The sequence below is a fragment of the Eucalyptus grandis genome, chromosome 3 (genome assembly GCF_016545825.1).
Source record: "Eucalyptus grandis isolate ANBG69807.140 chromosome 3, ASM1654582v1, whole genome shotgun sequence".
In the NCBI taxonomy this organism is placed as follows: Eukaryota; Viridiplantae; Streptophyta; class Magnoliopsida; order Myrtales; family Myrtaceae; genus Eucalyptus; species Eucalyptus grandis.
In genome coordinates, this window is record NC_052614.1 from 16524522 (window position 1) to 16647030 (window position 122509).

The following is a 122509-nucleotide window of genomic DNA, read 5'->3' on the forward strand; positions in this document are numbered from 1 at the left end:
AGCTACTCTTTCTCTCAGGCTGCGTTGCCTCTATTCTCTCTTGAAGCTTGCCCTTCTTTTATCTGGTGACTTGTCTTTAGATGCTTCTCCTCTAAGCCTTATATATAGGCTGAAGCTTCACCGTCACATGTCCAGTGGCCAACTTCATACATAATGGACTTCCGTTTACTTCTTGGGCAAGTTGGCAAGATGCAGGTGCCAAATAATCGCTAGCTAGTCTTCCTTTGCCGACTTCATGCAGTGAAGAAACCTTATCTAATCAATCTCCTTAGCAAGTTAAACTTTACTTGCTTCTTTTGACATTTTAACCAAAACTCGTCTCTCGTTTTCTTTTGCAAGCAACTGAAACAAAAAAAGGCTCTCAAGAGTTCTTCTCTCGAGGTTTTAATCACCGCCTTTAAATATCCAACATTCTCACTGGAATAAGTAGGCACATCAGAGGCAAAGTCCACCTAGAACTTAACTCATTTTCATATTAGGTGTTGACTCCAAATGTTGAACTCAGAGAGACATGCTTGATTATGAAAATTAAGATTTACTACAGGATCACCAATGTTGCTAGGAGAAAAGGCATTTTGAATTTGATTTGCATTTTTTGAATAATCCGAAAAATGAGTTTCAACATGTGTTGCTTGAACAACTAGCTCTACATTACAAAATAAGAAATATATTAATTGGTATCATGTAGCATAAGAATAAACTAAACATATTAACTAGAATTCTATGTCAATTAAAATCAGCTCACCTTGACTTTCTACTAGCATCGAGGGTATTATTTTCTTAGTTTTTTTTTCTCACTTGAGGCTTCAAGCCTTCCATAACTTGTTCCCTTTCCTTTCTTTTGAAGGGGATCCAATACCGACATCTCATACAAAGAAGCCTCATTATCATTATCGTCACTAGTACCATCTGTCATAACCACGCTTTAGTTGTATGATGAAATTTTAGTTACTGTTACATCTAAGTTCTTCTTTGCTATTCTCATAATATTTCCATCTTGGGCTCCTAAACTCATCACTTCAAAAGTATTTTGCATTTGTAAGTGCTAGTACAAACATCTAGAGGGAGGGTGAATAGGTTTTTAAAATAAACCTTGGCAAATAAATGCGGAATAAAATAAATTTTGAGTAAAGTGTGAATAAGGATCATACTTTGAAATTGAGTCTAAAGAATAATAGATTTTGAGCAAGTTCACACTTTAACAGTTAAATAGAACTACAAAATAAAGAGTTTAGGAAAGAGAATAAGAACACATAATTTATAGTGGTTCGGCTTAGATCAAGCCTACGTCCACTCTCCCATGCTAACGGCCTTTTGGTTGGATTTAACTATGCAATCAACAAGAGATTACAACTTTAAGTGTAAACACTTAGTAGTAGATCACACTATCTCACTAAGTCACTATTTTGGTATTTCTCTCACGACTACAAACGTTTAAGCTCACAAGAGATCAATGTACGATCGAAGGTCACTCGACTTTGGAATTATAAATTCTACGCCCCGTCTCTTATTTGTTCGTTGGTCCTTGGTCTCCTTAAATACTCCTCTACTTCCAAACTAGCCATTGGACAATATCTAGAGCATCGTCTTCCAATCTACCCATTAGACAAATTTGTATCTAAAAGATTTAATAGCAGTTGAGTGATAAAAGTAGAATCCCAAATTAATTATGATCGCCCATACAAACAGAATCTTGGTTTCCATAAGTAGAGCTTTTCCATATAGAAAGCTCTTGTCTTCAAGATCCAGTTGTCAATCAATTCTATCTTGATGTGAAATCCAAACCAGATCACTAGTTGTTATATGTTTGGGGTTTGTGTTACGTTCTTTCAAGTTGTTTTGTTCTAAACATGCTTCGTTCTAAATCTGCTACATTTTGAACTTGTGTTTCATTCTGGACGTAAAGTCTGCGAGTGCTCAGACTAAAGTCGAGTTTGAGTGCAATAGATTTTACAATATGGACGTAAGTCTGAACATAATCTGCTTTTGAACAGATTTACCCTTAAGGTCTGGACACAATTTGAATAAGTTCAACTTCAACGTAGAGTCTGTCTTTTGGTTCTTCATTCATGTTCAGTCTGGAATTTGTTAGAGTGGGCAGACTTCTGATGTAGAATAGACTTTGACACTAAAGTTTGGCAGTCTTTAGACTTTGACACAAAAATCTGAAAATCTTCATAATAGACTTTGGACATGTGTTACGTTCAATCTTATGGCAGTCTTCAAACTTTGACAATATCATTTACATGTTCTATCATTTGCATAATCTATTATTTAACCATTAAACATGTGAGTAGCCTTTGATTTATTTTGTCATCTTCAAAACATTATAAGGGATTTCCCTAACAGCATTAATGTGGAAAATCTATTAAAGGTAGATGGACCTGCAGACATTTCATGAGATTCATCATTTATATATCCTTGTTTTATACCTTTAGTCCATCTTTTCAAAATATAAGCAGATGGAATGACTGAAACTGATGGGTTCGCATTCAACACGTACAAAGCATGGCAACACAACCACCATTTTGATTCAAATAACTTGCATTCACAAGAAATGGAAAAATCAACAAGATTGAATCTGACAATGTGTTCACCTTGAATCCCTTTATACTTGAGAGTGTATTCATAAACCAACCCATTGAGAGCAGTACTTGAAATATGTTGGGAGACAGTTTGCAAAAATTCATCATAAAACCTCTTTAAAATGGGACGAGTGTACACCGAAGTGGCATGCGTCAATATCCCGTTATGCAAAATATTTAATTTGGGCTGCTCACGAGAACTATAATCATCTTAACCTTTAGTCTTTCTCATATGTTTCAATTGTTCTTTATAGTGGTGGACAAATAGTACAAGACTCAATGTCTTAGTCGACATTTGTTGGAAGACATTGTCAATACTCCCGCTCCTTTAACTTGATATTATAATATCACGACCAAAAGCTGAACTCCATTTATGTCTCAAGTAGTACAACCTTTGAAGTCAATTATTATTCTTAGTGCCCTACTTCTCATCCATTTTTCTCCAAATAGATTCAAATTCATCTTCTAATTTGCATTTATACATAAGTTTTGAAAAATATTTATCCTTAAACTTCAGCCTGTGATAAAATGTGGAATGTTTTGATTGGTATTTTTCCCAATGTGGCATCCTAAAATTTCATAACGATCTCTAGATGCATTGCGACCCATGAATAGGTAAAGGAAGCGCCATCGAACTATATTATAACCATTAGACCAATAGATTACAATTAATCAAGGCCGAGCATTTAATGGACAATTGTTTTGTTGGAAATGTATCCTATGTCCATGAATGATCAAGGATTGTACTAAGGATAAATTGATAGGGAAATTTCTTGGCCATGTACTCTATAAGTCGGATTACTATCGATTAATATTGCAAAATTTTATGGCCATGTGAATATTTGAAATTATGTATATATAAGTGGGGTTAAGGTGGATTATTAGGAGAAGGTGTGCCGAACCAGCCCAAAGCAGCAGCCCACCATTTCCCCCATTCGGTCGACCAAGGCCTAGCCCAAGCTTGGCCCATTAAGGCCACCTCTTTGCATGAAAATCAACAAGTGGCAAGAGAGATCAACCAAGTGTCTCTTGCATGCAAAGCAAATGATTACTAGCTAATCATGAGGGTGAAATAAAAGAGAAGGGGCGGAGCGAGCGAGGGGGGTGTTCGCGCGGAAGAGAGAGAGAAAGCCGAGAGAAAGAGAGAGAGAGAGAGAGAGTGAGGTTGAGAGAGAGAGAGAAACCGAGAGAGAGTTGTGAGGGTGCTTCGGCGAGGGAAGAAGAAGACCAGCCCGCTGTGCGTGTGCCAGCTGCCACCGTCGACACCGCCTAGCTTCGCCGTCGGTTGAGCCACGCCCGAAGCCCTCAAGTCGTTTTTGCTTGCTGTGATTTCGTGAACTTAAGGCAAGTGAAGTCCATTGATCTACTTGATGCTATGTTGTGGTAGTCTAGTGAAATGTGGTAGATCTTGGAGATGCTTGTATCTTAATGCTGGATGTTGAAATTCGAATGAATGGTAGTAGTTTTCCTAGAACAAGCAAGCTGTTTCATGTAAGAACAGCCTGACCCCTTGCGACTCCGTGAATTTTATACAATTATCCAGTTGAAATTTGATTCGTGTTCTTAATGAAAGTTGTAGATGACATCTTAAGGAGTAACATACTAAAATTTGAGAAGAAACGGACAAGTATTGGTCGATGAAACGATTTTTCTCTGAAATGGTTAAATCTGGAAATCGTTACCGAGGGTTAGGAAGAGTTATGGTGATTATAACTTTTGATCTATCATGAATCTGACTTCGAGTTCTTCACAAAACTTTTACCTCTAGGTTTTTTCTATAATATATCAAAATTTCAGAATTTTCTGAGTTGATTTAAGGTTTATACCGAATTTGTGAATAAAACTGTGCAATGGTGATGTTTTAAAATTTTAAGGCTGTGATGCATGGACCATAGCGACTCGTACAAAGTTCTTTTGACATGGTGCTCTGCATGAAACCTTTTTCTCTAGATCTCATTTATAACATGTTAAATTTTCAGAATTTATTAAGATCGTTTACTAAATTTTCCAGAATTTTAATTAAAGGAGTGCATTTTGTTTTATCCGAAAATTGTTTTATTTTCAAGAACAAATGAATTGCTCTATGAGATGTGATATCTTGGGTTGTTAATTACACAGCATATGTGGTGACATTCAGCATATCATATGACATCAAAAGTTGATTGAAACCTTTGACATTGTTGCATCAAATGATATTTGAAAGTGAGACATATATGTACACATTGTGATGTTGATGATACTATCGGACCCTTGAGTCGATGATGCCCCGGGAGTGTCGGGATGCCCGGAGTTGTGTGCCGGATGTCCTTGGGAGTTTCGAGATTCCCAGAGGTGTGTGCCAGATGCCCGGAGGTGTGTGCCGAATGCCTGGAGGTGTGTGTCGGAAGCCTTGTGACTCCAGTTGGGGTGCGGGATGCTTGGAGGTGTGTGTCGGAGGTCTCACGATGCCAGGTTGGGTGCGAGAGTCACGAAAGATGCAAAGATTGGTCTTTGGGAAAAATGAGATCCTTTTGAATATTAAAATGGGAAATGAATCATGCACATGTGTGTGCATATGGCATGGTGCGTGAATTGCCTATGAAATTGAGTTGGTACTATTTGGCATTGAGAATGCGATCATGAAGGCATTGAATGGATCTCATGGGGATATATATATGATTGTATGGATGATATAAATCATGCGCATGTGTGTGCATATGGCATGGAACATAAATTGTCTTAATGAATGGATCTCATGGAAATATGAGCATGATTGCATGGATGATATGTGCATTCCACATGAAAGTTTGGTTATCTTGCTTGTTGCATTGTGTAGTTTGATGGATCTTTTACTGCTGAATGGTTGTACTCACTTTTTTTGGGGACTAACATTTCAGATTAAAAGATGTCTCTGTCACCTGTCATACATGGTACTTTTTATGGCTTACCGTCCGATATTGAGGTCGAGTGCTCGAAGCACCCCTGTGTTGGTGTTCGTGGACTGGTGTTTATCCGTGTTCGAGTTTTAGTTATGTATGACGTGGGTCTACCTAATGGCCCTGTAGTCTAGGAGTTCTTGTCCATGCATGTTCGTCGCGATGGGATCATGATGGGATGTTGCTGCCACCACCAGCCAATGCACTGGACTGGGTGTGATTGCACGTGTGACTGGTAGAGGATGACACTTTTTGGATGGTCGACACTAGATGATGGATTGATGTACATGTCTGACGTGGGGTCAGGTACTTTTGGGTTATAGCCGAGCTTAGTTAAAACCTTGGCCTTTTGTTGTACCGACTCGTGATGTTCATCATAGTTATGTAAATAAAAGTGGTTCGGCTCTAACTTATATAAGATGTGTAGTTGATGTGTATTGCATTATCCTGTTGAGCATGCATGGGGTAGGGAGATGTCAAATATGCTTCCGTTATATGAATTACACTGGGACCGATTGAGATAATATAAACCCCCAGGATATATGAATCAACTATTATTTAATGGTATCAGAGTGACATGTTATTAGGACAAGTGAAAGGTAAACGAACTGTTGGTGACCCTAACGGATCGGGGGTCGTGTCGAGGGGCGCCACACCTAATATGCCAAGTACATAAACGATGTTGAGTATTCGGGAACACCATTCAAATGGCTTTTGTCATTGCTTGGTCTTGATTAGTGAAAATGGTTTTGGAGCCCTATTTCCCCTAGACTTCAAAAACACCTCAGATAACCACATAAATGAATTTGTGGTTTCATCCGATAAAAATGCACAACCAAACAAAGTATTCTTCCAATGATGATTAACTCCAACAAAAGGTTCACAAATCGAGTTATACTTGTTAGTACGATAGGTGGTATCAAAAACCATAACATCACCGAAATAGTCATAATCAAATTTGGACAAACTATCTCTCCAAAATAGATTTGTCAATCTACTATTTTGATCTACCTGTTATGCATAGAAAAACATTGGATTTTGTATTTGCATGCAATGAAAATGATTCAAAAGATTTTGACAATCACCCTCATTAATAAGATTTGATCTTTCACTTTATAGAAAATTTTAACAATCACGTAGAATGAAACCTAAGTTTTGGCTTCCTCCTACTTCATTGGCCAAGAATTTATACGCCATTGTCCCCCCCAATGCCAACTTTAGCCATGTCAACTAAAACCCCTTTGCAAGTATTAGAATCATTCTTCCACATCTTATTAAGTGATTTTGTTTGGGGGGTCTAGTTCAGGATACGTTTCATTATATGTACTTTAGGGGGATATTATAGTGCTTGTGTTGTTTACAAGTTTTCAACTGGGTGGGATTCTCTGCATGGAGATGCCTATATTTGTATTGCATCTTGCTATTGTCCCTTTTGGTTCCTTTTATGACAATATATCATTCTAGAGTGATGAATTTTTCATGATGTTACAAATAGTTCAAATCAAAGGTTTCAATTGTGATCTAGATGTACTAGATTGGACAGTGACATACATGTAGCTGTTTTCTAATCAACAGGCTATGACAGCAATTGTGCAACAAGCTGTACAATACATTGATTAGACAACGGATCTTGAGACCAAGATAGAGGTTAATTAAGATACTTAACTTTGCTTCTAATAGGAAGGTGCATATTTGAAATCAAATTCCATCGCAGCTTATATTCATTCATAATTGTTTTTGTTCCGTGGTTTCTATAGCTAGTTTTGTCATGCAAATATATGTCAAAATTAAAAGAGCACAATTGATCAAGAAACTTGCAAAAATGCAAATCATGTTGTATACAAATTTCTCAAAATAGAAGTCACTTCATTTTTCTAGGAGTAAAACGACAAGTCAATCTTTCAAAAATCAATGACACTTTTGCATACGAAATTTTTGGAATAAAAGTAGACATTCGATTGATGGCCATGGATTGATTATTTTAATGATATCTTCTCTTATGATAAAATCATGGCGAAATACTAAAACCTCGTAATAAGGATTGTGGGGCATGTATCGTCACCTCGATTTTATTGTAAGAAACGACCTCATTGAGATATCATTTTCTCATTCACGTACTGACATTGTCGTCTTTTTGCAGGTTATTCATGATACTCCTTGACATTCTCGTGGTAACCACATCAAGAAGTGAATTCTAGAGCTAGGATAAGAGTTGATTTTTACTTTCATCTATACAAGAGTTTCTTGTATTTTATCATTGTTTTTATTCTCGTTAAGAATCTTGTTTTCCATTTTAGGTTTTAATGCGAATCCAATCGATACTTTTGTAAATCATGTGACTCACATTTTTTTTTTTTAATGATGGAATTCAATTTCGTGAATATCATCCTAAAAATAAAATAAAAAAAATTCGTAAGTGTTTTAAATGAATCTTTACATCTACCTTCAAAATGTTTTGAAAATGAATTTCAAGAAAGCTTTGTTAAGGGCCCTCCTTCGCATGGTCGCTTTTGCGAGTAGAATGAAAAGTTTATTTGAGGCCGGCATCTGCCCATTCTAAAAGACAAAAGTGTAGGCTCGTGGAACTTGAGGAGTAAGCATGCATGGAGGCATCGCTGACGCCAATCTTCCAATAGAGGCGAAATGAAGCTGAATTCCATTCTAGGAAGTTTCTTTATTTGGAGATTGGGCATCGCCATCACTGGATTGTTTTTTTATGAGTTTTATCAAGAGCCGCATCATAAGTTAATAAAAGGCTAGCATTAGGGCTTCTGCATATTTTGGCAATTAAAGCATTTGAACATTTGGTTGCAAGAGCTTTCTACAATCAACATTAGAGATTCGTATCGCAAAATGCTACTTTGTTATATGCTTTATCGCAAGAGAATGAAGCAAATGCCTTAGGTGCCAAAATAGCCCATCGACCCCGTTCACTTTGCATAATGAGACAAATGAAAGGAGTTGCCAAGTATCCAAAAGGACGAATTCGAAGAAAGAGTAAATTGTATCGATTCCAGTTACTCATTTCTGATACCGTTTTTGACATGACTTTCTTTTCATTGTTGAGGAGACATCAAGAGTGTCAAGTTTTGTAACGTTCCCAACAAACGCGGTGGAGCATTTTTAAGTCTTGTTCATCTTAAACAAAGAAAGATTCAAATGAAACAGAGGGGCAATATTATCCAATCTTCTATGAGAGATACCTTGGGATACTCGAACAGAACAAAGGGTGATAAATGGAAAGGTTGCACCTTGACCATAGAAGCGGCGCCTTCTACCAAGGAGTCATAAACATCAAACACTTAAAGGCGACTACAAGGGAAGGGTATTGTCGAGTTACCAAATATCCACGAAGGTGAATCCAAGAGATGTTAGCGCTCGAAGGATGAAAGTGAATGAAGGGTAATAGTGTATCGTTTCCAACATTTCAATTCCTAAAGATTTTTGCACTAACATGTTCTTTTACATTCTTTACAGGGTTATCAAGTCACCATGGTGCAGGTAAGTACTCTTCTTCTCAAAAAAGAAGAAGGAGAATTTCCATTACAAAAAAGAACCTTTTGCGCTTTCCTAGAGACAAGCACAAAAATGAATAATTAAAAAAAAAAACTTTTTACAAACTGTTTAAGCATCATTTTTATCTTAAAATTGTTTTCTCGTCTTGTGGGTTATTCATTTTGAATCAAATTTCCCTATGGAGATTGATCTACTCGAATGATCTTGGCAGAGTGAAATGGAGACGTTAACCATGCCAAACAAGAAGTGCTTATGATGAAGAAAAGTAAACCATTTCCAAACACATTCTTCAAATACTTTTGAGAGTTGAGTGAAAAATAACATTCTCTTAGGACGAATGATTTATTCGCATTGAGCGCAAAGACCGAAATGATAAATGTGTTTTCTTCATCAATCCCAAGTATTGCACTAATCTCTTGCTACTCCTTTGGGCAAAAAAAGAAGATGATTCTTCAAAGTGCCCTTGTTGAGGACGACCCTACATTGAGGGTAACACAAGGGGTTATGATCATGTTGTAGAGCGAAAGATTGAGAAAGATTCTATTACTTTCACTTGCATCAATCTTCTGGTGATAGCTTCAAAGAAATTCTCATTAGAGCTTAACTTATCCCAAGGTGAAGAAGAGCATTTCTTTCTCTATCCAAACACTGATACCAATTGCTTTAACCAATCTGGGCATGATTATTCATTTCTGACCCCCGAGCGGTGATTATCTCCCTTTATTGGGGCAATGTGTAAGAATTGACCAAATACAATTGATAGCCATGAGAAAATGTGAAAAACATTTTGAAAGTCATAAGAGCTACAAAAGTTCGACAAACTAGGGGGCATAAAAAAGTAGTGTGCATGGTAAAAGTAAGGCCAATGCTTATCAAGAAAAAGAGCCAAAATGCTGCATCTTATGTGAAAAAATTATCAAAGTCCAAGTGCCCGCGTAAAACAATTATTGCAAGTGCAGAGGAAATTAGAAATAAGACCAAAGCTCTCATGCAGAAATGATTAGTCAATGGACTTTCGAGATGTGCTGTATTTCAAAAGCCAAATGTTTTCAAAAGATTGAATGACCTGGCCACGATGCTATGATGATCACCGACTCTTAAAAACCCTCTTGAAAATTTTAAGCCTTTCAAGCCTCTCCCGAGCCAACATTATAATCCTCTTCCGAAGTCTCTTCTAATTAGGATGGTCTGAATGAAAATGAGAATGCCACAAAGAAGCTACTGCTTGAAGGAGTGGAGGTAATTATATCTTGTCTTATCTTCCAAGTTTTCGACTTGTAAACCCGATGAAAATAGTGACAAATGTTCTCTTATTGGCCTTAAAGCAATAATTCTTTTGTGTAAGCCTTAATCGAGCCTATATTGCGGTACTTTCAAAAGACCTTTTTGATCAATTAGATTGTGCTTATCGCGAATGTTTCTGAAAGCCTTTGACATGGGTTATGTGAGATACCCTCGGCAACCATTACCTCATATATGAATGGATGTGATCAAGCAGCCATTTTATTGAGAGTGTGTGAGAAATTATTTCTAACTAAGAAGCTTTAGTTTGGCATGCTTAATGAGCCTTTTTCATGAGTCGTAATCGTTTTGATAAGAACTTTTTTTTTTTTTACAAGCGTTTTGATAAGAACTTGACTCCTAGAAAATTTGATGATTAATGATACATCCCTAAACAAGATGACAGTTTTGCGCCACATGATACTGATTGACATTGAATGTTTTTTTTTAAGCAGTTGGACTTAGCTTTATTAGCTTGTTAAATTAAAGTTACAATATTGTTAATACGTCTTTTGATGACGTCTCTAATGACATTTACTCAAGTTGAGTTTGACAGGATTCCTCAATGAAACCATGCAATTTTCAAGGGATTAGTGGATATTTCCCTAAAGACCACAAAGGTTCATGGTTAACCTTAAACCATGTCATCTACAAAGGTTCATGGGTTTTCTTCAAAACATGTATTTTCAGCTCAATTGAAACCCGTAGTTACACGGTGAGATTTCATTTCTCTTTCTTCTTATGACACGGTGTGCTTTTGTAGCCCGGTATCTTTCTTTCTTCTTATGACACAGAGAGTTTTGTAGCCTAAAGTCCTTTTTCCTATGACATGGAGAGCTTTGTAGCTCGGAGAGCTTTTGTAGCCCAGAGTGCTTTGTAGCCCGGAGTTCTTCTTATGACACGGAGAGCTTTATAGCCCAGAGAGCTTTTGTAGCCTGGAGTGCTTTGTAACCCGGAGTCCTTCTTCTTCTTATGACATAGAGAGCTTTGTAGCCCGGAGTTCTTCTTCCTATGACAGGGCGTGCTTCTATAGACCAGAGTCTTTCTTCCTCTTATTGACAAGATGCACTTCCATAATTATGAGTTATTTCCATCGACCTAAAACGTGCCTATGCACCTGGGCCTTTCTATCGACAAAATAATTTAGGTGTCTTTTGTATTTGAATGGAACCTCTTCAAGCTCCCATTCAAAGAGGGGCGGCTGTTGACACCTAAATTTTACAATTTTATTTAGGACTTAATCATGTACAAAATTAGGAATTAGTCACTAAAAAAACAACCAAAACAAAATAAAAAGAAAAAGAATACAAAAACAAATACAACAAAAAAGAAGAAGAAAGAAAACGTGGAAGGAGCCAGGCTGGATCTCGCCTTGGCCCGGCCCATGCTGCCTTCTCTCTCCTCCATCTTCATGCGTGAAACCCTAAAGGAAGGGGCGGAAAAAGAAGAAGAAAAAGAGCAGGAACTAGCGGAGAGAAGGGGAAATAGAGAGAGAGACGAAGAGAGGAAAAAAGGGAGCTCAAGAAGGAACAAAGGGGGGAGAAAAAAAAAGCGAGAGAGCTTTAGAGGGAGAGAGGACAAAACTCGAGGAATCAAGATAGAAATAGAGGATTCGAGGAGGAGGGCAGTGATCGGAGGAGAGAGGAGGCATTGCCAACGCTACCTAATGCCGTCCGAGCCCGCCACCGCCCTCCGTCCCGACGCGCGCCGCCGATCCTCACCGAGCCGTGTAGAGCAACCCTCTCCATGAGCTCCGATGTCCCGAGCTTGCCACTTGCAACCGTGAGCATCGCCTCGCCAACAGCTGAAGCTCTGCCCATCCTCTTTGACGCTGTGTCGAGTTACTCGCCGCAGTGTTCGTCATCATCGCTGGGCCCAATGGTTTCGCTCGCCTCCGCCGTCGTTGCTCCCAGCCCCACTTGAAACCTTAGCCACCATCGTCTATCAAGTCGTTGCCGACGCCGCCCAACACCCGCCCCCGCCTCCTAGCACCACCGCCAATGATGCCCCCGTTGCCCACGCCACGTCGCTTGTTTCACCAGCCACCGTCGTGCTCCGCCTCACCCGCAACCTCGTAAGATCCGGTGAAGCCGCCGCTTGTTGCTTTGCCCGTAATTTGTACGCCCAACGCCGCTCCTCAGCCGCAACCCGACGCAACCCCTGCAACGCTTTTGCCCGCGACACCGTGTTGTCCCTGTTGCTGCCGCCGTCATCCACCGCCCATCTCGCCGCAGTCACCGAGTCGCCGGTGTCGCCGTTGACACCCAATTTTTTGTCGACATTTTAAACATTCATTTTGCAAGAAAAATATAAAAAATAAAGAGCCAAAAAAATGAATGAAAACAAATGAAAACATTAAAAAAATTGTAAAGAAAACAAGAAAACAAAAGAAAAAAAAAAGAAAACAAAAAGAAAAAGGGGAAAAACGTTGAAAAAAATATATAAAGGCTCGCTCATTTTTTGGCGCAGGGGATTCTCTCTCCCGCTCTTTCTCCATCACGATCTCTCGGGGGCTCTCTCATGACTCTCTCTCTAGGCTCTTTCCTCCATTCGACTCCTCCGATCTCTCTCTCCCTTCCCCTCCTCCGCACTTTCGAAACCCTAGATCAATCATCTTCCATCATCAAGCTTTCTCTCTTTCTCGACGCTCGACTCGATCCCCATCTTCAAGCTCCTCCCATCGCGGCGGAGATTCGATTCACGCGCCGCTGCTGCCGTAATCCGGTCGCCGACTGTCGTGGCCTCCCACGCGGCTCCCTCCCCAAGGCCAGCTCAGATTCTTCGAAGCCTCTGTCGTGTCCTCCGTCTCCACCATTGCTTCGGCCTGTCGTCTCCGGCGCTGAGATCCGGAGCTGATCTCTGCTCGCTATCGGTTTTCGTTTCTTCCGTTGGGAGTTCCGCCGCTGGAGGTTTGTGCTTCTGGATAGATAAAGTCGAAGGAGATGGAGAATGAGAAGAAATCGTCGGCGGTGTTTCTGGCCTCGAAGATGAAGAGCTCGAAGCAGTTGTTAGCCTCGCTATGCTGATCCTCTTCGCACACGGCGTATTCCCATCCCCGATCGGTGACAGCCGCAGCAAAATCTCCTTCCCTGGCGCTCGATTGGAAGTTCTCATTCTCTCTGCAAAACGACCGAATGATCTTGGGGTTTTACACAATCTTCCTCGATCCCCTGGTTGGTTGATCTATCAATCATCATCACCTCATCACCGCCAAGTTGTTTCTTTTCCAGTTAAGTGGTAAGAATTGCTTGTACGAATAGATTTTCTACTATGATGTCTCTGTTCTATATTACTCTATGCCATTCTGGTGTTAATAGTACTTCATACCACATGCTTACAACCTTTTCGATAGAATGCCTGACTCCATTGCTGATAGTTCCTATTGCATTCTGTTTACCAATGTCTTGATGTTCAATTGAAGTTGCGTTGGTTGTGTCTTTGTTGGATTTCCTGCATATAGTTGATTGAAATGTGAACTAATTAGATGTATGTCAAATGATGTTCATGATTGTTTGCATGGATCGAATCTTGTTCATATGTGATTTTATATATCAAATGGTGCTCCTGCATGTTACTTTGAGATGTTGAGTCCGTCGAGGAGGAGGAGGAGACTGTTTTGTACGTTCTTAATATTTTTCATGCAATACTTGTTCACAACTATGATGATCAAATTAGTGAATTCGCAGAGAACCTGATATGTAATTCTTGGTTCACCTTCTCATTTAGCTGTTTGGCTTTATATCCCACAGAGAGAGTGAAACGTCGAATTTATTTGATGATGAGTTCACTAATTGAAGTTCTACTTGAAAATGATTGTGGGCGACACATTAGGGATGCTGGGTCTTACCTTCCCTCTGATCCAAATGATTTGCTGTTTTTGCTAGGGCAACAGAACTCCCATGATCTGCAATTATCCTTCTGTCAATCTGCAGCTTTACAAATTCTGTATTGCAGTTCTTTGTTTGATGAAAATGGCTTAACCGATTGGGCTTAGGATTCGACTTTAGATTTACATAATATGCTTAGATCTGGTGATGGATGATGTTATTGGATGATTTTCTGTGGATTGACGATCAATGATCATGAACTTGAGGTTGATTGAGCTTAATTTGTATTAATCTGCAATTTCATATCTTTGTGATTGACTTACCGTTTTGGCTGAAACGAGGTGCTAGATGAGGTTTTTTGACCTCAAGCCCTTCTAGACATAAAAACTTCACTTCTAGAGCTTCGATTTGATATGTCGCACGCCTATAATGGATGTTGTTTGGTTGCTGAAAAACACCTACAAACTCTGTTGATTCTGCAGTAGTTTTTTAGGTTGATTTGCTGTTCTGACCTACTGCGATTTTCTGTTTTAACTGGAATGAGCTGGTAGATGATGTTATTATGACTTAATTTCTTCTGGAGATTTGTAATAGAATTCTTAAGCTTTCCATAGACATATTATATGTGCGATTTGGCTATCGTTTGCCTTGCCTAATGCTTCTTGCAAAGATCGAGCACTAATATGGTGTTGCAGTTGTTCTGCTTTGATGTTCTATTTTAATTGATCTCTGTTCAGATTTTCTAAGTCAGCATCTCATCAAAGTTGATCAGGACATGTAGATCTACAACATATAAAATTTTCATAAAAATATAAGTTCATTTGGCTAGGGTGATCATCCATAAATCGTCATTGTTCTGCACTGAGAATCTGCTTTTGATGACTGACATACATGAAGTCCCTGATCTTTATCAAATCATACATTGGTCAACCTTGTTTACTTTTTTTCTGATTTCCTGTTGGAGGTTATGTTTAGATTTATGGGTTGGTGCTTCATCATAGTGGAATATTGTGGGATTGAATGGTTGTTCTGGAAAACCCCTTTGATGTGTTTTGGATTCCCAAAGATATTATAGTCATTTTTAGGCTCCTAGGATCAATAGATATATCAAATTGTTACGGATTGTGTCTATTCTTTGTGTGCTTGCTGTTCATATGTCCTAGTGCGTGGAATTGTTCAGTTGTCATCGATGTGCTGTTCCCTGTTCATGCGTGCATTTGCTGTGTTGACTGATGTTGAAGATGTACATAATATTAGTCCTCTAAACTGCTAGACATGAGAAGTTCTTATATGAATGACTTGAGACTGATGTTATGTAGTTCTTGAGGTGCATAAATATGTATGGTGAGATGGGCATGTATGGATATGGATTGCTCATCAAATTGTCATCGTTTCCAGCTTTGAATATAATAAGAGTGTTTGCTGGCCACTTTGTTCTCATGGGGAATGCGAGGATTTCAATGTCATTTTGGTAGTGTTCTAGTTGTGTGAATATATAGAGAGATGCCGCATTGATATTACATTTGTTTTCCATTAAATTGGGGCAATTCAAGGCTTGAAACATATAAGAAATGATAATATTCCATGTTGCTATGTTCTATGGTAGACTGACTAGTTCATAGTCTAGTATTTTTGGAAATTCGTGTGTTGATATGATGATAGTGTCTCTATGAGATTTCTCTAGGATATCACCTAGAATTTGATCTAGAGACTTTGTGACTTTAGTCACTCTTTTTTAGTACAAAAGATGTCTTACTTTTGATTGTTTTGATATGTGATAATTGTTTCTTTCATTTGTATGCATCTAGTCATCCATATTTCTTAGATTAGGTTTAGATTAGGGCCTTGAAGATGGAGAAGGCGTGAAGATGGTGGTGGTCGATGTCCACTCTGACCGTTATTATGTAATTATTCATTTTTTCTCGACATATGTCTTGGGTTCCTTGTGTTGTATAAAACCCGACGAGTTGCGGGTTTTCTCTTTTTCTCTTATTTTTCTTAATTGTGCTATCTTTCATATTTTTAGGATTGCATGATTAGGTTTATTGTTTTTCTTGATTATTTACTTCATGTCTTGCAATTTCAATTTCATTAATTGTTTTTCCTTTTTTTTTTAGGAATAGAATAGAATGAAAGTAATCCACCACGCCTAATCACTTAGTCTAGAATTGATGATCCCGAAAATGTAAAAAAAAACACATGGACATGTTAGGAAAAACATAATATATTGTTTAGGTACCAAAAGGGCGCTAATATAAGTATTAGCGTAACCCAAGTCCCCGAACTTAGATATCTGGTTGCGTAGGAATTGAGGGAACTCTCCCGACCCTCGATTGGGTTTTCTAGTCGAACCAAAAAAAAAAAGGCTAGTAGCGACTCCTGTATATTCTTAGGTTGTTAAACAATTAGATCGCATAAATAAACCTGCTATCGCGCGGGGTACGAGCTTAGGAGAGCTTTCGATCTCATGAGGGAACTCTCGTGATCGAGTACCCTTAAACCCGACTTTTCCCACCTTTAACTTCAAGGGCGATGAGCTCGGGTCGTGACAGTCACGAGCGTCCTCCTTTAGCGCCGCAGAAGCCCTGGAGAGAATGGCCACTCCAAAACCGAGTCTTGGTCGGGTCGGGCGAAAGTCACGAACCGGGTAGGGTTTTCTCACATCCGAGCCGGGTATACTTAAGTTGGGTTTGGGCTGGTTTAGGATGTGGGCTTGTGAGCTTCGTCTTTTTGAAATATAAAATAGTAGACTAGATTGGGCCCTCTGGTTGGGCCCAATTTGAGCCAAGGAAATGCCCGATCAAGGTGGTCGGGACTTGCCTTCAAGCGAGGCTGAGTTTGGCTCAGCCCCATCCGGGTCGAGCCCGGGGCGGGTTTGACCGACCCACCCCGATCGAGTCGGACTCGGGTTCAGTCAAAGACCCGACCCGACCCGGTCTGGCCCAAAAAAGTATTATTATTTTTTTATTATTTTAAAAAAAAAATTTAAAAATTTAAAAATTTCGAAAATCCAAAAATGATGGGATTTGGTTAGGAATTGCTATGTTTTTCCTTTTAATGTAATTAGACCTTCATTTGCTCGTAAATTAATTATGTCACATGTTTAATTTGCATATCTAATTATGTTTAATTGCACGTATTTAATTTTACTGCAATTAAGATCTTGATAGCTATGATTGTTATTTTAATGATTGTGCACATGATCATCTCACATGTTAGTGAATATGAATGAAATCAATCCAAACTACCTGACAAAAATCTTTTATTTTAAAATGGACAAGATTAGGTACCGAAAAGGCACTCATTGGACAATCAGTGTAATCAAGTTCCCGACCCTAGATTTTCTGGTTGTGTAGAAAGTAAGGCATACTCTCATATCTCACTTGGTTTCTAGTCGACCCCAATAGGTTGGTAGCGACTCTTTTTTGCAGAATTCCTAAAAATACTCCAATGTCACATGGGGTATGAGCTTGTGAGAGCCTGTGTCTAATCATGGGTCTTAGATCCGTCTTTTAGGTAATATCCCCAAACCTGTTCCCTCCCCCCTAAGGATAGGTCGTGACACTTTCCATAGTAAAGGCTAATGAATGCTTTTTTTTTTTTACTTCATTTCACATTTGAATATCGTCTTCAATGGAGAGAGCCTATTTCTTTTAGACCCAATATTAGCTGTTGGAAATTGTTGAAGCCTATTTCTAGGGAGTTTTGTTTCAATACGATAATTTGCACGTTTTATCTCGTCGAGAGACATATTTTTCCTATAAGTTGATACTTTGATAGGGACAATTTGTTGTGATATCATTTCTCTACAAACTTTCAGTCGTTGGAATGGGTTTCAATGTCCATTGTCTAGTACTTTTGACATTTCTCATGTATATGTGGGTAATACATTGAGAAGCTTGAAATATTGGTGAAAAGCTCCAATGACTCTCTCTCTCTCTCTCTCTCTCTCTCTCTCTCTCTCTCTCTCTCTCTCTCTCTCTCTCTCTCTCTCTCTCTCTCTCTCTCTCTCTCTCGAGAGGTTACTTGACTTGATAAATGTGGAAAGGTAGGACCCGACAAATTATTCATTTTCTTTTTTTGGTAAATAATGATTCCTATTTCCTTCCAAGGGATTTACCTTCCAAGGGATTTAATTCATCAGTGTATGAACTTAAAACACTCATTCACATTACCTACCATTGTCCTTGTGAGTTTCACCTACTCTAGAGTAGCATCTTTTGATATCTCACCCAATGAATAGAAGATGCCAAATGAAGTTATCATTAAATAATCCATTTTCAATCTACTATCTGTGTTTTCCAGTGGCAACTTAGGATTACCACGTTTTCCCCATTAATCTCGACATTTGATTGATTACATCAATTAGTTGTTGTCTTAAATACCATTTCTTTACCAGAAAAGATGTTAAGCATTTGAAAAGAAGCGGGAAAAAGGGTGACTTCTATGGGAACCATTGAGAAGTTTTTGAACTATGTTTTATCCTTTTGTAGATATCTTAAATCTAGTAAGTATTAGATGAATGGCAACCCCTATGGAAGATTGAGAACCAACTCAAGTGAAAAGTTCTTAATTCTTCACTCTGAAAGCTGATTACTTAATTAATGATGGGGTGTAGAGCTTTAGATAATTCATTTGTTTTCATGTTTTTCAAGTCAAGTGGACAAAGGGGCTCATGTTGAATACGACAATCCAAAATTTGCATCAACGCAGAGTTGATTATGAATGTCATGTTTAATGCATTTTTCAATTTTACACTTGAGTGGATAGAAGAGTCATCTCAAGTAAGAAATTTCTAAACAAGTCAAATTCGAGAGGGCCATTCATAATCCTGTTTATTAGCAATAAGTAACTTTGTTTTGCTATTAGGATGTATCCATCTTTGCCACACCTGGGAACATTTAGGTTCAACGACGATGTAGATCGATTTATAAGTCTCAAAGTTATTATTAGTTTGAGTTTAAGTGGATTGTAAAATGTATGCGAAGAAATCCAAAAAGTACACTTGGTAAGGATGACCAAGGCGAGAGTATAACAAGGGCAAAATAGATAAATAAAAATGGGTCGAACAAACCAAAATGTTTTAGACATTTGGGCAATAAGCTTCAATGACGTCTTTCCTTAATAATTTAATGGGAAAATCTCAAATAATGATCCAAAATGCCATCATTTTCTTAAAAGAGGACCCTGCGGTGGAGTTTGTCTCAAAGAATGACTTAGAGTGGTCATTTAGTCTCAAAGAAAGACCTCACTCGCCGGCTGGTGAATAGATACATATTCAATGCATATTCCAGTGGCCTGATTAAGGTATTTTCGTCAATTTTTTTTTCCCATTTTTGGCTACCATGTTCGTCGTCTTCTTCGTCCCTTCACTTCTTCTTGCCCAAGAACATTGGACTTGGGGAAAGGCTGGTGAGCACCGACTATTGGTAAGGGTCGACAAGGGCTCGACGCCCATTGCTGATAGCAGACGAGGACCATTGAGCCCTAGCTGGCCAAGGGGGGCCATCCAAATCGAGGCCCTACAAGGAGGTCCTCAAGGGCAAAAGGGTCATCCAAATCGTGCAATTTGTTGCAGTTTTGAGGCTACGGGGGTTGGGGAACAAGCTTCGCCAATTTGGCAAATTGCGATTTTCGGGCAATGTGAATTGGAGCCCTTGCCTTTTTTGCAAAATACCGTGGGAGGAATTGCTGGATTTGGTGCGAGGGTTAAGGCTTCCTTGTTTTTGGTAATCTGTTTGTTTTCTTTTTTTGGTACAATCGGAGTGGATTTTGTTTTTGGAAGTTCATTATGTTAGAAGTTTTGGATCTTGGAGGATCGTGAGGAGATCGAGTGGCGAGTTTCCCAAATCGAGCAAGTCATTTAGTGTGATGCATTTTCGCGCTAGCGGATCGCGATTGGGCGAGGCTCATGGCGTTCTCGGATCCTGCATTGAGGTATATTGAGCAGTGCCAAGGCAGAGGGCATTCCTCGTCAGCTAATGACTGCTCAGAGATCGGCGATTTCCACGCGCAAGACGAGGGGAGGTTGGATGGTGATCCCGATATGTGCAGAGTGGATGGGAGTGACGTCAAGAGCAATTTGTGGGAGTGGAAGAGGAGAGGGAGTTGGGAGATGGGGTTGAAGGTGTTTGGGGAGGGCCGGGTGGAGAAGCTGCAAAACACCATGTTGTTGCACTCCTTGCGATCGCGGAGAAGTGGTCGATCTAAGAGTGGTGGTGGGAGGAAGGGATGAAGAAGGCGACGTGAGCATCCCAATCGTAGTCCTGGCAGAAGACGAGGTTGTCGGTGGAGTGGCGGGCGGAGGTGGGGGAGGTCACCCCTCATGGTCATTAGTGAAGTCACCCCCTCGCCGGCCTTGGGCGAGGGCTCGCCCACCTCACCAACCACCGATAAGGGCCGACGAGGGCCTGCAAGCTCTTGCCTGCAGCCAGCGAGGGCTCGACAGCCCTCATCATCTGCGACCGAGGCCACCCTCGCTAGATCTGGCGAGGGTCAGCCTGCAAGCCCTCGACCATGGCCAGTGAGAGCTTGGTGGCCCTCGCCTATTGCCGTCTATGGGCATCCAACCCTTGCCTGCCCTCACCAAGTTAGATGTTCTTGATAAGAAGACGAACATGGGACGAAGAAGATTATGAACAAAGCAGTGCCACCATTGACCCAAAAAAAATTGACAAAAATACCCTTGATTATGCCACCGGAATATGCACCGGAGATGCATCTATTCACCGACCGGTGAATGAGGTCATTCTTTGAGACTAAATGATCACTTTGGATCCTTATTTTACATAGACTCCACTCTAGGTCATGTTTTGAGAAAAGTAAGACACTTTGGATTCTTATTTGGGATTTTCCTAATTTAATTAGAAGCTTCATTTGCATTCATCTACGCTTACACTTATCAATGGACGTTAAGGGTGCGCATGGATTTGTTTCTGTTCTTTTTTTGTTCCCGGGAACGAAAACAAAAAAAGTGTTTACGTTCCGGGAGCAGTTTTTGAACAAAAGAACACGTTTGGTAACGTTTGGTCCTGGAATAAAAATGAACGAAACACGTTTGGTAAATTTTATTATTTTTTTGTTTCTTTTAATTTTTTAAACATTTTTTTATTTTTTATTTTTCCTTTCTTTTTATTTTTCTTTTCTTCGGCCGGTCACCGGCCTCCCGGCGATCCGGCCGACGGGGCGCGGCCTCGCCCCCACGGCGAGGCTCGCCGGCCCACGGCGAGGCCGAGCCTGCCGTGGTTGGGCGAGGCTCGGCCTCGCCTTGGCTGGGCGAGCTCGGGCTCGCCGGATCTGGCGAGCTCGAGCTCGCCCGGCCATGGCGAGGCTCGGCGTCGCCGGGACTGGGCGAGCCCGAGCTCGCCCAGCCAAGGCGAGGCTCGGCGTCGCCGGCGCGGGCGAGGCCGAGCCTCGCCTTGGCTGGGCGAGCTCGGGCTCGCCCGATCCTCGAGGCCGAGCCTCGCCATGGCAGCGAGCTCGAGCTCGCCTGCATCCGGCGAGCCCGAGCTCGCCCAGCCCAAGGCGAGGCTCGGCCTCCGGGATCTGGGCGAGGCCGAGCCTCGACGGCGGCCGCCGCTTTGCCGGTCGCCGGCCATGGCCGAGGCCGGCGACCGCCAAAATGAAAAGAAGAAAAAAAGAAGAAAAGAAGAAGAGAAGAAGAAGAGAGAGAAGAGTGATTTTTGTTCTTTTGTTCCTTCCGAGAAGTGTTTCTTTCAGGAGAAACAACTTTTTTTGTTTCTTTTTTCTGTTTCTATTTCGTTCCAAACAAAAAAACAAAAAAGAACAAAACGCAACCAAACGCGTTTACTGTTCCTTTTTGTTCCCGAACACTTTCCGTACAGAGTGTGCCGGAAACACTTTTTGGAGTGTTTCCATGCACACCCTAAGTGATCGCGGACTCATTTTTTGTGGTTGCTTTTTCCACGTATTTTCAAATTCCGTGCTTCTCAAGACTACCTCGGAAAAAAGAATAAAAAGTATAGGAAAATTAGTAACTCAAAATGAACGTCGGTATTAGGTGTCAAATATTTATTTGACATGACACTGCGTATGTTTGGAGATTATTACACTGGTAGATAAGTATTACACAAACTCAGATCGGTATGAACCGCTACCAATAGTGACAATAAAAGCTCAGTTGAAGTGGCCTAATACAGTAATATTAGGACTGGAATAGGATGCTGGGCGTCTGATTATTATTCGTAGGCTGGGCTGTTTCTCAACACCAATTGATACCAATTGAAACGAGATCTTCAACTAATGAAATCAAATATCTCCTCTTGATCCACGTTTCTTGATATGATCTCGCCTAACAATCAGAGATAATACCTCCTTGGGTGTGAAAAGGACAACGCTGTTTGATGCGGTCAGTCAAACTGCTCGATGATGCCCCTCATCATCTCTTTTTCGATTGCTCCTTTACAAAAGTCAAATTTTGGCCACAATGCTGAGTTTGACCTTGAGATCAGCAGGCGAAGCACTGCAAGTAACGAGATTCAACTGGAAGGTAGGATGGGTTATTAGGACAATTTCATAACCTTGGCAAAAGGAAAAAAAAAATTCTCGTAGGCAAGGAGACATGGAGATACTTGATTCGATTGCGGACAGATCCGGAATGGATTTTGGATCTCGAGCCGGGGTGATTTCTTGGCTCGGATTTGACCATAGAATGAAAATGTAGTTTTTGGATTGGATGAGCTTGATTTGTGTTCAATTGAGTTAGATATGACTTTATGTTTGAATATCTTGTTCGGATCTACGCAGAGTTAACGTGATTTTTCAAGCAAGAATGGGCGGGTTTATGTAATGATCGGGTTTGGAAAATATATTTTTGATGTCTATTTAGCATCTATTGATTTCGTATACCAGAATATGTGAATAGAACTATTGAAATAAAATAGGAAGAATATATTATGATGTATTCTAGTCTCCACTTACTAAGGCTATAGAAGGTTTATGGAAAAGGAAGCAAAATTACCGGTATGTTCGGCTACTAATTTCTTCTTATACTTTATAAAATAGGATACTCTAATTTTTTTGACTCCACTAAACCTTGTGAATACATCATAAATTGCCACCCAACCCGTACATCATATGGGGTTCCACCTATAGAGTGGCAAGCATGCCCTACAAATTGATACGTGTGAGAGGTTATGTGATATGGACATATAACATATTCAAATGAAATGATTGATCACTCAACCAATCTAAAATCTAGTATTATTATAGTGTTGCCTAATCGTCTAGCTCAATAATTTTCTACAGTCGGTAATGATTTCAGGTAGACGGGTTAGGTGAAAAGAAATATTCTTTATGCTCGTTACCCAATGTGACAATTTTCAATATGTCTTAGAAATAAATAAGGGTCTCTTTGTTGCAACTTAGATGAAAAGCAAAAAATCCCACCAAAATTTAAAATATCGCTCTAGTTTCAAAAAAATACAAAAAAAAAGTATATTTAAATCTACATGTGAAACTTAAGATTTGATTAGATAAAAATAAAAAATGAAAGTCAATCCATATAAACCTTCAAATCAATTCGAAAGACCATCAATTAACAATCAGAGGGGTGGAAAAAGTAATTAGACCCACCAATTGTGGTTACGTTGGTCCTCCATTGTACCCTTATGCCTTTTCTACCCACAGAATTTCTGAGTATCCTTAAGGTGTCTTGGAGGACTAGCAATTCGTATTCTCATGTCATAATGGATTGCAATTCATATAAGCTCGAAAGATCTTAATTTTGACTTCATGTGTCAAGTGATTGAATTACATTGAAAACATGTTAATTTGTATTTATATGTGTGAATCAATAAAGTCGGGCATGTTAGGACACATTCAAAATCTCTCTCTGTTGATTCATGTTTTATCTCGTGTCTGCTATTGCTAGCACCCTTGGATTGGCCATGAGATTGGATGGCCTCTTATTATAGGATTCTTGGTATAAGATTTTTGGTCTTTCCCAGGTTTTGGAAGTATTGACAGGCTCACTAGTGGCTTTGTGGGCCTGAGAATCTCTTTTGATTTATATTTCTTGGGCTTTACTAGCATCCATATTATCTGTAGTAATCAAAAGAGAAATTCTCGAATAAATGAAAATTTTGGAAAGTAGACCTTGTCTTGTAAATGAAACAAATTAAGCCTTTCTGCATTATTGTTGACCGTAGGAAAAAAGCGGAGAGCAAATGTTGATTTCCATCTTATAAGAGTTAGATAATCAAAGAATTTAACAAAGCTTCTCCTAGGCCAGAACACTTTGGTATTATGTTTCTCTCAATACCTATTTAGGTGACCCAACCCTACTTTTCAGATTCAATGGATAAGTGCTCCCCACATATCGTGCACATGACATTTTCTTTATCATTGGGGAGGACCTTTAATTTCAAATGTCTTCTACACAATAAATGTTCATCCTCGTGAAATTTTATGTGGTGTTGTTTGGGGTTTGCGCGACTGTCGGGGGTAGCGCTTTTGCTAAGGGGCAGGGGTATTGGAGTTGTCGTGGGAATGGGTAGCCCCCTCTACCAGCCTTGCATTTCTAAATCATCCTCCGGTTGTTGTCTTCATCGTCGTCGGGCAATTCTCGTTGTTATTTGGGTGGAGTAAGCATGTAAGGTGGTTAATGTGTCCTTGAGATAATGAGGGAGTCGAAGTGCCACTGCTCGCCTGGAGGTACAAAATTGCCATTCGAGAAGCAAGTTAAATAGTGGTTTGGATCCATTTGTTTCGTAAGATCAAAATATTGACGAAATCAAGCATAAAGGTGGTAATTCTTTAAAAAATTGAAGCTTCTGAGAATTTGTAGGAGAAGGATGAAGGTCAAAATGAGAGAAATCTCTGTAATTTGTGAATTTAGCCGACCATCCAAAGCTCACCGTTGGACCCAATGTTAGATTTTTGTGGGCTCATTAAAATGCCACATGAGCCCAATCAGTGGATCGTGGTAGCCTAGTTAAAATCAACGGTTGGTGGTGCTTTGAGCCCGAAAGAACTTAATGTGCGCTATAAACTCTTTTTCCCTCTTTCTTATTTATACTAGAATCATATCTCACATTGGTGGTGGTGATTTTTCGCATGGCAAAATTTTCTGCCAAAAACACATTTTATATTATAGAGTTGTGTGAAATGCCTTGCTCAATAGAATTGTGGGATGTTCTCGTGACTTCTAACTTTGATTAATCAAATTGAGAGTCGATTTTAAATCCTTGAGACGCAATACAAAACACAATTTTTACCAAATTATATTATTAAGAAATTGGATAAACAAAAGTTGCCAATTTGGGAAGGTAGACCACAAATTGTATGGACTCTAGGGAATGGCACTAATTCATTCATTTGCAAGATTCTTCGAGACTTTTGATTAGAACATGACACAGTTGTAACACTCAAGATTTAGACATGCGAGTGAAATGGAGATGATTGTTCTAAGTTGGAGGGTTTTACTAGGGGGTCAGTAGATTAATAAGCTAAATTTTTTGTAAAAACTATGAATTGGATAGTTAGCATAGAGTGAATTTAACACGACAGGTCAGCAAACTTTTAAAATTATAAGCTATGTACATGTAGACTAGAGGAACCCATCAAGTTTCAACCAAGAGTGATGCAAGGTATGTTTTATCCTTTGTTGATGATATATCAATGAAAGTAAGAGGGAGGTAATTGATTAGTTTAAGTCGTAGAAATACTAATTAAAAAGCAAATAGCAGTAAAATAATGTCTTACTTCTTGACAATTGTGATGGGGTTTTCTACTCTGACTTAAAAGTAGGTATGAATCACAATGGAGGCACCCCTTTTCATCGTAGAAGAATGCGTGATTTATTACTTAAACTTTCAACACTAACACGTTCGCATGCATTAATTGACCTTTTTCAATCCTGTGGAGTTGCATATAACTTTTGTAGTCTTCAAAATACAAATAATAGTCTCGATGCCGAGCGAGATTGGAAAATGGTGATGTACTTTGGCTTTGGAAATTCATTAAAAGAAGAAATGCTCTTTCCAGGATGGTGGCAAGTGGCTCGTTGGGGGTGCGCATGAATTCGAGTCCGATATGAACCCCAATATCAAAGATCAAATGCGTGATTTCTTTCCAAACTCAACGGAGAACAAATTCCATACCTTTCAAATGTGGCAACCAAAACATAAGAAAGCATCATCCTAAACACTTTTTCCATTCCCCTCTAATGCTAAACGGCACGGCCTTAAGAAACTAGGAGGGTATAGCGTGTGTGGCAAGATTCGTGCGGTCTTCTTAGTACCGCAACCTTCCTTGCATCCAAAGCTAGGCATCAAGCGGAGGAGGGAGGGTTAAAGAAAGGGGGAGGCATCTGAGACAGATGGATAGAGAGAGCTTCCACGAAACTTTTCTCTTTTGTGCCTTAACTTTTGTCTTTTAAAAAAAAAATGACATTAAAAAAAAAAGAAACTTTCGGAATTTCGTATGTCAGTATTATTCTTGTACGAGGATCTTGGTCGCTTTTTAGCAACTGGCAATGACGACGAATTAAGGGAGGACCGAGGAGGAGGACGAGCTAAAATGCAAGCGTGGAGGGCAGTTCGGTCAATTCGGTCAATTCGGCCCGGGGGATTGAGGGAAAGTTGTTGTGGCTCCTCCACGTCGCGCATTCCCCTGCATTAAATGAACAACAGAGTGAAAAGAGAGCATGTCTCTGTCACAGCCCCCCTCCCTCTCTCTCTCTCTTTCTCTCTCTATCACTACTGCGCGAATTCTGAGAAATTTTCTTCCTACAAGCTCGATCGCGCGCGACGTAGCTCGCCCGCTTCGTCCCTTCTCTCTCCGCAGCAAATCAAATCTCCTCTCTTTCTTTCTCTCTCTAGGAGATCCCGTACGCGAGAGCGAGGCCATGTAGCGCCAGACCCACCAATCATCTCCACGCATTGCGCTCTCTCTCTCTCTCTCTATCTCTACATTGCTGCAGTTGGCATCGCCACCTTCGCTGCCCCGTACGGCCCCCCCGCATCGTCAGAGGCGTGCCCTCGTTCTAGGGTTTCGTTTCCTTCTCGGCGGTCTGCCCGTTCCTCCGGGTGAAGCTTTACGCTGCAAGCGAAGGCTAAGAAAGATGGCGTGGAACGAGCCGTTCGGCGAGTCGGCTCACCGGCCCGGTCGCCCCCCCGGCCGGCCCTTCTACGCCCCTCCCCACGTCAGGCGGGACGACGACGGGTATTTCGGCCCCGGCGCCGGCGACCCGGCTTGGTCCCGCCCCCGATTCGGCGCCTTCGACGCCGGGCCCCCCCGCGGCCGCGGCCGGGGCCGGGGCCGCAGCCGGAGCCGCGGCCGCCGAGGCGGAGATCGCTTCCCGGCCGCCGAGCGGAGGTGCGGCGGGACGCGAGCCCCGAGCGGGATTTCGGCTCGCTCGACGTGGCTGCCGAGTTCGGCGACCTCGATGTCGTCGTCGAGGAGAGCGACGACGCCGGCGCCATCAACTTCGCCGCGTACGAGAACGTGCCGGTGGAGGCCAGCGGCTCCGACGTCCCGCCGCCGGCGGGCACGTTCGAGGAGATCAACTTGGGGGAGGCGCTGAGCCTGAACATCAGGCGTTGCAAGTACGCGAAGCCGACGCCGATACAGCGTCACGCGATCCCGATAGCCGTCGCCGGGCGCGACCTCATGGCGTGCGCACAGACCGGGTCCGGCAAGACGGCCGCCTTCTGCTTGCCGATCGTCTTCGGGGTCTTGCGCGAGGGCTCGAAGAGAGAAAGGCACCCGTCGTCGAGAAGAACCGCGTGTCCTTCGGGCCTCGTTCTGTCTCCGACGAGGGAGTTGGCTTGTCAGGTAAGCGCCATCTCTTTCTCTGGGTCGTGGGAGGAAAATAAAAAGAAGAGAGCTGTCACAGTTGCATGACGTAAGCATTGTGACCGGGTTTGAATTATTGTACGTTAGATATTTTTGAGAATGACCCACGATGAGAAGGGTTTGCTTTGCTTGACATTTTATCAGCCCATGATTATGGCCGTAACTTACGATGAGGTTGTGTTGTGGTTTGTGTGGTTTTTCACTGTGCAGATATATGAGGAGGCGAAAAAGTTTGCATATCAAACTGTTGTGAAAGTCGCTGTTGTATATGGTGGTGCGCCATTTGGTCAGCAGGTAGAGCTTCTCGTGTTTTGTTTCTGATGCTTTGTGCTTATACTTTTCTCAATGTTTACTTTGATTTGGATGTACATTTCGCTGAGGGAGAGTATCAATGATGGATTTGTGCTTATCAATTGTCGTGCTGATTAGTAGTTATTGCATTTGCGTTCCTTCATTCCTTTTGAGTTGTGTAGGTTGGAGGGGAGGGCGGTGAGGCTTGATCCTGTAGCAGGGAATGGTTTCCTCCATCGTTGTAACAGGGTCTTTAAATTGTTAAAAATTGAAAAGGGGTGTAGTCGGTAGTGGCAGTAGTGCTTTTGGATTTGCTTTGTACTTTGTGGGTCCTTTTGCTTACACTGCTCGTTATGATGTTTCTTGACCAATTAGGATATTCAAGTTCCAAGTCGAGGGTGGTCATGTGGTGACACTGTCTAATATGTGTAATTCTAGCATACACTCGCAGTATAATCTTCTTCTTCTTCTTCTTCTTCAAATAACAGTTGTAACCAAACCTTGATTTGAGGGTTTTAACCATCCACTTTCTTACCAACCCTTAAATTATGCGTGAATGAGGCTCCTAGTGTAAATTTTTCTTTACACTGATGGTGTATGGTCCGATTCCCTGTCTAAAATTCTGTTTATAGTATGTTTTCTTTGGACTTTCCTTGCCGAAACCTCCTCTTTTGCACTGTATATGGATTTCTCTTTTTGTTTGATGTCTTCTTTCTCCTTTTGAAGAGCAGGGTTCTTTTTTTTTCTTTTTTTTTCAGTCAGTCTTTCCTTCTGCAGTTATTAACAAGACTCCTCTAAACCAATTTGCTTGGAGATTTTGTTAATAGGTTGCCAAGTTGCCACTGTGGTGATTTTTGGCCATTGTATTAGAGTAGCCACTTGTAGGTGTTCTTTTCTGGAGATCACATATGAGGCTCTTCGTGGATGTGAAAAGTGACATTAATGGCACTTGGAATTCTGTATCATAATCTTGCTTTCTGCATGACGACCTGGATCCGTTCCATGGGAAGATTTGTACTGTTTGTACCACAGGTTTAGATTGCTTAATGTCTAAGGCTTTGTGCATTTTCTTTCACAATACTTGGATCTTGTTTCAATGACTAGCTTCTATACTGATTTTCTTTCAGGTTCGCACCCTGGAAAAAGGTGTCGATATTTTAGTTGCCACACCTGGTCGGTTGGTGGATATGATTGAAAGAGATAAAGTCTCTCTAAGGAAGATTAGATATTTTACTATGGATGAAGCTGATCGTATGCTAGATATGGGCTTTGAGCCCCAGATTCGCAAGATTGTCGAACGAATGGACATGCCACCATCTGGAGCAAGGCAGACAATGCTATTCAGTGCTACTTTTCCAGATGATATACAGGTTTATAAATGCTCTATAATAAGCTGCCAACATCTTTGGGGGGAATTTAGTGATTAATTAATCCAATAATATGTGAAAACTGGATTTTATGACTGATGTTTCTCTTTTCACATTACAGAGGCTGGCGTCCGATTTTCTCTCTGATTATATATTTCTTGCCGTTGGAAGGGTAGGCTCCAGCACGGATCTGATTGCTCAAAAGGTTGAATTTGTTGATGATAAGGATAAGAGAAGCTTTCTTGTGGATCTTCTTCATTCCCAAGGAAAAAATGGATGTGTTGGCAGCAAGGTACGAGGATTTGTTCATTTATCACAATGTTGCTGTTTACTAAATTCATAAGAAAAGTCATTCTGTTATTCTTCCTCCCCAATTATGTGACTGTTTCAATATGATATTCTAGTGGCTTACTGAACATAAATGGAATCATCTTTTGCTGCAGCAAGGTTTGACTTTAGTGTTTGTTGAGACAAAGAGGGGAGCAGATGCCCTTGAGAACTGGCTGTTGAGAAGTGGCTTTCATGCTATTGCTATACATGGAGATAAAGTTCAAATGGTTAGTTTCTAATCTGAATTGCATTTCTTCTCTTTATAGTACATTTTGGTTGATCAATCTTATGCCTTCTCTGTACCTGGTGGCATCAAGTTGCCTAACCCATGTTTGTCAAGAGTCCTACTTGAAAGATCTTATTGTCTTTCTTCATGTGTTGCCGGCTTTTCTTATGGGGTGTTTAATCCCTCATCTTCTTATCTGAAGGAAAGAGAGCGAGCTCTGAGATCATTCAGAAGCGGAACCATTCCAATTATGGTAGCGACAGATGTTGCCTCACGAGGTCTTGATATCCCACATGTTGCTCATGTTATAAACTATGACTTGCCCAAAAGTATAGATGACTATGTGCACAGGATTGGCCGGACAGGCCGAGCTGGTAAATCTGGGTTGGCTACTGCATTCTTCAATGGAAAGAATTTGTCACTGGCAACAGCTCTCGTGCAACTTATGCAAGAGGCCAATCAGCAAGTCCCTTCTTGGCTCGGTGAGTGTGCCGAACAGTCAGGTAGTCGTAGCCATGGCCTGGCTCGAAATCGTAGGGCAAGCAGGTTTGGCGGCAATGACTTCCGAAGAGGTCCAAAATCTAGCAATAGGAGTTACTCTTCTTCTAGCAGTTACAGAGATGCGCATACTTACGGTTCTGGTGAAAATTATTATGCCGACCCTCCCAGCACCGATGTTTACGGCTATGCTGCTGCTGACTCGTACCTTTCAGCAAGCCACGGTTATTATGATGCTGCTAATAACAATTCCCGCGCCAATGAGTCGGACGGGTATGGCACGAGCCATGGATCAGTCATGGCCAGCGGATGGGAGTAGCCTCGCCTCGCCTCGCCTTGGTCCCGCTTTTGCATCTTTTTTGTGTTGACACAGCACATTCACACATGAAGTATATAATTTTAGCTTCGGCACAATGATAGGAGAGCTATTCAAGAATTACATACGGGTCGGGAACTGGGAAATGCATTCGGTTGTTCCGACTTCGCAGCTTTTTCTTTTTGCCGTCTTGGGAGTTTGCCCGGGGCCAGGGGAAGTTGCTTCCAGCTTGTTTTAGATACACTTACCTGACCTTGTGCTGATGTATTATCTTGAGCATGACCTCATCTTTCGTCAAGCCCCACCTTCATGTCGGGGTTCCTGGTTCTTTTGTTCGATCCTTTGCGGGTCATTTAATCTTTCGACGTGGCTGTTTTTGCGGGCATTGCCTTTTGTGGTGCGCAAGTTCGATGATCGATGGTAAGTCTGCACCGACAGAGCGGTGGTTCCGCATCTGACGTTGACAAAGCATTCTTGCATTGGATGATAGAGACAAATTCCAGAGTAGGTCGACTCCTACTCTTCCATTTCTAAAAAGTGGGAGTTTTTCAACTGTAAATAAAAATTAATTTGCTGATTGGGGTTTGTTCTAGATAAAAATAAAAATAAAAATCTAATACATTTTGGCCGTTCTGTCGATTTGGTCTGTGCGGTTTAATCGGTTCAATTCGTTATGTGGAACTGGATATCGGATTAATTATTCTTGATTTCAAATTTTTAAAACTAGACCAGATGAGTCTTCCGTAAATCACTTGAAGCTTAAAAAATGCCATCATTCCAAGAATTTAATCTCAAATGAATTAAAAAAATATTTTTCTTAATATAGTTATTTATTTTCCTAGAGATAAACATAATTTAATACAATAGATATGTCGGTTCTTTATTTTTTGTCGTAATAACTGATTTCTTTTGTAGGATCAAACAGTATTTTCATGTGAAAAATTGCGATTTTACTTTAAAACAAAAATTTATATGAACGTAGCTCCGACATTTTGAGCAAATGATAAATGAGTTGGCTCGAAATGACCAAAAATGGTATTTCAGCCGCCCTCCTCCGTCCCGACTCCTCTTGCTCGAACCCGCGCGCGCCGTCCGATTAAACATCGAGATCGGCACGATCCAACGGGTGGTACCGCGGTAGCGGAAGAAGGAGGTGCGCCAACGGCCAGGATCGCCTCGACCACGTGTAGCCCATCGGGCAAGGCCGCGCGGTAACGTACGCTGGCCCGCACCCGAACACAACCCCGTTCTATAATGGCGACCTCGGGCTCTCGACGATTGCAGAGGACCATCGGCCCCTCTCTCTCTCTCTCTCAAAAATCGCCTGATCTATAAATCCAACCTCTAATCCGCTCCACCTCCGTCGGATTCAACGCCCCGCCGTCGCGAATTCCGCAATTTTCCGGTCCCGAATTCGGGGTTTGTCGCGGCCTCCGGCGATCGCCGGCGCTCCGTCTAGGGTTTCCTGCTCGATCGATCCGTCGATTCGCGGCGCTGCGGAGATGGACGGCAACAAGGACGACGCCCGGAAGTGCCTGAAGATCGGCAAGGAGGCGCTCGAGTCCGGCGATCGCGCCCGCGCCCTCAAGTTCGTCGCCAAGGCCCGCCGCCTCGATCCCGGCCTGCCGGTCGACGATCTGCTGTCGAAAATCGAGGGGCAGTCCAATTCGCAGTCGGAATCGGCCACCAACGGTGAGGGGCCGGCGCCGGACCGATCCGGCGCGGCGCAGTCGGATCAGCAGAGGCCGTCGGTTCGGCACCGGGGCCCGTCGGCGGGTGGTTCGTCCTCGGCGTCGAGCGGCGCGGCGTCGTACACCGAAGAGCAGATTGCGATGGTGAGGCAAATTAGGAAGAAGAAGGACTTCTATGAGATATTAGGGGTGGAGAGGAGCTGCACCGTGGAGGATGTGCGGAAGGCCTATAGGAAGCTTTCCCTGAAGGTTCATCCTGACAAGAATAAGGCTCCCGGGGCCGAGGAGGCGTTCAAGGCGGTTTCCAAGGCCTTCCAGTGCTTGAGCGACGAGGAGAACCGGAAGAAGTATGATGTCACCGGTTCTGATGAGCCTGTTCACATGGCTCGGGCGGCCAGGCGCGGCCCGGCGCAAGGATTCAACGGATTTTACGAGGCGGAGTTCGACGCCGATGAGATATTTAGGAACTTCTTCTTCGGTGGTATGCACCCAGCAACTACTACGCAGTATCGAGGGTTTAGCTTCGGGACTGGAATGGGGCAGAGACAGGCGGATAATGGGTCGAGTGGGTTCAATCTGAGGATATTGATTCAGCTGCTTCCCGTCATTTTGATCCTGCTATTGAACTTCTTACCATCTTCGGACCCGATTTACTCTTTATCCAGGACGTATCCCTATGAGTACAAGTACACGACACAGAGGGGTGTGAATTATTATGTTAAGTCCACCTCAAAGTTTGATCAGGATTATCCCCCGGACAGCTACGAAAGAGGGAGGCTTGAGGTGAAGATCGACAGGGATTACATCTCCATCCTGTCGCAGAATTGTAGGGTCGAGATGCAGAGGCGGCAATGGGGATTTATAAGGGAGATGCCGCATTGTGACATGTTGCAAAAGTTCGAGGGAGTGGCTTGATGAGCGTGGAGATGAGGTTGGTTCCCCACAAGTTTATGTTGCATTTGAATGAATTCTCGTGACGAGGAAAACCAACAAGTTTATGTTGCATTTGAATGAATTCTCGTGACGGGGAAAATCAGAAACTGGCCTGTGTTCTTGGCCTAATTAAGATGAGTCTTAACCTGGTCACTGCTGCCTATCTCGCCTAATATACGCAGGCTCGTGCGTTTTGTTATTTGGGAGCTTTCTTTGGAGCATATGTGAGGTTATCATATAGGTGTCTCTGAATAGGAATATTCTATGGATGCTTTCAATATTTTGATACTCCCCTGTTGAGAAGCTTAGAATTATTGGCTTCTATTTTTTTATTGCTTTGAATTTCTTGATGTTTCTGCTGCTTTAGCGTTCTATCTGGAAATGATGCAATTACTAGCTGGGCTATGATCGCTGCTAGCAAGAAGTAGCCCAGCTAGTAGTAGGAGTACTTAGGTTTTTTGAAGTTTCCATTTTTCTTCTAATTCGCAACAGCCCTCTTGTATGGGGAATTTCATGTATTTGATAAAAAAAATTTAACTTAATCTTTTTGAAGTTACTGTGGTCCCTAGTTGAACATGAGTTTTTCCTTGGAAATATGGCTTTGATGATTGAGTAGCGTCTATTTGGGATTGCCAAGACTTTTGAGCTGTCATGTCTGTTCTTTTGTATCGAACCAACTGCTTATTCTTCAAATTTTAGTTTATGTTCAATGGGATAATCTTCAATTCTTTCTTGCATATATCTACACCGTAAACCAGGTTATCTCATCTTTGTTCCTGCTGTCTCTTTTGCAGATTGTCCAATGGATACATTTCATCCATTGGCTCTTGCGAGGAGGTGTTGGCTTTCATGAGCAAGCTTAGGCAATGGACTCGAAAGTAATTTTTGTTATGAATGCGGAACTGAACTTCCCTCTTACACCTTTAGCTAGTAATGCCCTTCAGCCTGGGTTTGAGACATATCATATGAATTTCCACCATAGGTTATTCATGTTTGTTTAACTATAATAGTTTTGAACGGTCAATGTGACTCCACCATGCATCTGGAGTCATCATCATTTCCGAATTTAGATATGAAGCTACTGTAATGCTCTTAATATCATCGAGTTCCTTGCACATATGGTACTACCGGGCTCTATTCTCCAGCTAACTGTATGGCTGTTTATATGGAAGCGGTTGTTGCTCTGCTGTGGAGAAGACTTGGCTTCATACAATAAATTTCTGTGGTGGGATGCCATGGACTCTGCAGACGATACTTAAAAGCATTTGTTTTGCTGCAATGCAGCTTGTTTCCTGTTATAAACCTATGATTTAGTGGGAAAAGTCATTAATTTCATCACATGTGAGTTGTTTGGATCTGCCTGTTGTTTTTATGAGTCTTGCATTTGGGTACAGTCAGCCCTATGTGCGAGGCTAGAAGTCTCTCTCTCTCTCTCTCTCCCCGCATGTGCATGTTCATCTTTTAACATTCGAGATTATGGAGGAAAAAGCAGTCTTGATGTGTTTTGATTTCTCGGAGATCCCGCTCCAAACAGTTACTAGATTGGTAATGGTAGATCCATTGTCTTACTTCTAAAGTCCAGAAACAAGAGTGCATATAGGTCGATGGTCTTTGCTGTTTTCCCTTTTCTGGTGCTGGTTATGTGAAAAACTCATCCCGGAGTTTATAAGTTGGACGCTGCAATGAGTGTACACTCGACGATCTACCCTGACAAGATATGGCCGGGGATTCATGGTGGAAAATCTGATGGAAGTGCATGCAGTGTGATGCTGTTCCTCCTTAAAATCAGTCAGCGATCGGATTATGTTGGATGTGAGCTGAATATGAGAGAAGTTAGCGGGCAAGAGTTGAATTGCTGTCCACGGGAAAATAAATCATGCGGCTCCTTGGAGAGGTTCTTTTGCCGTTAACATGGCTGGAATGAAGAGCAGTGAGAGCCACGGGCTTCTCTTGGTCTGTCGTGGTTCCGACTAACACACTTGTAATGGAGTAAGCAATACGATTTGATGGACGAGTCAATAGTTTAACAATAGCGCAATGAGGTGCCCGAATTACCAGTATGCATAGGGGTTTCAGAAGTCTTAATTGTGGAGGATGGCAAATCCAGATTCTGAGAAGGGTAAACCAGACGCATGCACTGTGATGGCACATTTTTATACCATGATATTCGTTCAATAAAGATATGTCTCATCACAACGAAACAACATTCCATCTTGACAAAGCGAGACGGACCCTCGTATATTTTCGCATTGTGACTTGTTTTGTGACAATAATCAAGGCTAGTTGAGAGTTGAGACTCTTGTCCTTTGCCTGCAGCGCGAACCCTCCTTTTGGCTTTTAGGTAGAAGTGGTCCGTAGAACCAGAAGCTTGCGCATCCTACTCCGTTGAGGTTAGGACAAACAAGCCCAATGCACCTATCAATATGTACTGCAAGAGATTTCACAAGTCGAGAGAATGGCATCAGCAAGCATCTTCAGGTAATGTTTCAAAGGCATTTCGATGTGGTGGACATGCTGACTAACAATGGCGACGTCAAAGGGAAAAATTTGAAGACTTGAAGTTCCAAAGGTGAGGCAAACCTTGATAATAGGCTTCTCGGTCATGATAATTGTCAGATACCCAACGTATGGTAAGTGCCTGCGGGTTCAAGGAAATTGCCCTTTCATATTAGCATTGGCAGAAGAAGTGAAGTATCGATAGTTAGTTCAACTGTTTTGTGAACTCTCTTTCTCCTGACATGCTACATAATGCTTCTATGATCGGCAAAACTGTGGAATAATCGGTTCTCTCTGGTCATGTCATTTTCAAGAAGACAGCGTGTTCTTTTTTCCCTTTAAACAACAAGCCATGTTTGCTTAATCAACTAAGAAGTGAGACTTGGAGACTAAGGCAGAGGGAAAAGTAGTCTGGCATCAAAAGAGCGTATATAGCGTGGGTACTGAAAATGCTGGGTTCTCTGCAAATGACCCCTAATTCCAACTGCTAATTTGCCAACAGAATGTTAAAAGGAAAAAGGCTGAATTACCCAACGGCTCTCCCTATGATGTGCTGCTGCTGCAACCAATGTTGGCCCTGCGCATACATGATCCTATCATCTATATCGTTATTGTCACCTGATAATTTAGCCAAACAAAGAGATCATCAAACTGGGTAAGGTGGAAGGCAAATGAAAACAACAGAAGCATCGTGAATCAGAATCGCAGCAGGCTAGAATTCCTAAGAATTCTCATCTTTTGATTGACTTCAGGAAAGAAAGCATTTCAGTGCGATAGATATGAAACAATGAAATTGCAGCTCGGTGCTTCCCCTGTGAATGGTTAGCTTGTTTTTGCTAAGGTAAAATTGGATGATCTTTAGTGTCGTGCTCAACCTTTTGTTAGAATGTCAACTTCACCAGTGCCACCATGCTCATGAACCTAAATAAAATAAGCCGATGTTCAGTGTTCTATCAACCGGCTGTCAGGAGCAGTAACAGGACCAAGAGAATGTAATGTGCGAGTGCACATGAGAGAGAGAGAGAGAGAGAGAGAGAGAGAGAGAGAGCCTTACTTCAATAACTCGATGCACAATTGGAATATCACGTCCCTGGATGATGAAGCAATCATGTCCGCATTGCAGAAACAGAAAGGATGTTCAGTATCTATGGGCCATGAGTACATGACACACATAAGAAAATAAGAATTCGAATGCAAGCTCCAAATAAAGGATCCATTATATGCAGAAAAGAATTCATGAACTAATGTAGCTAGTGACCTATTGACACAATGTCTTTTTTCTTCTCATCGGAGATATTTCACGAAGATTTGTCATGGCAAGGAAGACGGGGAACAAGCACACTTGGAGAGCACAATATAATGGATAGTTGTATGCTGCGTTTGGAAAGGATGAACCGCTCTAAAAAGGAACCTATTGAGTTTCTCCCAATTGATTGGATTGTAGTCATGATGATTTACTTCATAGGCAGATAATAATTTCATGAGATGTTTGTACTAGCATACGACTATGGTCAACGGATGGCCAGATGAACACCGACTAATATTACACCCAAAGCAAGTTGGTCAAAACCAACTGGGATTTTATATGACCAATTCGGTTCAAACAATTTTCTGCAGAGAGAGAGAGAGAGAGAGGCCGATGCCTCTTTTCCAGCATTGTTTTCAACGGTTTCGATGCTGCTGCAGATTGAACCGATACTAATTTCAATTCTTGTGTGAAAGGGTTCCCTTAATTAAAGTGCATCAGATGTCAAAAGCATTCAAAAGCATATTCAAACTACATACGAAGCAAGTAAATTGGTTAAATGCCAATTAAATGAACGTACGTCTATATTGAAGACAACAATCTCTCCTGTCCGAATAGGATCCTTGTTCATATGCAAGAATAAAATGTCACCCTGCAAGAGAAAGTCATATATGCAGATTATATCACTAGGTAGACGAACAAGGTAAACTCTAATTGCTTTCTATGCAAATTTTCTAGGATCAGGTGCCACAAACAAAGCACTGTAAACCAGATCTATGCAATTTGTCCATAGAATGTCACGACATAAGAGAATTACTGGTTTTACAACTTTTATTTCTGTTCTTTTTGCAAAATTTTCATGATGCGTGAATGAAGGAATGGTGTGTGATGGTGAGAAATAATCATCCTTTTAAGTCCCAGTTTCTAGTTTCTTGGGTGAAGTCAATTCAAGCAATTTAGCCAGGCTATGGAAATCCAAATATTAGGTGAGCAAACAAGTTTAAACAAATAATGGTGCTTTGCTACAGGCATGAGCATCAGAATCTATGCCTTGAGAGATTAAAACATGAGTAATGTAGGAATTTTCTGAAGTCCGAATGGAAGTATTCATTCTTCATCATCAGAGAAATAAGAGCAGTTAGTGTTGATGTGCATTCCGAAACAAAAACAACCATCTTTGGCATTATAAATATCAGACATGATTTTATACAAATCTAAATCAATTACTCATAAATACTATCATTGGAACAGGAGAGAGACAGCAGAACCCTGCTCCATTCAGCTGGTTTAAGTCCACAGCATTTACTAGTGCCAGTAAAAATTATACTCACTCTTTTGAAGCCAGGTTCCATGCTTTCAGAGAGCACCACAACAACAGGCGATTCACTACCAGTAAAGTATATCAAGCCCTTCCATATCATCAAGGCTGATGTCACTATCATGCCTGAGAGAGTTGAGCATATCGGAGAAAATTAGAGTCACTGTTAACAGCATAAGTATCCTACAGCACACACTCAGAGTATTATTTCAGAATGATTGTGCCACCATATTGGAGAAGAACAACTAATGCATCCTCATCTCCCAAATAAAAGTAACACACTCTAAACTGTAGAATGAAGCTCGACTTTCATCATGTGTAACAAATGGCACTCAATAAAGATTCATCAATTTCCAAGCAAGCGAATTTCGGATAAACTGTAGAACTTCTAGTTGTTTATTTAACATGCGATGTCTATAACTTCCACTCTTTTCCTTAATGCAACGCTATTCAGCAAACAGTGGGAGCTAATACTTTTGAAAGAGATTATATCTCAAAAGTACTGAAACATAGGGACATGTTTAGCGTTTCACCCCTGCCTGATTAGGATCATTCTTAACAAGCAGCACATAAAGGTCCCAACTGGATGGATCACAAATTGGATCTCATGTTCTGAGGAACTAATCAGACATCCCATCTATAGAAAGAACAGTTAGGAACGAAGCGTAGAGATCCTGCCAGAAAGGCAGTCCATGGCGATGAACTTCTCCATCACCAAGTGCAATTTATGAAGAAAAGTTTGGCTAGCTGTAAGATAACTCTCCATGAAAGAAAAGAAGAAAAGAAAAGAAAAGAAAAAGAACTAGCCTTGAATGCAAGAACTGCGATTCATCAATTTTTGATAATTACAGTGAAAACGAACACCACCCAACCAACTTCTTGTCGTGCCTTCATAACTGACTCCCTTACGGTGGCCACACCCTATCACCAAGCACAATGGCTTTGCAACAGTGACTCAACTTTGGAGTCCCTGGGGAATCTACCGGCAGTTTGGCCATGAATTCCCAAGGTGGCCGCACTCTAATGACAGCGAATGCCACCCAACCAACGCGGTCTCAGCTCTTCAGTCTACCATCTAAATAAATAACATTCATTAGGATCATTCACCACAGGAAGCTAGTAATCCCAAGGGCGAGAGAGAGATCTAGGATCCATCAATGTGCAGGAAAACCTACAGGACCCGACTTAAGCCCGCCGCAGCAAAAGAGAGACAGACGGTAAAGCAGCAAGTAATGCATCACAACGATCTCATCACCCACACAACCATCAAGTGAAAAAACCAAGAACCACCCCTTCCCCTTCCACCACCAGAGAAAGAAAAGTGACTTCCTATCCCCTTCCGAACCATTCGCTCGCTCGCTCGCTCGCTCACAACAAACGAATGCCTAGAATCTCGATTGAACAGTGCAAATTACAACGAAAAGAACCAAAGGAAACGCATGCTTCTTGCCGAATGGACTCTTAGAAGCTAGAGGGAGGGTTGGACAGAGAGGCCACAAACCAAGACTGATGGCCTGAGACAGAGCATCTCTGAGCTGCGTGCGCTTGAGGGAGTCCAAGGTTTCTCCTACGAAACCCATCCTCCTCGTGTCGACCTCTGTTCTTGATCCCTTCTTTCTGAGAACGACCGAGGAAAGCTTCGGAATTTCTTCGGATGGGGCGTGGGGTTGTTGCCTTGTTGGTGCAAGAATGTGCAGAATATGTTAAGTTGACGGTTGAAAAGAACGGGAGCTTTCTTTGTCCTTCTATAGGCTGCGAGAGCTTGGAAAAAACTCATCTGGCCAATCACAATCCTTCATTGTATGGACGAGGTGCCCACGTGTCGTTGTTTGAGTCGCTGAGACACGTCCCCCCATAGAGGCGAGAAAACTCACGCCTAGCACGTAGAAAGAGGCCGCTAAAATTAATAAGTAATGATTTTTCAATAGGATTAATATCATCAATAATCCTAAACCGATACAATTATGAATATTTTACTTCAAGTTAATTTTCAGATCATTGAAATCTTAAAATGATATACCTTTTATGGCAAAAACTTGATATACCTTTAATAGGTTTACCATAAATTAATATGGATTTTTATGTGAATTTGTCATGTCAATTGAATCATTATCATGTTTTATCTGACTTAGCAATTTTATGTTAAAATTTGACTGAAGGTAATAAAGGATAAATATTTCATGAGTGTTTCAATTTGAGATTTTTAATAACTCAAAAAATAATTTGGGATAATTTGAATAAATATATCAATTTAGAATTTTTTGTACTATTAACCGTTTTAATTGATTAATTTTCTAGAATGCTCGTGGCGCGGCAATGACACAACATTGAAAAATTATAGCCATATGTCTCTCGCTAGCAATCAAAGAATGCAGACTGCATATACTAAAATCAGGTGCATTATGCGGTGGTAAATTAATATCATCGTCTTGACTATGAAATAAAATTTAAGATGCATTTACTTCATACAAAACATTTTCCAAAAAAATAATTTTTATTTTTCGTCATTTGGACACGAATGAAATTTACCTTAGAGATACTAACCGCCACAGGTCAAAAAATCATGGTATGAAGATCGAAAGTTATAAATGTTCTCCATTTCTGTTCTTTGAAGGGGCTTACAAGGCTGCCTTGAGCATTTATCTTTGCTCCCAAACTTGGAACCTTTACTTAAAACCCTTTTGGGTGTCTTCCCTCCCTGCTCTTCTCAAAACCCCTAGACCCTCTCTCTCTACGGTCTGCTCATCACACTGATCATGCCCATCTCCTCCTTTTGATTGGACCCTTCTCTTTTTTCTTTTTAGTAAAGGTAAGAAATATATTGACTTAAAATGAAAAGCTATATAGAGCTATACAACGAGAACTCGGACCCAAAAACTTAAGACAGAAGTCAAAGCAAGTGGAAGAAGGCCAAGGTAAAAGGAAACAAGCCAAGCGGTGAAATGAGAGGGCCAAACAGCAGCCAAAGAGAACCGGCTAGCCTATAAGAAAGCGACGATTGCCATAGTGAGGAGCGAAGACCTCCACTCCAAGCTTCCATAGCAACATCTAGGAATTTGAAAGAACCTTCAAACAATAAAGGTTGAAGGAGAAACCCTCTACTCAAAAGCCAGATGACCCTTCTCTCTTTTCTCTTTATTTTCTCTTTATTGTTTTCTTTGCTTCGTTCGCCATACATCGCTCCTCACGTGAGAGCTGGTTTTCACTTATTACAAACAGACAAAGCGGTGAACCCAAAGGTTTCACCCCTCATGGAGACCCGGCTCTCCATCACCATCCTCGTCTTCCTTGTATAGGGAATCTCTAGCCATAGGTGGACCATTGCAAGAAAAGCATTTATAGGTGTGTACCTTCTATTGTTGTACACCGCTCAACTCTGATTGATCTTTAGGGGCTTTGAACGAAAGTATGGGATTGAAAGTAACAATTTTGAGAACTACTTGACATGCTCATAATGAGATGTTATAAATGAGAGGCAGACCCCCTATATATCCAGGTACAAGGCTAATCGTAGCCGTAGGTCTCCTTTTGATGTAATGGTGTAGATTACATCTCTGAAACTACCAACTATTCACATTTATTATATAAATGTACAATTACCATATCACCCATCTTCATAAGTATTTTAGAACACTTGAGAAAATAGAACTTGGGTAGATGGGTTGAGGGTAGGGGTATGCAATCAAGCCTGTTTTACCTTAGAACCGAACTAAATCGCTTGAAAAATAGGACTAGGAGCTGGTTCTTGTTGGAATCAATCCAAGAACATGTTCCAAACTTTTGGAATTGGTTGTAACCAGTCCAGGAACAAGTTCCGAGTAAATCGGACTAGACTACCTTGTTTTGGAATTGGTTTTGGAATAAATTTTATAAGTTAAAAAGCTAAAACCCTATTTTCTTTTTTCCATAAATTCCAATTTCAGCGCTCTTTTGTCTTTTGTTCTTTCCTCTTTTTCTAATTTTTATGGATGAATGGAGAATGAAGTTTTATAATTTATATTTTATGTTACTTGTTTGAACCTTTAATTTTTTATAGTTGTACGTGATTACGTCTTGATCTTATGGATTATTATTATTATTATTATTATTATTATTATTATTATTATTATTATTATTATTATTATTATTTGTGAATTAGGCTTTTTGTTGTTCATTAGTTACTTTGAATCGTTTCATTACTCATAACTTCATAAAGGGAAAAAAAAAACAGGTTTTCAAGTAGACCTATAATCGAACTAGAAAAATAGGATAGGTACAAGATAGGTTTTACAATTCAAAATTTGAGAATCGGTTTGGAATTTATCCATCTTGAAACCGATCACCTCAGATCGCTCGTTCATGAATTGATCACGACCTCAGGGTCAAGTCAATTCATTGGGTCGTAACACACACATCACCCGTATCGGCTATAGGGTTATTGTCACCCGATAATTTAGCTAAACAAAGAGATCATGGAACTGGGTCTGAGCTCTCCTATGAAACCCATCGGATCATATCTCAAGTAAAAAGGATCTTGAGCTTTTTTCTTTTTCTTCTTTGTGAAGGGCAATCATCTTCATTTTCTAGAAGGGTTGTACAAGGCTCATACTGGCAATCCACATTTCAGTAACATTGTCCTGTAACTGGATATTTGTAGTAAATAGGATTACCACTTGTATCAAAGGAACAAACCGAAGAATTTGTCTTAGAAATTTTTGTGGTATTAACATTTTTCAATACTTGTGATTCTAATTACTCAATTTACTAGATGCATTTTGATCAATATCCTAGAATGCTCATGGTGTGGCTACACAGCATATATGTGACATCGAGAAAATTATTTATATCTCTCTCGTGCTAACAATTAAAGAATGTAGATTGCATATACTAAAATCAGCTGCATCATGTAATCGGAAATTAATATCATTGTCTTGATTGTGAAATCAACTTAACTTGAATGGACATAAATGAAATTTACGTTCGAGATGCTAACCATGACATGTCGAAAAATCATGATATAAAAATTGAAAGTTATTACACAAAATGCATCAAAATCAATCTACTTCAAGATCAAACGCAACAATATCGGCGTCCCTGAAAGATGTAAAAGCCTCAATAGTTTTTTCTCAAGTTATGATCACAATTAATGAACTCATATTATAAATTCGGATTAATATCACGAAAATTCTTAAACTAATACATTTTTGACAATTTTTCCTAAAACTAATTTTTCAACCACCGAAAACCCTAATTTGGTATACATATGGAAAATTTACTAAAGCAGCATTTCGTTTATTTTTATTAAATTAGATTAATACCGCGAAAATCACAAAACTAATATACTTGTAATGAATGAAGGATGAAAATATTAATTTATTATAAATTTATTACAGATGTTCCAGTTTGACATTTTTCGTGGTATTAACCCTATAAACTTTCATTTCTTGCATAGTGCTTAAAAAAAAGTTTTGGTTATGAAAATGTTTTCCAATTGATTTTTTTTTGGGCCTAAACGGCGTCGGTTTGGGCGTTTGGGTTTGTTCCAAAGCTCGAACCTTTACTTAAAACCCTTCTTCGCACATTTTCGTCCTTCCTCTCCTCTCTCTCCTCCCACGAAAAACCCTAGCCTCCCTCCCCATAGTTTGTTCATCGACAATGGTAATGCCCATCTCTTCCCTCTGATTGGACCCTTCTCTCTCTTGTTTTTTCAATTTCTCATTTACTGTAAGCGTTCATTCCTCATGCGCCCGAGTGATTTTCATGCTGGTGCAGACGGGCGAAGCGGTGAACCCGAAGGCTTATCCCCTCGCGGACGCTCAGCTCTCCATCACCATACTCGATCTCGTCCAGCAGGCTGCTAATTACAAGCAGCTCAAGAAGGGCGCCAACGAAGGTTGATCCCTTGTTTCTTTCTTTCCCGGGATTTAAAGGATTTCAGTATTGGGTTGTCTGGGTTTTTTTGTGTGGGGAATATGACTGGTTTTGTTTTTGTGTTTGTGTTTGTGTTTCGGGGGTTTCTTTCTTCAGCTACGAAGACGCTGAACAGGGGTATCTCTGAGTTCATAGTGATGGCTGCGGACACCGAGCCGCTCGAGATCCTCCTCCATCTTCCGTTGCTTGCTGAGGATAAGGTGCTTACTCACACAGCATTCGTCTTGCTTCTTTTTAATTGATGTTCTCCTCTAAAGAGAACTGCTAAGTAACGGTAGTTTTGATTCTGACTGGATTTTTTATTTTTTTTGATAAGATAAGCTCGATTAGATGCTTTGGATTGTGTTGTTTTGGCTTTTTTTATCCATCCGGGCATCAATCCCTTGTTAGAGGTCGATTTTTGGCAGCTGGGTTGGGGTCATTGATTGATATGAAGCTACCGCTTTTGGTTTATGCTCTTAGACTTTGTTCTACATATGTTGAGTCTCAGCTTTTATCTCCTAGACAATATTGGAATAATGATCTGAGGCGTTCTCATTGTTTGGAACAGGTTTTAGGGAGGTTCTTTTAGGCTATACATGGTTCTTGGAAACTAAATTTCACCCTTGTTGTATTGGATTAGATGATATGGGTTGAGCATTCTAGTTTTTTTATTGGTCTGATCCCTTTATAGGCTAATCACCCATATATTGCCAGTAATTGTTCAGTTCAAAATATTTTCAGCAGTTAATTGTGATGTTTTGCATAGTTGAATTAGTCAGTGGAATCATCGATAAATCCTGTACTTCTATTGCTGGAAGCAAATTGATTGATTATGTTGTGCTATATGGCCTTCTGCTCATTGGGTTAAGTAGTCATGTGGAAGAGGATGTTGCACTGTTTAGTTGGGGCCTAGAAGTTAATAATTAAGCAGCAGGCATTTGTAAGTGAGTATTGCTGATCGATGGATCAGGCATGTGAAGTGAATGTTGCTTATCAGTTGATCATGCATTGAAGGATGTTTTCTACTTCTTGTACGGTTAGGCCGAGGAGTACTTGTTTGGTTTTCTATCTGTGACGTGCTTTCAGAGACAATTAGTGTTTTCCGGTTGATACTGAATCTGCTCAGTGCTGGACTCTGTAATTAGCTTCAATTTGTATATGTGATCACTAAATCATTTTTACAAAGTTGTCAAAGAACCTGCTAATTGCATAGTTCTTTCATAGAAAGGATAACTTTTATCCGGAATAATTGTTCCTGTTACATAATTTCCTTTAAAACCTTGCCCAACTGCAGTTGTCAAGGCCAGTTGCTTGTTTAAAGAGTTGGTTTATTTCAGAGTTTTGTGATTGGCTAGCTTTTCTACGATGGAGAGTTTTATATAATGATTCCACCTTGGAAGGTTATAAAAGTGTGTATCTCGCAAATGAATTTGGAGGATCTAATTATTTCGATTGTTATAGCTAACAATCATGATCTAGCATGTGCCTAATATATTTTAAATGATGGATTGCTTTCCCTGATTTTCTTTTTGTTTGTGAGAAATAACTTATGTTTAGGAAATTCGCGGTCTAGATGCGATAGCTTCTGCTATGCTATATTTGCTGCCTCCTAACTTTTTCACAGTAAGTAGACCCTAATTCACACATTGAATGAAATGGCAGAATGTGCCCTATGTGTTTGTGCCCTCAAAGCAAGCACTTGGCCGAGCATGCGGGGTCACAAGACCTGTCATTGCCTGTTCCGTGACCACAAATGAAGGAAGCCAGTTAAAGTCTCAGATACAGCAACTCAAGGTATGCTACTGCCTTCCCATCGTGTTGCCTCATATAAAAAAGAAAAAGAAGAGACTTATAATCATAATGCTGGAGGTTGTTTACTAACCTGATTGTTTGTGTAATGCAGGATGCAATCGAGAAGCTCTTGATTTGAATCTTTGTGAAGTGCGAATCGGTGTGATGGGCCTCTTGACTCGGTTGCGCTTTGGGAGGCTTTGACTGAAATAGTTGCTATTAGAGAGAGATTGTGTGTTTCTTGGGGCTTTTCTTGTTTCTTCTCGTTCTACTTAAATATGACGATTATCCTTCTGTATCATTTGAGCATCAAATTCGTGAGCATGTGCTTTTTGGTTCTTACTTATTTCTCGTTGAAGTGAGTATTGAACTAGGCAGTAAGTCAATGGAATGATAGCATATGATCATTTGCCGACTCTTGGGCATTGTCTTCATGTTGAGAACTATCAAGGCCAGGATTGTCTCTGCTGGGTTGAGCTTGTACCTTCGGGGAGATATCAATTTAGCGTGATTGTCCCACTCCCACGTTTTTATAATCGAAATATGTCCAACATGATTTATATAAGTTGTTTATAAACTGAGATGGCAAATTCTCTATCAGCGAGTAGAAGCAGAGCGAACAGTAACTTCTTGTATCGGATTCATAACTCGAACAACTTATTGCCCCAACGTTGCCATAAGCAATTTGAGCTGGTCGTTCATGTTGCAATACAACGTGCCGCTTGGAGAGAGATGAAGGGGAAAGTGATCAAGTACCACCTCATAGGCCGGTAGATGCATATTTCTTTGTTGACCTCGCCAAATCCGTTCAGAATTCCAAGTCCGTGGAGAGTAATCTCCTCATGTATGTCGCTCGCAGCCAAGGGTTGCTGACGGATGGAAGGGTTTGGATGACGCCGACACGGTGCACTGGCCGCGAGTGCCCAGATTTTGGGATCTCGAACTGGAGCCTTGATGTGGTGTCGTGCTGGAATCCTTCTCACTGCCCGGCTACCTCCACCTCATTGCTGCAACAATCGACTTGAACAGTAGAGAGAAGATGAACCCAGATTTCCTCCATTTGCCTCCCAGACATCCTCGACTTTGTGGTTTTTTTTTTATGGCCTGCTCATGATGTTTGGTTGGAGAACAAAAAATGGGGGAGCTCTGGTTCCTTTTGCTCTGTCCAGTGAGAGTCCCCCTCCCACGAGAAGTATGGGCTCCATCCGAAGGGGGCATCTTCCAGTCCATGACTTGCCCATGCTGCTGCTCTTGCTTCATGTGCCTGCAGAAGTAGCAGCATGGCTCTAAGATCTAGCAACGGACGAGCCTGGCCGCGAGCAACGGTGCTCGTGGGTGGCTCGGCCACGGCCACCGGCGGACTGCCGGGAACCGAGTACAAGGATGGGAGAGGTAGATAGTGTGTTGATTGTTAGCAACGCATTAAAGAATAAATATCTTTTGGTAGCAGCTTGGCCACCGAAGTGGGCGTGCCGGAGTGGTTATCGGGCATGACTAGAAATCATGTGGGCTCTGCCCGCGCAGGTTCGAATCCTGCCGCTCACGCCTTCGATTTTGCGGTGGTATTAATTTTATTTTTTCAATTGAAACTCTTGAAACAAATATTGAGATATAAAATCACATCCTTATTGTGAATATTTAAAGTATTCTTTATCTTTTTCAAAATATCAAGAAAAATAACTTGAATTTGTAAGTAAACAATTGAAACTCTTGAAATAGACATTCACCTATAAAATCACATCCTTATTGTGAATATTTAAGGTATTCTTTATCTTTTTCAAAATATTCACAAGTAAAAAAAAAAGCCTCAAACGCTTTTACGAAGCTTTGAACTTGATATTATCCAATATATACATAAGACTTCATATACATGTGCTTTTCAAAACATTCCTAGGTCTAAATACTATGTGAACTATATATATGTATGAGATAGTAATAGATGGAGGGTAGGATCATCAAGCGCATCACAAAGCCAAATGTGCAATTGGACAGAGAGTTGTGGTCAAATCAAATATGGCTCATGGCCTTTACCGTCACATTCAACACGGCTATTGGTGGCATCTTCCTCATCGAATCCCACAATGAGCCAATTAAGGCCAAACCAACTAGTCATACTAATTTTTCCTTAAAAAAAAGTGAGGTGTAAATCCTCATTTATAAACCAATCTTCAGTGGAGTCACCAAAGAGTTACAACCCTCCTAGGTAGGGTTTAAGGGATTGCCATGCGACTTACCCTCAATGACTTTGCTTGGTCAACTTATATGTTTATATGCGTGTGTTAACAATTTGCATATATGAGGTAGCGAGAATCTTATAGTTTAGATTTTTTTTTTTTTTTTGTGGGTAATTGGAGCATAAATTAATGATGGAAAATGACTTAAAAAGACAAACCTTGTGATATAATTTTGTGATTCTTTAAAATTCTTTTGCATAGATTGGCTTGGATTGAAGATGATAAAAAGAAAATAGTATGTTTATGTGCCCTAAAAAATATGCCAAAGATTTGTTGGCAAAGTTAGGAATGGTTGATTGCATGCCAATAACTACATCAATGGAGGCTAAGGTGAAACTTCGAATGATAGAAAGAGAGAAGAGAGAGAATTGCAAAACTAAATTTATGTCGTTGAACTGGTAGCGGATCCAATGGCATGGATGGTTCTGTAAGAGGCACTGTCGGGAGAAGAGAGAATTGCAGGACAGAGAGTAAGGAAGGTATCGCCCATGTACATATAGTCTCCATGGATCTTGATCTAAAATTAACGTCCCCTTAACAATTATTAAAAATAAGCTCATTATCTTTCCCATCCTCGATTAGTTTCTTACCTACAACCGTTTCATTCTGTCCCATGTAATGATTTGATGATATTTTAGACACACCCAATCGTCCTTGCTTTCACTTGCCGTATTAATGTCCGTTTGAATTTTCTATAACAAATTTATTAAATTGATATTTTTTTTTAAAGAACTTTAGCAAAATCAACTAAACTTCGACCATGCATTATTTTTTCATCGAAATCAAATTGACTTGATTTTTACATTAACGGAAAGTTTGCAAGTCAAACTTTTAGTATTTAGTGATACAAGTAATGATTACTGGAAGTTACAGGAAATTTTATTATCCTTACTACACTCAAATTTGTTATGATTGTTTAATTGGAGGATGAAGAGGAATTGCAAGTTAGATAAAGAAATACTATATAAATAAGAGTGATCCAAATAACCACATCTTTTTTTTGCTAAAGCATATCTTTTTATTTGAATTACCTTTTAAATTTATTAAGCATGTATTAATATTTACTAACACCTTTTAGGAAAATCACGGATCCTATCTTCCTATCTCGTCAAAATTTTGATTTCAATTTTTTTCTTGAACCAAACTTGAAGAGTACATTTACTCTTCTTCTTCTTTTTTTCCCAAAATAACAAAAAAAAAAAATTAGAAAATTAGAAAGTATTTAATTGAGGATTTTATTCGATTAAGATTGAGATGAATGAAAATAATAACCAATGATGAGGCTTGTTAATTGGTGTGGTTGCATGTGAAAGGTCTTGAAGGAGGAGAAGATTTCTTATGTTGTTGTTCTCAAATCACTTTCGTGGCAATTATGGGACAAGTTGATGTTCTAATCACAGATGATTCAAATCTTATGTTATTTGGCTATCCCATAGTCAGTATAGTGGTTACTTCTTTCTATATCTTATCCAATCCTTTAAAAGATACAACCACTTAGTAAACTATAGCCTTTTTTGACTCACTTAATTGAAATAACAGATGACTCGGATTTTATACCATTTGATTGTCCTAAAGCAAGTTATCTAATAGCTACTTCTTGCTGCATTTTATATATTCATTACAACATGCAACATATCCAATCCATTACATTTCAGATAACGCATTTCATGTTTATCTTTCTTGTGATTATGCATATATGCTCTCTCGCTCTTCGACAACACATTTCACAGTTGCTCTTCTATTCCTCACTACTATGAAGACCAACTACGCCCCTATCATTCTCATCCACTACACCCACCCCTCATGGTTGGTTAGTTTTAGGATTTAATGAAGGGACATAATTTGTAAGAAAGGCAAGACAACCCTAAATCGCGAACAAGGAAGAGAATAGAAACTTGACAAGCCAATTAGTCATGAATTTTTGTAGGTTTTGTGATGCATTGAATATCACTCCCTTTGGCTATTGACAATTTTTTTCTGAGAATGATAGCAATAACTTTCGTTATTTTCTCATATTGAATTGCCTCAACTATAAGTAAATCCCATTCTTTTTATTCAGTAAACTATCTTTGACTCTTTTTCGGTGTTCATAATTGTGTTCACTAATATAGTTTGAATAGATGACATGCACCTAATTTGCAATGCATACAAGCCAAGACATAAGCTAGTTGCCAATTGCCAGGTGGCAAGTAGATTGAAAGTTTTCAATTTCACGGGATCTAAATCCTTAATCAAAACACCTAAATTCTATGGATAGAGAGCAGTCCCAAAGTAAGGAGCCAACGCTAGAAAGGCATAGTTGTAGCCCATAACTTCAGTGGCCAAAAGCTAAGGATGAGTCGTGAGGGCGAGGTCGTGCTCGGTGTAACATTCTTTGGCTATCTTGGAACTGCTAACCACTATGGTTGGGAAAAAGCCGAGCTTCATGGTGAAGAATGACCCATACTCGTCTGCCATGGACACGAAGGTCCTGTGAGGAAGACAGGATTTTGCTAGTATGGGCAAATGCCCTATGACGGGCCATGCACCTGCAACTTCTGGTGGTGTTTGAGCTTGCGACATAAGCTTTTGAAACGTACATGGACTGATAGGATGAGGATGACTAGGATCACTCCATACAAGTGGCTGAAGTTCAGGTCTTGAAGTATAAAGTCCATTTGCAATAGGTTCATGATTGAGTTGTGTCGGTATTTTTTAAAGAACATCATATGACTTATACATCTTCCCCTCCTAGGATTATTGATTACTTCTGTAAAGTATAATTAATTATAGATTAGGCTTCAATTGTGCTTAAGAAGTCACTGCCTCGGAGGATTGTTAATTACTTCCTGAGTGCGTTGAGGAAAGCACACCCCACATGCTATGAAAAAAATAAATTCCTACGGAAGTAGGAGTAACTGGAATAGCGTTCTAGAGAGCTCGGGGACCAACAAAAGATACTTCGTAATTCATCGTAAAAGGAGAAGAATGGGTCGATGGGCTTTCGGTACTACTTTCCAGAAAAGCCATTGGTTGAGGTTGTCAAGGGAGAGACGTCCAGGGTGAGAGAAAAGAGGTAACGGAGACGGAGAGGGGGTGAAAGAGAGTAACAGAGACTGGTAAAGGAGGGAGGAGAGAGAGGAGAGGCTTTGGGACACTGGTATAATGAGCTCATCTCGACAACGCATTTCTCAGTTTATATTTCTTGTGATTATGCATATATGTACTCCTGCTCCTCGACAAACACAGTTCACAGTTGCTCTCCTATTCCTCACTACTATGAAGAACTTCACCCCCATCATTCTCATCCACTACACCCGCCCCTCATGGTTGGTTAGTTTTAGGATTTAATGAAGGGATAGAATTTGAAAGAAAGATGAGAAAAGCCAATATCGCATACAAGGAAGAGAATAGAAAATTGGCAAGCAAATATGTCATGAATTTTTGTAGGTTTTGTGATGCATCATTCCTTTGGTTGTTCGCAATTTTCTCTGAGAATGATCACAATAACTTTCTTTATTTTCTCATATTAAATTGCCTCCACTATAAGTAAATGCCATTCTTTTTAATTTGGTAAAACTATCTCTGACTCTTATTTTGGTGTTCGTAATTGTGTTCACTAATATCGTTTGAATAGATGACATGCACCTAATTTGCAATGCATACAAGTCCAGACAGTAGTAAGCAAGTTGCTAATTTGAAGGTGGCAAGTAGAGTGAAAGTTTTGAATCTTGCAGGATCTAAATCCTTAATCAAAACACCTAACTTCTCCAAATTTATTAGATTGGAGAGATTGGTTCTGAAAGAGTTCCTAAGGTTGGCTGAAATTGATTACTTGATTGGTAAACTAAAGGGTAGATTTATTTGAAAATCAAATGGTGACCGTATCTTAGAGGGTTGCCCAAGGAAATCAGTTATCTAATTGCCCTGAAAGAGCTCCTCTCGATCCATGGTTTTAGAGTTCATTATTTGCCAGACTCAATCGGTAATCTAAGACATTCGTCAAGGCTAGTAATGGAGGATATGAGATTAGTTAAACTTCTGGACACAATCAAAAGGCTAATGGCTCTCTAGTACTTATCTTTGGTGAATTGTTTGAGTCTAAAATGGTTGCTAGATGCTGTTGGGAAGTTAAAGTTGTCAATTGAGATAAGTTTATCTAGGACAACTATTGAGGAATTGCCTCATTCGATTTGGAACCATGAAGATTTGGCATTGCAGATGAACGATAGTTACATAAGAACACCACATAGACTTATAAACAAAGCAGAGTGGACAAGCGCATCGTGCGATTTGACAGTTGTGCCTATCGAAGTCAAGTTGTTATGCACTTGGATATGAGGCACAACAAATTTTTTTTTTTTTTTTGGATTGCATGTTTCTTTGTTAACAAGAAAAAAAACCTATCACAATGGACATGTGGGAGGCTTGTGACATTTTTGAAGAGGTCGAATTTGAAGTACTTATTGATTAGTCTTTGATCAAGATTGTTGATGGTGAGAGAATATGAATGCATGATAAGTGCACAGATTTTGGGAGAGAAATTGTTCTTCATGAAAATTTTAGAAAACCTGAAGGTCAAACTAGATTGTGATTTCCCAAGACAACCCTGGACATAGTACGATCTAAAAAGGTAAGTACAAACAACACCATTTTATTTTTCCCTACTGCATGGACTTTTAGCAAAAGCTTTGGGAGAATACAATTATATTAAAATGTTTATTTCTTGCGAATAGTATTTGGTAAATTGTAATTTTAAAAAGCATCAAGATGCAATTATGGTTCTAATGTTGTTTCAAACTACACTTGAAAATGACATTTTTTTTAAAAAATAAACATCAAATCCCTAGCTAGACATCAGCAAAGGTCACACGATCGCTGGTGAGGCTCATCGGCTATTAGAAATGGGCCTAAACTTCATTGGATCAAACCATGCTTTTGGGTTGATTTGAATTTTCCATACGTTGAAGATCAACCTTGCGCCTTTGGGAACATGGTGCCCACTAATGATGCAATCTTCAGTTGACACGTGTGGAACGCCAAGTGTTATAGGTGGGTGTAAAGAATCTCATTCGCTATGGCATGTGGGTAAGTCAGGTTGGAAATATCTGACTCTTTCACATGTCATTGTTTATCAAATTGAGCATCTAGTGCTTCTTAAGTCTTGTTTAGAACATGAAGGTTGTTTAGCGACAGAGAGACTGTCCACATTAGGGTAGTCATGGCAGTGTCTACAGCACCCGCTATCATTGCCTTCAAAGAAGAAATACATATTTGTAGGTGTTAATAGACCAAATCACAATACTGTCCAAACAAAAGTGCATGTTAACTCGTTGGCACAGTACTAATGAATGATAAACATAGATAAATCAATCCACAACAAGCACGAAGGTGCAACGCTCTCGAAGGAGAAAATATAAAGAAATCTCTCTCATAATTATGTCATTTATCAAAACGATAGGCTACATTTTGCGGTAACATAAAGTATATTAATAGCCCAAAAAACCTAAATAAATTGTAGAGTTTATAAATCAGAAACACATTTTCATGTTTAATGTAGCACATTATCACTTTGCCGAAAGTGCTTGGCTTGGCTAGGTCTGTTTTCCTACACCAGTAGTTGAATCGTTTCATAAAAGTATTTTCTTTCCAATTTGAGCCGACAACTATGATAAAATGGATTACACAACCTACAAAAAGGGAAAATAAACCATTCTAAATTTTAATCTTTATACATGATTTATATACCTTCCCTCCTAGGATTATTGATTACTTCCGTAAAGTACAATTAATTACAGATTAGGCTCCAATTGTGCGCGAGAAGTCACTGCCTTGGAGGATTGTTAATTACTTCTAGAGTGCCTTGAGGAAAGCACATCCAAGTCAGCAAACTCTCCATCCACTCGCTGGTTGTCACGTGTTCCGCGCTTCGTCACTCTCTCCCTAGCACCCCTCTCCCTGTTACTTTTTTGTCTCCTCTCTCTCGTTAGGGTTTTAAATCTCCATTTTCATCTGAATTTTCTTGGCGAAGAACAACAAACCAACTGGGGTAGTAGGGCAACCCCATCTCGAGGATTAAAATGGAGTTTTCCATTTTGGTGGAATAATCAACATTGCCAAGAAAACTGTCGCCAATTCCTGAGCATGTGTAAAGATTGTCTTTTCTGGCCGGTAAAAAGGAAGGCGGGAAAACAGAGAATCGCAATATTCTTCTTGGACCAGATTATTCACAAGTCCCTGAAGCAGAGCTTGCGCCCACCATATTGGGCGTTGTCGAGACGACGGTCTCAGTATCTCTAGCACTTTTTGATGGGTTTGCTTCTTCCTTTCCAGAAAAGCCGCCGGTTGAGGCTGTCAAAGGAGAGACGACATGGGTGAGAGAAAAAAAGGTAACGGAGAGGGAGAGGGGGTGAAAGAGAGTAACAAAGACTGGTAAAGGAGAGAGAAGAGAGAGGAGAGGCTTTGGGACACTGGTATAATGAGCTCATCTCAACCAATTCGCCACTACTTTAAGGCGGTTTCTCCCATGCCTCGAACGGTTATTTCTTTGCACTAACTATTCCATTATCCTATAAGTGTCCCATGCAATTATTCTTGAGATGTCCCAACATCTATTTTCAAAAGATAACTACTCGTAACTGTTAGTTGGGTTCACTTCTATGTGGAGGAAACCCAATGAGTTGCAAGCCTTTTTTGGGCTTGAGCCCATATGATAAGTTATATGAAGAAATAGGGTTTTTCACTATCTATATAAAGAGGTAGCCGCAAAAAATGAAACACTAACAAGAGAAAAAAGAAAAAGAGAAAGCAAAAATTTGGAGTTTGGGGCAATATATAATTTACATCAAGTTGGCATCGGAGGTCGATTCGTGGTCCGATTGAGCTGAAATTTTTTCAGCATGTTCGTGGCGCAATTTAATCGAATCTGAACGGTTTGATTTTCGTTTGAAGCTCCATACATCAGGTTTTTCATGGATTGATCAAAACCTGCGTTTTTTGGTCGATTTATCCTTGATCTCTTGTGAAGTTTATGTGTATTGCCAAGAATTATGTTCTTGAGGTCTTTGCTATTATGTACCTTTAGTATTTGCTAGAGAAGAACAATTTTTGGATATTTCTTAGTTTTTTTTTTTAATTTTTTAACGAATTTTTAAATTTTTTTGATGTTTTAATTATTTCACACTTTTTATGAATTTATTAACATTTCACTAATTTTAAGGATTTTTCCGATTTTTTTACATTTTTAGGATTTTGAGAAATTTTTAGTACGGGTAATGGGGTCAAACCAAGTTTATATGATTCGATCCACTAAACCGACCACCATCTACCTAGATCAAACCCGATTGGATTAAAAAAAAATTTAAACATTTTTTAAACATTTTTTATTTGATTTTCCTATTTTTTAATGCCTTTTCTCCTTTCTTTTATCTTTTTTTTTTTTTTTTTATTTCCTCTACAAGTTTCTTCTTCTCGGAGCCTTTGCCTACCTTCTACAACTCTTCTTCATCGAAGACCCCACCATCACCAAAACCACACAAATTCTCAACCAATCACTCAACACTACGCAAATGTGTCCATATAGCTCAACCACGAACTTCACTAAAGTGGAGCAAAACAGGGAAAAGGTTACCTAGGACCAGTTTGGTTCAACCAAGTATTTTTAAATAAATGGGCATTTTGTGAAGGCAATAGTGTTTGGATACTCATTTTTGTGTATATTTTGCAAAGCAACTTTAAGATGAAAATAAAAAGAAAAAAAGAAACAAAGAAAAAAAAAAAAAAAGGGAGGAGGAGCTGCGATTACGTTGGAGAGGGGAAAATCGAGGGGAGGCGGCTCGACAGTGGTGGTGGTGATGGTGGGGAGGCGATTGATGGCGGTGGTGGTGGGGAGGTGACTCACCTGAGGTCGCGCAACCTCAGGCGAGGCTTCCCGGCAGCCAAATCGGCCCTCCGTGGCCAGATCTGTCTGATCGCCAACTGAGCTTCGCGGTGAAGTAGCAAGTCCAAGTCCAAGTCAAAAGAAGAAGATGATGAATAGTGTTTTTGAGAGCAAAAGAGGAAAACATGATTATCAGTAAGGGCAATATTGGAAAGAAAAAAAACTCATTAAATCTTAACTTAGCATTTTGAAAATGCTGAAACCCCAAAGCATGTTCCTACTTGCTTTGAGCTTTTAGCATTTCAAATGTTAGCATTTGGCAAATGGAGCTTAAAAAATTTGAACCAAATGCTTGATATTTTTCCCAAGGGGCTTTGAGGGCATAAAGTGCCTTGGGAATGATGAATCGAAGGGGTCTAAGTGAAACTAGACTTGTTTAGTCCAATCAAAGAAATTGATTCCATTGAGCAAAGGAACAGACAAAGTATGCGAATGAAGTGAAATGGGCACAAATACTGTAAATATATAGGAATGTACTCATACATTAATATTTTTGGTGGAGCTTCCTGCCATTCAATTGGTGCCGAAGAAAATTCAGAAAGTTGAGTAATGAGTCATCTGGGACAGATCTTTTGCTGTAGCACACATGGCCCAAGGCATTGTTTGATCAAGAACTTTTCATCTCAAGTCCAAAACACCTAAGCGAAACTGGATTTGTTCACTCCAATTAGAGAAATTCATTTCATTGAACAAAGCAACAGACAAAGAATGCAGATTAAGTGAAACGGGCACATACATTGTAAGTATGCAAGAATATTCATATATTAATGTTTTTAGTAGTGGTTCATAAAAAGATACGTAAACTGTTTTTACTGTTTAAGAAATAGTTTACATAACTTTTTTCTAAACATAAACTAAACTATTCGTTTAGTTACTAAACAATTTACATGACTTTTCTAAACATAAAGTTCTAAACAGTCTAGAAATTTGAAAAAGTTCCGAACTCACCGTTCCTAAACAGTTTACATAACTTTTTTTCAAAACATTATAAATTCTTTGCCCTCCTAAGAGAACTCACCCACAAAAATTTGTAGGGACAAGGAAAAAAAGAAAAAAGGAGTTAACTCAAAATTACAGATCACCATGATCGGCACGAGCGAATCATCTTCCTATGTATCTTTTGTGCCATATTTGCTACACTTGGCCCCGCCATGGTGATCTTCGTGCTAATACCTACTTCTATGCCCCTGGAGGTCGAGCTCAGCCCCGTCTCTTACCTCCCTATCTTTTGTGCATCGAGTAAGGGAGGGAAGAGACGCTCTACCTTCGGGGGCATAGAGGTAGGTATTAGCACGAAAATCACCATGGCGGGAACAAGCATAGCAAATATGGCACAAAAGATACATAGAAAGATGATCCGCTCGTGCCGGTCTGTCATTTTAAGTTTACTCTTTTTTTCTTTTTTTCCTTGTCCTTGCAAATTTTTGTGGGTGAGTTCTATGAGGAGGGCGGATAATTTATGATGTTTAGAAAAAGTTATGTAAACTGTTTCCAAAACAGTTTACATAATTTTTTTCTAAACATAAACTAAACTGTTCATTTAGTTCCTAAACAATTTACATGACTTTTCTAAACATAAAGTTCTAAATAGTCTAGAAATTTGAAAAGTTTCGAACTCACTCTTCCTAGACAGTTTACATAACTTTTTTTTTTCTAAACATCATAAATTCTTCGCTCTTCTCAGAGAACTCACCAACAAATATTTGTAGGGACAAGGAAAAAAAAGAAAAAAGGAGTAAACCCAAAATTACAGATTGCCACGATCAGCATGAGCGGATCATCTTCCTATGTATCTTTTGTACCATATTTACTATGCTTGGCTCCACCATGGTGATCTTCGTGCTAATACCTACTTCTATGCCCCCGGTGGTTGACCTCAGCCAGTCTCTTTCCTCCCTATCTTTTGTGCATTGAGTAAATATGGCACAAAAGATATGGAGGGAAGAGACGGGGCTGAGCTGGACCACTGGGGGGCATAGAGGTAGGTATTAGCATGAAGGTTACCATGGCGGAGCCAAGCATAGCAAATATGACAAAAAAGATACATAGGAAGATGATCCGCTCGTGCTGGTCGTGGCGGTCTATCATTTTGAGTTAATTCTTTTTTCTTTTTTTCCTTGTCTCTACAAATTTTTATGGGTAAGTTCCCCGAGGAGGGTGGAGAATTTATGATATTTAGAATAAACAGTTTACATAACTTTTTTTTTTCTAATCATAAACTAAACTGTTCATTTAGTTCCTAAACAGTTTACAAGACTTTTCTAAACATAAAGTTCTAAACAGTCTAGAAATTTGAAAAAGTGCTGAACTCATCACCGTTCCTAAATAGTTTACATAATTTTTTTTCTAAACATCATAAATTCTCCGCCCCTCTCAGAGGACTCACCCACAAATATTTGTAGGGAGAGGGAAAAAAAGGAGTTAATGCAAAATTACACATCGCCACGACCGACACAAGCGGATCATCTTCCTATGTATCTTTTGTGCCATATTTGCTATGCTTGGCCCCATCAATGTGATCTTCGTGCTAATACCTACCTCTATGCCCCCGGAGGTCGAGCTCGGCCCAGTGTCTTCCCTTACAATGATGGGGCCAAGCATAGCAACTATGGCACAAAAGATACATAGGAAGATGATCCACTCATGTCGGTCGTGGCGATCTGTCATTTTGAGTTAACTCATTTTTTCCTTATCCTTGCAAATTTTTATGAGTGAGTTCTTTGAGGAGGGCAGAGAACTTATGATATTTAGAAAAAGTTATGTAAACTGTTTCCTAAATAATTTCCATAAGTTTTTTCTAATCATAAACTAAAATGTTTGTTTAGTTCCTAAACAATTTACATGACTTTTCTAAACATAAAGTTCTAAACAATCTTGAAATTTGAAAAAGTTCCGAACTCGTCAATGTTCCTGAACAATTTACATAATTTTTTTTTCTAAACATGATAAATTCTTTGTCCCGCTCAGAGAACTCACCCACAAAAATTTGAAAGGACAAGGAAAAATAGAAAAAAGAAAAGAAAAAAAAGAGTTGATTCAAATTTACAGACCGCCACGACCAGCACAAGCGGATCATCTTCCTATGTATCTTTTGTGCCATATTTACTATGTTTGGCCCTACAATGGTGATCTTCGTACTAATACTTACCTCTATGCTCCGAAGGTTGAGCTCAGCCCCGTCTCTACCCTCCCTATCTTTTGTGCATCGAGTAAATATGGCACAAAAGATCATGAGGGCAAAGACGAGGCTGAGCTCAACCCCCGGGGCATTGAAGTAGGTATTAGCACGAAGATCACCATAGCGGAGCCAAGCATAGCAAATATGGCACAAAAGGTAAATAGGATGATGATCTGCTCGTGCTGGTCGTGGTGGTCTGTAATTTTGAATTAACTCTTTTTTTCTTTTCTTTTTTTTCTTTTTTTCCTTGTCCTTACAAATTTTTGTGGGTGAGTTTTGTGAGGAGGGCGGATAATTTATCATGTTTAGAAAAAGTTATGTAAACTATTTCCTAAACAATTTACATAATTTTTTTCTAAACATAACATAAACTGGTCGTTTAGTTCCTAAGCAGTTTACATGACTTTTCTAAGCATAAAGTTCTAAACAGTCTAGAAATTTGAAAAAGTTTCTAACTCACTGTTCCTAAACAGTTTACATAACCTTTTTCTAAACATTATAAATTCTCCGCTCTTCTCAAAGGAGCTCACCCAAAAATATTTGCAAGGACAAGGAAAAAAAGAAAAAAAATGAGTTAACTCAAAATTACAAATCGCCACGACTGACACGGCGGATCATCTTCCTATATATTTTTTGTGCCATATTTGCTATGCTTGGCCTTGCCATGGTGATTTTCTTGCTAATACCTACCTTTATGCCCCCGGAAGTCAAGCTTAGCCCCATCTCTTCCCTCCCTATCTTTTGTGCATTGAGTAAATATGGCACAAAAGATAGGACGGAAGACACGAGGTTGCACTTGACCTCTAGGGGCATAATGGTAGGTATTAGTACGAAAATCACCATTGTAGGGCAAAGCATAGCAAATATGGCACAAAAGATACATAGGAAGATGATCCGCTCGTGGCGGTCGATCATTTTGAATTAACTCTTTTTTTTTCCTTGTCCCTACAAATTTTTGTGAGTGAGTTCTATGAGGAGGGCGGAGAATTTATGATATTTAGAAAAAGTTATGTATACTATTTTCAAAACAGTTTACATAACTTTCTCTAAACATAAACTAAATTGTTCGTTTAGTTCTTAAAACAGTTTACATGACTTTTATAAACATAAAGTTCCAAATAGTCGAGAAATTTTAAATGTCCGAACTCACCATTCCTAAACAGTTTATATAAATTTTTCTAAACATCATAAATTCTCCGCCCTCCTCAAAGAGCTCACTCACAAAAATTTGCAGGGACAAGGAAAAAAAGAAAAAACAGAGTTAACTCAAAATGGCAGACCGCTACAACCGGCAAAGCGGATCATCTTCCTATTTATCTTTTGTGCCATATTTGCTATGCTTGGCCCTGCCATAGTGATCTTCGTGCTAATACTTGCCTCTATGCCCCTTGGAGGTCAAGCTCAGCTCTGTCTCTTCCTTCCCTATCTTTTGTACATCAAGTAAATTTGGCACAAAAGATAGGGAGGGAAGAGACAGGCCGAGCTTCGACCTCCGAGGGCATAGAGGTAAGTATTAGCACGGATATCACTATGACGGGGCCAAGCATAGCAAATATCACAAAACATTCATAGGAAGATTTTTTTTTTTTTTTTTGTCCTACTCTATGCCTACTCTACACTCACTCTACACTCACTCTTAGACTTTTGCCCTACCTCTTGCAGGGTGTGGGAGTCGAAACCCACTCCTGAAACTTACTCGTCCCCACCCCATCCCCCTGAGAAGGTGGAGATTTGAACCCCTCACCTCCCCCTTCCATGTTGGAAGGGTGGCCACTAGGGCGAATGCCGGTGGTCACATACATAGGAAGATGATCCGCTCTGCCAGTTGTGGCGGTCTGTCATTTTGAGTTAACTTCAATTTTTTTTTCTTGTCCCTGCAAATATTTGTGGGTGAGTTCTCCGAGGAGGGCGGAGAATTTATCATGTTTAGAAAAATTTATGTAAACTGTTTCGGTTTAGTTTCTAAACGGTTTACATGACTTTTCTAATCATAAAGTTCTAAACAATCTAGAAATTTGAAAAGTGTCGAACTCACCGTTCCTAAACAGTTTACATAACCTTTTTCTATACATTATAAATTCTCCGCTCTCCTCAAGGAGCTCACCCAATGCACGAGCAGATCATCTTCCTATGTATCTTTTGTGCCATATTTGTTATGCTTGGTCCCGTCATGGTGATCTTTGTAACGACCTAGGCCCCATGAGCAGATCATCTTCATATGTACCTTTTGTGCCATATTTGCTATGCTTGGCCTCGTCATGGTGATCTTTGTAACGACCCGAGCTCTACTGTGTAATTGTCCGCTTTGGACACTAAATCCCCACGGCTTTATGGCTTAAAATGCATCACCTGGGGACAAGGTTGCACTCAGACATTCCTTTCCCCAAACCGATATTGTCTGCTTTGGCGGCCCCACAATGGGCTCCTCACGGGTTTGTTTTCAGCGTAGCAGAAGCGTACATGAAACACGTCACACAGATTAGAGGGACCTAAGCCTTATAAACTAGTCCCAGGACTTTCCCCTAAGCGATGTGGGATAGGAGATGTGCCCCCGCGCTTGGGCCGTCACATTCTCCCTCTTTTGGGAGCACAACGTCCTCTCTGTGGCCCTACACGCGGTTGGGAGTCGGCTCTGATACCCATTTGTAACGACCCGGGCTCCACTGTGTAATATTGTTTGCTCTAGACACTTCCTTTTCTCAAATTGATATTGTCCACTTTGGGGTGCGGCCCCACAGTGGGCCCCTCACGGGTTTGTTTTCAGCGCAACGGAAGCGTACGTGAAACACGTCACACAGATTAGAGGAACCTAAGCTTTATAAACTAGCCCCAGGACTCCTCCTATCCCCCCTAAGCGATGTGAGACAAGAGACGCACTCCCACGCTTGGGCTGTCACAATCTTCTTGCTAATACCTACCTCTATGTTCTCGGAGGTTGAGCTCAACCCCGTCTCTTCCCTCCCTATCTTTTGTGCCTCCAGGGACATAAAGGTAGGTATTAACACGAAGATTACCATGACGGGGCTAAACATAGCAAATATGGCACAAAAGATACATAGGAAGATGATCCGCTCATGCCAATCGTGGCAATCTATCATTTTGAATTAACTCTTTTTTTTCTTTTTTTCCTTGTCCCTGCAAATTTTTGTGAGGAGAGCGGAGAATTTATGATGTTTAGAAAAAGTTATGTAAACTGTTTTGGAAAGAGTGCCAAAACAATTTACACAACTTTTTCTAAACATAAACTAAATTGTTCATTTAGTTCCTAAATAGTTTACATGACTTTTCTAAACACAAAATTCTAAACTATCGAGAAATTTTAAAAAGTTCTGAACTCACCGTTCCTAAACAGTTTACATAACTTTTTTCTAAACATCATAAATTCTCCGCCCTCCTTAGAGAACTCACCCATAAATATTTGTAGGGACAAGGAAAAAAAAAAAAAAAAAAAGGAGTTAACTCAAAATGATAGACCGCCACGACCGGCAAAGCGGATCATCTTCCTATGTACCTTTTTTTTTGCTATATTTGCTATGCTTGGCTCCGCCATGGTGATATTCGTGCTAATACCTACCTCTATGCCCCCGGAGGTTGAGCTCAGCCCTGTCTATTTCCTCCCCATCTTTTGTGCCATATTTACTCGATGTACAAAGGATAGGGAGGGAAGAGACGGGGCTAAGCTTGACATAGGTAGGTATTAGCACGAAAATCACCACGGCAAGGCCAAGCATAGCAAATATGGCACAAAAGATAAATAGGAAGATGATATGCTCGTGCCGGTGTGGCGATCTCTGCCATTTTGAGTTAACTCCTTTTTTCTTTTTTCCTCATCCTTGCAAATTTTTGTGGGTGAATTCTGTGAGAAGGGCGGAGAATTCAGTTTACATAACTTTTTCTAAACATAAACTAAATTGTTCGTTTAGTTCCTAAACAGTTTACATGACTTTTCTAAACATAAAATTCTAAACAATGTAGAAATTTGAAAAGTTCCGAACTCATTGTTCCTAAACAATTTACATAACATTTTTTCTAAACATCATAAATTCTCCACTCTCCTCAAAGAACTCACCCACAAAAATTTGTAGGGACAAGGAAAAAAAGTAAAAGGAGTTAACTCGTAATGAAAGATCGCCACGATCGACATGAGTGGATCATCTTCCTATGTAACTTTGGTGTGCCATATTTGCTATGCTTGGCCCTGCCATGGTGATCTTCGTGTTAATACCTATCTCTATGCCTCAGAAGTCGAGTTGAGTCCAGCCTCCTGCCTCCCTATCTTTTGTGCATCATTTACTCGATGCACAAAAGATAGGGGGGCAAGAGACCGGACTAAGCTCAACCTCCGGGGACATAGAGGTAGGTATTAGCATGAATATCATCATGGCGGGGCCAAGCATAGCAAATATGGTACAAAAAATAAATAGGAAGATGATCAGCTCGTGCCGATCATGACGGTCTATCTGAGTTAACTATTTTCTTCTTTTTTTCCTTGTCCCTGCAAATTTTTGTAAGTGAGTTCTCTGAGGAAGGCGGAGAATTTATGATGTTTATAAAAAGTTCTATAAACTGTTTCCAAAAATAGTTTACATAACTTTGTTCTAAACATAAACTAAATTGTAGTTTAGTTTCTAAACATTTTACATGACTTTTCTAAACATAAAATTCTAAACAATCTAGAAATTTGAAAAAGTTCAGGACTCACCGTTCCTAAACAATTTACATAACTTTTTCTAAACGTCATAAATTCTTCAGTTGAGTGGATGCCAAGAAGATGCTATGGTCATGAACAGCTTTTCCGCTTTATTCTCCTTATTTTATGTCTAAAGGAGTGTAATGGACATAATTCTTCAGTTGAGTGGATGCCAGTCTGTAAATGCATAGTTTCGAGTTTCAGCTTTTTCACAGCTCATTGACCGTGTGCATGCATATTTGTGATTAGACTCGCCTCCCTCATCATTTTTTGCACACAACGTTGAGAAGATCTTCCATGAAAGAAGGAAAGGCCTAAAAAAGTGATATTTTACTAGTCAACTCTAGAAAACAAAAAACACACAGAAAAATCATCTGTCATCAGTTGTCCTGATTAGTTCTCAGTTTATGTTTCTGTCCATCCAAGCAATGAGGATCAAGATGTGATGTAGGATGCTTCCATTGAACTTGTTGAAAGCTAAAACACAACCAAGATTAGTGTTTAGTCATACCTGACGAGGACTCAAAACGGGAGAACATGATCCATAGCCTACAGAGGGAGAACTAGGTCCACGGCTTACAACGGTAGAACTTGGTCCAGGGCTGTAACTATTACCGCTGCTGCTTTCTAAGTTGCTTCCAAAATCCCTTAGCCGGTTAAGCTCTGGCAATACAACCGTCCCAAGATCAGGTCTATCCTTCTTTCGCAGCTCTGCGCGCATGAGAGCCAATTTTGCAAATGCTAAAGCCTCTTCCACTGGCCAATCCGGCACTGCTGGATCAAGCATCTCTTCAAACGTTCCCTTCTCGATGGCAGTTCTAACATGGTGGGACAGCCCCATTGCACGTTGAACTGTGATTATTTGAAGCAACATTATCCCGAAGGAGTACACGTCTGATTTGGTGGTTAATTTGCCCGTCTGTTGATACTCCGGGTCTATATAACAAAACGTTCCTGCAGCCGAAGTCATGTGAAATTGTGTGACAGTGTCTGCTACAGCAGGGGGGACCAACCTCGCTAGGCCCACGTCACTAATCTTGCTCTTGTAGTTGCGGTCTAAGAGGATGTTGGCTGGTTTGAGGTCCCCATGAACAAGAGGCTCAGGCTTGGATTGGTGGAGAAACAAAAAAGCTGTTGCGATTTCAGCTGCTATATCAAACCGTTTCTGCCACGAAATCGGAGGGGTTTTGACTTTTCGAAATAGGCGGTCTTCGAGACTGCCGCAGTCCATGTATTCGTACACCAAGCATCCATACTCCGGGCACGCTCCTAAAAGGAGGACCATGTTTGGATGTCTCATGCAGGTCAGAACCTCGACCTACATTTTTGGCATAAGCAATTAGCATTATGAGATAAAATGGGAAACATAGAACATAAATGTTTTGTATAAATTAGCTGAAAATATGTTCTTTCAAATGGTGCGGGTCACTCCACCTACTCCCCCAATCGTGTCATTTCCTCATATTCGGAGATTCTAAAACTGATGGCTCCAGAGATGCATTCATTCAAGCCAGAAGATCTTAGTATGCATTGAGATTAATCAAAGGCTCTAATTCTCATTCATCAGGCCTACCGACCAACAAATCCAAAGAAAACTATATATATATATATTTTTTTTTTTGGGTGCGCGCATGGGTGGAACGCAAGCAACCAACAAAAAATTATGTACCTCTTGATGGAATTGCTTTTTACCTTGAACAGCATCAGGTCGTAACACCTTGATTGCTACATACGTGTGGTCGAGCTTTCCCTTGTATACTGGCCCTTATCCGCCTTCGCCAATCTTATTTGTCTTCGAGAATGTGTCAGTTGCTTCCTCGATTTCTTGTATGGTGTATCTACTGTATCGGGTATCATTCTGGTACAAAGCACTCAGTGCTCGAACCTTTCTTTTGACTCTAGCTTGGCTTTTATCTCGGCTTGTTTCCTTCTCTGTGCCTCCATTTCAGCTAGCTTCTGCGCCTTATCTGCTGCTTCAATGGCAGCTTTGCACTTGGCCTTTTCCATCTCGGCCAGAGCAAGAGCTGCCTCTTCTGCATGCCTGGCTTCCTCTAACTTACGAGCTTCTTGAATCTTCAGCAGATGAACTTCTTCAGCCTACGAAAAAACAATACAATCCCCATGATACTCAGTTACATTCAATACCTTTTCCATAGCTTCAAAAAAGGTGCACCAACGATATACAAAAAGCTTATCCAAGTTGCATGTCCAATATATCCATCGCCAATTATAGAATAATCTGACAGCATATTAACATGATGTATTTACGAACTAAATAAAAGTTCCTGTCCGCAAGACAGGAAGATATGCATAGGCCTCAATCTTGCATTTTGTAATGGTAACTTATCTTCATCCATCCACAAGTGCCAATTCTTTCACTGTTAAATTGAAGGCTACTGCGAGTATTTGTCAATAATTATATCGTAGAATGAGAATATAACAAGTGAAGGAAGGATTCTGCAGTTACCACTCTATAATAGATCAAGTTGGTGGATTTGTCAAACATTTTGGAAAGTTCCGTAAAATATCGTCTAGATATATATTAGAAACAAACGGGCACAAAGGGTATCCCCATGAACTATCAAGGAAGTCATCCGTGCATCAAAATTTGAAGACATAATGTTACCTGCTTTTGGCGGAGAGGGCCTCTTTGCAAGCAGTACTGTACATGTCCATGGTTTGCTTAAGTTCAAGCTTGAGTCTTTTCATTTCGGCCTCTAGATCTCGCTGTAAAGAGCCACCAATTGTTCTCAGATAGTGAAAATTGGATCGAACATTTTGAAAATATGATTGTGAACTGCCGTGCATAGACATCGATGCGGTAACTCACAATTATAGAGAGGTTGTACTTACAGAAGATTGAGTGATGGAGGAAGATGATGGCGAATCTGACTCTACCATACTGAAATCAAATTTCTGGTCCCCCAAATCCATCGATCCTAAAGAAATAGACCCCCAAATATCACTCTCGTCGGATGTAGAATTTCGCTGTGGCGAAGGACTGAGCCCACGGAAGTCATAATTGTCTAGCGACAGATTCACCACAGCAGCTAAGATCCATCGTCGCGCCTCGCCTCGCGCGCCCCGCGCTTGGTCTTTTTGTTCTTTGCAGTTTCGTTTCTTCTTCAATTTTTATTAACGGTTTTGGCGCTCTCCGCCTGGTGGTTTCCCAGGTTGAAACCGCGTCGGTTTGGGGAGGTTTCGCGGGAGGTTTCGAACCGTCCGTGAGACGCCCGGGCTCTTTTGATTTTGAACGGGCGGAAGGCTGTGCTTCCGTACGCTCTCGCGTTGATTAGACCCCGTGGACCCTACCGAGGGGTGGCGTGGGTGATAGGTGGTGGGCCCTGATTGGACAGAAGGTGATGTGTAATTGATTTAATAATCTACGCTGGTCACCTGATCTAAATTTCAAGATCAATTCGAATTTTTTTTTTTTTTTGATCGAAACATATAAGTATTATTTATGCATTCATCAAAGTACATCCAGATACTATTGCATCAGCAGCAACAAGATCCTGCAAAATGTAAGGTAAAGATGTTCCAATTATGAGCTAGGTCAAGTCTACCATGGGCCTTGGCGGCCCATTCGGCTCCATTGGCCTCCCTACGACAACTACAGACGCACGCTAGGGTATTCGGGAGCGAGCTGAAAGTTCGTTGAAGAGCATTCTTTCTTCCCATGGTGGCGTCTTCTTCCTGTGGACTATATCAATCAAAATTTGACAGTCAGATTCGATTACTATATTTCCTGTGTTGATGCCTTGATTCCTCATATGATGCAGAGTGAAGGTGAGCGCTTGAACTTCAGATTGAAACGCTGAGGCTGCTGGAAATCGCTTGGTGTAGACATCTGTTAGAATACCCTGATGATTTCGACTAACACATGCCATCGTTCCTTCTTGGCTACTGGGTAGTAAGATCCGTCGATATTGCATTTGAGGAAGTCGCGTCTTTGGAGGTTTCCACGGATGGACGGCATCGCGGATAGTCTCCCTTGTTCTCGGATCTCGCTCGCATCGAAGAAGATCGGAGGCTGGACGGTGCAAGGGCGTCGTCCACTGCTCGATGGGGATCCGGTGGTGTGTGGCGAAAAATCCAGCTGTTGCGCATACACCAGACTTGCCACAAGATCTGCGCTATTGTTGCCAAACCAGGTATGAGCCTTTGATTTGTTGCTCGTTCCGTGATCCATACATCAATCCTTTGTATTGTAGTAGATGAGACTGAAATGTTAACCTTAGGATGCTTCCATACATCGATTGTCCAGGGACAGAAAAAGAATAGGTGTTCAATCGTTTCAGGAGTCCTGAGATTACATAGACTGCATATGGGAGTGGGAGAAATATGTCGATGAAACAAATTTGCTTTGGTTGCAAGGGCATTATGACAAAGTGACCACATAAAAGTGCGAATTTTGGGCTCTGTGTTCATAGACCAGATCTTACGCCACAATATTTTTGGGTTCTGATGCGATGAAGATGCCTGGGGAACCGTTGATGTGCATGTCATGCTAACCACTGATCTATAATTACTCTTAACCGTGTGATTTCCATCCTTGGTAGGCATCCAGACTAACAAATCTTTAGCATGGACAGGTCGTATAGGAATTTTAACAATTTCGGTGCTTACCGGAGTATCGAATAGCTGTTGAATCAGAGGAAAATTCCATGTTTGGGTAAGAGGATCAATAAGATCGGCCACCCGCTCTGGCTCCTCCCCTCAGTTGCCGTCCACCTATTGTGCCAATAGGTAGCCACTTATCTTCCCGAATCCTTATATTCGTGCCATCCCCAACCGACCAACAGATATGAGGTAGGATGGCCTCTCGACCGAGAAGAAGACTCTGCCATCCCCACGAAGATCGTGTACCTCTAGCTGCCTTTTGGAAATTCACCGAACGAAAATACAACCCCTTAAAAACTTGACCCCACAACGAGCCCGGTTGGTGGATTAGTCGCCAAGCCTACTTCCCAAGCATCGCTTTGTTAAAAGCCATCAAATCTCAAAATCCGAGCCCTCCACCATCCTTATCAGTTTTTAGCAAATCCCATTTCTTCCAATGCACACCAACCCTATTTGGGTCAGTTTTCCACCAAAATCCGGAAATTTTCTGTTCAATAAGTTTACACAAAGATGTTGGCAGCTTGAAAACAGACATAGCATATTGAGGGATTACCTGTACAATTGATTTAATTAGGATCTCCTTTCCGCCCTTTGACAAGAATCTTTCTTTCCAGCCCTCAAGTTTTGAATGTAGTCTCCCTAATATCCAACCAAACATCTCCCTTTTAGATTTACCCCACTCGAACGGAATACCTAAATATTTACCATATCGATATAACACCGGCATTCTAAAAATACCCGCCAAGTTTTCCTTTAAGGTGATCGGACAGTTTTTGCTGAAAAATAGGCCTGATTTGTTCCGGTTTATAACTTGGCCCGTTGCCATACAATATTGGTTGAGAATATTAGCAAGATTCTGACATTCCATCAAAGTTCCCTTGAGAAAGAAAACGGAATCATCTCAAAAAAAAAAAGGTGCGAGAGAGTCGGGCATGAGCTGTTCACTTTATACCTGTAAGATGTCCTATGTGAATCGCTTGGTGAATGAGAGTGGATAGAAGATTTGTCAGTAATATGAATATATAAGGGGAAAGCGGGTCGCCTTATCGAAGTCCTCTTGATGGCTGAAAATATGAAAGTTGTTCTCCATTAAAGCGAATACTAAAAGAGGCTGTGGTTATGCATTGCATTAGTAGCTTCACCCAATGGGAATGAAACCCCAATCGTAGTAGATAGTCTTGTAGAAAATCCCATTCAACTTTGTTATAAGCCTTTTGCATATCTGTCTTGAGGAGTACATTAAAGTGTTTCTTCCTTTCCCTCGTTCGAAATTGATGTAGTACCTCTTGTACAATGAAGACATTATCTGTATTTGTCTCCCACTAACAAAAGCAGCCTGCTCTTCTGAGATGAGCTCACAAAGCCATGGTTTCAGTCAATTGGCCAAGACCTTGGATATAATCTTGTACGCGTAGTTACATAGGCTGATAGGTCTGAACTGGTCGAGGTTTTCAGGATGATTGGTCTTAGGAATGAGAGCAATGATGGTCTTGTTAATGTCTTTAGGCAACACCCCTGAGCGGAAGAATTCCGTGACTAAGTTAAGCAAATCATCGTGGAGGATACCCCAATGGGTTTGGTAAAAGAGGCCGTTTAATCCATCAGGACCTGGTGATTTTGATTTCCCCAGCTGAAAGGCTGCTTGTTTCACCTCGGGCGGTAACTTGGACTCATCAAATTATCATTCATATCAGTCGACACAATCTGTGGACATTAATCCAGAATTGGTGCATAGTTACGAGGGCCTCCTGTTGTATATAACTGAGAGAAGTAGGCATTGGTTAGCTCCTTCAAGGCCTGATTGTCCCTCACCCAGTTGTGAGTCTCGTCTTGTAACATGCCTATCATATTTCTCTGTTGTCGTTGAATCGTAGTTGCATGAAAAAATTTGGTATTCTTATCCCCCGCAACTTGTTTATTCTAGAACGCATAGCCCAAGTACTTTTCTTCTTGTTGCCATATAGTTTTAATCTCATCCCGAAGCTGGGAAGCTACCGCTGTGTCCGTTCCAGAATTGTATGGTTGATTGATAATGATTTGAAGTTGATGTTGTAATTGTTGAATCTTCTGATGGCCGTTAGAAAATTTTGAACGGCTCCAAACATGTAAGGCACGAGAAACCAGTCGTAGTTTATGCATAATATCTGAATTACGTACCTTAACTGAGTTCCATGCTTTGAAGATTACATCGCGGCATTCTTGGTCTTGGATCCAGTAAGCTTCAAAGATGAATGGCCTACCGCCCCTTTTAGGTTGAGCTAAATTGGTCAAAAGAAGCGGGCTATGATCTGAGCCCAAGGCCGGCAAAGCAAACACCTCCGCAGCAGGGTATAGAAGTCTCCAGTCTATTGTGCACATAACACGGTCCAGTCTTTCCTTAACTAAGTCATCCTCGGCCCTATTATTCATCCAGGTAAAGGCGCAGCCCTTACTCTCTAACTCAAGCAACACACAGTCATTGATTACAGTCCGGAAAGAATTTAAACGGTTCCAATTTGACTGTCGCTTTCCAACCTTTTCCCAGGGATAAAGGATCTCATTAAAATCCCCAGCGTAGAGCCAAGGTAGAGTATTGGCGTTGCTAATTCTTCTAAGGTCCTCCCAGAATAACTGACGATTGTGGAAAGATGAAGGAGCATGAAGACAGGTCAGCCTTGTCAGCCTATCATCCATGGAGTCTCGACATATCATATCAAAAAGGTACTCCGAACACTGTTCAAACTCTAAAGATACTGAGTCATTCCAAAAAACAGATAAACCCCCTGCTATACCGATCGGGTTGCGCATAAAAGAGTTGCTGAAATGTAATTGACGTTGCAATCTGAGGAGCACTGATTCTTGATTCTTAGTTTCCATTAAAAACAAAATGTCGGGCTTTTCCTTGGCCGTCATGGCCTTTAGAGCTTGAACCGTTAGGGGGTTGCTCAAACCCTGACAGTTCCAACATATTAACTTCATTTGTGCGTCAGTGGCTGTTTAGGGCCAGCCACCATCGCCCACCGAGTCACCTCACTCGCTTCTAGAATTGGTGTATCCGAACGGAGAATCATCAAAATCGCTACCAGCTGAAAGTTTCAGATTATATGGGGAAAACCTCTTTGGTTTTTTTGCTGATCCCACCTTTGGTAGAGCCATAGTTCCTTTTTGTTTTTTTGTTTGATGGTTGTCCATAGAGGGGTTGATGATGTCTTTCTGTTTTGCACTTGCATGAATCTTGGCTGTTGTTATTCGTTTCTCAGTTTGCATCAACTGTGGTTGAGTAGACGGAGCAGGCACGCCTTTATCTGAGATATGCACAGCTGTCGGTGAGGGCAAAGGAACAACAATATCTTGTTGAATCGACATTGGGACCATGGGCATCAAAGTTGGAGGCGTCTCAGGAACGGTTTCATCATTCAATTCAGCGTCCTCCGGTGGATTATAGAACACGTTCCAGTAAGGACTATGCTCTCCTGCCTCCGCTCTTAGCCAATGACCGTAAGCCATCTTGTGTTTACCGTCCATTTTGGCCTCTTCAAAAGGATATATAGGACACCACCGACCAAGGTGGCATAGATGGTAGGGCCTTGGACCTCTCCGGTGGAGGCCAAGGTTTGAATCCCCTGCGAAGCAGGGAGTCAGTCTAACTACTACATGGTGACTTAAGCATAACGTCGGGGTGGTGGTTTCCCTGCTAGCGTCGCCTGGGGGTTTACGGGAACGGCTGTTGGCCTAGTAGCGGTTCCTCCAGCACCAAAAAAAAAAAAAAAAAGGATATATAGGACAATATGAGGCATAATGGCCAATCTTCCTGCAGGAGTAACAAAAGTGGGAAAGCCGTTCATATCGGAAGTCTATCCATAGTGTTTTTCCATCTAGACGAAGCAGCTTGCCAGATTGTAAAGGTTCATTCAGGTTGACTTCGACCCTAACCCTTCCTGCTTTTAATGATGATCCATCATGAAAACTTGGTTTGCGCAAATTCATGCGATCCACATGGGCCCCGTATCAGGCCGTGGAGTCAATTGCGAATTGGTGTGGATTTTAAAATTTCGGCATGGGAGATAAATAACTTGATCCGATAAAGCAATCAAAATGAGATTTTTATTTTTATTTTTTATTTTATGTTCAGGGATTCATCGGGCTCGCCTTTCACTTACGCTAACGGTAGCCTACGGCCCGTACAGTGCACGGTAAAGGTGTCAACAGGTCGGGTTGGGTCGAGTTTTGTTGTTACTCGACTCGACCTGAAACACATTAGACTTGCATCTGTGTTTCGGGTTGGGTCGGGTTGCCGAATTTCCTTTTTTTTTTCTTCACCTTTCTTTTCTCTAGGGTTCGTATTGGGATGGAAACTATCTACTTATGTTTTCTTTGCTACCACTCACATGCATGTTATAAGTCATAACTTATGACCCTTTTAACATCATTATTTTTACTTCTCTATGACACATGAATTAATTGGCAAAAACAAAAAGAAAATTTGCTACCACCCACATGATTTTCATCTTGAACGCGGTACTGATGACACACGGGTTTAAACATGAAAATATGGCGAAAAACTTGGAAAATGACAGGACCAAATACATTTCCATAATTTCTGTCGAGGATCTTTATCTTCACGAACCGAAGCACATGTTCGGAAGACGGATGGTTGTTTCCCATTCCATTTTCAGGTAAATAGAAACTGAAAATATTCTGACTTCAAACAAATAAGCCCCAAAGAAATAACTTTCGCCTCGGGAGACCAGAGAGAAGCAAATACATGCAGTAATGCTGCATCAATCTTTCCATGTTGCGTCATATCTCACAGGAAAACCAACAATGGAACAGAGCTAAACCCACATAAACATTAACATTGCGTACAAATTAGACTTAGGCGCGCATGACAACCATTATGTTCCGAAACTATTTACGGAATAGAAATAGATTTTTCTATTTCTATTTCTAGAAAAGTCTCTAAGCAAAAATAACCGTTTGATAACGACACAAAATTTCTACTCTAAAAATAGAAATTCGTTTGATAACGACACAAAATTTCTTCCTTACGGACGGCGGCGGCGACGAATGACGACCTTTAATATAAAAAATAAAAATAAAAATGATTTAGTAACAAAAAAAATAATGAATAAAATAAAATAAAATAAAATAAATCATAATAAAATAAAATAAAAATATCATTTTATTTTAAAATTAAAATATAAAAATAAATTTATTTTATTTATTCTATTTTATTTTATTTTACGAATAAATTTATTTTAAAATGAATAAAAATAAAAAATAAAAATAATTTTATTTGGCAAAACACTCAAGGCAAATAAAAATAATTTATTTTTATTTATCATAAATAAATTATTTTAAATAAATATAATAAATTTATTTTATTTATTCTATTTTATTTTATTTTACGAATAAATTTATTTTAAAATGAATAAAAATAAAAATAAAAATTTATTTGGCAAAACACTCGAGGCAAATAAAAATTTATTATTTTTATCATAAATAAATTATTTAAAATAAATTAAATAAATTAATTTTATTTATTCTATTTTATTTTATTTTACAAATACATTTATTTTAAAATGAATAAAAATAAAAATAAAAATAAAAATAATTTTATTTGGCAAAACACTCAAGGCAAATAAAAAATAATTTTACTTTTAATAAAAATATTTATTTATTTATCATAAATAAATTTAATAAATTTATTTTTAGTAAAATAAAAATAAAATGATAAATAAAAATAATTTATTTATTTTAATAAATTTATTTTTATTTTTAAATGAATATATTTATTTTTATTTTGGGCGAGAAGAGGCGTACGAGGGAGAAAAGAGTGAAATTAGGGTTGGGAGAAATCGGAAGTAGAAAATTTCTACTTCGATTTCTCCTCCATTCTATTTACGGAATAGAAATCTATTCCGAAATAAAAAAATTTGATAAGCGTTATCAAACAAGTTTTACGTTCGAAATTGGTGCGGAACAAAAAATCATTTCGGAACAGAAATTATTTTTATCATGCACCCCCTTATTGGTTCTCACTTTGGAAGAAAATATTTAACGTTATGTACAAACCTTGTGAAAAAAAAAAAAAAAACATCTTACACGACTATATAGCATACGAAGAAGAAACTATGCTGCCTTTCACTAGCTATTAGCCAGATCATCTATACAAGCTCCTGTCACCGGCGAGTACATTGGCCAGCAATGAGTATGCTGGTGTTCTTGACGAAGAGAGCGATGTTCCTCGTCCCCACGTGATCTTCCCCCCTCTAAGGAGAGAGAAAAGGGAGGGAGAGAAAGAAGAAAAAAAATAGTAATAAGGATAATATTGGACCTGAGCGGGTCCTTAAACTGCTCCCCCTTGAATAGACAATCCCGGGGGGACTTCTCCTCATAAGCCATTTACAAGCAAGTGAGGGGAGAGTAGTATGGGATAGTTGTCCCATTGGGAAACCCGGCCAAACCCTTTACGGGTTAGGGTCCCACCTCGATCCCCGTGAAGCCTTCCCAGTAACCAATCCGGGCGTGGTTCGGGAAATGACGAGGCTGAGTAGTGGCAAGCTACTCGGGGTGACCGGCGGCCTTTTTTCACTAGCTATTAGCCAGATCATCTGTACAAGCGCCCTATCACCGGCAAGTACATTGGCCAGCAATGAGTATGCTGGTGTTCTTGACGAAGAGAGCGATGTTCCTCATCCCCCACGTGATCTTTCCCCCCTCCAAGGAGAGAGAAAAGGGAGAGAGAGAAAGAAGAAAAAATAATAATAATAGTAATAAGCATAATATTATTATTATCCTTATTACTATTATTATTTTCCCTTTCTCTTTCCCTTTTTATTTTCTTTCGGTCTTCGATTTTTCCTCCGATAATTTCTTTTCCGAAATTTCGGACCCGTTAATAATTCGACGGACGATGAGACAAGGTCCTAAAAATGAATCGTGACATGCTCGAATATTCGATTCCCGAAACCAAATTCAATTTCTTGGTTAAAATGGACCGGACGCGATTTTAGTTCAATCCAACCAATTAGGTAGCTTTTAGGGATTTTACTGTGGATATATCCCTTAACGGCTTCAGCTAATAGGTTAGTTAACTCGTGAGTGATCAGTTCAGAGAAAAAATGACTATAGGCATGTCAATGAAATGCCCATTTTATTTTATCGAAACGGGGTCAAAAATTCAAGATGTCACACACGTAAAGGTTCTTCACTATCATCTCGCTTGAACCAGCGTCGAGTGATAGAGCCAAAAGTGAGGTTTTGAGCTCAAAATCAGATTCTTTGGGTGCACCCTCTACGTGGGTCTTCAGGGTCACATACTTGTTGGTCACCTCCATGATTGCAGAAGAATAGGAAGATTCTGAAGATAGGAAACAAGACAAATCCTTGTCTGGGGAAATTGACGAGCCCTATTATTATAGGACTATATATGTATAAAACATCTGCATGAAATTGACCTTTGCAATGGGAATTTACCACGGTGGACTTCGCAGAAAAAGTTGATGGCTTCTACCATTCACTTTTTATTTTCCTTGTCAATTAAGATTATTTCAAAAATTTCAACATGTTTAGTTATTGGCATTTTAAAAGGGTGGTGCTATTTCCACCTCTAAATGACTACATCTACCCCTATTTACACTAAAAGATAAAATTGTCTTTAATCTTTCAATTGCAGTTTAAAGTGACAGCCCCAATCATTTCTTCTATTTTTTGTTTTTCTATTCATGATAGGTTTGTAATTAAGCATTTCGCATATTTTGTTTTTTTAGCGAATTAAAGAAGCATGCATTCTCAAATATTCTTATAAGATTTTACATACTTTGTGTAAAATCATCTCACTAATAGTTTAAAGAAAAAGAAAAAAAGAAGACATTATTTGATATAGTATAAAACTAAAAAATCTATTCTTTATTAATCTTATAAAAATTATCTATTTTTTTGTCCCTCCTATCTCAAAATCTCACTTTCTTGGTGAAATTTTTATTAATTTCATTAGTCTAATATGTATATTAAATCTCTTTATTTACAATATCAAAGAATTTATCCTTTTTCCTTATTATATTAGTGAAATACTTTTTACAAAGCATGTAAGACGTTATATGAATATATAGGAAAACACTAAAAACATTATACACAATAAGGTGTCTTGATATTTTTTTGTACAATTCATAAATGATATTAATTTTTGCTAATCCAAAATAATGATATTTCACTAGGATTTTTTTTTTTTTTTAAGTTCTTACTTTGTGCAATATTTTGATGTAATTAAATTTCATCTACTTAACAATTTATCTATAAATATAATTGACAACATGAAAAAGAATTAGAATTCTAGGAAAACTCTCTTTTCAACAAAATGAACATTTATGGAGGTAATATCTAGCAATAAACAAAAAATAGTGCCTTTAATGTACATGGAAAATCTACAACAAACAAAACCTAAACATATTAAATTCTTAATTATGGTAAGTAGATCCTACACAAAAATAGAAAAAGTGAATAAATAAAAAGTAAATAAATTTGAGACCACTAATTAAATTGCAATTAAATGATAGACGATAATTTTTTTCTTTTTAATAGAAATTGAGTGGATTTAGTCATGTAGGGGTGGAAATACCACCGCCCTTTTTGAAGCAATAAAAGTTTTTTCCTTCCAAAATTAATTGAAATATTTTTAGATTTATTTACATAAAAAGTGAGGCCAAGTATATTGACAAGAAAGATTTCTAAACTTAATACACTAAAAATAAGACAAACTCTCATTAGGTTATAAATATGATCACTGTGTCAAATGTCCGCTTGCACTATACCGCAAAACTCGATATTCTACTTATGTAGACTGGTTTTAATAAACTCAGTACTGCACTCAAGGTAAGAGGCCTATTTTGTGATTGCGATTTTTTTTTTTTTGTCTTTTCCAAAAACATTAAAAAGAATACTAAATATGTTTTAAGACAAATACAAAAAGCAAAAAAAGACAAGGGCAGGATCAAGAACGAGTAGTACCCGCAACAAGAGAAGATGCCATTTTCAATGGCCAGACAAGTGGCGATTAATTAAATGAAGATGAAGGAATAGTCGAGGCTAGAGAGGATTCCTTAAGGCCTACTGGCCAAATTAAGCCAAGTGATCACTAATATCCAATTGCATAATTACTCGATTTCATGCCTATCCGAAAGAGAAAACAGTACTTCTTGGTCGATTATTCTACAAAGTAGATCGAAATATAAGCACAAAAGGACATGATTTGATTTATTTAGGTGTTGAGCTCTAAAATGTATTTTGTCGCATAGAATAACAACATAAATTTTTAGAACAGATTATTGCGTAATAGGCATTATTGATAGAATTGGACCAACTTCATTTTTCAATCAAATTTTGTCAATTTCTTAATCTTGAATTCCCAAAAGTATATTTATTAAATTCCCAGATCTAAATTGGGAGAGGATGGCACCCAAATCTAGATCTAGATTGTGAGAGTTCAAATTCTCAAATTGAGAATTAGACTAGGAGAAGAGAAATCTCAAATCTAAATTAGGAGAGAAGAAAAAAAGAGGAAAAGAACAAACAAAATCAACAAAAGAGGGTAGAGAGGGTTTGGAGGGGAGGTGGAGAGAGAGAGAGAGAGAGAGAGAGAGCAATCATATAGACAATGAAGTACCGACACTTTCCGGGAGCGCTTCGTGTCGTGTTGCGCACACTTTGACACGTGTTCAACACTCTCGACACTCGTTAACACGTGTCAAAAAATTTGACATCTGATCAATTTTTTTACACTTGTCGATACTTAAGTCGGAATTTCAATATGCGAGTTTCCGACACACGATTTAGACATGTGAGGTTAATTTTAAAAAATTTCAATAAATGAAGGGTCAATATATATATGTCAAAAAATAACAATCAATAACAAAAATAAAAAATTAGGAAATAAGAAAAACCTAATATTTTATTCTATTCTTTTTACTGTCACTTTCCGTGATAAACAATTTACTCTCAAGTTTTTCTTTTTTCTTTTCGACACGTCTAAGTCTAGAATGTGAGTTACTTTTTTTTTCTTTCCAAATTTCATGGATTTATTGAAATGGAGTTGAATTTGTTAAATTGAAATAACGAATGATATTAATAAATTGTGGATTAATGTTTTCAGTGTAAATTTATTATAGGATTTTATTTTTATTTATTTATTTGTGAATTTAAATCGGATTAATTTGATTGAAATAATCATAAAGATAATAATTTATTATTTATATATAGAATATACATATAATATACAACGTGTTCCAACGTGTCGAAATTTTCTATTTTTTATAAGCGACGTATTGGCATGTCGTATCGTATCGTGTCGCGTATTGGTTTTGGTGCTACTTAGGGAATAGACTAGAAGAAGCTAAAACTTAATTTGGTAAAGAAAATTACTCGATTGGTGGGTGATTATTCTACAAAGTAGTTCAATATATAAGTACGATTGTGATTTATTTATGTGTTGAGCTCTAAAATGTATTTTGTTGCATATAATAAATGCTTAAATTTTTAAAATAGATAGGCGTTATTAATATGAAAAATACCAACTTCATTTTTCAATCAAACTTTGTCAATTTCTTCATCTCGAATTCCCCAAAGTATATTTATTAAACTTCCAAATCTAAATCTTCATCTTGAATTCCCCACAGTCACAACTTGACTGTGAGAGTTCAAACTCTCAAAAAGAAAACTAAATCAGGAGAAGAAATCTCTCAAATCCAAATTAGGAGAGAAGAAAAGGTAAGAAAAGAACAATAAAACATAAACAAAATCAATAAAAGAGGGAGGGGAGAGGGTGAGACTAGCTCAAACACTCCTCTATGGCTAATGGTTGAAGGAGATGACGAGGAGAGAGGGACGGAGAGAGAGAGAGAGAGATGCCATAGACTTGAAGAAGCTAAAACTTAATTTGGTTAAGAAAATAATCATAATCAAGCATGTAATCAATCATGGTGCGTCGAGATTTTTTCATTTGTCAAGCTTTTTGTTCTTTTATTTCGTGTTGCAAGGCTTGGCCATAAGTTAGGCCTCAACTGGATGCCCATCCAGCACGAGCCTCCCTGATGATCACCTTTAATCGCAACCTTTGCCCCAACATTCAGATTGAAAGTTATATGACAAAGGAAGCAACGAGAATGTCAATTGATTTGCTTTATATCATCTGGTGATACGGGTACAACTTAATGTAAAAAAAATTTCCTTTTTGCGAAATATGATAATATATTACCCGATGCAATGTGAATACTTTTGATAATATGTAGGAATTTGAGTAAAATAGTACCATTAGAGATGACAATGCTCGTCAAGTTCATGTGGTAAATTCGAAGTAATCCGATATTGAGGCATTGAATCCGGCTAACTCACAAACCATTAGCAAACTCTCATTCTTCTGCAATCTTAACAATTTTCTTCCCAATGTTGTCGCCGTGAAACAGCACTGTGAAAGCACAAGGAATGCTCTGCAGGCCATCTGAGATGTCCTCGAGCGGGCACAACTTGCCGCTGTGGAGATGGTTGCTGGTGGCCGAGATGAAATCCTGGAAAAGACCAACATGATCTGTCCTAAATGCCCCTGGGTCTTTATTCTGTTGTATATGGCCTATAGCATGTTGGGGGCGCTCTTTTCCCTGAATCTGCATACTTGGATGTTTCTCCGGACGCAGTGACTCTGCCAAAGGTATTCATGTTAGCGACCGCGGTTTCTTGCATCTCGGCACCCACATTGTTAAAGTATAAATGGATTTCATCAGGAAAATACCTGTCAATCGACAAAAGCAAACCGGCGAAAAAAGACCAGATTATTCTTTTGAGCAGAGAATGTACAATTTAGATTCTTAATATGCTCTGAAGCGATCTGACCTTTCGGGAGTTGAGTTCAAATCAGTTTCCTACCTATAGTTGAAGGCCTCATTAAAACTTAGATTTTTCCTTGAGCAGTTGTACCTGTAACAACAAAAACAAGTTCATCATGATTCACGAACTTTGGTGACGGAAACATTGGCGAAAGTGACTTTTCGTTTGCTTTTAGCACAACCAACGATGTAGCAGCTGTGCAACCTTGTGTACTGTCCGACCAAGTTCCCAACTGTCCCCGGTGCCATTGATACAAACACCTTCTCACCTCGCTTTGGCTTTCATATCTTGAAGAACCCTGCATAGGCTGTAAGTCCACTGTATCCTGAAAGAACAACCAAAAGCCCATAAAGAAACGCAACCAGAAGGGGGGGAAAACGTTGGTAGTCTAAAGCATCAGTACAAACAAATGGTTTTTAGTTTGATGTCTCCTGAGAGGCTGAGATCAAGAACTTGACAAAACTTGACTTAGGGCATTCTGTAAGATGCCGATCCAAGGTCAAATTGCCCCCACATCATTTCTTGACCCTGTTGAGAGCTGTCCTTCTTCTAATGTGTACCTTCTGTGACGTATTGCTCTGAAAAAACACCATTCTTCTGTCAAAATCACTTATCTAAAACATTTTTCTGCCAGAATAGCACGGCTATTTAAGCCGCACATGCCAAAATCTGTAGCACGCCTGTAAAACTCTATTACCCACCCCGGCAGAGTCTTGTAAAGTTCTTTTGATTAAGAAGAAATTCATGTATCGCTGAAAAGATTATGATAAAAGGAAATTGTTCGTGAATGAGAAATTTACCCAATATTCCAATGACAAAGGCAACCCCAATGGATCAAGCTTCCTGATCATCCCATTTCTTCTTTATCTTTCTGTACTCTGCCCAACTGACAACTCCCACAACAAATCACCTTCTCAAATTCAACGTTGTCTGAAGCCACAACTTTTGCCACACCATATGGCTTAATTTCCTGCGCATAGATTAAGACAAACATCAAAGAAAACCCAATTCCTCTTTTCTAATTCCCATCAAATTTACAGGATTGTCCTCTGAACATATATTTAGCTGCTGTGAACACATTGCACTCACCTCGCCGAGGATAATTCCTTTGAAAATGGGACCTATTTTCTGCGATGAGCTATAACGCTTCATCAGGTACAACTAATACGGGTCGATGGATGCGTAAAGGTTCTAGATCAACTAATGCAAGTATAGATCGGAGCTCTCAGATTACACTTTGTGTTTTCACTGATTTCTTTGCTTATGCCAATTCAGCCAGCAGCTATCATTAATTCATCTTACTTTAGAATAGGGCACCTTCAAATGCATTGTCCCAATCAGCATAGAGGGCAAATAAGATAGTACTTGCTCATTTCATTGAGCAAATATTTGGTCAAATGAGGTTTGTGCCTTGTGAAAGTATTATCCCTTTTCGGTCTTGTTCTACCGTAGATGAGAGAATTCATTTGTTTGTCATTATGGAGAACACATAGGAATTTTCCTCGTGTGTCCATCGACTTCTCCCTTTATATTTTCCTCTTCATTTTTCCCTTGGATCCCTAGACTTAATATGATGAGCTAATGAACAAGCGGCATTTTTGCGTGCTAGCAAAGGTTTTGAGCACAGGAAAAGAAAAGAAATAGCCTTAACTTTCTCTCCGTGACTTATCTGTCTCGGTTTTGGGAGCGGCCTCGACCTTCTAGATGTAAGGCCGGTGATAGCGACAGTGCAAATTCTAGAGTACTTTGGGGGCGATGGGATGTCATTTTATCGATGCTCAGAGAAAAGGATGAACTTCGTGAGAACGTCGTGCAAAGGCAACTGAAATCCCTGAAAATTTGGTCATCCAATTTGCACGGGCCGAAACCGCCCCTTCCCCCACCTTCTCCCTCCCTCCCTCCCTCCCTCTCTCTCAGTCTCTCTGTGCGTGCGCTCCCTTCCACGTCTCTCTTCCCGAAACCGCCCCTTCCCCCACCTTCTCCCTCTCTCTCTCTCTCTCTCTCTCAGTCTCTCTGTGCGTGCGCTCCCTTCCACGTCTCTCTTCCCGAAACCGCCCCTTCCCCCACCTTCTCCCTCCCTCTCTCTCTCTCTCTCTCTCTCTCTCAGTCTCTCTGCGCGTGCGCTCCCTTCCAAAAACCGCCCCCCTCTTCCTCTTCTCCCTCCCTTTCTCTCTCAAAATCGGGATCTATGCTAAGCACCAAGCTTTCCCACTTCTCTTTGCCTCATCAAGTCATGCATTGATGCTTAAGCTATTTGTTCAGGTCACATGTCGTTCGCTCGGAGTTATTCTTGAGGAAAGTAGTCCTGAGGAGCTTCAGGTAATAGAATCCTTTGTGGGGTCCCATTACCATATTCATGTGTTTTGCATGAGTGTTGCCTGATTTAGTACTTCTTTTTGCAGAAACGAGCAACTGTAAGATCCTCTGTGTCGGAAGTACTTTTGCAGATCACCAAATTTTGTGATCTTTATCTCATGGAAACAGTTCTTGATGATGAGAGTGAGGTAATTGCAAAACACTGAATTGCATCTGTTTGGACAACACCAGAGAATTCATCATTTTCTGCTTGAGTATTTTCTCATTCGTGCACTGTGAATGCCAGTACCATTGCTGGAATACTCCTAGTAAGCAGTGTATGATTGTTGCACTAATGATTTTACCAAACCGCTATGTTTGCACACAATGTGCTTGTTTTGTGTGGACCACTTTGCCTTAGTTATTTCTGGTTTTTGGACCTTGTTAATTGTTGGTATAACCAAGCTTTAGCTTTAGATTTGCTCTGTAGAATTGCTGTTAACATCCCATGGTTCTGTCATTTTGATTATGTTTTGTATTAGCATCATATATATTTTCTTAATCGCACTTCGTTTTTGTCATTCTGTTTCTTAAGATAGCAATTGTATTGCAGGGGCAATTTCCTCAATTTGTGTTATTTCTGCCAGTTGTGCTGCGTGTTGAAGTTGTTTTCTTCATTTGTGCAGAAAAGAGTTCTTCAGGCCTTGGAGTATGCTGGAGTGTTTACTTCAGGTGGTCTGATCGAGGAGAAGGTACACAAGTATCTGATATGAACCTAAGCTGGCCTATGGATTGTCGCATGGGCAATATGCTAATAGTTTTTACACCCTACATGATCATCTATCCCGAGCATTTCTTCTTTCTTTAATTGGATTCTGGGTTGGAGGGAACTTCTTCATGGCATTTATTTTTCTAGTTAAACTACATTATGAACACTGTTAGCAGTCTATCATCAGATGCTACGCCACGAGAATATAATTCTGTTTCCTTGTGATCTTCATCATAGCCAAGCACATGTTCGACCTAGCAGCACAATTGACTTATTACTCCTAGCGTGTTGAAGGTGAAGAATATGTTGATAAAGATAAAACTGCGCCGTATGATTAGGCAATAGTAAAGGCGTTATGATCTGTCTCAGTTGAATTGATATGTAGCGTAAGCAAGCAACTCAGAAGGTCTGGACCTGTTGAGAGTAATTGTGTATTTTTGCAACATCAGTTGGGTTCATAAGCATAAGCCTTGGAAGAAAATTACAGTGGTTTCTTTGCTTGGTAGAAATTGTTTGAAAAGAAGAGTTTCTAGGCATGATGCAGTCCTTCCTTTTAGGATAGGTGCAAAGTCTTTGTAATTAGGAACCAAGTCCCGTGTGAGGAAGGTCATAAAATTACGTGGTGGATATTCTCACTTTCCAGAAATGCAACACATATGTATTATTTAGGTTAGAAATGGTACCGATGATTTTCGAGGAGGATTCTAGCCCACACTAGATATATATTTTTTGTCAACGATTTTGATTATTTGAAAGATTTGCTTGTGCAAATTTGGTGGTCATGGATTGCAGCCACGCCACATTATATAATTACCTTTATTTTAGATCGATCATGTTGCATAATGAATTTTTATGGTTAGGCACATTGGAATGGAAGGAGTAGTTGTGTGTTAAACAAAGCGTTTTATTTTCTCATAAGAGAGAAGTTGGTGAATGATGAGTTTACCTGAGATTGGTCAAGACCAATTTGCTCTTTTACTTGTACAGAAATCTTCTCATGAAATCCCAGTGGCCACCCTTCCAACTTGAAAGGGGGAAGTGAGGGGTTCAAATCCTCACATCCTCAGGAGAGATTGGGGTGGGGACGGTTTCATTTCAGGAGTTGGTTTCGACTCTCACGCTCTGCAAGGAGGTAGGGCAAAAGTCTGAGAGTGAGTGTTAAAATAGAATTAGAGTATGACTGACCAAAAAAAATAATAATAACCCCAAATGCATTAATGGGGGAGAGAATGAATAGTGTAAAAAAAACCTTTTAAGGACGTCCGATTCAAATTTTTTTTAATTTGCATTTACTTGCTATTAACATAATTTTTATTCTAGCTATATAGATAAAACCGTACGTCATTTAGGAAAAATAGGATGTACTAAGTTTACATTTATGCATTCAGTTTGCAACAGCACGCCCTCATAAATTTTTGAGAAGTTCCAAATATTCATGAGCTAAAAATCACTTTCGCATGCCATTTTTCATAAATTTGTTCAATTAATGTGGGTCGGATTGATGGCGTTAACTAAATATTCATGTTAGCATTTTCAGGCTAGAATTAGCTTCGAAATGACTATATTAAAGTTTTATTAGATGATTTAATAATAAATTTACAAAATTAAATGTATTATGATTGAATTAGATATCTTAGTGATTTTTTTTTGTTTTTGCCCCTAAGTACAGGAATAGACGCCGAGTAGTGCCGCGCCACCACCATGAAATCAAGAGCAGCAGGAGAAGCGTGGACTACAACTCGGGATTGAGAGTTTGCCGTCGCTGCCTTTGCCAGAAAAATCCGTAGAGCATTCTCGAGCTTGAGAGAAGAAGCAATCTCCAAATGGAAGTCGTCCGCCCAATTGACAAGAAGTGCGCTCCTAAAATCTCCGCCCTCCTCCAAGCCCCTCCTCCTCGAGAAATCCAGGTAATGCTCCTCTACTCCTTCATTGATCCTTTTTCGAACGAGCAAGTTGTTGCAATCTTAGAATAGAAGGAATGAGTCACTTTCGCGTCCCTTTGCATTTGCATCATCACGATGCGACCGCCGTGTTTCTCCTGTTGCGGGTGAGATGGTAGTAGAATCAATGAAGACTTGAGAGTATCGAGTGCGACGCTTGTGAATATCAAAGTTTTACTTTAATTTTAGTGAATGAAATAATTAGGCATCATTGTTAGTTATGTATCTTTTACTTGTGAGTCCATCAATACATCTGGAGATGATTAAAGATGTGATCTTTAAAATTTGATGTTGAAAGGTCATGAGTTAAATGGCTCCGGAACCATTGTTGTTTCACTATATTTTTTTTTTTTTTAGTCGGTCCTACTCTACTCTTACTTTAACTCTTACTCTCAGAATTTTGCCTGCCTTCTTACAAGGCGTGGGAGTCAAAACCCACACTTGAAACTAACTCAATTCCAACCCCTCCTAGGAATGTGAGGATTTGAACCCCTTACTTCCCCTTCCGAGAAAATATTGGGTGGTCCGGGAGTGCCATGTTAGCATGGTCCCCGACCACTCACACAGCGCCACGTGGAAGCGTGGGCCCACTGAATTCTTCTGCCTTCTTCCCCTCTCTCCTCCTTCCCTCCGATCCCTAGCCTTCTTTCCCCCCTCCTAGCCTACACATGGTTTCTCTCTCCTTAGTTTGCATGCCTCTTTTGCAATGCATTTATTACAGCATGGAAGAAGAAAAAGAAGCAAACAATTTTCGTTCCTCTCCAACAGCTGCGAACTGGTTCAAAATTTTGAATCCCAAATTCTCTTCACGCTCGTTACTACTCCGCCGTGCGTCAAGCAGCCGTAATCCCCGCCATCGCCAACAAACCACATTACGGCCACCCTTGTGCTGGTGCTCGCTCGCTTCTCTCTTCGTGCTCATTGCTACTCTGACGTTCGTTCCGACATTCATGAAATGGCCATTCCTCGCCTGAGTCGACGAAGGAGGTGTCCCTGCTCCGATGCTTACTCTCTTCTCTCATCACGCTTGTTGCTGCTTTGGTGTTTGTGGAGCGGTCGTTCCCCGCTGTCGTCGACAAAGCATGCGCCCGCTTCAGCGCTCACTCGCTTCCGCACTCGTTGCTACTCGTTGTTTGTCAAGCAACCGTTCCCCGTCACCACCAACGAAGCACATTAAGGCGGTAATAATTGTGCTTCGTTGACCGACTGGAGGAGGAGGGAGGGCCGGAAGAGTTTCTTCCTGAGGCGGAGGGAGGGGAGCAGAGATTAGGCCATGGTGGGGGTGGAGCGGAGTAGAGCAGCCGTAACCCCCGCCATCGCCAACAAACCACATTACGACCACCCTTGTGCTGGTGCTCGCTCGCTTCTCTCTTCATGCTCGTTGCTACTCTGACGTTCGTTCCGACATTCATGAAATGGCCATTCCTCGCCTGAGCCGACGAAGGAGGTGTCCTTGCTCCGATGCTTACTCTCTTCTCTCATCACGCTTGTTGATGCTTTGGTGTTTGTGGAGCGGTCGTTCCCCCGCTGTCGTCGACAAAGCATGCGCCCCTGCTTCAGCGCTCACTCGCTTTCCGCACTCGTTGCTACTCTGTTGTTTGTCAAGCAACCGTTCCCCCGTCACCACCAACGAAGCACATTAAGGCGGTAATAATTGTGCTTTGTTGACCGACTGGAGGAGGAGGGAGGGCCGGAAGAGTTTCTTCCTAAGGCGGAGGGAGGGGAGCAAAGATTAGGCCATGGTGGGGTGGAGCGGAGTAGAAGGCACATGTCCTACCACTGCACGCTGCGAAGTCGGTTAGCAATTGGGCTCAGTGACTACGCATTGCTCTCGCGACTCAAGCCCCAAGGGGAAGATATTAAATGCCGATATGGTGGTCAATAGGGTGATTATCCTCTCTTTCTCTTTACAAGGAAGTGCTAGTGGACATGAAAGCCTCTACACAAGGAGTAGGAGTTCAGCAACATGCAAAAAGTCCAGGCGAGCAAGGTTGAGGAATTTGTAAATTCACCTGTGTGAACAATACATTTAGGGAAATAAATGTCAAGAAAGCGGTTGAATTGAGCTTACAATCATAAGGATTCTTAGCTGCATCTCCAATGGGATCTCCAAGGAGAACAATTAGCAAATTCACTAGAACTCGCATACCCATGACTCAGAATCTCAAAATTTGGAGAACTCAAAGTTGTTCTTTCAGCTTCGGCAGTTGCATCACATTGAGTTCTTCATCAAGAGACACTTGCAACTTGGCCGACATGATGGCAAAATGAAAAGGCTGGCCGCCAACTCCCAGTATATCTTTCTTTCCTGGTGATTTTTTCTTTTTTATCAGGCAAAAGAGAAGGCATTGTCTATGACAACTATGAATTGTAGTCTCATTCATTCAATTGACACGCAATGAAAACATCACAGAATCTGAATTTCTTTTCTTCAACGAGCATGAAACCACTCTCGTCGCTCCCGAGCCACTCATATTCCTCATTGAACTTCTTAGAATCTCCAGGTGAGGTCCTCTTCTTCATGGCTTCCATTGCTGTTTTCCAGAGAACTTGAACGTCCCGAGAGAGAGAAAGAGATGAAAGAGGATGGGGAGGGAGAGAGCAAAGACGAGATTTAGCAATGGTAAATCGAGGAATGACAACCATCTCCCCTGGTCATTTTTGAAGAAACATTCTATTGAATTGGGCCAGAATAAAGAAATGGATGCATACGTTGCTCGAAACATGCAGGGACATAAAACAGATTGGATAGGGTAGATAAGTGTACCCTTGGGCCACGGGCGCTGGGCAGGAGGTGTTCCTTCCTCGGGTCTCCTTTATTGATGTCAAAATGTCTTTCGGGAACCATTGATGGTGTGAAACACTACTAAAAAGACAACCATCACTCCCGCCCATATCCTTATGCCGACTTCTAGATTGTTGGCCATATCCTTGGGCGCGGTGGCTCTTAGCAGAAGGGCAAAACTAAATGCGTAAGATATTACTACCGTATATAGCAGTACCCTCGTAATCACCATGAAAAATGGTGTCCTTGATGGGAGACTACTTAGAATGAGAAAGACAACACTAAAGGAAGGAAGGAAGGAAAATCGTCATGATGACCTCAGAGAAACTAGTATTGTGTTGCCAAAGGACGCTCAAACGATTCAAACTCAATTTGGCTACAAACGTGCCAAGCAATGTGTCGACGAGCATGAAAACACTCTCGTCGCTCCTGAGCCACTCATAATCCTCATTGAACTTCTTAGAATCTCCAGGTGAGGTCCTCGTCTGCATGGCTTCCATTGCTGTCCTCCAAAGAGCTTGAACGTCTCAGAGAGAGAGAGAGAGAGGATTGGGGGGAGGGGGAGACAGAAAAGACGAGATTTAGCAGCAATAAATCGAGGAATGACAACCATTTCTCGCACTTTTTGTATTTTGAGAAATAATTGCATAACTGTGTAACTGTATCGCTTTTGAATGTTTCGACTATTCTTTATCAAATGACTTCTTCCTCCATTCTAGATTGAAGGGAAACTTCCTCCAAATTCAATAGCGATACAGTTACACGGTTGTGGAATTATTTCTCAAAATACAAAGAGTGAGAGATGATTGTCATTCCTCAATTTACCGCTGCTAAATCTCGTCTTTGCTCTCTCCCTCCCCATCCTCTTTCCTCTCTCTCTCTCGGGGACGTTCAAGCTCTTTGGAGGACAACAATGGAAGCCATGAAGACGTGGCGCTCACCTGGAGATTCTAAGAAGTTCAATGAGGAATATGAGTGGCTCGGGATAGACAAGAGTGTTTTCATCCTCATCGCCGCATTACTTGGCATATTTGCAGCCAAATTGAGTATGAGTCGTCCGAGCGTTGCCAAAGCAACGCGATATTGGTTTTTCTAAGGTCATCATGACGGTCTTTCTTTCTTCCTTTAGCATTGTCTTTCTCATTCTGAGTGGTCTCCCATGAAGGAGGCCATTTTTCATGGTGATTACGAGGGTACTGCTATATAGGACAGTAATATCTTACGCATTCAATTTTGCCCTTCTAATAAGAGCCACTACGCCCAAGGATATGGCCAACATTATAGAAGTCGGCATAAAGATATGGGCGGGAGTGATTGTCGTCTTTTTTGTGGTGTTTCAAACCATCAATGGTTGCCGAAGAACATTTTGACGTCAATAAAGGAGACCAGAGGAAGGAACATCTGCTGCCCAGCGCCCGTGGCCCAAGGGTTCAGTTATCTATATAATGACTCTTTCATTCAATATGTTGTTCTTGAGTTAATAGTTACCCATTATGAAGTTCCACTTTACATTGAACATTATGCTTGGAGATGAGGACTGCTCTAGAGTCTTCACTTAAAAATAAATTTTTATTATATTATGACTTGATTGTAGTTGGTGGGAGCAAAACTTGGCAACTTGGTCTTCCTCCTCCCTATCCAATCTTTGTTACGTCCCTGTCTTTGCATATTTCGAGCAACGTATGCATCCATTTCTTTATTCTAGCCCAATTCAGTAGAATGTTTCTTCAAAAACGACCATCTGGTCGTTGACTCTGCTGGCTATTGTCATGGAGACCATCAGTGTCGGCACGTACGGGTTCCTTTGTTCGTCTTCAGATGTTTCTCCTCTAGAGAGCTTGAACGTCACCGTCACATGTCCAGTGGCTGACTTCATACATAATGGACTTCCGTTTACTTCTTGGGCAAGTTGGCAAGATGCAGGTGCCAATAGCCGCCAGCTAGTCTTCCTTTGCCGACTTCATGCAGTGAAAAAACCTTATCCAATCAATCTCCTTGGCAAGTTAAGCTTTACTTGCTTCTTTTGACATTTTAATCAAAACTCCTCTCTCATTTTCTTTTGCATGCGACTGAAACAAGAAGGCTCTCACGTGTTCTTCTCTCGGGGTTTTAATCACCGCCTTTAAATATCCAGCACTCTCATTGTAATAAGTAGGCACATCAAAGGCAAAAAAAATAATACCCTCGATGGCATAAAAATAAACTAAACATATTAATTAGGATTCTATGTCAATCAAAATCAGGTCACCTTAACTTTCTACTGGCATCGAGGGTATTATTTTTTTAGTTTTTTTTTTCTTTCTTTTTTTCATTTGAGGTTTTAAGCCTTCCATAACTTGTTCCATTTGCTTTCTTTTGAAGGGGGTCCAATACCGACATCTCACACAAAGAAACCTCATTATCATTATCATCACTAGCACTATTTTTCAAAACCGTGCTTGAGTTATATGATGAAATTTCAGCTATTGTTGCATCTAAGTTCTTCGCTATTCTTATAGTATTTTCATCTTGGGCTCCCAAACTCATTCCTTCAAAAGCATTTTGCATTAATGTGGTAAAAAGGAAGACGAGAAAACAGAGAATTGCAATATTCTTTGTGGACCAGATTATTCACAAGTCCCTGAAGCAGAGCTTGTGGCCACCATATTGAGCGTTGTCGAGGTGACGGTCTCAGTGTCTGGCACTTTTTGATGGGTTTTGCTTCTTCCTTCCCAGAAAAGCCACCGGTTGAGGCTGTCAAAGAAAGTGAAGAGAGAGAGACGATAGGGGTGAGTGAAAAAGGGTAACGGAGACAGAGAGGGGGTGAAAGAGAGTAACAAAGACCGGTGAAGGAGAGAGGAGAGAGAGGAGAGGACTTTGGGACATTGGTATAATGAGCTCATCTCAACCAATTCAGAATTACTTTCAGGCGGTTTCTCCTACGCCTCGAACGGTTATTTCTTTGCACTAACTATTCCATTATCCCATAACCGTCCCATGAGTGTTGACAACATAACATCATCTATATCTATTCTACGCTACGTTGAACCTATTCATTTTTATGGACACCTGAGTGGGTGGAGACTGCAAATGATATGCGAAAGAAGTGATTTGATTGTTTCCGCCTTGTAAGGATAGGGATGGTCAAGCAACGATAGTGGCATTAAAACCCATTTCGAAGGGAGAAGAGGTAATTACCTGCGGCTTAGTCTGGCTAGTTAGCATGTGCTCGGATGAAATTATGCCAGTTTAGGTGAAAAGCAATGCAGCTCTTTCTCTTATAGTGAGCATATGCGTAGCTGAGATGTGAGAAATTCTGAAATCTTGCAGGTGACCATTTCATACATAGAGGAGGGTTTACCCTTTGAAGGGAGGCGGGCACTGCTTACGGACTATGATTTCACGCGCAAGTGTGCGAAGTGCCAAGAAGAATCTTAATGGACACTGTTGCATAAGTTTGCATCCAGTGTTTGCACACACTAGAGGTTATGGTTTTAGGATTCAATTGTGGTCGTGAAAGCTGTAACCACATAAGTACAAGTTAATTAAATGTTATGTTTGATCACAACTTTCCTTTAGTAGTCATAATTATGCTCACTGATGAAAATTTACCCAAAACTTGACTAGTAAAGGTAACTTTTCTACAGATCAATTCAAAATTTCCTACCAATAACCGCTTCATCCACGTTCTCTCTATAACAACCATGACAACAGATAATTAATCATCCACGCTTCCACTTGTCTCATAACTCTCCGTTTGTATATTTCTTAACCAATTAATTATATTGATATTTTAAAATAAAAAAAACTTCACAAAATTGACTAAATTTTGACGTCCAGTTGACTGGCTTTTTATATCAACAGAAAATTCTACTAATACTAATATTGATTACACATGAAGGAAATTTGTAAAAAAATTTATTGTACGGATGACTACTATTTAATCCAATTTAATATGATCGTTCAATATGTTTAATTAATGGATGTAAAGGAATTACAAATTGGATAAAGAAATACTAGTTAAACGGGATGGTCCTATTTCCTCATATTTTTTACTGAAGCATATCTTCTTATGTTTGTTGATCAAATTAGCCTTCAACCTTATTAAGCATGTATTTGATGTACAAACATCTTTTTTTTTTTTCTTAAGGAAAATTAATGATTTAGAGTTTCTACTTTTCTATCTCGATTTAAATCTAAATTTCAATAGTTTATTCTTTCTTGAACTAAGCTTGAAGAAAACCATGTACTATTTCTTCCCCAAAAAAAAAATGCCAAAAGAAACGATTAAGAAAGGTCGAATTGAGGATTTTATTTGATTTTTCCTTCAAATCTATAAATCTTGAGAGAGATTTAAAAAGAAGCGACAAGAAAAGAGAAGATCAAGAATTTTTTTTTTTTTACAACTTCTTCCTCGCACCAGATGCGAGCAAATTTTAAATGCTTCTCTCTTATTCTGAATCTTGAATAATTTTTTTATTATTATATAGGAATAGCAAAACGATAGTTTGACGTTTTCTTTATGTTTAAGTATATTTAAAATAATCTGTTAGAGATACCAATACATATTAGGAATCTTATTTTTTATTCCATTATTTTTTAGGATTACCAAGGCTCTGTTTGTTTAAAATAAATCAATAATTTGGAAAATATTTTCTTAAAGTGATTGCTTATATTGTTTACAATAATCAATAAATGAAAAATATTCTCGTCATCTACGAAAATATTTAGACATATATTGTTATCAATGTGAAAATATTTTTCATAGGGTAATTATTTTAAGGGATATAAGCAATCATTTTTAAGAAAATATTTTCTAAATAATTCATTTTTCGTGAAATAAATGAAGCCAAATTCCTCATTAGAATAAGATAGCTAATTTTCTTATAGTATTAGATTACTTTCTTTGTTTGACACATTAGATAGTAAAGTTATTGAGTATGTAGCCGTGTTCTTTTTCTCCGAGTTTTTGAAGATTCTAAAATATTTAACCAAGTGAGAGGAACGAAAACCAAAACCCTATTTTTATCCTTTTCTTTTTTATTGTCGTCAAATTACCTCATCTTCAAAATCCTCCCAATTTTGTCAACACCTAACAAGGTCAACCGTAAACATTATTTGTTGCAGGGCTCTGTCAATTGCGTGCATCAACCACGACCAAGTCGCTGTCAAATGTCTTGATAGGCATGAGCGTTGGAGTCAAGCACTGCTTAATTGAGCAAGTTAAATTGAGCACCATGAGGCGATGTAGCTTAGTTTGCCACAATTAAATTTGGGTTTCCAAACGGTTTCAAAGTTGTTTGAAAAAGAGGTGTGGATATTTTAATCACGTGCTTAATCAACGTTTGTCAATTCTAATGATGACATGGATTATATTCGAATTGACATATAAGGTCTAACTTACACAATTATCATTGTCTCTGTTTGATTTGATGTATCCATATACCTGACCTAGTTCGGCTTACATGACGCTTGGTCACAAAGAAAGTTGCACTTGTTATATGCAAGCTGAATGCACCAGCTAAGAGGGATTTTCGAAGTACGTTCATAGATATTAAAGAATGTTGTTGGGTATATAGTTCCATTCAAAGACTGTGTTTAATATTTTGTTATTTCATAGGTGCTTAGTATTCTTGTTAGATTAAGATAACTAATTTTCTTGTTAGATTAGATTACTTTCTTTCCTACATATATATTCGTATATTCTTGATCGTAACACGTTAAAAGGTAAAATTATTAAGCAAAGATGTAGCCTTTGAGTATTTCCTCTTTGTTTTTTTTTACATCGTAAAATGTTTACAAGATAAGAATATGCCAAAGAGAATTGTGTAATTTCAGTGAATTTTTATAATGAACAACACATCAACTTTACAAGATGATAATGAATAGCACATAAGCTATTTATTGGCTTGGCAAGATGATTGTCTAAGGTACAAAGATTTTACAAAAGTAATCTTAATTATCTCTAACATCCTCTAATATAGAAATGTCAATCGAAATTTGGAGGAAAGATGCAAAAGATGTTTGGGTGGATGTATCTTAATAAAGACATCGTAGTCCGATCAAGGGAAAAATGTTTAAAAAGTCCCAAACCTTTTTGCATTTATTGTCACACCTCGATTTTCGAGCGCACCCATCCCAGCTTGGTCGATTAAATAGTGATGTCCTGGATGCATCGCGATCCATTCATTTTAATATGCATGCGGAAGCATATATAAAATTCCCAGATAATAAAACAATGAGATAGAAAAGTAGAGCCATATTTTTCAAACCTGAAAAACCACAACTACACTTTTATACATTGCAACCCATATAGTATATATTACAATACTATTAACAAAAGTCGATTCTATCACAACATAGGTTCACAACATAGGGTTTGTAAGACAAGGGTGGAGGTCTCAAGGCTCCTCTGGATCCTCATCTAGGTCCTTCTCTTCCTCGACGATCTCTCCTTCTTCCTCGCTCTAGCTGGAGCCCACAGCTAAGTACACCGAAGAGTCAGAATTGCCCTCGGGCTTGGGGTCCTTTGCATCTATCAGTGATCCACCCTTAGGATCTATTGTACCCTTCCCGAACGCAACCTCCAACATGTACAACGGTATCTCCAATTCTAGTATTGGATCCTCCCCTGCGCCCATCAACATAATGGCAATACCACGCCCGTACTCATGAGGCACCTTTTTTGGTCCTCCCACATCGACCCAGACTGTGGACTTTATCAACACATACTCGAGTCCCTCGAGGTGGTGGTGTATCGGAATGTGGTAACCTGTCTTAGTAAACTTCTTGGGTTGCCCAAAATATTCAGGAGGGTTTGGAGGGGCAGCCATCTAAGGACCTAAAATATTATCCCACAATGGGGTGAGACGACATCTCAGCAAGTTCTACCCCCTACGACTCGATTAGGAAGCAAATACGCTCTAAGGGCTGCCTAAGTACAACACGAGTTAGAAGACTTACCTTGGCCTCAGTTCTTCCCTACAAATCAATTCAATTCAAATAGACATCCAATCAATCACCACAGATCGAATTATCGATCAATCGACTCTATCGATTCCATGTCAACCAAACCATTCCCCGGTCATATCAATCAATATTATCTATAAGGTTCAACCACCTTGCAGACAGGTTTGTCTAAGCTGAAAAATAGATAGTAGCTAGCCTCAAGGGCTAAATAATAATATATCGTTCCTTCTCTAAGATGACCTATCGAGTTACTAAGCCTATTTAAAATACTATTCCTTATCCAGATGATATACTAAGCCATCAAGCTGTTATAGCATACCGTTCTTTCTCTAAGATGACATATAGAGTCATCGAGCCGGTATAAAATGCTGTTCCTTCTCCAAGATGACATATCGAGTCACCGAGCTATTATAGTATAACGTTCTTTCTCCAAGATGACGTATAGAATCATCGAGCCGTTATAGCATACCATTCTTTCTCCAAGACGACATATAGAGCCGTCGAGCCGTTATATTATACCGTTCTTTCTCCAAGACGACATATAGAGTCATCGAGCTGGTATTGTATACTATTCCAATCGTACAATCAATTTTACCATTTTTATCATACCTAATAAAAATACACGTGCGTGACTACACGGCCAGCCTTAGCCATAATACAAAGATTTCACTTTTAAACCTCCCACTATTTTCAGCAGTCCCAAAATAGATTTTTGGCGCTATAGACTTACGCCCGGTAATTCTCCAAATAATTACCAAAATTATCCATTTTTAGAATTAAATACCCACAAATACTAATTACCCTCAATTTGCACAATCAGGTACTCAATTAAATAAACAAAGAGCACCACTGCAATCAGCACAAAATTTCAGTCACTGGTTATCCCGGTCTAATTTCCGAAAAATAATTAATTAATTACGAAAAATATTAAATAAATGTCAATAAATCCAACTTAGGCCCGTAATGCTTAATTGGATGCCAAAACAAACCCAACAAATTTCCGAATCACTCTAGATAAATACTAGAGCTCCTCTAGGCCCTAATTGCACTAACTATCTACCTAACATGCATCGGTAAACAATTAAATTTCACTAATCTAATCTAACTAACCACCTAACCATACTTAACTTAATCTAATCAGCCCTTAACCGTCATTAACCTACTAAGCGAGGATTAGCGAGTTAAACTCACTTGTTTTGCGATCCAATCTGCTCAAATTGTTGGGGACGCGACGTGGCTTACTTCACTCCAAAGCGGGCCTAACTTTTAAATGCAGGAACAACCTCAAAACGGGCCTTGAAGGTTGTTTGAAACCCACACTTCCAGCTTATGTTTGGTGCTGGTTGGTGGTTGAAACAGTAAGGTGGTGGCTTGGTTGAGACGGGAATGGATCGAGGAAGGTTTAAAGGGCCAAACGGGGTTCAAGCGGTGGAGATGGAAGCTCCGGCTGGCTTTGACGGTGGTTTGGGAGACCACAAAGAGCTTGCTTGGAGGTGAGGACGGCGGTGAGGCGGCGTTATGGATCGGCAAGCGCGCGGGGCAACGTGCGGTGAGCGGCGGCATGAACGGTGATGGCATGCGGTCCGGTAGTGGCGTGCGACAGGCGGGTGCTACTCCGGTGGTCTCTCCGGTTTGTTGGGGGTGTCGAGCAACACAAATGGAGGGGAAATGGGGCTGGTTGACCGACCTTGGAGGAGGGAAGAGGAGAAAGGAGACAAGGGGGCCACTTGATCTTATTTTCTCCCCATTTGTCCCATTGACCTTATCCTTCTACCAGCTAGCTTCCATGGCCACAAATCAGCCACCATAGTCCTTCTAGAAGCTCAATTGAAGTGGTCCAAAGGTTATGGATGGGCATACGAATTTGCTTGATTTCTTCTTCAATTAGACACTTATTCTCCCTCAAATCAATCCAATTTGGCCTCAATAAATTCAATCGATACCTCACCAATCCAATTGGTATTTTTCTCACCAATTGATCCAACTTGCTTCCCAATTTTGCGATAAAAAACGATCATCAATATTTTCTGGATAAAAACAACCCTACCTTGACTTTTTCTCAAAAAGTCTCGGTTTGTAGAAAAATCTTCTCGAGACTAAGTCAACGCTCCTAAAATTAATTGTGACATGACATAACTTAAACCAAACTCAAATTCGCGGTTAATTTCAATTCGGCGTGATTTTAGCGTGACCTAGGCTACCGAGTAACTTTCAGAAATTTTAGTGCAAATGATCCGTGGTCGATTTTCTTCGAGCCACAATGAACTCACTCGACATATTGGAGACTCTTTGTTTTCGTGAATATCTCGAGAATTCAAATACAGACATAGAGTACCAAAACGATAAAAAAAAAAAATCAATTTAGTATTGGCTGACGAGAATTTTCCAATTTAGTTTTGTTACCTACAATTAGCCACACATTTCAATTGAACGGACCTATATCTAATCTCTAATTGATTTTTAACTGTGTCGTAATGATCTCTAAAGATGATCACGGTCGAGTAGTCGATTCTTGGTCAAATTCTCAAGTCTACTACATTAAAGTTCCTTAATGATTTTCCCAGATAGTTTAGTTATCTCGAAAGTGATTGAGAACAGCCTTATAGGCGCATCAATGAAATGTCTAATTTATTCAATAAAAAAACATGATTGAAAATATGGGATGTCACATTTATACCAGTTCTAAACCCTTTTACTTGATGTCAATTCAATCATTTCCAGTTAATTTTAGCCAAAATTTGCTGATTGGACACCGTTACCTAACGTGGCATGATTAGCGCTAATGTAGACAACTTTGAATAATATTTAATATTTTTGAATTTTTATTTTCTTTTTTCTTTTTTCTTCTCCTCCTCCTTCCTCCAAGGACAACCAACGAGGCTCTATCGCCTTGGCAAGGGCGAGCCTCACGGCCTAGGTAGCGAGGCTTGCCCTTGCCGACCATGGGCAAGGTGATCCCGCTAGGGCGGCCTCGCAGTCGCGTCACGCTAGCGAGGGCGAGCCTTGCTACCTAGGCCATGAGCTCACCCTCACGGCAAAGCCTCTAGCTAGTCGTTGAGTTCCAACAAATGGCTGGAGGAAGGAGGAGGAGAAGGAAAATGAAACAAGAAAATGAAAATGAAAATGAAAATAAAAAATTCAAAAACATTATAATATTATTAAAAATTGTCAACGTTAGTGCCAATTGTGCCACGTTAGCTGTCCGGTACCTAATAAGTAAAATCTGGCCAAAATTAGCCGGAAATAATTGAATTAACACACCACCGCCCGTGGTGGCGCAACCGGCTTCGGGCTCTCTCCCCCTCACGAAGGGAAGGAGTTCGAATCCCAGAGGCATTGCATTGGCATGACTCACCCGCGGCTGGATCTGTGGTGGTGGCTCGCCCGCTTCTGGGTTTACGCGCCGACCGTCTACTGCACGGTGGTTCCCGGTCAACAAAAAAATAAAAATAAATAAATAATTGACTTGACACCAAGTAAAATTATTTATGACTAAATTGACATAAAAAAAGGTTTATGACTAAATTAGCACAAATGCAAAAAAATTAGGATTTTTTAACTCTTTTCCGTCTGATCAACCGATGTAGGATTGGTTGGGTAGGCTAGGCGAACCAATTTGGTCTGCTGAAGAGAGAAGCGACTAATTTAAATGGGTTACAAGACAATAGGCTGACCTAACGTGGCAAATGCCAATTTGAGTTTGGTGGCTGCTGGCACGGCATGCCACGAGAAAACAAGGGATGGCAAATACACATTTGAGCCTGACATGGCAAATACGCGTTTGAGTCTTAAGGTGGCTGTTTTTTGCCTTCTTTTTTGTCGTTTAAGGTGATTGTTGACACGGCAGGTAACACGAAAACAGGGTGACTTGGCTGATGGTTTCCACAATCATGCACGCAAAAATTCTAGCGAGAGAGGTGCGTGAAACCCTGATGCAGCGAAATATGGAGGTGCGTCCGGACGCCTCAAAATTTAAGGATATGACTCATTTGAGTGCGGCGAGTCGGACGGTACCTTTGGGCTCCTTTTCTTTCAAGCGAATGGAAAGTGTTGGAAATAACACTAAAGAGCTCATGTTGCAACGCTTCTTCAAACAACAAGAGCTCCGACACCAAGATAAAATTCACTGAAGGGAATTGTATAGTTTTTGTGTGCCTTATGATGTAGTGTACACGAGATTTTATCGTTTTTATAAAATAACTAAAATAACTATTTAAGGTAACAAGACATTATCAATCACAATCAATTAGGATCAATGATGTATGTACACCATCACGGAGATAGATGCACAATCCTAATGGACATAGAGAATTAAGACAGATGTGGAGAATCTCGTATGCATAACCGCAGGAAAATAGAGAATTAAGGGAGATGTGAGGAATCCCTTAATTATCTCTAAAGCTTTGGTCGAAAAATGGTTATTCAATGTTTACTATGTATGAAAAATTCCGTATAGTCAAAGAATAATGTAGAGCATTCCATTGCTCAAACAATGAAAAGCAAAGACTAGTGATATCTAACGCCAAGTTTTTGCCATCTCTAAGCAAGAAATCATTTCTCATCGGCCCCTCAAAAGATGTGTCGTGGTGTCATCAGCTTCTGCTGGACATGGAAACTGAAACTGAATTTTTCCTCAGCGAGTAAAGATAAACGCATTTCCTTCCAAAATCTTGCTTTCTTCCATGTTTCTCACCGCGCGACCGATTGATATGAAGCAGTGGTGCTCAGTCTTTATCATCCATCATCCAGTTCGATGAAAATTTACCTGTGCGCATCGAGTGAGTTGATGAAATCACATTGCAAACATCCTCTCAGTCTCTCCCCGTCTCTGTCTCTCTCTCAAGAACTGCATTTCCGATCCCAGGCACTCCACCATCCTGAATATATCCTCCGACCGAGGGTGTGACATGTCACCTGATGAGAACCCGTGCGAGCACAACGAACCATCAGGATCACCCACGTCCACCCAGCTGAACCCTATTTCCTTCCTCACTCCCCTCTCTCTCATGCCTTTCCTCACCCTCGCCGCCTCCTCCCACAGTCCCTTCTCGGCATACAAGTTCGACATCAACACGTAATACCCTGATTCTGTGGGCTCCATGTCCATCAGAGCATCCACAATCCTCTCTGCCATCTCAACGTTCCCGTGCACTCTGCACGACCCAAGCAAGCTCTGGAGCACAGACAATCCTGGGCCTCCTGGAATGCGGCTAGCAAGCTCCTCTGCTTCTTTCAACCTCCCTGCACGGCCTAACATGTCCACCATGCATGAATAATGTTCAGGCAATGGTTCGATCAAGTACTCCTCGACCATCGAGTCAAAGAGTTCTTGGCCGATATCAACCATTCCCTTTCTACTGCAAGCGGATAGCACTGAAAGGAATGTTATTTCGTCAGGCTTTATGCCTTCCTTCTCCATTTCCTTGAATAGTCTTATCACTGACTCACAATCTCCATGCCTTGCATAAGCAGAAATTATTGCTGTCCATGCAAATTGGCTCTTTACAGGAGTTTCGTGGAAAACATTAAGAGACTCAGAAATGCTCCCACGCTTCGCATACATGTCAAGAAGAGCACCTGAAACAATTGGATCAGTGTTCAGTCCGAGTTTTGCTAGATGTGAATGGCATCTTTGACCATGCCTTAGAGAAATAGCCTCACCAGCTCCTATGGCACTCAATACACTACCAAATGTATATGCATTAGGCTGTAGCTCTTTTGTCACCAAAAAGAAAGTCTCGACCGCTTCCTGGCACTGTCCATTTTGGGTGTACCCAGATATCAAAGCATTCCAAGATATGATTTCTCTATAGTTGAGCTCTTCAAAATCTTCAACGAATTTCCCATGGTTCCAAATTTTGCATACATTGTGATGAGGCTGTTGGAAACATTCAACTCTGAGCAAAAACTAGTACTTAAGCAGTATCCATGAATCACTTCACCTTCTTTGACCAAATTGTTATTTGTTATGAAATGCAGAAGTCCAACAAATGTAACATCATTTGGGTAAACTTCGTCCATTCTCATCTGATTGAAAAGAGACATGGCATCTTCATCCATGGAGATCATTGTAGTCCACGAGACAACATTATGTTCGCTCATGTTCATGAATACCAATTTGGCATCCTCCACGGTCTCAGACTTCAAATAATTAGAGATCAAGACATTACCAACCGAGACATGCTTCTCATATCCAGCTTTTATTGTCAGGCCATGAATCTGTCTCCCAAGCTCCCAATTCCTTTCGTAGCCACAAGCCGAAACAGCACTGGTAAATGAGACATGATCAAGCTTCATGCCTTCCCTCGCCATTTCAATAAACAAACGTATTGCCTCCACCCCATAACTTCCTTCTTTCGTGTAGCCTGATATCATCGCATTCCACGAAACTATATCCCTACTGGGAATTTCATCAAACACCTTCCTGGCATGTTCTAGCATGTCCTGTCTCGAATACAAAGTTATAAGAGCGTTGCCTACAAAAAGTTCAGTATCCAATCCAAATTTAATCACTAGACCATGCAACTGCAGTCCGAACAGAAACCCTTCGTAGTCCAAGCAAATAGCAAGCAAAGTAGTGTATGTGACTGCATCGAAACCAACCCCACTCAAATTCATCCTGACGCCAAAACTCAACGCATCCTCGCTATCCGGGAATCCAGACAGAACGGTATTCCAAGAAACGGTGTCGGGCCGCTCCAAGTTCTCGAAAATGTACAGAGCTCGGTCAAAGTTCCCACCTTTAGTATAAGCGTTCATCAGAGAGTTCGAAACCGTGGTGAACGAAACAAACCCAGAAGAGATGGCGAAGCCATGGAGCTGGCGGCAGAGCCCGAGGTCTCCATCACAGGCCTTGAGCGCCAGGGAGACGGTGGCTTCATCGACGCCGCCGGGAAAGCCCAGCTGGAGCTGTTTCTTGAAGAGGGAAAGAGCTTGAGTTGGGTGTTTCTTGAGGATGGAATCGACCATCGAACGGTTGATGGAGAATGCATTATTGGAGCGAGGACTTTGGTCGAACGATGGAGACGAAGGTGGTCTGGCGATGAGAGATTGATTTGAATGATACGAACGTGGGTTTGCTGCTCTGCAGAGAGTCCTGGTTTTGAGGTGGCGGGTGATCATGAAGGTTCAGGTTGGTGAGAGAGAACGAAGCCAAAGCTCTCTTCAATTTGGAGGAATGCAAACCGAGGCCCACCAACGTGGTATTTAACATGATGTGAGTAATCTACGAGGTTCATGTCTTTTTTTATTAATACTATGATCCATTACCTTGAGCAAACATCAGGTTCTCTAGAAGTAAATCTTTTGGTACTTTCAGCAGTAATTAGATTCTGATTAGAGTAACAAGAATCTTTTCCTAAAATGTTTCCAATTAGATTAGGTCCAATCAAGATTATTGAGCTTCTTTCTACTTTTAGTTTTTCGGTAGGGCCTCCTTTAAAGCTGTAGCTGGGGGTTGAGAGTGAGTTTCCATGTCCCGCTAGATTACGAGTCTCCCAGGTAAAAGAATGGCAAATTTATCAATGATCATGGGAGATTGCAATTGGGTTGGTATTGCTTTGATTTGGAAGACAAGAATCCATCAAAGATGCAATTCTTATGGATGATTGTAAGATTGGTTAACTCGCTGAGCTTGATACGGGAAGCAAAACGTTACAGATCAAAAGAATGGGTATCCTACCAAAACTCCTGAAGTCCTAGCCCAATTCATTTTTCTGGAGAACATTTTCAGCCAATGTATAACTCCTCTAAATTTATTATTCTGAGGAAAGAATTGAGTAGTTTACACATCTCCAGTGCCTGTGGATGACAAAAATTGCCGGCACGGAACTCTATAACAATGCCATTCACTTCGATCATGCTGCAACCGGGTAGCTTCTTCATCTGGGCATCCGAGATCAACTTCCTCAAGTGATTAGCCTGATTCTCCCAACCAGCTTCTTTATAAATATTGTACGAGAGTACATGAGTCCCGCTATCAGTTATGCCCATATCAGTAAGTTTCTTCCAGATCCTATTCCCGAGTTCTACATTCCCATAAACGCGACATGCATGCAGCAATGCTCCCCACACATTAGCATCCGCTCCTCCTAGTCCTCCCATCTTCTCCTCCATGAAGTTTTCGGCTTCCTCCACCATACCCGACCTGGCCAAAAGGTCAACAATGCATGCGAAATGCTCCGACTTTGGCCCAACACCGTGGACATTACCCATCTCTTCGAAAAGCCTAAGGCCTTCTTTAGTCATCTTGGCATGAGTACACGCCGTGAGAAGAGCCACAAAGGTGCTCTCTGTGGGTTGTGTCCCATGTGCAGTCATTTTCTTAAATAGCTCAAGAGACTTCACTGCTTCTCCATTCAGTGCAACCCCGGCAATCATAGCGTTCCATGCTTCGGCATCCTTATCAGATATATTGTGAAAAACAGACAAAGCCAAATCCACAAGACCACATCTTGAGTACATATCGACCAGTGCTGTAGCTAAGATGCGGTTCGAAATGAAATTCACCCGCTTAGCATATGAATGCACCCATATCCCTTGAGTGACAGCACCGAGATGCGCACAAGCAGTGAGTACACTAACGAGAACAGATTCATTAGGTTCAATACCCACTTCTTGCATCTGCCTGAATAAAGAGAGAACCTCCTTAAAGTCGCTGACTCGAGAGTAAGCTGCCATCATCGCACTCCACGATATAACATTTCTCTCGGGCATTTCGTCGAACAAGAGCCTCGCATTCTCCAAGTCCCCGGCTTTCCCATACCCATCGACCAGTGCAGTCCATGTGACCACATCCCTCACGGTAGTTCCATCAAACAGCTTCCGCGCATTCCCCGAATCACAAACCGACGAATAAAACTCGATCAACGCGCTAACCACAAAAGGGTCGACATGATACCCGAACTTAACGACATGCGCATGGACCAGCAAACCAATGGACTTCGAATCGGGACCCAAAAAGATGCAAGCTTTGATCAGCGGCGGGAAAGTATAATTATTGCCCTCGACCCCAGAACCCAACATAGCCGAGTACAACGACACCGCCGCAACAGGGGACCCGGATTGCACGTGACCCTGATCATGGTGTTGTACATGAAGGTGTTGCGGCAACGGAGGTGCTCGAAAATGGAGCAGGCGTAAGAGAAGAAACAGGGGTCGCCGGAAGTGGCGGCGACGGAGAGAAGAGGCCCGATGGCGGATGGGTTTCTTTCGGGGCGGTGGAGCTTGAGGATGTGGGCATGGAGCTGCTTGAGTTGGCTCAGGGTCGTGCATTTCCTCGCGAGGGAAGTGAGGGTGGCGGCTTGGCTGGCCGTGATGGCCTTCTGAGTCATTGGCAATGGTCAAGCCTGGTTCATCTTCTTGGTGTCACTCCAACGCAAAGAGACTACATTTGTTTCTCCTTCGTGTCTTCGTAGTGACTTGTTCGCGTCATTGAATGACGCGGCTTTGACCTCAGATTTGTCCCATAATATTTCTAGGAAAAAGTGGCATAAACAACCCGTTAAATTATAACGTGATTTTTTAACTTTTAAATTGCCCGATATCATTTTCTTGAACTTTAGTCCAATACAATGTTGTCATTGATTCATCAATATGGTTTCTGAACTTTTGATATATATGTTCAATGTTGTTCTTAAACTTAAATTACTAGAATGATAGTATTGGATATTTTGATATAATTTAGGAATTAATTTGAGCATTACCAGAAGTTTAACAACTATATTAAATAAATTAAAAAGTTCAAAGATAACATTACATATTGACTTATATTTAGGGCCATATTAAATAAATTAAAAGTTTTGAGGCCACATTGTGTGTTGAACCAAAATTTAGAGATTATTTGTGTCATTATCCCATATTTTTATGTGCACACAAAGCATTACTCTACACATGAGAATCACACGATTAAATGAATTGCATGTATTGGGTCCACATGTATCGATATAATTAATTAATTTGCCTTGTATAGTGTTTATACTAAGTTGAATATGCATAATCAAAATTAATAGGTTCTATGTAAATCTTCTCAGGTCGGATACAAATTTAGTTTAACATAAGTAATAGATCCATGGAATATGTGCTCACAACCATATCCATAAATCGAATCATGACAATTGAAAATTATGAACTTAGGTAGAACTCACATGATTACACTTGATTTATCCATTCAAGTCTAGACAAAGAAAATATCCCCAGTAATGGACCTCAATCGCATTGGATTTGATTAATTTAAAATTTTCATGGAGATCCACACAATAAATGGGCATGATTTTTATAGACTCATTCTAGTGAATTGAATCATATCGAAAAATAAATTAATGCATCAAGTGTTTAGAAACTACTTATAAAAGAACCCAACCACGTGTAGCGCAATTGGTGTGCGTTCTTCCTTCCATCACAAAGGTCGTGAGTTGCCTCTCGTTTCTGAAGTATCAAGTAGGAAAACCTAGAGTTGAGGTACTAAGCTAGTCTTTCCTAAAATATTGACGCTTGGTTCGGGGTGTACTGCACACTCTACGAGCTTTGGGCTGCCCAGCGGGCCCTGTAGATCCTCGATTACCAAAAAAAAAAAAAGCTACTTTTAAAAGAAAAGGTTAATATGTATATATATCTTAAGTAGTAGTTTTCTATAAAGATTTTGCGATACAGCAGTTGGTGACGCTTCCTCCTTGATAGTGATCGTGGGACGTAATTTCTTCATTGGACTAATATGACTATATATGGGTAGAGTAAGTACTTACTTATCAATTGGTAATTTTTCTCATTATTTCGGTATTACTTTTATACCATGAACAACAAACTCGAACTATCTTTATAGTCGGCGGCTGACTTGGAAACTGCTATTTCTTATAAAAATATCTCTGACCATTTCCATAACTGTTAATTTCTTCAATCAATTACTAATGTTAATATGAAAAGCTACAAAAAAAATATATAGCTTGATCACACGACTATTAAGTCTTGGGACACGAAATAAGTAAAATTTAGCAGAGTCACACATGTGACTAGAAAAGTTATGGGCAATGCCGGCCGTGCGTTTCCTTCCAACTGCGGTTCTTCTCTCTGGCTGGTTGAATGGAGAAGGCCGGAGATCAGGACAGCGCCGCCGTGAAGATCGCCGGAAGTGGAACGGTCGAGCGCCGCCCCCGCGTTCTGGGGTTGCCGATTGTCTCTCCAGCTTCTTCTCCCTCTCAGGAGCCCCAGGTTGCTTCTCTCTCTTCTCCGCAGCAATCACGTCCCGAGTTCATTGCGCTGTTAAGACTTGTCAAGTTTCAATTTTTTCTGAGCCAGAGAAGGCATATATAAACGTGCGAGTTTCCAGTTTGCTGTCTTTCTTCTTAAGGATTTTGATTCTCTCTCTCTCTCTGTCTCGTAGCTTAACGAGAGTTCCGTAGCCCTTAACTTGGTATCTGGAATTGCATTCATTATAAACAATGATGCTGGAGCATCTCTTGATACTTCATGAGCTGGTAATCTGTGGGTGATTGGTTAATATTTGATGAGAAATTGGGCTCTCTCTAGGAAGAGAAGGTCCAATTTTTGCTGTTCAGTAGTGGTCGCTATATGGATTATGGGACGGTTGTGTTTATGGATCATGTCTGTGGGTTACTGAGGGCTCCACTGAGGGCTTTAGGTCTGATTTTCTTTTTAATTTAACACCTGGTTGAGAGATAATATGAAACCAGAGAATGCAAGCAAAGAGATAACAGAAGGGGTGTAGATCTCTTCTTCGTAGGAAAATCTTTAATGACCTGCGATAATGTGTCAAATGAAAATTATGCTTTTACAACTTATGAATCTCATGTTTTGATGATTTCCTACACATCCTTTTCTGTGTTGTAGAACATGACGGTGCCCATCTTTGCCACTAGATACACAATCTCCTGAAAAATTTTGAGTTTAAAGTAGGGATGGTCTTTTCAAGTGAAGTCGAAGCATATCATACGTATGTGGCGTATGCATTATGTAAGGATTTTGGAGTTCGAGGAGAAATCACTTGGTGTACTTTTTGTGTGTACTTGTGAGGGTTTCTCTTGCCCTACACCTGGCCAGCAAAAAGATGGAAAGGACTGACAACAGGTGCAGTTGTCTTGCACATATTCTATTTAAGGTTGATAATGGTGTTCATGAAGTCATGTAGTACATGTCTGAGCATAATCATGCATTTCTCCCAGAAAATCAAAGGCACCTGATAAGATGTGGAATGATGATATTAGATCCAAGTAAAGGAGTCTTGGATGACATGGCAAAAGCCAGCATTGTAAATTTCAGTCATATAACTTTTTGGAAAATGAAGATGGAGGATGTAGAAATGCAGGGTTTAGTTTGCATGGTAGCCATAATTTCTTGCCAAGTCAAAGTTTAAGTATTGCGAGGGGCAAGATTGGCAAACTCTCTTGAATCATTTCATGTACATGCAGATGCACAATCCCATGTTTTCTTATGATGTACAAGTAGATCAAGATGGCAGGTTGACAAACTTATTTGGAGAAATAGTTTGTCTTAATTTGATTATGATTGTTTCGGTGACAATGTGATGTTTGATACCACATATCATGTTAGTAAATATAACATGATATGTGCATCTTTTGTTGGGGTTAATCATCATCTGAAGAATACCTTGTTTGGGTGTGCTCTCTTATTAGATGAGACGGTAAATTCATCTATATGGCTATTTGATACGTTTTTGGAGGCAATGGGAAATGGGGCACCCAAAACGATTTTCATTGACCAAGACGAAGCTATGGAAAAAAGCTGTTGAAAAGGTGTTTCTGAATGCACAACATTGTGTATGCACATCACACACTGCAAAGCATGCTGCTAAAAACATCCCCAATCTTTATGACAAGCCTGAGTTTGGGGACATTTTCTCAAAACTACTATTTGGCTGTGAAACAGAGTTCGTATTTGAATCCACTTGGAAGGAAATGGGCACTAAGGAAAACTCTTGGCTTAACAGACTATATGAATCGAGAAATAAATGGAGTGTGGCCTTTGGTGGAGGTATATTTTCATGTAGTATCAGATTAACTAAAAAGAGCGAGGGCTCAAGAAATATCTTCTGGCTGATGCCTGCTAATAGCATGAACCTCATTGGATTTGTCCACCACTATGAACAACAGGTAAAATATATAAGGGAGACTGAAGTTTGAGATGATCACAATTCTCGAGGTAAGCCAAAATTGGTTGTGTCAAATAATGCAATTTTGACACAAGCTGCATTGGCATACACTTGTACCATATTTTCCAAGTTTCATGAGGAATTATTGCAAAGTACGTCAGAACGAGTTTTGAGATGTTGTTCTGATGGGGCAGTCTCTGAATATACTTTAGTTGCCAAGGGATTCCTGGGCAAAATGTTGTGAGATTTGATTCTGTTAATTTTTTAGTCTCTTGTGGATGTAAATTTTACATCATTTGAATCAAATGGGTGGTTGTGCCACCATGCTTTGTATGTACTTATTGGAAACATTAAGGTTACAAAAATCCCATTGGCTTTTGTTTTAAAGAGATGGACTAAGGGTGCCAAGGATTGTATAGTGGATAATGACTCTCCACAAGTATCACAATGTTCATCAAAGATTGGTCGTTATTCCACATTGATGTGAAAAGCTTTTGCCATGGTGAGCTTGGCTGCTGAAGATGAAGATACAATGAGAATTGCAATGCAAAATTTGCACAAGATGGTGGAGGAAATTTTAGGGCACAAATCCAATCTTTTGACCAAAGATGGTGAAGATAACAGCGACAAGGTTGTGAATGGTAATGAGGTTTTTTACTCCATTAGTGAAACATCAATGGCAGATCACCCTTGAAAGAAAGCAAAGAAAGTAATGGGTGATGGGGTTGAGAGTAAGTTGGAGAGAAAAAATAAAAAATCATCCAAAGGAGTAACCTCAAGCAAAATACAAAGTCAAGGTGATTGGGATATATTGCATAATGACTTTACTTCCATTAATAATATGAGCTATTTTACTTTACACTCCATGTAACAAAAATTTCATTCTGTACTAAAGAGCTGGTTGTTAGTGCTACTCTCTGGATGAAGCCCATTTACTGACTCATTAGGCACATTCAAATCAGCACTAAAGTGTCTTCTCTCCTTGCAATTTTTGGGGTCCAACTACAAATCTAAGTCTCAATATATCTTCTCTTGGCCTGAGATGTGCTTTTCCATTTGATTAACGAGACCATTTTACTTATCTAGATGTAAGAAGTGTTCACCATTCACCTGGGTTTGGGAGTGGCTCTTACCCATTTACTGAGCCAAGTACATATGTGAACTTAATCTACAGTCCTGCTGTTGTAGCATTCTTTTATATTCCTTTGCTATTTGACGTTACTGATTGATGCAGATGTCTGAATATTGCAACACGGCATATGCAGGTGTACTGAGTCAGGTGCTATATGCACAGTGAGAAATTTGACATTTTCATGCGACATTTTTTAAGCAAAATGTAAGAATTTATAATATTTTTCTCTTTTGCAGGGATCATCATATTCTTATCAATATCTTGGCAGAAATGTAGCCAATGAATCTGAAGGAACTAACATGCAAGGTTTACAAGGTTGATCAATCCATCGCTAGAGGCAGAGTAAATATGGTTTTGTGGGTATAGAATGTCTAACTTGGATACATGTATAGTATATCTCAGGACAAGTAAGCAATTTGTGCATGGAATGTTGATTATATATATCAGTATTATGTAAGCTGGTTTATCTTCACATGCGGAGTATATTACTGTAGACCCTCTGTTACAGTCATCCCTGTTTTGAGTGCTTCACAGGGATCCTATGCTGTATATTTTTTTTTCTGGTCATCCGATGTTTACCTTTGGCAGGCTCCCTTGGGAATGTAATTGTAAGAGAAATTAGTTACACAAACTGTTTGGGTAGGATTCATCTGTTCGTGATGGCGCACTTCTTGTGATCTATTTTAAGATTGCTTGGTTTCTTTACACGTAAACAGCATATTATTCATGCACAATTCGTATTATTTCTGGTACAAGTTCCGCGCTTGAATAAATTATGGATGTCATGGCTCCAAGAATGGCATTTCTTTTGATAAATGTCCGAGTCATCACTCTGAGAATTGAAGTTCCTCTGATGACTGTCTGAACAGAGAGTTCAAACGGTAGCCCAAAAGAATACTGTGATCTTACTCTAATTAGCATTAGAGATGCTCCTGTGCATTGGCCACAAGGATTCGAACCTTTTGGATAAATTCTTTTCCATTTCACTCGTGTCAAACTACTTTACCAAGTGACCCAACATCATTTACTAATTATAGATTTTTCACTATCCTCGTCTTTCCTGCTCGACCTGGATCTGCTTGATCGGAAGTGAATTTGCTGTTAACCATTTAAAAGCTTTGTTGCTAAGATTTGGTAGAGAAACCGAAAACTATTGCATGAAAGCTACGATGAATCACACAAACGTGACCGATTGTCCGGTTAAGTTGTTCGACGACGTGAACTCATTCTTCCGTGATTTTAACCATCTTCTTCCCAATATTTTCTCCACCAAATAGTCCTACAAAAGCAGAGGGAATGCTCTCCACGAAATAGCTTGAGATATCATTTGTGTCTCACAGCTATTGTGCGTTCTGCAAGATACTGATCCAAGGTCAGCACTTCGTCAATTCTTGAACCTCTTAAGACATATCCTTGTTCAAATGTGCTCCCCTATATAAGTCAAACGTGTACTTTTCTGTGACATATTGCTGCAATACACGAGACGATTTCAGAACTATTTGGGGTTCTTATCTTTCTTCTGTTATCATCAGTTAATTGTAACATTTATTTGCCAGAATAACACGGCTACTTAAGCGCACACATTCCAAAATCCTGATAATGGAGACTGGTATGGTAGGTCCGATGTAAATCCCATCAAGTCCGACCCAAAATGAGTTATGTGCTACATCCATGGAATACTTGTTCGCAGCCAGATTTGTAAATCATATCATAGGACTGAATATTTTGGACTTAGATAAAACTAATGAGATTACACCCGATCTATCCATTCGAGTCTAGACAAGAATATATCCCCATATAGTTGATCTCAGGTCAAGTCATGGCTAATCTAAATATTTTCACTGGGACCCTCACGATAAATGGCCGTAATTGTCATTGAGCCGTTCATGCAAATCAAATTATATTGAGAAAACATATATCAAGTGTTTAGTAACCATTTATTATATATATAGGGCGACACTATTTCCACTCCTTAAATGACTAAATCCACCTTATTTACACTAAAAGACAAAACTATCCTCAATCTTTTAATTGCAATTTTAGATAATGGCCACACTACTTTTTTCGATTTTTGTCTTTTTCTATGTAGGATAGTTACAATAATTAAGAATTTCACCTTTTTTTTTTTTTTTTAGCTTTGATATACTTATAACGCTTTATATGCTCTATGTAAAATTATCATGCTAACAGTAAGGAAAAAAAAATGCATTCTTTTGGTATAGTATAAAACTAAAAAAATCTCTTCTTTATCATTCTTATAACAACCTATCTATTTTTTCTCCTCTTATATCAAAATCTCACTTTCTTGGTGAAATTTTTATTAATGTCATTAGTCTAAAATATTTATCAACTCTCTTTATTTACTATATCAAAGAATTTATATTTTTCCTTACTATATTGATGAGTTACTTTTATATAAAACACGCGAGAAGTTAGAGAAATATTTGAGAGCACATTAAAAACATTATGCATAATGAGATATCTTAATATTTTTCTTAAACAATTTATTGATTATATTATTTTTTGTTAATTCAAAATAATAAAATTTCATTGGCATTTTCGAAAAAGGTCTTACTTTATGCAATGTTTTTATTTAATTAAATCTCATTTACTTCACATGTATCCATGAATATAATCGACAGTGTAGAAAAGAAGTAGATTCATAGAAATTTCTTTTTTTTTTGACAAAACAAATTTTTATGAAAGTAATATTTAACAATATAAAAAGACATAGTACCTCTAACATACATGGATATCTACAATAATAAAAAACTAAATACATTAAATTCTTAATTTTGGTAGTTAGTTCCTACATAGATATAGAATAACTTAGAAAAAGGAATGTAAACAAATTTGAGACCACCGATTTAAATTGCAATTAAATAATATAGGGTAATTTTGCCTTTTTGGTGAAAATTGGGTGGATTTAGTCATATAAAGAGTGGAAATAGCGTCACCCTAAATATGTATACATAAGTAGTAGTTTTCTATATCATCAGCAATTTTTTACTGAAAAATGTTTATCAATTTATTAGCACTTGGTGACCTTCCTCTTGGTCAGTGATTATGAGAAGTAATTTCTTCATTAGACTAATATGGTTATATATTGGCAAAATAAGTGCTTACCGACCAATTAGTAATTTTCTCATTATTTTGCTAGTACTTTTATATTGAGAATATTAAGTTCGAACCTATCTTTATGGCCGCCAGCTAACTTGTTAAAATTGACGTTGATTTCTCATGTAAAAACATCTTAGACCATTTCAATAACTAGTAATTTCTTCAATCAATTTCTAATCTTAATATGAAAAGTATTATTGATGATGGCTTGACTACATGACTGGCAAGTTTTCGGACAAGAAATTAGTAATTGACACCATAAAAATTTATAAACATTCACACGTGTGACTAGTGAATACAAGTAATGGGCAATTTCGACCATTTTTGGAGCTGGGGCTTAGAGTTTCCTTCCATGTCCGATCCTTCTCTCTTTCTGGTCGAACGGAGAAGACCGGATATCGAGGCGGTGCCACCGTGAAGGTCACCGGAAGCGGGACGGTCGAGCGTCGCCGCCGTCGTTCTAGGGGTGCCAATTGCCTCTCCAGCTTCTTCTCTCTCTCAGGAGCCCCAGGTTACTCCTCTCTCTTCTTCGTAGCATTCACGTCTCGAGTTCATTTCACTGTTAGACCTGTCAAGTTTCAATTTTTCTGAGCCAGAAAGGCAAATAAATGTGCTGGTTTCCACTTTGCTGTCTTTCTTCTTAAGGGTTTTGCTTCTCTGTCTCTGTCTCTCTCTTTTCTCGTAGTTTAGTGAGAGTTCCTTACTGTTACTCTGTACAGCAATGAGATTTCCGCTTCTGATATAGCCCTTAAGTTGGTACCTGGAATTGCATTCTTTTTAAACAATGAAATTAGAGCATCTGTTGATACTTCATGAGCTGGTAATATGTGGGTGACTGGTTAATAGTGGATGAGAAATTGAATTCTCTCTAGAAAGAGAAGGTCCAATTTTTGCTGTTCAGTAGTTGTCGCTATACAGATTATGGGGGCGGTTGTGTTTATGCATTGTATTTGTGGGTTACCGAGGGCTTTGTGTCTGATTTTTGTGAATTTAGTACCAGGATGGGAGATAATATGGAACCAGAGAATGCAAGCAAGGAGATAGCAGAAGGTGTGTAGATCTCTTCTTTGTAATGAAGATCTTTAATGACCTGCGATAATTTGTTAATCAAACTTATGCTTTTACAACTTATGAATCTCATGTTTTGATGATTTGCTACTTGAACTTTTCTGGACTGTAGAAGATGACGATGCCCATCTTCGCCACTCAATACACAATCTCCCCAAAAATTTCGAGTTTAAAGTGGGGATGGTCTTTTCAAGTGAACTTGAAGCATATCACACGTATGTGGCATATGCATTACGTAAGGGATTTGGAATTCGGAAGGGTAATAAAGTTAGAAATTCCAAAGGAGAAATCACTCGGCGTACATTTTTGTGTAATTGTGAGGGTTTCTCTTGCACTCCACCCTACCAGCAAAAAAAGATGGAAAGGACTGAGATTAGGTGTGGCTGTCAAGCGCATATTAAATTTAAGGTTGAAAATGGTGTTCATGAAATCATAGAGTACAAACCTGAGCATAACCATGCATTTCTTCCGGAAAATCAAAGGCATCTGATCAGATGTGGAAGGATAGTTTCTGATCCAAGTAAAGGTGTCTTAGCTGACATGGCAAAAGCTGGCATTGTAAATTTCAGGTCATTTAACTTGGAAAATGAAGATGGAGCAAGTAGAAATTTGGGGTTTAGTTTGCGTGGTAGCCATAATTTCTTGCCAACTCAAAGTTCAAGCATCGCGAGGGGGGAAGATTGGCAAAACCTCTTGAATCATTTCATGTGCATGCAGATGCAAAATCCTATGCTTTTCTATGCTGTACAAGTGGATCAAGACGGTAAATTGACAAACCTATTTTGGAGAGATAGTTTGTCTAAATTCGATTATGATTGTTTTGGTGATGTGGTGATGCTTGATACCACATATCACGTTAGCAAATATAACATGATATGTGCACCATTTTTAGGGGTTAATCATCATTGGAAGAATACCTTGTTTGGGTGCGCTCTCCTGTTAGATGAGACAGTAAATTCATTTATATGGCTATTTGAGACGTTTTTGGAGGCAATGGGAAACAGAGCGCCTAGAACAATTTTCACTGACCAAGACCAAGCTATAGAAAAAGCTGTTGAAAAGGTGTTTCCGAATGCACAACATTGTGTATGCACATCACAAATTGCAAAAAATGCTGCTAAAAAGATCCCCAATCTTTATGAGAAGCCTGAGTTTAGGGATAGATATTTCTCAAAACTACTGTATGGATGTGAAACAGAGTCTGTATTCGAATCCACTTGGAAGGAAATGGAAGAGGAATGGGGCACTAAGGACAACTCTTGGCTTAACAGACTATATGAATCAAGAAATAAATGGAGTGCGGCCTTTGGTCGGGGCATATTTTCATGTGGTATCAGATCAACTCAGAGGAGTGAGGGCACAAATGATATCTTCCGGCTGATGCCTGCTAATAGCATGGACCTTATTGGATTTGTCCACCACTATGAACAACAGTTAAAATATATAAGGGAGATTGAAGTTCGAGATGATCACAGTTCTAGAGGTAAGCCAGAATTGGTTGTGTCAAATAATGCGATTTTGACACATGCTGCAGTGGCATACACTCGTACCATATTTTCCAAGTTTTATGAGGAATTTTTGCAAAGTATGTCAGAACGAGTTTTGGATTGTAGTTGTGATGGGGCAGTCTCTGAATATACTCTAGTTTGCCATGGGATTCAAGGGAAAAATGTTGTGAAATTCGATTCTGTTAATTTTTCAGTCTCTTGTGGATGTAAATTATTTGAATCAAGTGGGTGGTTGTGCCGTCATGCTTTGTATGTACTTAATGGGAATATTAAGGTTACAAAAAATCCCATCAGCTTATGTTTTAAAGAGATGGACTAAGGGTGCCAAGGATTGTATTGTGCATGATGACTCTCCACAAGTGTCACCATGTTCATCAAAGATTAGTCGTTATTCCACACTGATGCGAAAAGCTTTTGCTGTAATGAGCTTGGCTGCCGAAGATGAAGATACTATGAGAATTGCAATGCAAAATTTGGACAAGATGGTGGAGGAAATTTTAAGGCACAAATCCAATCTTTTGACCAAAGATGGTGAAGTTAACAGCGATAGGTTTGTGAATGCCAATGAGGTTTCTTACTCCATTAGCGAGACATCAATAACAGATCACCCTCGAAGGAAAGCGAAGGGAGTAACAGGTGATGGGGTTGAGAGTAAGTTGGAGAAAAAAAAAAGGAAAAAATCATCCAAAGGAGCAACCTCAACCGCAATACAGAGTCGAGGTGATTGGTAATATATTGTATAATGAGTTTACTTCCATTAATTATGTGAGCTATTTTACTTTACACTTCATGTAACTACAATTTCATTCTGTAATGAAGAGCTGGTTGTTGGCGCTACTCTGGACGAAGCCCATTTACTGACTCATTTGGCACATTCACATCAGCTGTCAAGTGTCTTTTCTCCTTGCAATTTTGGGGGTCCTACTACAAATCCAAGTCTTAATAATGGGGTATCTTCTCTTGGCCTGAGATGTGTTTTTTTTTTTTCATTTGATTAATGAGACCATTTAACTTATCTAATGCAAGAGGTGCTCGCCATTCACCTTGGTTCGCAAGTGGCTTCTACCCATTTACTGAGCCAACTACATAAGTAAACTTAATCTATAGTCCCACTGTCATGGCGTTCTTTTATATTCCTTGGATATTTGATGCTACTGATTAATGTAGCTGTTTGAATGTTGCAACATGGCATATGCAGGTGTACTGAGCGAGGTACTATATGCATCATGAGAAATTTGACATTTTCATGCGACATTTTTAAGCAAAATGTGAGAATTTATGCTACTTTTTTTCTCTTTTGCAGAGATCAGCAAACTCTTATGAGTATCCTGGCAGAAATGTGGCCAGTGAATCTCAAGGAACTAACATGGAAGGGTTACAAGGTGATTAATCCATTGCGAGAGGCAAAGTAAATATGGTTTTTTGGGTATGGAAGATCTAACTTCGATACATGTCTAGTGTATCTCCATACAATTAAGATTAAATTTGTGCATGGAATGTTGATTGTATATATCAGTACTATGTGTGCTGGTTTATCTTCACATATTGTGGAGTATATTACTGTAGACCCTCTGTCGTGGTGTCATCCCTATTTTGAGTGCTTCACAGGGATCCTACGCTTTATAACTTTTTTGGTCATCCTACTATGTTACCACTGATGGACTCCCTTGGAGAATCTAATTGTAAGAGAGACTAGTTACACTAATTGTTAAGTTAGGATTCATTCGTTTGTGATGGTGCAGTTCTTGTGTTCTATTTAAGATTACTTTATTTCTTTCTATGTAACGAGATATTTTTTCTTGTGCAATTTGTGTTTTTTTTTGTATAAGTTCCATGCTTGAGTAAACTATGGATGTCATGGCTCCGAGAGTGGAATTTCTTATGATAAATGTCCCCAGTCATCACTCTGAGAATGGAAGTTCCTCTGTTTACTGTCTGGGTAGAGAGTTCAAACGGTAGCCCGAAAGAATACTGTGATCTTATGCTCTAATTAGCATTAGAAATGCTCCTGTGCATTGGCCTCAGAGATTCGAGCCTTTTGGATTAATTCTTATTCACTATCACTTGTATCAACCTACTTTACCAAGCAACCCGGCATCAATTACTAGCGGTAGTATCTTTTCTGCGTCCACATCTTTCCCGCTTTGCCAGGATCATCTTGATTGTAAGTGAATTTGCCGTTAGCCATTTAAAAGTTTTTGTGACTAAGATTAGATAAACTGAAAATCATTATACGAAAGCCATAATGAGTCACACAAACATTACCGGCTCTCTGATTAAGTTGTTTAACCGAGCAAATTCAATCTTCTGTGATTTTAACCATCTTCTTCCCAATGTTATCTCCCCGAAATAGTCCTACAAAAGCAGAGGGAATGGTCTCCACACCATTCGAGAAGTCCTCGAGCGGGTGCATTTGGCCGCTGCGGAGACAGTTGCCGGTGGTTGAAATGAAATCCTCAAAGACGTCCATGTGGTCCCAGGCTAGAAAACCCTGGATCTTTATTCTCTTGTAGATAACATCTAACATATTGGGTGCGGCTCTTTTTCCAGGATCCGTGTATTCAGATGTTGCTCCACAGACGGCAACTCGGCCATAGGTATTCATGTTAGCCACTGCAGCTTCTAGCATCTCAGCACCTACATTGTCAAAGTATATGTCGATTCCGTCGGGAAAGTACCTGTTACCGGAAATGCGGGAAGCAAAATGATTGTGGGATTGTTTTAGAATTTAGATTTATCCCGAAACACTGGAGAAGAAGGTGGTCAGTGCATGCGTGCATATTAAAATTGGAGAACCTGACCTTTTGAGTGCTGAATTCAAATCAGTTTCCCCTTTGTAATTGAAAGCATCATCAAAGCCGAGTTTTTCCTTGAGCAGTTCTACCTGTGACACAAGTCCAAAACTTGGGAGATTCATAAGTGGGCACACGTCAAGTACTAGTCACACAGGAGCTCGTGAAAGCGACCTTTTGCTTGCTTCCGGCGCAACCAACCACATAACAGCCGAGCAACTTCGCGTACTGTCCGACCATGTTCCCAACTGATCCTGAAGCCGCGGACACAAATACCTTCTCGCCTTGCTTGGGTTTGCATATTTCGAAGAATCCAGCGTAGGCTGCAAGTCCACTGTATCCTGGAAGAACAAGCAGAAAATTGATAAAGAAACATAACCAGAACGGAAGAAAACCGTTTGGTATCCTGAAGCGTCGGCGACAACAAATGTTTTTTATTTGATGTTATCCTGAGAGACTGACATCAAGAACTTGGCATAGCTTGAGACATCGGGTGTATTGCACAACTACAGCGCATTGTGCAAGTTACTGATCCAAGGTCAAATAAGCACTACATCATTTTTTGACCCCGTTAAGACATGTCCTTGTTCAAATGTGTTATTATCAGTTAAGCACAACATTTTTCTGCCAGAACAAGGCGCGTCCATTCCAAAATCCAAAGCACGCCTGTAAAACTCTCTTCACCGCCCCGACAGAGTCTTGTGAAGTTCTTTTGACTAAGAAGAAATTCATGTATCATTGAAAAGATTATGATAATGGAAATAATGGAAATTGTTGGTGATAGAGAAATTTACCAAATAGTCCAACATGGTATGACAAAGGAAACCCTAATGGATCAAGCTTCCTGATCATTCCATTTCCTCTTATCTTACTGTACTCCGCCCAAGTAACAAATCCCACAACCACATCACCCTTCTCAAATTCAACATTGTCTGAAGCCACAACTTCTGCCACACCATATGCCTTAATTTCCTGCACACAGATTTGAAGACAAAAATCAAAGAAAACCCAATTCCCTTTTTCCTAATTCCCATCACATTTGCGTGATTGTCCTCTACACGTATATTTAGCTGCTGTGAACAAGTCACACTCACCTTGCCAAGAGTAATTCCTTCTAAACCGGCACCCATTTTTGTGACGAGTTGTACAGCTTCATCCGGTTCAACTGGTATGGGTCAATGGACACGAAAAGGTTCTTAACTATTATCTCGTCTGAGCTGGGGTCGAGTGATAGAGCTAATGGTGAGGTTTTGAGCTCAAAATCAGATTCTTTGGGTGCACCCTCTATGTGGGTCTTCAGGGTAACATACTTGTTGGCCACTTCCATGGTTGCAGAAGAACAGGAAGAAGCTGAAGCTTGAAGAGTAGACAAATTCTTGTCTGGATGAAACTAACAAGTCTTTCTATAACTATAGGACCGCATATATATAATCTGCATGAAATTGACCCCTGCAGTGGGAATCTACCACGGTGGTACTTCGCAAAAAATGTCGATGGCTTCTACCTTTTACTTTATATTTTCGTAATCTAAAGTTTGATTATTCTAAATAATATTATTTCAAAAGTTTCAACATATTTGGTTATTGACATTTTAATGTCATAAAGTTTTTTTTTCCTTAAAAATTAATTAAAATATTTTTGAGAATTATCTATATAAAAAGTGATGTTGAGTATATTGATAAGATAGATTCCTAAACTTAGTACACTGATAATAAGACAAACTCTCGTTCGGTTGTAAATATGATCACTTTGTCAAATGTTGTCTTGTACAGTACCACCAAACTCGATATTCTAATTATATGGACCGGTTTTAATAAACTTAGTACTGCATCCTAGGTGAGAGCCTGTTAAGTGATCGTGATTTTTTTGTCCTTTTTGAAAACATTAAGAATACTAAATATCGTTGAAGATAAATACGAAAAAAATGCAAAAAGACAAGGGCAGCATCAAGAACGAGGAGTACCCGCAACAAGAGAAGATGCCATTTTCATTGGCTAGACAAGTTGCGATTAAATTAAATAGAGATGAAGGAGTACTCATTTGTAGAAAAGGTTCCTTTCGGTCTACTGGCCATTTAAACCAAGTGAACACTAATATCCCATAGCGTAATTACTCGATTGGTGGGTGATTTATTCTACAAAGTAGTTCGAAATATAAACAAAAGTGGACACAATTGAGATTTCGTTATGTATTGAGCTCTAAAATGTATAATAACAGCTCAATATTTCAGAATAGATTTTTTGCGTATTAGTCATTATTAATACGAACAATGCAAACCTTATTTTTCAATCAAACTTTGTAATTTCTTAATCTCGAGATTTTGATAGATAATTTGTTGCATCACTCATTTTTGTTCTCATGACACATAGTAGATGACATGATACTTAAAATGTATCATCATAGATGTTTCTTCATTTTTATTTTTATTTTGTTGAATAAATTTGTTTTCCTCGCTATGCACGTTTATTGAATTTGCAAGACTGAAAAAGATGCATTAGAAGAATACTTGAGAACAAAATAAACGAGCACCAAAGGAATACTAGGAGCCGGTTGAAATCAAACATTAGTCTATCAGTTATGTGACCGATAGCTCCTATTTTCAAGGAAACCCTTCTCTTGATTTTTCCTAAAATGCGCATAAAAACTTAAACAAAATGATCCGATAACAAATTTGTTAACTAACTAAAAATAGAAGACATTATTTGATATAGTATAAAACTGAAAAGTCTATTCTTTATTATTGATCTTATAACAAATTATCTATTTTTTGTCCCTCCTATCTCAAAATCTCACTTTCTTGGTGAACTTTAATTAATTTCATTAGTCTACTATGTATATTAAATCTCTTTCTTTACAAGATAAAAGAATTTATCCTTTTTCCTTATTATACTAGTGAAATACTTTTATATAAAGCATGTAAGACATTATATGAATATATAGGAAAACACAAAAAACATTATACACAATAAGGTATCTTGATTTTTTTGTACAATTCATAAATGATATGAATTTTTGTTAATCCAAAATAATGATATTTCACTAGGATTTTTAAAGTTTTTACTTTGTGCAATATTTTGATGTAATTAAATTTCATCTACTTAACAATATATCTATAAATGCAATCGACAGCATGAAAAAAGAATTAGAATTCTAGGAAATCTCTCTTTTCAACAAAATAAACATTTATAGAGGTAATATCTAGCAATAAAAAATAGTGCCTTTAATTTACATGGAAAATCTACAACAAACAAAACCTAAACATATAAAATTTTAATTATGGTAAGTAGATCCTACACAAAAATAGAAAAAAAAAAGGAAAGTAAATAAATTTTAGACCACTAATTTAAATTGCAATTAAATGATAGACGATAATTTTGTCTTTTTAATAGAAATTGAGTAAATTAAGTCATATAGGGTGGAAATACCGCCCATTTTGAAGTCATAAAAGTTTTTTTCCAAAATTAATTGAAATATTTTTAGAATTATTTACATAAAATGAGGTCAAGTATATTGACAAGAAATATTTCTAAACTTAATAAGCTAAAAATAAGACAAACTCTCATTAGGTTATGTATATGACTCTGTCAAATGTTAGCTTGCACTATACTGCAAAACTCGATATTCTAGTTATGTAAACTGGTTTTAATAAACTCAGTACCGCACTCTAGGTAAGAGGCCTGTTTTGTGATTGTGATTTTTTTTTTTTGGTCTTTTCCAAAAAATTAAAAGAATACAAAATATGTTTTAAGACAAATACAAAAAGCAAAAAGACAAGGGCAGGATCAAGAACGAGTAGTACCCGCAAGAGAAGATGCCATTTTCAATGGCCAGACAAGTGGCGATTAATTAAATGAAGATGAAGGAATAGTCAAGAGTAGAGAAGATTCCTTAAGGCCTACTGGCCAAATAAAGCCAAGTGATCACTAATATCCAATTGCATAATTACTCGATTTCATGGGTGATTATTCTACAAAGTAATTCGAAATATAAGCACAAGAGGACATGATTTGATTTATTTATGTGTTGAGCTCTAAAATGTTTTTGTCACGTATAATAACAGCATAAATTTTTAGAATGATTATTGCATAATAGGCATTATTGATATGAGCTAGACCAACTTCATTTTTCAATCAAACTTTGTCAATTTCTTAATCTTAATTCCCAAATGTATATTTATTAAATTCCCAAATCTA

The 122509-nt window shown here is 39.7% G+C and overlaps 11 protein-coding genes, 1 non-coding gene and 2 pseudogenes across 24 annotated transcripts; 8 read left to right on the plus strand and 6 right to left on the minus strand.

Moving 5' to 3' along the window:
• Window positions 1-27182: 27182 nt before the first annotated feature.
• LOC104439114 (DEAD-box ATP-dependent RNA helicase 52B) lies at window positions 27183-31298 on the plus strand. The gene is made up of 6 exons (XM_039310191.1): window positions 27183-27921; window positions 28153-28236; window positions 29361-29603; window positions 29722-29892; window positions 30044-30157; window positions 30359-31298. Exons 1-6 carry the CDS (start codon window positions 27757-27759, stop codon window positions 30971-30973), a joined length of 1392 nt encoding a protein of 463 aa, XP_039166125.1. The 5' UTR covers window positions 27183-27756; the 3' UTR covers window positions 30974-31298.
• LOC120291681 (methyl-CpG-binding domain protein 2-like) lies at window positions 27209-27670 on the plus strand. The gene has a single exon (XM_039309366.1). It carries the CDS (start codon window positions 27209-27211, stop codon window positions 27668-27670), a length of 462 nt encoding a protein of 153 aa, XP_039165300.1.
• Window positions 31299-32268: 970 nt separating the features above from the next.
• LOC104436673 (chaperone protein dnaJ 49) lies at window positions 32269-34951 on the plus strand. The gene is made up of 2 exons (XM_010049518.3): window positions 32269-33592; window positions 34389-34951. Exon 1 carries the CDS (start codon window positions 32473-32475, stop codon window positions 33574-33576), a length of 1104 nt encoding a protein of 367 aa, XP_010047820.2. The 5' UTR covers window positions 32269-32472; the 3' UTR covers window positions 33577-33592; window positions 34389-34951.
• Window positions 34952-35702: 751 nt separating this feature from the next.
• Window positions 35703-40357, minus strand: LOC104436674 (signal peptidase complex catalytic subunit SEC11A). The gene is made up of 8 exons (XM_010049520.3): window positions 40156-40357; window positions 38668-38780; window positions 37917-37988; window positions 37145-37180; window positions 36966-37011; window positions 36621-36708; window positions 36175-36232; window positions 35703-36022 (listed from the first exon to the last, which is right to left on the minus strand). The coding sequence occupies exons 1-8, from the start codon at window positions 40232-40234 to the stop codon at window positions 35972-35974; spliced, it is 543 nt and encodes a 180-aa protein (XP_010047822.2). The 5' UTR covers window positions 40235-40357; the 3' UTR covers window positions 35703-35971.
• A 3831-nt stretch (window positions 40358-44188) lies between these two features.
• On the plus strand, window positions 44189-46873 carry LOC104436675 (NHP2-like protein 1). Its single transcript, XM_010049521.3, has 5 exons — window positions 44189-44291; window positions 44406-44526; window positions 44661-44764; window positions 46209-46340; window positions 46450-46873. The coding sequence occupies exons 1-5, from the start codon at window positions 44289-44291 to the stop codon at window positions 46474-46476; spliced, it is 387 nt and encodes a 128-aa protein (XP_010047823.1). The 5' UTR covers window positions 44189-44288; the 3' UTR covers window positions 46477-46873.
• A 927-nt stretch (window positions 46874-47800) lies between these two features.
• TRNAS-AGA lies at window positions 47801-47882 on the plus strand. Its single transcript has one exon. It is a non-coding gene; the product is annotated as a tRNA-Ser (tRNA).
• Window positions 47883-50899: 3017 nt separating this feature from the next.
• LOC120291682 lies at window positions 50900-68247 on the minus strand (annotated as a pseudogene).
• Window positions 68248-80364: 12117 nt separating this feature from the next.
• LOC104430864 lies at window positions 80365-82165 on the minus strand (annotated as a pseudogene).
• An 887-nt stretch (window positions 82166-83052) lies between these two features.
• Window positions 83053-85940, plus strand: LOC108958344 (peroxisome biogenesis protein 22-like). Of its 2 annotated transcripts, XM_039310193.1 has the most exons (4): window positions 83053-83155; window positions 83239-83340; window positions 83818-83883; window positions 85570-85940. In XM_039310193.1, the coding sequence occupies exons 1-4, from the start codon at window positions 83078-83080 to the stop codon at window positions 85573-85575; spliced, it is 252 nt and encodes an 83-aa protein (XP_039166127.1). In that variant the 5' UTR covers window positions 83053-83077; the 3' UTR covers window positions 85576-85940. The 2 variants fall into 2 exon arrangements, with proteins under 2 accessions (XP_039166127.1, XP_039166126.1); XM_039310192.1 differs by lacking the exon at window positions 85570-85940 and having other exon boundaries at window positions 83818-83931.
• Window positions 85941-99977: 14037 nt separating this feature from the next.
• Window positions 99978-103566, minus strand: LOC120291219 (pentatricopeptide repeat-containing protein At4g32430, mitochondrial-like). The gene is given in 2 exon segments (XM_039308289.1): window positions 99978-101402; window positions 101405-103566. Coding segments are annotated over 2 exon segments (2328 nt in total). The 5' UTR covers window positions 102696-103566; the 3' UTR covers window positions 99978-100365.
• On the minus strand, window positions 103302-104597 carry LOC120291683 (pentatricopeptide repeat-containing protein At2g20540-like). Its single transcript, XM_039309367.1, has one exon. The coding sequence runs from the start codon at window positions 104595-104597 to the stop codon at window positions 103302-103304; it is 1296 nt and encodes a 431-aa protein (XP_039165301.1).
• A 1983-nt stretch (window positions 104598-106580) lies between these two features.
• LOC104436678 lies at window positions 106581-110473 on the plus strand. Of its 7 annotated transcripts, XR_005549143.1 has the most exons (4): window positions 107635-108578; window positions 108698-108746; window positions 109931-109975; window positions 110065-110473. XR_005549143.1 is itself a non-coding variant. In XM_039308309.1 (3 exons), the coding sequence occupies exons 1-3, from the start codon at window positions 106650-106652 to the stop codon at window positions 110146-110148; spliced, it is 258 nt and encodes an 85-aa protein (XP_039164243.1). In that variant the 5' UTR covers window positions 106581-106649; the 3' UTR covers window positions 110149-110473. The 7 variants fall into 7 exon arrangements, 1 of the variants encoding a protein (XP_039164243.1); XM_039308309.1 differs by lacking the exons at window positions 107635-108578; window positions 108698-108746 and adding an exon at window positions 106581-106778; XR_005549145.1 differs by lacking the exon at window positions 109931-109975.
• A 2794-nt stretch (window positions 110474-113267) lies between these two features.
• LOC104436680 (protein FAR1-RELATED SEQUENCE 1) lies at window positions 113268-117331 on the plus strand. Of its 6 annotated transcripts, XR_724072.3 has the most exons (6): window positions 113268-113459; window positions 113943-113998; window positions 114129-116251; window positions 116344-116474; window positions 116723-116736; window positions 116828-117331. XR_724072.3 is itself a non-coding variant. In XM_010049527.3 (5 exons), the coding sequence occupies exons 3-5, from the start codon at window positions 115767-115769 to the stop codon at window positions 116912-116914; spliced, it is 696 nt and encodes a 231-aa protein (XP_010047829.2). In that variant the 5' UTR covers window positions 113269-113459; window positions 113943-113998; window positions 114129-115766; the 3' UTR covers window positions 116915-117302. The 6 variants fall into 6 exon arrangements, 1 of the variants encoding a protein (XP_010047829.2); XR_724073.3 differs by lacking the exon at window positions 116723-116736; XR_005550050.1 differs by lacking the exon at window positions 116723-116736 and having other exon boundaries at window positions 114132-116251.
• Window positions 117332-117698: 367 nt separating this feature from the next.
• On the minus strand, window positions 117699-119643 carry LOC120291267 (2-alkenal reductase (NADP(+)-dependent)-like). Its single transcript, XM_039308407.1, has 6 exons — window positions 119443-119643; window positions 119354-119386; window positions 119111-119288; window positions 118491-118657; window positions 118326-118408; window positions 117699-118202 (listed from the first exon to the last, which is right to left on the minus strand). Exons 1-6 carry the CDS (start codon window positions 119641-119643, stop codon window positions 117824-117826), a joined length of 1041 nt encoding a protein of 346 aa, XP_039164341.1. The 3' UTR covers window positions 117699-117823.
• Between the last annotated feature and the right edge of the window lie 2866 nt (window positions 119644-122509).

Coding starts and splice junctions, on each gene's coding strand:
- LOC120291681 (XM_039309366.1), top strand. CDS start 27,209: ATGGCGTGGAACGAGCCGTTCGGCGAGTCGGCTCACCGGCCCGGTCGC.
- LOC104439114 (XM_039310191.1), top strand. CDS start 27,757: ATGGCGTGCGCACAGACCGGGTCCGGCAAGACGGCCGCCTTCTGCTTG. Junction 28,237..29,360: donor GTGCGCCATTTGGTCAGCAG/GTAGAGCTTCTC, acceptor ATTTTCTTTCAG/GTTCGCACCCTGGAAAAAGG. Junction 30,158..30,358: donor ATGGAGATAAAGTTCAAATG/GTTAGTTTCTAA, acceptor TCTTATCTGAAG/GAAAGAGAGCGAGCTCTGAG.
- LOC104436673 (XM_010049518.3), top strand. CDS start 32,473: ATGGACGGCAACAAGGACGACGCCCGGAAGTGCCTGAAGATCGGCAAG.
- LOC104436674 (XM_010049520.3), bottom strand. CDS start 40,234: ATGGGTTTCGTAGGAGAAACCTTGGACTCCCTCAAGCGCACGCAGCTC. Junction 38,781..40,155: donor GTCTCAGGCCATCAGTCTTG/GTTTGTGGCCTC, acceptor CAACTCTCTCAG/GCATGATAGTGACATCAGCC. Junction 36,233..36,620: donor ATCATAGGGAGAGCCGTTGG/GTAATTCAGCCT, acceptor TTGAACCCGCAG/GCACTTACCATACGTTGGGT.
- LOC104436675 (XM_010049521.3), top strand. Junction 44,527..44,660: donor CAAGAAGGGCGCCAACGAAG/GTTGATCCCTTG, acceptor TTCTTTCTTCAG/CTACGAAGACGCTGAACAGG. Junction 46,341..46,449: donor CTCAGATACAGCAACTCAAG/GTATGCTACTGC, acceptor TGTGTAATGCAG/GATGCAATCGAGAAGCTCTT.
- LOC108958344 (XM_039310192.1), top strand. CDS start 83,078: ATGCTTAAGCTATTTGTTCAGGTCACATGTCGTTCGCTCGGAGTTATT. Junction 83,156..83,238: donor GTAGTCCTGAGGAGCTTCAG/GTAATAGAATCC, acceptor TTCTTTTTGCAG/AAACGAGCAACTGTAAGATC. Junction 83,341..83,817: donor TTCTTGATGATGAGAGTGAG/GTAATTGCAAAA, acceptor TCATTTGTGCAG/AAAAGAGTTCTTCAGGCCTT.
- LOC120291683 (XM_039309367.1), bottom strand. CDS start 104,597: ATGTTGGGTTCTGGGGTCGAGGGCAATAATTATACTTTCCCGCCGCTG.
- LOC104436678 (XM_039308309.1), top strand. CDS start 106,650: ATGGAGAAGGCCGGAGATCAGGACAGCGCCGCCGTGAAGATCGCCGGA. Junction 106,779..109,930: donor CTCCCTCTCAGGAGCCCCAG/GTTGCTTCTCTC, acceptor TGATTGATGCAG/ATGTCTGAATATTGCAACAC. Junction 109,976..110,064: donor ATGCAGGTGTACTGAGTCAG/GTGCTATATGCA, acceptor TCTCTTTTGCAG/GGATCATCATATTCTTATCA.
- LOC104436680 (XM_010049527.3), top strand. CDS start 115,767: ATGCTTTGTATGTACTTAATGGGAATATTAAGGTTACAAAAAATCCCA. Junction 116,245..116,343: donor AACCGCAATACAGAGTCGAG/GTGATTGGTAAT, acceptor TCTGTAATGAAG/AGCTGGTTGTTGGCGCTACT. Junction 116,475..116,827: donor ATCCAAGTCTTAATAATGGG/GTATCTTCTCTT, acceptor TCTCTTTTGCAG/AGATCAGCAAACTCTTATGA.
- LOC120291267 (XM_039308407.1), bottom strand. CDS start 119,643: ATGGAAGTGGCCAACAAGTATGTTACCCTGAAGACCCACATAGAGGGT. Junction 118,658..119,110: donor ATACCATGTTGGACTATTTG/GTAAATTTCTCT, acceptor TTGTTCTTCCAG/GATACAGTGGACTTGCAGCC. Junction 118,409..118,490: donor GCGCCGGAAGCAAGCAAAAG/GTCGCTTTCACG, acceptor CTTGTGTCACAG/GTAGAACTGCTCAAGGAAAA.